This window comes from Rhyacophila brunnea, unplaced genomic scaffold (genome assembly GCF_057557595.1).
Source record: "Rhyacophila brunnea isolate RB1 unplaced genomic scaffold, BYU_Rbru_1.0 scaffold_16, whole genome shotgun sequence".
Classification (NCBI taxonomy): Eukaryota; Metazoa; Arthropoda; class Insecta; order Trichoptera; family Rhyacophilidae; genus Rhyacophila; species Rhyacophila brunnea.
The window spans coordinates 7,433,618-7,577,796 of record NW_028232816.1 but is presented as its reverse complement, the minus strand read 5'-3'; the positions used below and the strand labels follow the sequence as shown (position 1 = coordinate 7,577,796).

General features: G+C 33.8%; 2 protein-coding genes across 2 annotated transcripts; one reads left to right on the top strand and one right to left on the bottom strand.

Annotated features, from left to right (window-relative positions):
- Window positions 1-70,865: 70,865 nt before the first annotated feature.
- On the bottom strand, window positions 70,866-92,391 carry LOC147074288 (cytochrome P450 CYP12A2-like). Its single transcript, XM_085943493.1, has 9 exons — window positions 92,261-92,391; window positions 87,549-87,775; window positions 86,467-86,600; window positions 82,331-82,443; window positions 80,889-81,005; window positions 80,474-80,752; window positions 78,339-78,504; window positions 74,178-74,426; window positions 70,866-73,164 (listed from the first exon to the last, which is right to left on the bottom strand). Exons 1-9 carry the CDS (start codon window positions 92,371-92,373, stop codon window positions 72,787-72,789), a joined length of 1,776 nt encoding a protein of 591 aa, XP_085799619.1. The 5' UTR covers window positions 92,374-92,391; the 3' UTR covers window positions 70,866-72,786.
- Window positions 91,651-141,477, top strand: LOC147074287 (GTP-binding protein REM 1-like). Its single transcript, XM_085943494.1, has 7 exons — window positions 91,651-91,710; window positions 92,269-92,613; window positions 98,979-99,016; window positions 100,149-100,282; window positions 127,208-127,299; window positions 134,268-134,460; window positions 141,160-141,477. The coding sequence occupies exons 3-7, from the start codon at window positions 98,982-98,984 to the stop codon at window positions 141,396-141,398; spliced, it is 693 nt and encodes a 230-aa protein (XP_085799620.1). The 5' UTR covers window positions 91,651-91,710; window positions 92,269-92,613; window positions 98,979-98,981; the 3' UTR covers window positions 141,399-141,477.
- Window positions 141,478-144,179: the final 2,702 nt, after the last annotated feature.

Here is a 144,179-nt window from a genome sequence, read left to right as displayed (position 1 = left end):
GAGGTGGTTTTCTCGGGAGATTATTGGGGACATTAAGGTCAAGCATAAATATCATACAGTATGGAAGGCTGGGCATGATCAGACTGACTATATCATGTTTAGCATCTATCGTTCGAAAGTGAGACAAGCTGTTCGACGGGCCTATCGAACATATATGGAAACGGTAGGAGATTCCATTCGCGAAAATCCTAAATTGTTTTGGAATTACGTAAAATCGTTAAGAAGAGATGGTGGGTTTACTGATAGGATGAGTTGGAAAGGCGAAGAGGTGACCGGACATGGAGTGGCAGAAGCATTTGCTGGTCATTTCAAGTCTGTCTACGCAAGTAGTATTCCAAATCTGGATGTTGCCTCAACGTCAGGAAAACCGTCATGTGGTGCCCAATCCGTCGATATTTTTTCAATTAATGAGGGCTATGTACTTCAGTTTATTAAAAAACTGAAGAATACTCGCTCTTTGGGACCTGATTATGTTCCTACATTTTTTTTAAAGGGTTGTATTGACTTCGTTAAAGGCCCGCTTTCATATATATTTAATCTCGCAATGGAGACAGGTATCTTCCCGGAAACGTGGAAGATGTCGAAGGTTACTCCAATCCATAAGAGTGGTACAGAGTCATCAGTGGAGAATTACAGGCCGGTAGCTGTTCTCTCTGCACCAGCAAAAGTTCTTGAGATGATTATGCACAACATGATTTATCCAAAAATTGAGTCATTCATAATAAATGAACAGCATGGATTTAGAGCAGGCCGATCAACGGAAACTAACCTGATGGTATTTACCGATTATGTGTCATCGGCTCTGGATAGAGGCCACCAGGTTGACTGTTCTTACAATGACTTCTCGAAAGCATTTGACAAGGTCGATCATGACATCCTGATGGAAAAACTCCAACTTATTGGATTGTCGGATCGATTTTTGAAACTATTCGGGAGTTATTTTAGGAACCGTCAACAATACGTATCGTACGGCCTTTATCAGTCACAGACCTTTTACACATTTTCTGGTGTCCCCCAGGGCTCAAACTTAGGGCCGTTGCTGTTCACGATTTTTATAAATGACATAGCATTGGTAATAAAAAATGCTATGTTTTTGTTGTTCGCTGATGACTTGAAACTCTTTTTGGAAGTTGTCACCTTGGACGATTGTCGTCAGCTCCAACTTGATATAGATAATGTATTAAATTGGGGCAGGCGTAACAAACTAGAATTCAATATTGATAAATGCAATCTTTTATCGTTTACCAGAGCCTCAAAGGTGTTGTTTTTCCAATACTCGATGCATGGCAGAGTTCTGTCACGAATATCATCTGTAAGGGATCTTGGCATTACGTTTGAGAGTAAACTGACATTTATTAGCCATATAGTTACCATTTGTAACAAAGCGCTTAAAATGTTGGGCTTCGTCATGCGTACTTCCCGGGTCTTTTCAGATGTTACGGTATTAAAACTTTTATTTAATTCTTTAGTTCGAAGCAGACTTGAGAGTGGGTCTATTGTTTGGGCACCGCACCAGTTGAAGTATGGCCTTATGGTGGAGAGGGTACAGAAGAAATTCTTGAGACTCCTTTACTTGAGGTTGTATGGATACTATCCGTGGCTTTATCCAACTGACTTTCTCTTAGGCATGCTTACATACTGCAGTCTGCAATTTAGAAGAAATCTTTATTTAGCTACGTATTTTTTTCGACTTATACAAGGTATAAATGAGAACTCTGCCATTCTGGGCAGTGTTGACCTGTGTGTCCCTGATAACTATCTTAGAAATAGAGACCACCAGTTGTTTATTCTCCCAAGGTGCAGAACCAACCTGCCACTGGTAATGCCAATTGGGAGAGTGATAACTATGTTCAACGAAATTGCTTCGGGTGTTGATATATTCCACCTACGTGAGAATGAGTTTAGGTGGATGTTGTTTTATAAAATCTTAAAATAGGGTCTGCTTAGCTCATCCGGTGTACTTCCTTGTACCTATCTAATTCATCTACTGATATATCTCTTTTTTTATGTAATACTGTTATATTTATATATCTTTGTTTCTAAATGTCATGTTGTGAACGTCTTAAACTTATAATTTGTAATGTCCACAATATGTTAAAAAATAAATGAATTGAATTGAAATGAATTGAATTGAATTGAATTGAATGATTCTGAAAGATGTCGCTGCCTAATAAACTATTTTTTTACCAATAATAAATAAAGTATTTTCCCTACAAACTGCAAATGGAATCATTGCCTTGTATTATGTGAAAATATATAAAAAAAATATGATTTTAATATTATGAATAAATACTGTCAACCCTGAATAATATTATTATATACCTACCTAATATCCTGTCATTAATCCGTAAGAGAAAAAACCCCGCTCAATTTTTCGTCTTGAAGTTGGTGGCTCGTTATTATTTTTCATCCCCAAAGAAAATCTTGAGTGATACAAAACGAGAAACATTAAATAAAATATCTCTTATATTAGTCAAATGCCGTTCCTTCGCACAAAACTAATTGGAGTTGTAGGAAAATATACTTATGTTGTTTTATAAGTTTGAAGGACTATTATTTTTTAAAGATTTATAATAAATAAAAGGACCAACGCAAGATTCACCATTTTGAGGGAAATTTGTTTAAGGATTTTTATTTTTTTAAGTAAAAAAAATGTTGAAAACATTCAACATTTCAAAAGTAATAAGAAGCACTATACACCATCATAAAAATAATATTAAATATAACTTGAGAAGAAAAGGCCTTAGTGTTAGGGTGGTAGAGTTGATTTATTCTATTGACAACATCCGTAACTTTAAAAAGACCTTAATGCAGAAGTATGGAATTCAACAGGTAACCTTAATGACTGGATAAGATGAAAAGACTTTTAAATCAACTAACAATTGTCGGCAACCTATGGCATGCGTGCCACATGCCGTATCTATATATGCGCGTATCACAGCCTAGACTGCTAGATTGCATAGTCAAAGGGGTTGCGAGATGGTTTCTAGGTGGTCCTCAACTAATCCTTAATTCGATGAAAAGACATTACTATCACTGTTTTGAAAATTGTTTCCAAATGTAGTAAATGTAGAGATTTTACCCAGCTCTAAAACTGTCATGTAATTGTCTATGTTCATATTTGGAGCATAGACAGTGGTAAAGCGGAAATAAAAATGACAGTTGTCTAGAGACCAGTTCCTGTGTACAGGTTATAAGGACGCTCAGTGCTTTGTCAAATTATCAAGTTAAAACTTAGTGTTATAATATAACACCATGTTATTTGCCATGTAATAACAACAAGTTAATGTGCTCCATTATATAAACAATATAAAAAACCAACTCGTGTATCATTCAACACTGCCCGAACACATGTCATACATACGAGCTACCTTCAGATATTAAACAAATAAAGGGTGTAGTTTGAACAAAGCAAGTAACCACTACATCTCTTAAATAAACAAATCTATTAAAATTTAGTAATATGTATTATGATTAATCGTGTGATAAGTACCATTTTCTTTTTTTAAATTTGAGTTAACTACTTTTAGTGTGTTTATTCGTGTATGATAGATAATACAATACTTCTGAACCACTGAAAAATTCTATAAATTAATCTTGTCTAGCAAAACTGACGTCACGATAGCTATTATTTCTTATATATGCTTCCTTATTTATTGAATAGATTTATCGAATAGGAGGAATAAACGGAACTGGTTGAAGTCTTCATAAAGTAGTAGACCCACCTCCGATGATGATTATGAATTAATAATATAATCACTGTACATGCCAATTGGCGTAACCCTCAAATTGTTCAGGAAGCGAAAAAAACTGTGGGCATTGGATTTACTTATTATTTTATATAATATTTATTTATTATTTTATTACAAATTGAGAACTGTCTTTTATTGACAAACCAGTAGCTTGCATTTAGAGGGTTACACAATTTGGCAGGAATATTTGTTGTCAAGTTACAAATGGCTTAAAAATAGTTTTGAATTATTTTGATATGAAATATTTTTTGGGATTTGTGATACTTGGCCAATTCGTATAGTAGTATGCAATAAATTCATTACTGTCCTCCACCTGTACAGTGACGATATTTAGCCCTATTTTACCGTTCATAGATAATGGAAATCATACGATTATGATTTTTTCTTATCTTCTCGTATTCCGAGGATGGATTCATAGCCCGAAATGACTGTCAATGTAAATGTCTTAGTATTGTAGAATTAACTAAAACTTTTTTTACAAACCATTGATAAGTTACGTGGAAAAATTGTAACATGAAAGAAAATGTGATGATTGATTCACCTGCAAATATTCAAAAAATGATAATTTTTAATGGATTTTCTCATTTCATTAAAATGAATTTGTATGCTAATATTAATATGGCAGAAGTTTCCGATACATTAAAAACATATTTATATACTTAACACTTAAGTGTATGTGGGTTGCCGATTAGTGAACTTAACTTCCCGCGATATTTCGCGGTTTTCTGTTTTCCTTACATTTTTCGATGACAATAATATGTACTCTTGTCCTACTCGTAATTGCTCAAAATGTCCGAGTCCTTTTATGATCTAAAAACATTCTTGTTCTTTGACGAGGTTGTAAACATGGTTTAGAACTCATGTTTCCTCAGTATTTTTCTAAGAAATGCTAGTATAACGACCGCGATATCTAGAAAAGAATACACGATGACAACCCAAAAATTAAATATTTATTTTAACTATTTATAACTATTATTAATAAGTCATCCATCGAACGTTTTTCAATAGTCAGCCAACGTATTTTTCTGCTGCCTTTAACGTATTTTAAAATGGTTTAACCTTATATTATTTCATTTATAATACATATTAGATACTTACATTAAAATTACTTGGCGAATTACCCATAAAATTTTTAAGATTTTTTAAATAATAACTGTGTTTATTTAATTTTTTAGAAAAGTTATAAATTTTTAAATATAATCGTAAAGGGTTAAGTATCATCTCCAAGATATTTAAAAATAAAGTGCTCGTTTTTGTCACATTTGGAAGATACAAATTTCATTAACTGGTTCTATGTCTTCAGCGAGTTTTCTCGCTCTATGAGACCGTGATAGGCCGCACATATAAATTTCGCGAGGTATCTCGTCCGACTTTAAATTCAAATTACTAGCCACTGTCAATTGATTTGCATAATCTAAAAAATTAAACACACAGTGACATATGTTATTAATTATAAAATACAGCGATTTTAGTAAGTGTTTCGTTCTACATTCAACGTTGTGACGTTGAAAATCTGCGGCCTGTCAGATACTGCCATAGTAATATCGTGAGACATAAAACAGATCAATAAAATACCATAATGCCAATTAATGCCAATTATTGCCATTTTTTGGTGGAATGATATTGTATCAAATATTATATTATAAACCCACTTCATTTTGAATTAAATATTTAATTTTAGCACTGTTCCCACATTTGTAATCATCATTCCAAGACCAGATTTGCATAACCAGTGACATTTCACAGGTGGCGGGCGTGTAATAAGATAATGTTGATTTGGCGCACTGCACGGTGACGCTGCTGATGTTAATTTTAAAAATCCACGTACCTCAATATGGAATAATCGCCATGTATCTCATACTAAGCAGGTAGCTCAGCTGTCTAAATCCACGTTAAATAGCATACCTTAAAGTTCATATCCCGGGAGACTAAACTCTCTAAATATTTATTTATATTTATCACTTTTTTTATTGATTTTGGAGGTAATTGATATGTGATGAATAAATAAAAAATAAATAACTATCAAAATGAAATGTTTGTTATTTATTTAACTCCGTTAACTATCTCTATTGTCATCAATTGTCTATTAATCTGTAATTGCGTATGGATATTAAAATAATATTTTATGATTACTAAACCAAGGCGGAAACAAATTAAAATAATTTCTCTAAAAAATAACGACATGAATACTTATTTATTATTAATTAAATAAATTATTTCTTTGACCCACTTTTAAAAATTCGATACCTGCTGAATAATTAGAAATCCAACTCATTACAAAAGAATTTAAAAATAAACTTCAAGGATTTCCCGGAAATATTATACCTGTACGAGAAAGGCATAAAAATTGTGATCAAAAATATTCCAACGAGCCCCTTCCCTTTCGCCTCTTTGTGTTTGACGAAAGCACATCCGGAATTGGGATGGAAATGTGAATATTTACATACTTATGCTTCACATAGGGTACCTACCCATATATTTTATTTTTATATTTTGTAATATACACAATATGCTGCAAATCCTTTGTTCAGCTTTTTTCCATCAAATCAAAATTCAAAATACTTTGAAAATCCTTCAATCGCAGAAAAATATTATTATTATTTTTGTTTTTTTTTTTTAAATATAAGTATGATGATATTTGTATCACTACGCAGTGGAGAAGAGTGGAGGTAGGCTATTAAGATCCGAGATAAATAGTCTACAATAAACTTGCTCAGTCATACGTATATGTTTTCATTGAATGAAGTCTACAGTGTACAGATGGTGTTGATTTTTTTTTTTTCAAAATTCAATTAAACCCTGCGAAAACCAAGCTATAACTTATAATAGTCAAATAATACTCATCAATCTAGAAAATTATGCAATTAAATCATATATAACTTTGGATACATTATAGATAAAATAATATTTGTTTTCTATTATGCTTTAGTTTAGGTAAGGCTTAACAAATTTTAAAAAACTAACCAAAACGTGTAATCGTAATAGATTTTTGGGTTTCCACCGTGTGTATTTCTTCCTTCTTTCCTCGACGTTTCGGGCTCGTTGCAAAGGTCATTATCAAAATATGATCTGTTTTATGATGATGTGTTGTGTAGGTAGATATATGAATGTAAACGTTGCTCTAAGAATGTCAAAAGGAATCCCTACACTACACGTCATCATAAATCATATCATCTCTTGATAATGGCCTCTGCAATGAGCTAAAAACGTCGAGAAAAGAAGGAAGGAGAACACACGGTGGAAACCCATAAACCTATTACGATAAAAAACAGCTGTGTAAGCCTCAAACATTATAAACACGTGTACTATGTATTCTTAATTCAACGAAAACAAATAAGTATACATGAAAAAGTGTGCACTATTTTATCAAATCACCAATAACATAATAAAACTATTATGGTTTAGTTTAGGCAGGGTTTAATTGATTTTTAAAAACTAACCATCACCATCTGTAAATTGTAGTCTTAGTTCAATAAAAACGAATACGGATGACTAAAAAATTTAATGTGCACTATTTATGTCGGATCTTAACAGCCTACCTCCACCCTTCGCCACTGTCACTACGTGAACTAAATTATCATCGGTTATGATCGATCCATTACTTAATAGATTATTTCCGAAATTTTATAGGATTCACCTCATTTCAATATTTTGTATAATATTTTAAATAATCTCTCTGGGTCGAGTGTCCGTATATCTTCGACTTGATACAGAACTTAGCTGGTATGGACAGTATATGGATTCCTGGATAGTATTTACACCTCTTGTAGCTAAGGCGCAACGCCCACAATAGGCGGTGGACAAATTTTCAATCCCTGTTTCGATTAGTATTTCCTAGGTGGTGTCACAAATTACCTTCTTGGAAGTTTATATGATTACGTTTGACAGTAAACTGACGTTTAGTAGGCATATAGATACCATTTGTAAAAAGGCACTACAAAAATATTGGGCTTTGTCTTGAGTACTTCCCGGGTCTCTACCGATGTTATGTTATTAAAAATTCTCTATAAGTCCTTAGTTAGAAGCAAGCTTGAGATTGGGTCTATTGTCTGGGCCTCACATCAGTTGAAGTACGGTCTTATGGTGGAGAGGGTACAGAAGATTTTTTTGAGACTCCTTTACTTTTGACTGTATGGATATTATCCATATCTCTACCAGAATGAATTTCTCTAAGGTATGCTTACATACTATAACTTAAAGTTTAGAAGGGATCTTTATTTAGCTTATACATATTTTTCCGACTTATACGCGGCGTAAATGGAAACTCTGCCATTCATAGCCATTTTGACTTATGTGTCTCTAATAATTATCTTGGAAATCGGGGGCATCCGTTTTTTGCTAGAACTATCCTACGATTAGCAATGCCAATTAGGAGGGCAATAACTTGGTTTAATCAAATCATCTCGGATATTGATAGGTATATTCTATTTATATGAGGGTGAATTTAGGTGGACGTTCTTTTATAGATTTTTAAGATTGGGTCCATTAACCTAGTTCACTCTGTGTGCTTCCATGTAGGTACTTTTATTTTTATTATTTTATTATTTACTTATTACCCTGTAATTTAATTTCAACATTGTTAACACTTTGAATTTATAATTTTGTTACGTTCATTATAATATGTAAAATAAGTAAATAAATAAATTTGAATTGATTTTTATTCGAATATTTACTACACGCATCAGAAATAAAGTTGTTCGATTACCAACAACTACACTTTTCATTTTAAGGTTGCTATTTTTTTTAAATTTATAATATACGGGAATATAGGTAAATAGTTTTATATTTTAATATACTAATATTGTACTCAGTGCGAAGGCTTAACGAGATCTTATGCTTATTATAATTTTCAGTGTATGGGGCGAGTCTATCAATCATACAAAGTATGGCGGAGAACGGTTTTTATTTTCGTATTGAACTTTTAATAATATTCAAGCAAATTTAAACATAAAAAGCAAAACCAACCCCGTAGGTATCGACACTTATTACCGATCCCACCAAGTAAGGTACCATGTCCTCATACATGCGTGACTTGCCTTCTTGGAATGTGACTTGCTAACACAATATATAATATAAAATAAAACTTAAGGCTATACCTCAGCTGAGGCATGGTCTAAAAAGATCGTGACTAGGCAATGCGCGGATTGTGCAAATGACGCGTGCCGAACGAAATATAATTTGTCATAAAAATTCAACATGCGTCCTTTTTATGTTATGTTTATTGTTATATTAGTAATAATAATTATGACATGTTTTCATTTTCAAGTACATGCGGGACGTTTTTTAGTCATCAAACAAATTGACATGCAAACAGTTCGACTATCACTCTCCGAATGGCATCGCGGCCGAAATTTCGTTCCACATACAATTGAAAATTATTTGCCGTTTCACTTATGTACGCTCTTAATATACTATTACCACAGAACAGATAATAAATAGAATTCCGATAGGCTATATAGCAATACAGTAAAGTTTGATACAGGGTTTTGAATGTGTGAGTGTTCTGCCAAAATGAACCACGCATATTATAGACGTGTAATACACCATTATTAAATGAGCGTCAATGCATAAACCGAGAGCCGTTGTCAATATTCGACGCATGACCGTATTCTTCCTTACTCGAGATCGGTTACCTGCTTCTCCTTACCCGTTAGGTGATGTTAGGTTCCCTGACTATTTCACTAAATTGCAAAATATTGATAATAAAAACGTTACAAGCCAGTTTCAGCCTAATTTCAGAAAATGGTTTTAATTTAGTACATCAAGTCATTAGATAAAATATGCCAATTATTTTACGTTAAATTCCTTATCGATTATTACAGAGATTTAACCACTTGCTAATATATGCAAGCGAAATATGGACGATAGATATCTCGGAATGTTTACTCATTAAATAATACCTCTTGAAGAATTCCAGTGAAAACTCACTAAGTTCAATTATTTTGATTACAAAACAAACAATGGGGCAATTTTGAAATTGTGGTCTGATATGGAGAGATCAGGTTTTTTTCCCAAGTGGGTATAATTTACTTTTTCTGCGTACTTCAGTCCGTTTCAGTTCACTAATTAATTAATATTTCAAAGCTACAATATCATGCTCCGTTCGTTTCCATACAAACCAGGAAGAGACGGGCTTATATTTTTTTAAGTGGAAAAAATACTTGGTTGATTTTAACTAATATTGAAAATGTTGCAATTTTTTTTAAGAAATAATCGATGGGTATACCACGAGTATGTCAGATAATATTATATTGCAGTGGCGAAGACTCTCTACTAGGCGATTATTTAAAGCCTACCTCATTAATAAAACTATTTTTAATTGCATATTGACATATAATTTATAAATAATCACTTAATTATCTAATTTCTCAACGACAAATGTCGTATATGTAGGAATGTATTTTACCACCACCATCTTTAGATTAATAAAGCCCGATCATAACTTTTTGCACAAGCAACGAGTGATCCACTTCCATACTATTTATTAATAATGACAGGCAATGACAGGTCATCCATAGAGAACGGTAGGGGCGGAAAGGTAGGACCAGTCGTGAAATGTATCGGCTTTCCTCTTCAGTCGGCCAGTCGGCAATGATTATACACATTACAAATTAATCTGCAAAGGTTTAAAACAATTTACCACAGCGCGCCATCTGTTTTGACGGAAATAAATGTCGGATTATTTGTCAAGGAATGCTGATATTATTTCGTATGAATTTTACGTCACGTAACCTCAGTCAGTCTATCGAATTGTATGAAATATGGTAGGCTCCTATAGCAGAACCTAAAACCTTCGCGCATAATAGTGTTTTCACGACTACTGCACTTTGTCCAAAATAATTAATAATAAGTTAATTTAAAAAAATAATACTTTTTAGTGCGTTTAATAGCATATTAATAAATATAAGTACATAGATTGTTTTTAAAAATAAAAATAAATTTTATCTAATGATTTTTGATGTGTATAATGTTTTGAAAAATACGTAATTTCAACTCATTGCTCAATTTTATGTCGTCATTGAGTTTTTGAATTATATCTTAATAGAATTATACCTTTTTATTTATAGCAAATCAAGCTTTAATATTGGGACCATACCTAAAATAAAATTTGATATAAATAAAAAGGATTTCAAGTTATACACATTTATATTTTTATAAAAATCGATGTTTTTTTAAATAAATATTAAAAAAATTAAAACGAGGAATTAGTCAAAAATTGAAAATTTAATAAACTAAATTTTAATAATAAATATGACCATAAATATAATGTAATAAATACATGTGACATAAATATGTAACAAATTCACATTTTTTGACAATTGTAAGTTTATCTTTGACTTAAAAAAAATCTCTTTAATGTTTTCAGATACATATTTATTAATTAATACAGTTGACATTGTAAATTATCAAAAAAATGTCTTTAATAGCAAGCTTCTTATTTTTCCGCTAGGTGCCTCTGTTGGTATAAATAAGGATTGATATGATGATGATGTTTGATGAAGGAGGATAAGGTTGGTATAAGGACAGTGCAAATTTTATATTGTTGCTATAATAGCTGCCCGTACCTCTATTTATTATTTCATGTCAGTTTTAATATAACATGTTATTGTGGCTTTATTATTTTGTTAGTTTAATGTATATTGCGGACAAACACAGTATGCGAGGAACGATTATTTAATTTGGAGATTATTCGTGAACTGCTTGATTGAAAGGTTTGATATCGACTAATCAGTATATCTAATACAATGTAATATGATAAGTTCGAGTGATGAGTACTTAATTATCAACTGATATCGTTACTTCTACATATTTTATTTTTATATATTTCACTATATAATCTCTTAATTATTAAGCAGCACAAATTTTATATCGTTGCCTGTATTTGTAGCGCACCATCTCACACGATACATTCAAGTACCTATAATAAAATATACCTTTTTGGTAAAACTTTATATTGGAATTTAAAATTGACTATTAATATTCGTAAAGTACTCCTGGCGTTATATGCGGCAGCTTGTCCAGGGACGTTACTGCTTAAAGGTTAATTCTGTGTGAATGACCCATATGGCATTTTGAGTATAATCCCTATATTCAACCCGATTTGGACTCGAGACTTTCTTTATACTGAAACATCAAACGTCTCAAAATAATATCCTTGTATTGACAGCTCGTCCTGGGTGAAGTTGTAACAGCGTAATTACTTACTATATTGACTTGCCGGCAAGTTGATTGATCCAGTAATCAATACGGCAAGCGGAGATTAATTACTATTGGCATATTCAGAAAGGTTCGCTTCATAAAAGTTTATGTCGCAAATTTATCGGGTAGTAATTCTCAACAAGAATCCCGCGAGCCGTGCCAGGGCTTCCGTGAGACATCTTGCAAAAAAGTACTCCTTGATACCTGGGGCTGAGAAGCAGAAGGCGGTAAGTCACAAAAGTGAAATTGTTCAGGGGAGCAGTTTTAAAATTACTTTGAATGGTAAAATATAACAAATGAGACAGACAATGATGGTTTTTTTTATTTCAGTATAAAAAACATAATGTTCTTATTTTTTTAAAATGTTATATATCAAAATTACTGTATCTTTTAATATAAACTAGCATTAAATGCGAAATAAGAAGTGGACTTACTTCACTCTGGTACTGAAAATGTTGCCAGCTAAATGAAAAACTTTAATAGTACAATGAAGTAAGTCCAACAATTTTCATAATATACTCACTAACTTACTCATAGACATGTTTACAGTTTAACTTTCTTCTTTAAGCACTACGGTGCATGGTTGCAGCATCAGTCCCGTGCGGCTCCGTCTCGGGACGGAATGAACACTTAAAATCACTTCTTTCAGACACGTTTAAAGCGTCATAGAAAGCGGCCGTGCATATCCACGGTTGTGCATATATGACGGGTGGTGGTGGGCACTTTAACGTAGTTCAGGAAAAAATCATTATGTGCGGGAATTACTTTTTCCTGAACATAAATCTTTAATAAGTACTGATAATGAATTCTTCCCCAGTTTTTTCCCGTTATGATAGCTATCGTCACAGTGACTTTTTCCAGCAAGAGATATCGTAAAAATTAGTGGATATAATGAAAAAACTCATTTTGGCCAAAAGTGCACATAATGAGTTTTACCTTTAAACCAGCGATATATTGTAGTCGATATGATTGTCACAATTTAGAAGCGTAATGCGATAAGTCACTCTGCTGCATTCTGCTTCTACAGGGTAGAGGACTTACTGCACAGATTTATGATTTATCTTTAAAAGTACAACATTTTTGGACTTGTTGCAATCTGCTTCTCGTATATATTAGTATCATTTAAAATTGACACCAAAACATCATTTTCGAAAAAAGTGGACTTACCGCCATCTGCTTTTGAGCCCCAGATATTATGGTATTTGAGTATACAAAGTTTAAATATACACGAACAATAATTATTACAGTAACAATGAATGAAGCAATTGAGTTGTTCCTATCAACAACTGTCACCGCCTACTATCCGACAAGAAGATCTAGGCAATAACCGAAAGTCGCTGTAGTCGAAGTGCAATTAACTAAATAGGAGGGGCTTGTTAGTTTACAGTTTTACCACGTGGACAACTCGTCGATAACCGAAAGTCGCTGCAGTCGAAGTGCGGTTAAAAACAAGAGGGGTTTATTATTTCACAGTTTAACACGTTGACAAGAAGATCTTGTCTGACCGTACTATTGCAGAGTTCCTTTTCTTTTTGTCAAAACATTTTAAATGTGCATTATTTACAGTAACGTTATATCAAAGTAATGATTAAATAATATTGTACTAATATTAATGTTTGTTTTTCAAAACTATGAATTCAATTATTATTTAGTCACCAGTAACACTTGGTGCAGGTAAAGCAACCATGCATTGCTTAGTGACAACACATTTTTATGGAGGGTCAAAATTAAGGAAGTAGGTAATACAAATGAACTTTAAAGAGTAGATTCCATGAAAATGACATTTTTGTCACCTGTGGTTCAAGCAATGTACCTATTAGTCAGTGTGTACGATTTTTTCACGTGAACATATCCATCTAACATAGATACGCAGATAAGTTTAATAACATATAAACTATTTCTTTTATTCATCGAATAATTCACAAGATTAGGGAATGTAACATTCTATATAATATTGAACATACATCATTTGAAGACATCTCCTGCATATCCCCACTAGAAAAAAACTTAAAAAAAATCAATCAAAACAGGGAACAAAAATCAAAACAGGGAATCCTAATTCAATACAACGATTTTAGCTTGTAGTTTTTACATGAAATCATTATTGAATTTCGATACAATGTTGGCTATCGGGTTTGGTATCTTACTTTCTGTTTTTTAATTGTTTTGTGTTTAATTAATGAATAGTTTATAAATACAAAGTAAACGTCCTAATCGGTTAAGATCTCATTTAGTTAAGCGCACAAAATGATTGCTATAACACAGTTATATAAGTCTGTTTTCCGTCATCGATCTGACCGGTTTAAACTTAATACTTTCCGCCAATAGAACTGCTATGTTTGTACATTCATAAAATTTTGGTTTTGATATGTTTGTTTATTCAAGAGTTACAAGCGATTCTCACCATTACCAAGTCTACACCTACCGACACAATATAAAAACCTTCTTCTTCTTTGGCCATATCCGCCCCTTAATGTTTGTTTGAGCATATGGACACCACGCGGCGCCTTCAAGAATCCCTGTCGCTCGCCAGTTTTCTTCCTTCGTTCCAGGTAAAACCAGCATCCCGTAGCTCCGCCGTATACACTCTGTAGATTGTATTTAGCGGCCTTCCAGGTCACCGGAATCCGGTCGGCTTGAAGAACAGGCAAGCCAGGTTAAAGTTCTCTTCTGGCATCCGCAGCACGTGGCCGAGCCAGGTCCAACGTCGCCTCTTCACTTTCAGCGTGATGAGAGGCTGCTTGGTGTGTTCTTTTATTTCCTCGTTGCTCCTAAAGTCATACCACTGCACACCCAGTATTCGTCGCAAACATCTGTTTTCGAAGCTCAGTATACGGTTGCTCTGAGCCTTCGTAAGGTGCCATCATTCGCTACCGTAAAGCAGCACCGTCAGAATGCAAGCGTCGAATAGGCGGAATTTGGTTTTGACCGAGTACAATCGTGAGTCCCAGACATTTCGCATCGAGTTGAATGTTGCTCCAGCCATTTCCATTCGGATAGCGAGCTCTTTCTGCAAAATGCCATCTCCCGTGATATAAAAACCTACTCTACACAATATAAAAATCTAGTCCTACGTCAAAAAAGGTTGGGACTCACTTAGCTAGATAAATGACATGGGATATTATTATATATACATAAACCCTAGTATTAAGAGTATATAAGTAATAAAATGAAGCTTATACTTAATGGAAGTAGCATTAATTTAGTCGAGGAAGATTGATAGGGGTACTTAGGATAAACGAACAATAGAAATTTTTAAATGAAATGACTATCATTACTTGGATTCCACCATTTTATTTTAGAAATTTAATAGTGACATATATTGATATGTCCGTTTATGACGTCGCAGGTCTCGAGTAGAAATTCAAATTTATTTATTCACATATACTTAAACCATGTTTTTATTATTGTTTATTATAAATGTAACATTATTTTATTTAACCGGTTTTTAATTAGAGTAATTGTAATAGTGTCAAAATACAAAAGTCGATTGCAAAAAGTAACGCAATTTAGAAAGCGCTCCCGAGAGTATTGTAAAACATTAGTTAACTTACAATTATATAGGATATGTATAGCTTATTCATCCACTCATAATGCTCATCCTGGCGTTGGTGGAATACTAGGGGCGGCTGGTTATATGAAAGTATGGTGAGGCAGGCTGGTAATCAATTTGCGGCAAAACTTCCTAGTTAACATTATTATATTATATGGGTACGTTATGATGACATTCAAAAGGCCAAAGTAAATCTTTCGTGATGCCCTGCATTTTTTTTTTATCGCGTAGCTATTTCTCGAAAGTTGACGGTTATTGTTGACCTGCTTCATTCAGTTGTATGAGAAAGCCGATACCTTGCCCCTCTTTTTATTGAATACCTCTATGGTGAAATATAATATCAACATCCAAAGCGATTCAGTTATTTCCCTCCCAATTGGCATCACCAATGACATGTTAGTTTTGCTTCATTGGGAGAACAAACAACTGATGCTTCCGATTTCTGAGATAGGCACACAGGTAAATACTCTCAGGAATGGTAGAGTTTTCATGTACTTACATCGTGTATAAGTTCGAAAAAATAGGTGGCCAAATATATAATATATCTAATAGCGTTTAGACTAATACAGTATGTAAGCATACCTAAGAGAAAGTCAGTTGAATAAGGCCACGGTTAATATCCGTACAACCTCAAGTATAGGAGTCGCAAAAAATTTGGAACTCGCTCCACCTTAAGGTCGTTTTTCAACTTATACGGGAAACACACAATCGACCCAGTCTCAAGTCGGCTTCTAACTAGGGAATTATAAATATATTTAATAATGTAACATCTGAAAAGCCCCGGAAATTACATTATACGAAGGCTAACATTTGAAGCGCATTTGTACAAATGATAGGTCAATAAATGACATTTTACAGTAAAACGTAATGCCAAGATCTCTTACAGACTGTATCCGCGAAAGTATGTATAGCATTGAGACTCAACCAAACAAAGGATCCTAGATCTCAGTCCATACACAGAACTAAAAAAAATGAAAAAAGCCGACACAATATTGCTCTTGCCGTTGGTTCTGGTCTTAGCTAGGGTCAGGAGAGAAAATTTTGAATGAAGAATTAAAAAAGCAATCGATATAGTCAAAAATACTGACATGATTTTTTAACGTACCCAAATATGTTTAACTGCGCCACTGAATCAAAATAAACTTTATCATTAAACATCTCCAAACGACTGATAGACCTAGATACGACGACTCGTTTCATCATTGTGAATTTGCTATAAAACAAAATCTAGATGCAGCATTAAAGCTTGCTTTTATTTCACTGTGTACTCTATTTGATTGCTACTTGAAAGTGTGTTGTTTTACCTAATGAGGTAGACACGTTATACAATGTAATATTATTTTCGCCGGGTGAAACTGAATACTTATCTTTATTATAAGAAGTATTTTATGTTGTTTTTTTTAAATTTTATTTTTAAGTTTTTTTAGTGATATTGCTTGAAACGGGACCCTAGACATTTTCCTCCCTTTATTTATACGGAGGCTTGAAAGAGGCGGATTTAAATTATCAATACGCTGTTACGAATAACGATATCGACTATAGAAAGGAAAAGGACGTAATCCTCAGTTTTTTCAAAATAGCTTTTATTGCATAATAACATTCTACACAACTATATACACATTGTGTCCAAAAGATGTATGCTATGACGTATGTGTGTATTTATGTAAATGGCGATGTATTATCTAAATTTACCTAGAAATTAAAAAAAGAAGGAAGTGACGTGAGAAAAAAGACAAACCATAATTTTTGTTGGTTTTTTTTTAAATTAATATCAAATTAGGGAAATAAATATCAAATTACACACCTGATCTATGCCTTCAATGGATTCCATCGCACATGGGTATTGAGGGAAATGAAAGGGCAGATGATCTGGCAAAGGAAGCTGGCCATTCAGGGGTACCATATCAGTGGATACCAGAAAACCTGGACTGGAATGAGGCTATAAAGAAAATGTGCCAAAGTATGTGGATACATTTTCACCATAGGGCATCATTAGAAAAGGGAAAATGGAGTAAGTCTATTCTTCCATCACCACGAGAGTTGCCCTGGTTTGTAGAGTCTTCTTTGACGAGGAATGAGCTTAAGTTAATACTGAGGCTAAGAACAGGGCACACAATGGGCAAAAGATTTGATGTCCTCACGAGAAGAAGCAAATCGCAGCTCTGCGATGAATGTCATGTTTTAGAGGACATTGTACATATAGCTCTACAATGCCCTAAATATGAACTTCACAGAGTACAGCTGCGAATTTCGGATATCTATGAGAATGTCGACGAATTGAAGGGTGTCCTGGCGGTGGGTAAGACGGAAGAGCTAGGCAAAGTTGTAAAGTTATTTAACGGAATAGGAGTGAGGACCTGATCGACGGATCCCCTTCTACAAGATGAGGCGATATGACAGCGAGTCGCAGTCAAAGCCTCGGTAAAATCACAAAAAAAAATCAAATTATTAATTATCATGCACTTCAAGGCTATATCTATTTTGTATTTTTACTATGACGAATTGAAGGGTGCCCTGGCGGTGGGTAAGACGGAAGAGCTAGGCAAAATTGTAAAGTTATTTAACAGAATAGGAGTGAGGACCTGATCGACGGATCCCCTTCTACAAGAGAAGAGGCGATATAACAGCGAGTCGCAGTCAAAGCCTCGGTAAAATCACAAAAAAAAATCAAATTATTAATTATCATGCACTTCAAGGCTATATCTATTTTGTATTTTTACTTTGAGCAGAAACCATAATAAAAACGTTTTTGTGCCTCCTGTAAAATTTTATTCGTGTGGATTACGCCCTTTTTCCTTTCCAAAGTCAATATGTATTTTAGTTCAAGAATATACCTAGACCTAACACGACATAAAAATCAAGTAAAATAAATAAAATACTGGGTAATATGAATAAAAACGTATATTGAAGTATACCTTGTGAACATACCCCCATTGTTAAAAACCCACTTAACCTAAACTCACTCCAACGTGATTGAACATAGTCAATGCCCTTCCAATTGCATGAAGGTAAAAATTCGAATGATCCATTCAAGGTTTAAGTGATAAGTGTTCTTCGTAAGAAATTGTCGGTAGGTAAATTTAATGTATATTACAATACTTAAAGCGAGTTTGCAAAATAAATAAAATTTAATATTAGATTTTTGCGATGAACTCCGTTTATTGTGCTGTCAAATGTTGGTTCTGGCTTGTTTTCAAAAAACGTAGGTACCAGCATGTCCTTTTAATTTAAGACTAAAATATTATGCCGACGACGTTGAAAAAATGTTTTTTAACTCACTCAATACAGTAGCTAGCAAGTAAATTCGCGCATTCGCATGTATAGGTAGACGTTACGCAATTCCATTATGCGATATCAAGCATCGGGAATTTATAGCAATATGACCTTTGTTGTAATGGCGTTAGAGCAGTGTTTCTAATGTCAATGTTCATTTGAGCGAACCCGTTCGAACCGAACCATTCGGCAGACCCAACAAAAAGCATCAGGAATTTATAGCAATATCACCTTTATTGCAATGGCGTTAGAACAGATTATGCCATTCGGCAGACCCGACAATAAAGTGAGTGTCATTTTCTTTTCCAGATGATTCGTCCATACTAATGTCATTGGATGGAACCTAATCATACACCCACGGTGGCCGCGCGGCTTAAGCGTTGGACTATCACGCCGTGGGTCTCAGGTTCGAATCCTGGGTCTGGCAAGTACACATATTGTTTTTCAATTTGTGTCTGTCAGGGTATGGACCTAATAGGTTGAGCAAGTAGGTGACATCCATTTCTCGTAAAAAACAAAATCTGTTAATACAAACCTCTACTCTGTGGAGGCCCATATAATCCTATTAGGATCGGACATTGTCGAAAAAAAAATCATATATTAGTAAACATCAATGGCGAAGGGTGGAAGTGGGCTGTTAATATTTGATATAAATAGTGCACACTAAACTTTGTCAGCCGTACGTATAATTTTTCATCGAACCGATGCTACAATGTGAAGATAGTATTTGTTAGTTGTATTCAATAATTCAATTAAAGCCAGCCTATTCCAAGCCATAGTAGATACAAGTAAAAAAATATTCGTTTATCTAAAAACTATGCCATTAAACCATACCATGAATTTAACTAACTTTAGAAAACTAACCAACACTATCTGTAATAACTATCCTTAATTCAACGAAGACTAAAAAGTGTGCTCTATTTTTTTAATTTGAATTTTAAAAACTAACCGACACAGTCTGCAAATTGTATTCTTACTTCAATGAAAACAAATAAATATAACTGTCAAATTTTAATGTGCACTACTTATGTCGAATCTTAAGAGCCTACCTCCACCCTTCATGTAAACATACATAATTATGAATACCTCAAAAACATACATAAGATATGGACTCGTATCCATCGGATTTCTGCCAAGAACGATCAACTGAAGTTGCTTCCTATATCCCATTATAAATGGGAAAATTTTCACTCTGCTGTGAGAGATCTAGATGACTGTGAAGAGTGGGGAGTTCTCGTCACGTAAAACAATCAGTACTTCTCAAACTGGGGGGCAAAAAAGATCACAAAAACATGATCTGATACAAATCAGTCAAAATCTCGAGGTCTAATTTTCACAAATCTTCAATCACAATACTTTATCCGATGTAGTCTTGCAGAATTTTGGATAAGGCGAAAACAAGAATATCCGTAAATCACAAATACAGTATTGTTAATCATGATTCCTTTTGTGATAATACACATAATATGTGAAACAGCATTTTCATCATTACTGGTAATAAAAAATAAACACAGGTTTTGTTTTTTTTTATTTTTTGCTTTACAAGCAAGTGAATGAAATGTTCTATTATTTTAAATAAAAATGTACCTCTAATAATAATTAATGGTAAATAAAGTACTGTTGGTCACGAAAGATTAAAAATGGATTTTTTTCTGATTTCGGGGGCCGTGGTATGAAAAAGCTTGAGAAGCACTGGCGTAGAAGATTGGTGCATTAAGCATTTTTAAGTTGATCTCTTCAATATGTAATAATATAACAACAGAGAGATTAAATATTTCAGTTCAAAGTTCATTCATTGTTCACTACCATTGCGTTAAAACTTCCATATTAGAATACTTTCAATAGTTAATCGAGCAGTTCATCCAACTGAATAATGCATAACTCTTAAAGAGCTCGAATCTTCAGTACCTAACGAACATCATTGCATTATACATTAGACGTTTTATGTTGAAGTATATTTTATTTTATCTATTAAGACTGAATTTATTTTCAAAAAAGCTTTTTATAAAAATAACTGAAAACTTATTAAGCTTAGGCTGAAATACATAAAATGTCAACGTTACGTTGAATCGAAATACATTAGAAGCCATGCATTTATTTATATTGGACGACAGCTACAATTTTATTTATTGGCAAAGTAACATCATATTCTGCAATCAAAATGAATTATTATATCTGATTACGCGATAAATATTATTAAAATTATTTTAACTTACATCCAATGGTAAAAGTACGACAAATTCACACTGTAACATTGAATATATATGTTTTTTAGAACTATTAATAACCATGTCCTTACTTTTTCGTACAAGGTCGTTGTTAATAATTTTGAACAATCACAAACACCCAGGCTTTGAGAACAATACATAAATATTGTGTCCTCACCGGGGATCGAACCCAGAACTCTCGGGTGGAAGGCCAACGCCTTACGCACTGCACAACGAGAGCCGCCGATATTGAATAATTATAAACGAATGGTAAATATAGATTAATGATTACTTTATCGATAAATAGATTGCGTATTATTGAATAAATTAACGCATGGCGAATACAGTATATCCAACATTTTCGTTCGTACTTAATAATATATATTTTAGCATGGCGTTAAGATAGCGTCTGTATACATAAATATGTTTCAAGATTATGTTTACTATAATATAATTAATACGTATTAATACGTTTGCGTATATAATCTATCCCCAAAATAATGTTACTTTGTCGGAAACAAATAAAGAACAATGATTTGAGTTAGCCCATCTCCACCCGTCATTTATATGCAGCCACGATTCATGCACGGCCGGCATCTGATACGCTATAATAATATGATACGTGTTGAATTAAAAGATTTTAGTGCCACACTACTTCCTTGTCACGAAACGAAGCTACACGAGACCGATGTAGTAGCAACCATGCACATTTTTATTAGTGCTCAAACAAAGAGTTTAGGAAATAAAATAAGAATCTTGACTCGCTTTCCCACCACGTATCCTTAGTGATATGAAGTGTCCTCTGTCCCCATATATGGAAACCAAAACAGATGAGTCAGGAGTTGAAAGTGATGAATCTAAGGAGGAATCGGAATTATTCCTGCCTTCATATTTTATAATGCCTCAAAGTTGGTCTTGGTTGATATCAAGTCGGCGTGGCCAATTAAGCCCGTGTGTGGACGGACCCTGGCAAACAGCTCCACTCAGTCGAGTCCTATCAGCAGACAGTCTCAGAGGATTTTCTATCAAACGAAACCCGTGTAGCTTGACTGCAAAGTCACCATTGGATGAAGGAGGTCAAGGAACTGTCTAACCAAATGTGTTGTTATTAATTATTGTCTTATCTAAAGCCTGCAATATATCGAGTACTATCTTGTAGATGTAGACTAACATACTGATAGTTGTCAATAGTATTTATTTTATTAAATGTTAAAATGTGACAGCTCTCAAGCACTAAATACTAATTACCTGATAAGTAATTAATGATATTCTATGCATCTCAGACTAACGACATGTTTATAAAGGTTACATGTAAATTGTACGTAAAACATTTCACCGTGGCACAGTTCGCCGTGAGCTTTTTTATCGGAAAGAGATGACCATATTATTATGCTCTACGCTCTTCAATTTTATTAGATTTAATATGAACATTATTTCAATATTCATAGCTGATTTTGGCAAAAATTATGAATTCAAGAATGAAAACCTAACCTAAACTCACCTAACAAATCTGTACAGACTATTTTCAAAATTTGTTTGCTGCTGGCTTCCTAGTGTAAAGTGTAAACCAACAAGAACCGTGTTTTATTTAGACATGAATTTTATGTCAGCACTATACGACACAAAGATTTTAGATGGTCTTATACGGCCATATATTTCCGATACAACATTTCACGGAGAAGTGTGATACGGCGAACTACTTAAGTACAGTTTCTGGACACGGTTTATAGAGGTAAACGTTGTGTCCTCACCGGGAATCGAGCCCAGAACTTTCGGGTGGAAGGCAAGCGCATTACGCACTGCACCGCGAGAACCGCCAAGACCTTGATATTACATTTTTTTCTCCGCGAACGGAAAATATTCCTGTCAAATTGCCATAATAACGCTTCAATTATTTCTAAGGGAATCGAAAAACAAAATATTTTTTATAAACATTTGGGTATTATTACGAAAAAGGTAGGTATATGATTACCGCTTTCATTTGTTTTAATATTTCGACCGTTTTATTTCGATTGATATAGCTTTTACAAAACCTTTGAAAACGAATATTTGAAAAATAATTTTACTTAGGTAAGTATTCACGAAAACTTTATTGTGTATGTCGTTCAAATTCATATTTTATAGTATTTATTTGTTACGCTAAAGCATGTCAAAATTTGTAACTCTGTGTTTTAAGCTTTTGAGTGAAGCTTTCGCTAAATATATTGCGAATGTTGTTACCTGCTAATTGGGTTAAATTAATCTGCAAACCAGTAGAAAATTAGAACTACACCACTGACTGCCTAGAAGTGACATACAAGAAACACTATACCTAAGTTTATTTAATATTTTTAGAGGTATACTATTTTAAATGGCATTTATTTTGTCACTTCACAAAGGAATTAATATGTTTGTGTGTTAACACTGTAGCCTCTGAGGTACGGAATGTTTACTGGTTCGGAAGAAAAGAGTAACAACTTATCTAGCTACTATCATTTTCCGTTACACTTAACTCATTAGTTAACTGAAGTGTTAATACATTACAGCCTAATTATTCATCACGTAAGACACTTACAAAATGTTTTCATAAAGTTATTTATTATCATCATACTTATACGAGCTTTAGGTGGCTTCTTTCCCATTTTCAATGTCATTGTATATAATTATTAAATAGTGTGGTTGCGCTTTTCATAGTGGACTGTAATTTAGTGACGGAATTATTGTGATGGTGGATCTAGATGCTGGGGGGGTTATTTTAGGATGCCAGGCACTAACCTTATTGCTGTTGAGGCTGGCTCAGTGGTATTGTTTGTTGGGTTACCCGGTGCGCGCCACTTGACGGTACACTTTTGATGAATGAAAAGAGCCGGTATCACGGCTTTTCATGTATTCAAACGAATCGCGTGGACGACGGTCACACTATATCAAGCTGACCCGGCCGTGGTCTACGAATAACTTCTGAATCAATCTATATAATCGAGTTAATCATTAAGCGACGGTATAGCTTTAACAAGCCTAGGCGCATCCGCTGTGAGATAACTGAATGTAACTTGTCTTATTTAATTACATATCCGGGAATTTGAGGTAGATGGAAAGATGCGACCATAATTGGCCCAACCATAGGATTATCAATAATTAATAAGATATATATATATTTAATTTAACTCTGAAAAAGTTAATTGTGCTGAGCTGTATGGCATGTTGCACCATTTTGTTGTAAGCACATATTGTCCAGATTAAATCAAATCTAATTCATGCCAGAAAAAATCAGTACAAATCATATTTCTGCAGTATTCTCTATTGATAGTAAATCCATTGTCATTTGAAATACAATTTGCTATTCCGATTCCTGTGAGCTTTCTACCAAGCCAATTATTAAATCTGTTATCTATTGGTTTGTTTTTTTCCTGAATTTCTCTTGGGCTAGCTTAGTTTTTTTTTTATGATTTTACCAAGGCTTTGACTGCGACTGTCATATCGCCTCTTCTCATTTAGGAGAGGTTCCGCTGGTCAGGCCCTCACTCCAATTCTGTTGAAGAACTTTACAATTCCACCAAGCTCTTCCGTCCTAACCACCACCAAATTTTCAATTTGTCGAGATTCTCAAATATATCCGCAATTCTCAGCTGTACTCTGTGTCATATTTAGGACATTGTACTGCTATATGAACAATGTCCTCTAAAACACCACATTCATCGAAGAGCTGCGTATCGCTTCTTCCCATTAGTACATCAAATCTTTAACCCATTGTTCTCAGTTTCAGCTAATTTCTCTTTAAAGGAGACTCCACAAACAAGGGCACCGAACGTGGGGATGGTAGAATGGACTTACCCATTTTCCCCTTTTAGAGTAGGTACATAATATTAATATAGCAACGTATTTTTTCGACATCATGCATAACGAATCTGCTATTTATGACGCCAATTGGAAGAGCAATAGCTGTGCTCAACCAAATTACTTTGATTATCATATATCCAACTGACGTGAGGTAAGTTCAGGTGAACATAAATTCTTAGAATACTTTCTTGGTGTACCTACTTCATTGCTATAAGATTTTCTTTACTATGTATTTTGTTTTATTTATTTGTTTTCAAATATGCATAATTTTTGCAATGTATTTCATCTAGTGAAATTGAAATTATAATGACATTTTTTAATCTTAAAAATACGTATCATATTTTTCTAGGCAGTATCTTGACTCAAAATTAATTATATCCATCAGAGGCGTTCTAGAAAAATCTTTTATAAAAACCTTTTTCGCATAATATAGGTACAATATGTAATTGAAAAAATATTGTTAAGCGTAGCTCCACGATGAAATCTACTTAATCCCGAGATTGGTGTAGGCACATAAGCCCCTTATAAGCCTTTTTATATGAAAATGAAAATGCAAAGTTGATATTCCTGGTTCAAGTGCTTCGTAGATAAGTTTGAAAGCTCTACACCGTATCTACTTAGGTCACTGTACCGAAGTGAAAATCATACATTCAATCCCTCTAGTTCGCAGAAGGCAAAATTATTATCATGTAAAGTGAACCTACGTACGTATTATGGTTATATACAAATTGTACGTAAAACATTTCACCGTGGCACAGTTCGCCGTGAACTTTCTTATCAGAAAGAGATGATGATGAGAGAGTAGCGAAATGTGACTATCTATATACCTGTCACTGTAGAAAAGGGCGTATATACCTACGTCGGTACGACTCAATTCTCTATCTCGCTGTCACCGTTGCCAGGCGGTTACGTCATGTAGATTGTACGTAAAACGTTTCGCCGTGCACAGTTCGCCGTGAGCTTTCATATCGGAAAGAGATGACCATATACTGTACGGTCTCCAATTTTATTAGATTCAATATGAACATTAATTCAATTTTCATAGCTGATTTTGGCAAAATTCATAAATTCAAGAATGAAAAACTAACCTAGCCTAACAAATAGTCCAGTATAAGTATCAACTACTTTTTAAATTTGTTTGCTGCGCGACCCAAAGATGTTGGACGGTCTTTAATATACGCCATACGGCCATATATTTCCGATAAAATATTTCACGATGGAGTGTGAATCAAATAATTATGAACCTTGGTCATATCCATAAAATGTGTCCTCTCACCTCTGCCTGCCACAAGCTCTTCCCGGTCTGGTAGTTCTCCAAAATCCATCATCTACATACCCACTAGTAAGATATATTTTAACACTATCAACACAGCTCCGAATGATAGAGAAAAATATTTTCTTCTGGGTATGAAGTCATATTGGGGTAGCCGGAAACGAGGAAGCTGATAAATACACTAAACAAGCTACTACTACACAACTAACATAAGGCCGGTTTCAGGCGGGACACCGGTGTCGCGCTCGTATATAATAAGGAGGCCTTTGTATTCGAATAAAAGGGTCTTTGTATTATGTTTATGAACGCCCCGAGCTAATGAGTTAAAGCGTGTATGGTACACTTTTCCGTCGGCCGCTACTTTCTAAAGCCGCCGATACACAATATGTTTTTATGACCGCAGCCAGTTTTATGTTCTAATTTATATCGCAAAATTATGCGTTGACTCATTATCTCTGGGCGTTCATAAACATAATACAAAGGCCCCTTTATTCAAATACAAAGGCCTCCTTATTATATACGAGCGCGACACCGGTGTCCCGTCTGAAACGGGGGTAAGCCTTTTAACTTACACACACTTACTAATATATAAAAAAAGTTACGAATACCTCGCTGGATCAATGAAATAATCAAATTTAGCGTAAGTACAAAGCATCTAGAAAGGAAATGGGACGACTGGGACCAGGAAAATTGGACGCCGCACTGTCGAATGAAATAAATAGAAGCTCGATACGATTTTATACGGAAGGTAGATGAGGAATTTTAATCTGTTTCTATTTACTACTTAGTAGTTTTAATTCATTGTGCTCTTAACCTATAGTTTTTTTGAACATACATAATTTTGAAAAACACTTTCTGAGAAAATATATTATAACCAATAGAAAAAATCTTTTTTGAAAAAAGTAAGCCACCCCGGTAGGAAATCGAACCCTGCATCTACCGGGTTTACGCCCCATCCGCGCATTACCTCTATGCTATGCGGTGACATACTAATTGCGACAAATTTTAACTATTGGCCACTTTTAAAAGCTTACTTAATTTTATTATTATTTATTTAATTAGCTACTTTGGCAATCGATGCAGAAAGTTTCAGAAAGATTCAGAAAGTGTTTTTCAAAATTATGTATGTTCAATAATTAGAATGGTACATTCTTAAATCTTGTGAATTATTCGTTGACAAAAAGAAATAGTTAATTATAGTTTTTTTTATTGTAGATTGAGAATTATAATGCCTTTATATAAATATAAAAAAACTCTCTTATCGTTGATATGCACAATTAAATCATTATTTACGTGTGCATATTTAAATTTCACCTCATATAATAATATAAATAATAATATTTATTATATATTTTTAAGTACCTACCTATAATTCACGAACGTCTATTTATTTTTAAAATTTCAAATCAGTTGTCCCGGCGCCGAATCGTCCTAGACCCTCCAGTGGGTCTATTCTATACTTATCGACCGCTAAAGTGACAAAGTGATAAATATTATCAAACTCAGGGTAGGTTTGTATCAAAGTATTAGCACTTATTGTAACAATTACAAACATCTTATTGTAAGTGTTACAATAAGTGCTAATACTTTGACACAGTCAAACCTACCCTAAGTTGGATAATATTTATCTCTTTAGCGGTCGATAAGTATAGAATAGACCCACAGAAACCACAAAAATAACGTACGAAGAATATTTATTATTTCCAATATTTACATCTGTATTATAATATACATTTAAATATTGTCAGTCAAACACACCGTGCAATCAATATTGGTACTTGTGGACGTTGTATACCAAAACTATTGTCGGAGGTTTCGTGTTTCAATCTTACCACGTTCTGAAGATATTTAATTGTATGTTTCAAATTTTTTGATGAATCAAAAAGTTTTTGATTGTTACTTATCCATTCGCTCAATTCTTGCTAAAAGGGATGAAATACGAATCGACAGGTGAAGCAATTACGTCACATCCACATTACTACATCTATTACCTTTATAATGTCATTAAATCTCTACCAGTAAATCTAATATACTAAATTAATCTATAAAGCCAAAAAGCCTCAAACATCAAGTAACCAATTCATCAAAGTGTAATTATTTATATTCTGATGACGTCATGAGAGCTTTGAATTTCAGAGCTTTCGTGACGTCATCGGTACGTTTAATCAATTTAGGATAATATGCTAAACGGGTATTTTACACGTGGATATGTCTAATGTAATATCCGTCAAAGCCTTATGAAGTAGGCGTCCGTATCTTTTTATTTACATTACTACCACCTGAATGGGCAACTGTAGCAGAGTCTCTCAAACTTTGGTCTCATCATCGGTGCTTGATTAAAATTGATTCAACTATCTTTCTAATAATATTTATCAACATACATAATTTTGAAAAACACTTTCTGAGAGAATATATTATAACCAATAGAAAAAATCTTTTTTTTTTTAAAGTAAGCCACCCTGCATCTCCCGGGTTTACGCCCCATCCGTGCATTACCACTATGCTACGCAGTGACATACTAATTTAACTATTTGTCAATTTTAATACCTACTCATCAGCGCTCTTCCAAATCAAGCTACTTTGCCAATCGATTTTTGTTTCTTAAATCAAAGTAGATACCTATTACTTCGATTACTAACCGACATCGTGGATTTCTCCAATATAAACAAAACACTTTCTGAGAGAATATATTATAACCAATAGAAAAAATCTTTTTAGGTATTAAAATTGACCAACAGTTACAATTTGTCGCAATAAGTATGTCCTGCGTAGCATAGTGGTAATGCACGGATGGGGCGTAAACCCCGGAGATGCAAGGTTCGATTCCCCGCCGGGGTGGCTTACTTTTTTCAAAAAAAAGCTTTTTTCTATTGGTTATAATATATTCTCTCAGAAAGTGTTTTTCAAAAGTATGTATTTTCAATAATTAGAATGATACATTCTTAAATCTTGTGAATTATTCGTTGAATAAAAGAAATAGTTAATTATATCTATCAACGTTCATTTTTGATCACACTTTCCATTATATTATGATGCTATGATATTTTGTGACGAATTTTGGACTTACTTCCTTTGTTCACGCGATTTGACGTTACTATGGCTAAATATGTTGTAGATACTTGAACAATTATATTATCTCAAACGTATCAACAAGCTAAGAATAATTAGGGTTGTTACAATAAATCAAAATCGAATATCGTCATAACTTAAAATAAACTATTAGCATTAGGGCGTTATGAGTTTGAGAAACACTTAACTATATTATTATGTAAAACTTGATAGAATTACTGTGTTTTTGGCTGAGTAATAAGAAATCATTGAAGTGTATTTCAATTCATTTGATTGAAGTTATCTACTTACTCGTATTGGAAATTCATTATGTATTATTTTATTACTATCTGCAAGTATCTGGTATACAACCAGCACATTATGATCGACAGAGACGAAATATAAAAACACTTTGTTATGATCTTCAAGTGGTACTCACTACACCTAGTGGTGATATTTCCCATTTTTACTATAAAATAAAACTATAATAACACCAGAACGTTGGAGCGGACCCTTTTTTGACTTGCTCCGCTCCAGCTTCGCTCCGGGACCTAATACTTGCTCCAGGGTCTGCTCCGCTCCAGGTAAAAAGGGTTTTATAAGGATACAAATATTTTAAAAAAAAATGAGTATCTAGTTTTAAAATCGTCATTTTCATTATTAATTATATTAAACAAAACGACAGCAAATCGTCTTTGATTATTTGCATATTCCGGCAGTGTTGCCATATTTCAAATAATTCCAGAGTTGTGATGTGATGTTTGTTATTATCGATAGGACTTATAACTACGTTAAAACACATAAAATCATACAATTTATTACATAATAACATGCCAAGGATGTATTCTTCTTCTTCCACCCTGTCACGTCCCAACATTGGGGAATAGGGCAAGCACAAGTTGGCGCCACTTCCCTCGGTCGCCAACTCCTGCGCCTCCCGCCATGTCAGACCTGCAGCTTTTGTAGCACCGCTGCAGGGTGAGGGAGGGCCGGCCACGGCGACGGAACCCTTGAGGCTGTGCGACAAGGGTACGAAGTGCCGCACTCTTTGGCGGCATCCGGAATACGTGTCCCAGCCATGTAAATCGTCTCTTCGTGATAACTTCAATCACCGAAGGCTGTTGTATCTGCTGACGAACTCGGGTGTTTGTAACGCGGTCGTACCAATGTACCCCTAAGATTCGGCGGAGACATCGATTCTCAAAGCTCAAAAGCCGAGACTCTTTAAGCTTAGTAAGATGCCATGTCTCACAACCATACAGGAGCACAGGTAGTACGCACGCGTTAAACAAACGACATTTGGTCCTCACAGAATACAGCCTTGACCAAGGATGTAGGTATAAAATAATATGTTTGTTTTAATTAAAATTCGTTTTTACTTATTATGAATAATTTAATAAAGGTATCCTTTGTTATAATACTAGGGATTTTTGCTCGAAGATTGTTTTAGGAGTTTCAGTTCTCTGGAATCAAGCAAAATTCGTAGGTGTTTATTTTGTGAGTTTACGGGAAGTTTCGTGGAAACGGGTGGAAGTGAAAACCCAAGAATAGATAATAGTACAAAAACCTGTGGGGAAGTATTAATCCGGAGTGAATCATCTTCAGCTGACGATGATAAATAAAAGACGACAATAAACAATTTTCACGTCAATAACACTAATCCTTTAAAGACTTGTTTATCGACAATGTAAAAAAATATTTTTCTATCTCACAAATAGACTTTACGGGGTGGCAGATTACGCCCTTCTATATTTGGAATTCATTTTTATCCAACATTATCTAGATAATATTTTTAACCAGATTGTTAAGTAACCGGTTACTTGTGCGAATTTGAATGATTTTCGGTTAATCGATTGCAATCGTACGAACTATAAAATAAATATAACTCTCGGATATGCATTTTTCATGTTACATGGGTGGGATTAATATTTAGTGGACTGCGGGAAGGAATTTGGAGTTTGGTGGAGAACAGTTGAAGCAGGTATATAAATAGTACAGTGGGTCTATTCTATACTAAGACTTGTCTTAACGACCGCTAAAGTGATAAAGTGATAAGTATTATCAAACTTACGGTATGTTTTTATCAAAAAATTAGCACTTATTGTAACAATTACAATAAGTTGGTTGTACTGTTGCAATAAGTGCTATATTTTACCAGCAACTCTCTTGCTACTGTTAAAATATAGTGAAAGTACGTTCACAAAACGCTAGCCGAAAAGACAAAATAAGTTGTATATGTATGTGCATATGGAAAATATAAAACATAAGTAGCCCATAATAAGCTTATTCTCACATAGAGACGATGAAGGTGGAGTCCCATGACTGACGTATTTTAAAAAAATATCTATAATTGACTGTGCAATCGTAGAGCAAGTTCTATAAGTGCACCAGTGAATAATTTGCAAAGTGACCCCATGACTAATATATTTGGGAAGTCATCATCAGCCTGAATCTATCCACTGGTGGACGAAGACCTCTCCAAGCTGATTCCACTTCTCTCCTTCTCCTGTTCATTGTGTTGCCACGTACATACTTCCGCAGAACTTTATCATTTCATCGATCCAGTGGCCTCTACGTCTACCTTGCGGATGTTTTGTACCTCTTGGATACCACTGGATGTGTAATATACTGTATAAATTATTTGCCGTTCTTGTATAACTGACAACCAACAAAAAAATATTTGTGAAATACACTAGTCTTATGATTCCGATTTACGAAGAATTAGGCGATTTATTAACAACTAAGCTCAATTTATTGTCGATGACTCCAATAGCTAAGAGAAGAATTTAGGCGAAGAAAAATTTATTGTGCTGACCAAAAAATATTTCGAATTAATAGATAAACCAGGTCTTAAATTTAATGTAAGGTACTCGATTAACCGATTATTTAAAGTATGAGTAACTTGACATGCCTACAAGTATCATTGTCACAGCTTCTAAAAAATGATGAGTTTTATACTTGGCATTGAATTATTTTTAACATTCCTAGAATGGGCGTAGAACTAAATCAGCGAGAAATAGTCATATTTAGGTCGTAATACAAGTAGATGAATAATAATTATCAGTGACGTTTTGTAGGGTAGGCAGATTGAGCGACGCTTGGGGGCGGCAGTTACTCGAAGGGCGGATAATTGAGGAGAATCATTCGGTATATATAGAAATAGGTAGTACCTAAACCTAGTAGTAACGGAAATAATATGTTATATATATATATTATGTTTCCATTGCAAAAATCAGCTCACTGGTTGGAAACAAAATATATTAATTAACATAAAAGGTTTAACAGGACTGTAATTTTTTGTCGGGTTTGCGATGTCTAGTTTACGTCCGCTGTCCTTAGACGACATGTTATTGATGGCCAGCAATGACACGTGCAGATTTGCGAATTATATTTAAATTATAAGTACCTAGGTACATACTTACCTAATTAATTAATCCAAATATTTTTTCCCAGTCACTCAAGTCAGTCAGTCAAAGTTGTCGGGTGTGTTTTTGAATATATCTGAAACCGTGGACTCGCAATATTGTCTATTGAAGTAGAGATGGCATCTAAATTATATTAAGTGGCATAGGTACTCGTATGTTTTGTTAGTAATGTATCCATACAACAAATTTATTAGATATTGGAGTCATGAAAGGATGATAAAAATACTGTAAGTATACAAAAATGGGGTGGCATTTTGGCGCTGCCTAGGGGCAGCATTTTATCTAGGGACATCATTGATAATTATGACCGTTAGCTCAAATATTAGATGCCAAACTAATGCTACCGAAATCGGTGACTTTCTCCATAGACATGTCGATATTATCGATGCTAAGTTAGCCCCAACCAAAATGTTCTAACGGGAATAAAAATACATAACACGTCACGTGTTTATCTCACTGTCACTAAGGCGTTTTAGTATGAATAATCTCATACTAAAAGGCCATCCATAGACAAAAACTGTATACGGATTAGAACCGTGTGCCACGGTAAACTTGTGATTTATGTTCATAAAAAAATATTTTCACTACGTTTGTAAGTCTAAGTGTATCAGTGGCGAAGGGTGGAGTTAGGCTGTTAAGATTTGCACATAAATAGTGGTCACTAAATTTTGTCAGTCATTCATATTTGTTTTCATAGAATTAATATTACAATAATTTACGAATGGCGTTAGTTAGTTTTTAAGATTCAATTAAACCCTGCAAAAACTAAGCCATAATAGATAAGAGTTAAAAAATACTCACCTATCTGTAATATAATATATTACAGATAGGTGAGTATTTTTAAATTTAAATTTAGATTTAAAAAAATGAACCAACAATATGTGTAATATGTATTCTTAATCCAACGAAAACAAATACGTATGATTGAAAAAGTGTACACAATTTTGTCGTATCGCCCAAAGTATACCAAAACTATTATGTCTTGATTAGGCAGGGTTTAATTGATTTTTAAAACTAACCGACACTACCTATAAATTATAGTCTTAGTTAAAAAAAAAAAAATACGTATGACTAACAAAGTTTAATGTGCACTATTTATGGCGGATGTTAATAGTTTACCTCCACCCTTCGCTACTGAAGTGTATGCTATAAACGGATACGATCAGATTCTTATAATATACTTTGTGAAAATATATTTCTATTAACAGAAATCATAAGTTTAGTATGACACACGGTTCAAAACCGTATACGGTTTCATTTGATGGCATCTAAGTTGCTGAATTCGGCTGCGTAAGTAAGGCATCTAACTTTTGAACTTACACCCCTAATGGTAACTATGCATTACGCTCCAATAGCTAAGACCCACCAAATCTTATAGTAGTGTCAATCGTTTTTCATATATGTGTATACACTACAACCGGCCATGACGTTAATCAATAGTGTAGTTAGTAATATAAGTAAAACACCCAGATTTTGATGAAATCATATAAGTACTAAATATAATTATAGTGACCTTACCGAAAATCGAACCCAGAGCCCCTGGATAAAAGACCAGCGTCTGACGCACTGTGCTACAAAGGCCGTATGAGGTTATGTTGGGTTAGGTGTTAAATAATATTAGTGGAACCGTTTTCGTTTCCTCGTGACTTTTTGTCATTAGTAAATATAATTCAAATACAGTCAAAATTATCACACTGACAATATTTGTATAAATAATTGTTACTTTTACATTGCATTATGAATTCATTTATGATCTGAAATATTCTCTTTATTAATAGTAATATATAATTTATTCTTCAGTATTTTCAAACTTATTTTAGGAAAGCTCCTATTCCGCAATATGCTTTATATTCTATTAAGATTGTATTTTTACCAGAGTTTTAAAAAATATCAGAGTCTCCTGTGAGTTTTCCGGGAATTGCAATTTCCATTTTTTATTTGGCGAAAATTTCCCGTCTACCGGAGGATAAATACAATTTTCACCTTTAATAATTTCACAGAATTTCCAAAATCAATAGCGACTTTTAATTTTCCAACGTTACTTTTTAACGAACAGAGGCGCATCTTTTTACAAACACAAAATTACATTAAACTTTTAATGTGTTAACTCTAAAAAATATTTATAGAAATAGAATATTGTTTATTCAGAAAAAAAACACAGTGTAAATACAACGTCACAAGTTACAATATACAGTAATTAAAGGTCTAAGTGCTTAGTTTCACCTTATGTTTTTTTTTTCACTGACTATGTTTAGGCGGGGCAAGTGGAAACTAGGTACACGGCGCCTACAAGAATCCCTGTTGCTCACCACTCTTCTTACCAGCTATGTAGCTGAACTATATAAATACCAGTAGCGAAGGGTAGAGGTAGGCTGTTAAGATCCGCCATAAATAGTGGACATTAAACTTTGTTAGGCAAACGTTTTTGTTTTTATTAAACAAAGACTACAATTTACAGATGGAGTTTGTTAGTGTTTAAGCATCAATTAAACTCTGCCTAAACCAAACCGTAATAGTTTTTATATATTTTGGGTGATACACCAAATTATGCACACTTTTTCATTCATATTTTTCATTGGATTAAGAATAGGTACATATTACACATATTGTTGGTTGATTTTTTAAATTCATTAAACTCTGCCTAAACCAAACCATAAAAGAAAAAAATACTATTCTATCTATAAAATAATCAAAGTTATATATGATTTAATTGCATAATTTTAGATATTTTATAGATAGCCGAGTATTTTTTAACTATTATCTATTATGGCTTCGTTTCTCAGGGTTTAATTTATTTTTAAAAACTAACCAACACCATCTGTAAATTGTAGTCTTATTTCAATGAAAACAAATAAGTATTCCTGATAAAGTTTAGTGTGCTCTATTTATGGCGGATCTTAACAGCCTACCTCCACCCTTTGCCACTGATACTTACTAACGATATTTAGCCAATTTCGAGAACCCTGGAATCCATTTGGCCTTAAAAAAGGCAAACCTGGTTTAGATTCTCGGCATCAATAGCACGTGGCCAAGATAGGTCCAGCGTCGCCTTAAGTGTGACGTGAGGCTGTACGGTCCTTTCTTTCACCTAATAGTTTATAATATTATTACTATCGACCGAAGGTACTTGATGGAATTTGAATTTAATGGATTTAAGTTTTGTACTGTTCCGTTTGAGTCTATAATAGTATACAAAAAAGTAGGTATCATGTAAGAATATTATTGAATATTAATTGCTTAACTAATAACTTCGAAAGACTGATATCATAGATAATATCGCCTCTGTTCTGGCAGAACACACTAACTGGAGAATACTAGTTTTGAGTAATTTGACTTTGAAGTTGTTAAAATGTTTGAAATGATCTATCATGTGAGTTTATTAAGTAATCGTAAAAAGGATGACTTTTAAATAAAGACTTTATTTATTAAGAAGGTTTCCAGACGGTAAAGTTTGAAATAAGGAACATTTTGGTATAACTAACTCAATATGTCATTTTTTCGAATTAGTGACTTCTGCCAGAACAGTGACGAATTTATATCTCATCATTTAACTCCATTAATTCCCAATACGTTACCATTGTTCCCAGAATGGACGATTTTATATCTCTTGAGTATAGTATTTTTATTGTTTATATTAATTACTAATGATATATTATTAGGTTTTGACGATTTATTATACGCCTATCGAGTGTTTTAATATTGATAAGGTAGGGGGTTTTTTACAAACACTTCAACTATTCATAATTTGTTAGTTATATTTTTTATTGTAATCCTTGACTTAATAGGTATGTGATGGGGTTTAAGCGTCGGCATATAACGTCGTAGGTCCCATGTTTGAATCTTGGGTCTGGCAAGTACCTACACATATTTTTTTTCAATCTGTGTGTGAGTCAGAGTATGGACCTAATAGGTTGAGCAAGTGGCTGACATATATTATTTGTAAAAACAAAATCTGTTAATACAAACCTCCAGTCTGTGGAGGCCCATATGATCTTATTATGATCGAACAGAACAGTGACAAAACAAAACATGACAAAACAGAAAATGACAAAACAGAACAACGATAAGGATTCAGGAAAAATATAAATTTAATATTTAAATTGTCCTATCTCTATTATGTTGAAAGGTTTTAATAGCACAGATTTTCAATATGCCATAATAAATCAAATTATATACCTAATTTCTGCATTACTAATCGCTAGAAAGCCTCAAATAAACGGAACTTTGCCGGCAAGCTTCGGATATTATCACATCTTAATCAATATAATATGTTTAAAATGAATGGGTGACTAGGTACAACAAAATAATGACCTAACCTAACCTAACCTAAATAGATTCCACAAAAATTAATGTTTAATTTTTCCCCTGGCTGTTCTGTTTTGTAATGTTCTGTTTTGTCCGTCTATATATCTCGTTCTCCAGTTTGACCCTGCAGTGAAGAGCCATATAGAATATGCAAAACTTGATAAACGTCAAACTTTCATTTCTCTTTGCTTAGATTTAAGCACAATATTTCTACCTCAATAAAAAGATTTTCAAAGCGTGATTTGCAAAAGAAAATTCGAAGGCGCGATGAAAAATTCATACAATATTTTTTATGCTAGAAATAAAGGAAAATATTTCCTGCACAGGAAGATCTTTTTTAATTTAATTTGTGTATTTAAAAACAAATCAATTATACTTACAGATGTACAGTACAACACCAAATTACTATACATTTAAATTTAAATTAATATTAATACTGTGACTGTCGATTGTTCCGTGAAAATCAAGCAGTTTCAGCAGAATCCATGACATACGAATCGCTTTCAAATAAATGTAATTCATTTAATTATTGTGTAGTAAGTGCAATTTCTTTGTATAAGTACCTACATTTTTCACACAATCGAATTACAACTTAGTAAGTGATGGCGCTTATAGCAGTGGACTGTATAATTTGAAGGTGATATGGATTCTGAATCTAGGGGTGGGTGCGATTTAACAGAATGCCGGACACTGACCTTTATGATGATTTATGATAGCTCCGTGTTCTGGTTGCACTGTCACTCACGCGGTATTGTTTGTTTGGGTTACCCGGTGCGCGGTACTTGACGGAACACTATTTATGGATGATATAATATGGGCTGGATGGATTATGATAAGTTGTATGATTGATGAGGCGACGTTCACTCAAACTGTAACAGGCTTAGTGCAACAAAGATCGAACAGATATATTTTGAGTTAACTTTTGAGTTACGCTGTAGGTAGAAAGCGACGATGAAGTACAACAACACTTGCCTACGTCCGCTTGCTGGATGTCATTCGAGCTAACTGCCAGTCTTTCGCAATTATGGTCGATTCCTGACCCGTCATTGCTAGTAGTCTGGTCTTGTGACCATAATAAATAAGGGAATTTGAGTAGGGGGGACTAAGGATGACTGCGACCATAATTTGGCTCAACCAGTAAGCATTTTTTTTACCTCAGCGATATTTATAAATGTTTTTTTATATTAAAAATGTAGTTTCTCATTAAATTTTTAAGCTACTGATTGTAAGCATTTTCCATCGTGACGGGTTCAAAAAAAGGCTATCGCGATGGAAAAAAATCACGCGATCTTGTGACCTCGTAATACATACTCCGTCTCGCCAAGTATCTGATGACATATCTCACTCATCATTGGTCACCAAAGTGACCCCGAGTTCTACGCACACATCATCATCATTTACCACTTACACTCAAAATACTAATAAACAATGTTATTCTTATATAATTTAAAAGCATCTCAGATATGGCCACTAGAAAAAATCTTTGAAAAAAATACAACGCCTAGCGGGACACGATCCCGTATCCACTGGATTCGCGCCAATATGCTTTACCAACGTGCATAATAATACGGTGCCTATTATCTTGGTATTTAATAAGCATTAAAAATTAATATTATCACAGCATACACCAATATAATATATATTCTTACCTTACATAGAATCTTTTCATGAAATTATTTCTTGTAGCGTTATTTTCCCTTAGGCAAGAAAGTTGGTCTGCTCTACAAGAAATTACAATTAGAATTCGTCATTGAGAACTAAATTTCAATTCGTTTTAAATGTAATACAGATATTTTTCTCTGTTATTCGTTTAGTCTTGCTAAGAATTCTTTTGTTTAAATTTAAATTACGTAAAATAAAAACCGCTGTATCATTTATTATTTATTTGTAGACCAAAATAAAAGTACACGAATAAATTTTACTAAAACTTTGAATAATGTAATATTACATTCAGAAATACTTTTAAAGCATTTATACTTTATATCTGTATCAGTGTTGCCAACTGTGGTTGACAAAAACATTCCAGACGGGGTATGAAAACAAGGGTAACCGGACAAAACAGAACATGTCAAAACATAACAGTGACAAAACAGAACAGCCAGGGGAAAAATGAAACAATATTTTTTGTGGAATCTATTTAGGTTAGGTTAGGTCATTATTTCATTGTACCTAGTCACCCAACATGTTATGAACATTATTATGTTCAAAATGATAATATGATGATAAAAATGATTATATTGATTAAGATGAGTTATCCTAAGCTATATAATTTGATTTATTATGGCGTATTGAAAATCTGTGCTATTCAAAATCTATCATCTATCAACATAATAGAGATAGGACAATTTCAATATTGAATTTATATTTTTCCTGAAAGGTCATAGTTACGTTTATCGTTGTTCTGTTTTATCACTGTTCTGTTTTGTCATGGAACCGAAAACAAGCTATTTGCCATGACAAAACGCTAGATTTTGTAAATTTACTTGTTCTACTAAGAACGAATAGCAATTTTAGCAACACGAACTCGCAGGTTATCGCCGCTACGTGAAGCGATTCACCACGATTTGCCGGCGATACTTTTGGAAACTAACTCACACATATGTAGACTTTTTATCTTACTCTAGCACGTGTCACAGAGATTATAAGGGTACCGAATACTTTCTCACTCGCACTCATGCATCGTTTTTGTTCAGGCCTTGGTTCAAATGTATTCTGTCTACTGCATAATTGAATGGCATAAGAACAACATAGATATTCTGATCAATTGAGATCTGGCGAATATATTATGTACGTAAAATGATAGCCGTAACGCAGTTTTAAAGTGAGTTTTCCGCCATCTCGAGAGTCCGACTTGTTTAATCTGTATTAACACCAGGAGACTTAAGCGCGAATAAAAATTGAGGTGCATGTCGCCCACTGTCACGCTGTCGCGGCGACAAATTTAATTTATGGTTTCGTCATTTTGCAGAATAGTTTGAACGATCACCATCCCTGTAAATTCACCGAAAATGACACTGATGAAGAGTGCCAACTATAATGTATTAGTAATTTTAATTATTATGTATGCTTTCAAATAATTTTAACAGTTTCTACGTGTGCGTACGTTCCAATTACTTGCGACATAACATCCATAGATTATATTTTGAACAGAACCCAACCTGCAGACCATAGATAATAGACAACATTCTTATAGAAAATACATAGTACCTACCAACCGCTAAAAACAAAAAAAACGTGATATTGACATGACAGTCGAAAAGTGTGGGCATGTAGAAGATGATAGAAACGTTCATTGAGTCGTGGAGTGCAGTTCAACGTGAGGTGACCTCATTGTTGTTCTGGTGATTTCAGCAGATTTTGCTAACTTACAATGTTCGTTTAAAGGTTCAAAATGGGATGGAAGCATCAGTCTGATAACATTCTAAAACCAAGAAAAACGACATTACACACTTTTTTTCCGTAGCGATAACTTACTTTGGCTTCACGTGATAGTATGCGACATGCAGCTCAATTTGATCAGAACTTTATTTGTCGATACGGTGGTTCAATTTCTGTTTGTTTATTTATTCAACAATAATTATTTGCGATTTTACTATAAATCCAGCCGTGATGAATACGATTACATAGTTATATGTCAAAAACCTGGCAAACCGTTGGTTTAAAAGGTAATAATACAAATCATTTTTGTCAATTTGTAATTTTCGTACTTATTAATTTATTATTAACTTATTTATTATTAATTTCGTAATTATTTCCTCTTAATACACGGGGGTGTATATTTTAAAACGCTACAAATTACAATACCGTCGAGATTATTTATTATGATGATGTCGTGTAAGGCATCTATAAAAAAATCTAAACATAGTATGCGTTGACATTCTGTCCTCTGTATACTCTTTAGAATCATTTGTGCGTGGTCCGGTTACAGTAATAGATTTTTCGAATTCTAAAAATAATTTATTTAATTTAAGAACGTCCCAAAAAGCTCTGACTATGGAGGTTTATGAACTTTTATTTTTTTTTCTAATTTATATTGTAGTTCAATCAGTAGCCACAGAAAAAGTTATCAGTTGGCGAATTCAAAAATGCTGCCATTATTTAAACCCGGTAGTTGACGTTATAAATGACTGGTTCTAAAACCACACGTATCAATAACGATGGTCTTAGTTGGTAGAGTGGCCGCCACCTAACCTTGCCATTTGAAATAGATTTTTTTAAATTACAGCGTGAGTAAACCAATCAAGTGTTTGGAATTTACTAATACAATAATTATACGTCGTACGTGAGTAAACCAATCAAGTACATGACTTTTACTAATACAATTATATGGTTGCATATACACACAAATCCTTGTCACTATGTACAATGGCAAGGTTATCTGGAGGATACTCTAACTCGTGAGGACGGTTACAAGTAAAAAGTGTAAACAGCCACAATATTTTTTTTACGGCCACCATCCATGATGCTATAAACGTGTCTGAATGAATAGACTGTATTGCCTTATTTCTTTATTCTAATACGAAGCAACAAGGCACCGATATAGTGCTTAAAGAAATAAATTAAAATAATAGTTATGAGTATTATGACGTCACGGATGCGCTGGGAAGAAGGGATGAAGACCGATGCAAGAGATCTACTCAACATGGGTTGTTGCTCTACTAAGTAAATGCTATATCAATTAATACATTCATCACATGTCTTCGGCTATATGCATAGGTTTATATGTTGGCTTGGGCACTAGTCAACTGATTTTCGGATAAATATAAAATTCTGGTGTTGAATTGAAACCAAAATTACACAAGTCAAATAATTATCTATAGAAAATATAAATTGAGTTGGTACATTTTGAAAACAACTCGGAAAAAATATGACGCCCGTCGGTAGTCGTGCCCGCATCCATTGGATTCGCGCCAATGTACTTTACCAATTGAGCCACGTGCGTCCAATCTTATTACAATTTATTTGTGTCTTAAATCACGATATCAATAATTTCTTTAATTACCAGCCGACGTCAGGATATCTCAAATTTTTAGTTATAACGTATTTGCTAATAATTAATAAAAAAAATATATTTATTCAATGAATCATTCACTAGACTTGAGATTACAGGGCTCGAAATGGACCGAAGCGCACCGGAGCGCCGTTTCCATTCATAAAATTCCTAAAAGTATCGCTCCGTCTTGTGGAGAAAATAATTTGACCGTATAGGTAGATAAGCCATATAACAAAGAATCTAACACACTTATTTTTATAGAATACACATCAATTAGGTAACTATGTACTTATATATTTATCTATGAAAATATTTTCTTAAAATTATCGAGCACTCCGGTTCGTAAAATTTTCTATTTCGAGTGCTGCTTGAGAATGAAACATTCTTTATTGAACATACGTAATTTGAAAACACCTCAACGCCCGTCCACTGGATTCGTACCAATGTACTTTAAATATAGTTTTGTATATCGTTACTTCTTTCCGGAAAATAAAAAATGTGTTGAGTGTCGATTATATACGCAAACACGAAAGTCTATCAGTATTAAACATGCGTATTATTTTATGTAAACTATCAAATTGTGCGAGGCATTTATTGTATACCTATCGTATGAGAAGCGTCGCAATGTTGCAATACAAGAAATATTGTCGAAATATTCCACAGACAAATTCAAATAAATTTAAGTTGAAATGGCACATAACCAGTTCAACGACCAATCAGAGTTCAGCGATGCCCCAGCCAATCAACACTCGAGGTGCGAGATTATTTGTCACTGATGTCATGTCATTATTTTCAAATTTCATGTCAATTCTACATGATACTCGTATTTTCAAAACAAAAGCAATCGTCGTTTTTGAGTCGACATATTTTGTAAATAAAATAAAATATTATTATAATTATGTCAGAATTATATCGATGTTCGGTGTTTTTAAACCATATTGATAAAAAGGTTTTGCAAATCGACAACTGATAAAATAAACTAATGGGTAAGTCTATATACTTTTATTATATTTATTATGTTTATATCTTTTATACACTTGTCCTTTGAAAATTCTTCAGTCGTGGCATCGAAATAATGATAATACGTATTGTAATTTTCACGTTTGCAAATCTACTACATAACGCAAACATAAATATAATATAAAGAAAGATGTTTTAGTAAATAACGTATAAAAAATGTATATATTATATTTACGCATTCTTATAAAAGTGTAAATTGCGACCATTGTCAAGTTATTTTTTGACATTACATTTTAAAATTAATGTTTCAGAATCTATTTATTTTAATTTATATTTAAATTAATTTGATGTCGGTCGATCGTTGGGTTTTTGGCTCACAGAATAACAGCAAGCGATGAAAATTTATAATGAAATCAGTGAAATCACACAAGGAATTAATGAAGTCATCAATCTAACAGGAAGTGCTGATAAATAATTACCACCAATGGATTATTATTACATCATTATGTCCCCATAAAATTATGTTTTTATTCATAATGTCAATATTATTATCATTTTAATAAACTGTACCTATCTGACTTTTATTTATCTAGGCTAGTTTTTATATTTTTTATTTGTGAATACTTTTTTGGATTCTCACATATTCACGCCAATAGGTGATGCAAATTATATGGGGAATCCTTTCGTATGGCATTTACGAATATATAACAGACCATGGCCCCCACATCCTGAAGCGAACCCCCAAGCCAAGATGTTTGACAATCCCCCCACCGTTCTATATGGTTAAGGGTAGTATGGTGTTCTACTGGAGTGTTCCCTAAATGGTATTCCTCGGAACTCCAGAGTTCAGCGAGGTAAAATTATGGGTATTCCATGTGTTTTTAACTTTTTTTGTATCTTTAATTAAATCCACTTGAATTATTGAGTTATCGACACTCGTCACCATATTATGGAATAGGGGATACCAAGGTGGGTTCACACAATTTTTTAAATTTTTGGTGATAAATTGCTCAGTTTCACTACTAAGATGATGAAAATGTATATATTATATTAATAGCATATTTCATCATTTCCTTACATTTAAAAGCAGTATAGTAGCAATTAATTACTTATTAGTGAAAAACCTATTTTGAGGAAAGGGTTCAAACTGTTAGACCCGCCTAGTACCGAGGTAAGTTGAAACGGCAAATAAGGTGGGTTGAAACATTAAATTTTATATATATTTACATCATAATACAAGGCTTTTTAACCGAAAAAATTGTTTTAATTATTTTTCTTCACTTCTTTGACATCCATTAACGTAGTAGATAAACCAACTAACATAACAGTTAAAACAATATTCTATGCGATCAATAAATTCAAAAAAAATTAACAATTTAATCAAAATGTATTTCTAGTTTAAATTAAAATCTGAGTTAGTCATAGTATACCAACAACTAAATGTGTTTCCTGCACTGCCAAAAGAATCTGATACCAGAATACCTACCTACATGTTTAATGATCCATCTCGCATAATATAAATAAATTGTATGTAATATTGAGGTGAGTTGAGACATTTTGTTTAAATCGTTATAAAAATAACGATTTTGAATTTCAAATGAAATTATTTCCTGCAATATATTGTAATTTGTGACAAAATAAAGTTTAAGTAATTATAAAACTGAAATAATTCTGGTACAAAAATATTAAACTCATATTACTGAATACTTTCAGAAAAATAAATAAGGTTCATCAAAAAAGTGGCCGAAAATTTACTTTAGTTGATTTTGCAGCTCATAGGTTATGGTTATATCATCACAACCGCTTGTCACACAGCCTTGGCATGTACCAACAGGTCGGTGCACCTGTTAAAAGAGTTCACACTGCAATATATTAATTAAGAAACACACTAAAAACCATTATAAAATAAAATTCTATACGTATCTACAATATGCATTACCATTTAATTATATGAATTATTCATCATCATGTTTAATTGCCTCACATAGCCATATAAAATGTAAATATTCCTCAAGTATAATAGCGCCACATGCGAATTTTTCACTATTACACCAAATTTGTGGTGTGTGATTATCTCACTTAATTGCTCGACCCGCTACGCCGGGCCTCCTGGCTAAAGCCCTGTCAGCCCCCCCCCCCCTTTTGTGGGGGCCATGTAACAGACGTATATAATATATATACATACGTCTGTTAATTATGGTAACTTAGTTTTACATAACGTTGGTATTCTATGCACCAGCGCATCTATTCTATACACAAGACTGCTTTCGGCAGCTATCTAGGGTAGGTTTGTATCGACGTATTAGCACTTACTGCAACAATTACAATAAGTTAGCCGTATAAACAGTAAAAACTGTCTATCTCGCTCTAAAATTTAGCACAGCCAAGAGAGGTTCTGTTAAAACATAGAACTTATTGTAACAATTACAACTAACTTATTGTAATTGTTACAATAAGTGCTAATGTTTCGATACAAACCTACCCTAGATAGCAGCCGAAAGCAGTCTTGTATATAGAATAGATGCGCTGGTCCATTACCGACTCAAGTAGAAAGCCGATACATCAGTGTTGCCATCTTTTCAAAGTGGAATTATAGTACAGAGTCTACAAAATTATAGTATTTGGGGGGGAAATATAGTACGCGTTGTTATATTGTGTTGAAAATGTATAGATTTTTTGTGTCTCAGAAAAAAAACGGAGAATTTGAGAAACTCCGAGACCCCTTTTTATTTATGTAGGTACCTACATCTTCCGACCAAAAATGCTTTCCGAAGAATTCAAAAAATTTCATTTTAAACCAGTCAAGGATTTTTTTAATACGTTTTGCGAGCAATTTATTTTCCAAGTTCTCCAAATTTTCTTATATTGCGAAATTATAGTACTTTGCACCAATCTATCGAACGAAAATATAGAAATTTTAGTACTTTTTCATGTTTTTTCCGATATTTAAAATTAAAGTATTTTGGGCGTACTATACCTGTTTTATATCGTACATAGTACGCGGACCAAAATTATAGTACATATACTATAATTATAGTACGGTTGGCAACACTGCGATACATTCACAACGACTGGTCCTACTTTTTCCGCCCCTCCCGTTGTTGTATATGTATAAACTGTCATTGCCTGTCATTGTTCTATAGAGTGCTCATGCTGACACGTCTGTTGTGTTCACACAGGAAATGGTTTGATTCGAATAGATATGTTACATGATTAATAATACACTAGCATTAACACACCTTCTACAAATGTAATGCATATATCAATGCCACATATTTTTTTGAAATCGATATAACCACCGGTTTTGTCTGAAAGACTAGTCTGACTGACAGTGCTGATGAATAAAAGGAATGTAAGTATATTATTATTTATTAATAACACTGATAGTTAATATATTTGATTTGAGATTTTTTTTTATAATTCAATTTGAAACGAGAAAGGGCGAATCAATATGTCAAGTAATCTGGGATCTGATTTTGACAGCTGAAAAGTGGACCACTCGTTGCTTTTGCTAAAAGTTATGCTCAGGCTTTATTGATCTAAACATGGCGGTGGCTGGTCTGATTATGATGTATTTATTAATACCAGCTATTAATTTATTGCAAATCCAACACTTGGTCACAATCGTTTCGTTATCATTCTTCATACGAACTTCTACCCTTATCCATAAGTGATTTCATCAATCTAAATTTGAATCTTAAATGTTTACTCTTCTGAACAGCGACTGAAGTTTCGTCATGAAATATTCACGCAAATGGCTACTTAACTATTGATGATTCTTTCAACAGTCTCCTGAAGAATTAATTCAAGCGGGTGGACTTTGAATTTATTGAATAAATTGTGGATGACTTTAATCGATACCCTGAAACAGGGCTTTTTCTGTGTCATATCCACAGAACAGATAATAAATCGAATACCGATAGGCTATATTCAATACGCCGCATCTTGATGCAGGGTTTTGAATGTGTGAGTGTCCTACAAAAAGGAAGCACGCATTATGCACGTGCAATAGTGTGTGTAATACACCAACATTAAATGAGCGTAAATGCATAAACCGAGAGGAGTTTTTAGTATTCGACGTAAAACGTATTCTTAACACGTGTGTAAGTTTAACTCGGATTCTTCCTTACTCGAGTCGGTTACCTGCTTCGCCTTACCCGTTACGTATTTCAGTTCCCATTATTTCTGAGTTCCCTGGTCATATCCGTTATCTGAAGTCGGTGATGTAAGCCTGTGAAAAAAAACAGTAAATACGTATGTTTAACTTTACTGATACAGTTATACACCTTCTTAAAACCTGACATTATAGTATATATTTCGGCTAGCTATATAATATTACGGAATATGCCTAACCGTTCTTATTTATTATGCTTTTACTTAATGTGAATGTGTATTTAATAACATTTGTCATTAGGTAATTTCATTCAAATTCCCAACACGTTACCGTATTCCATTGTCTACGAATAAAGATATTTTAATGTTATTACCTATTGAATGTATTAATAGTACCTATATAAATTACATTTGACTGTGTTTAGGAAAAAGGGCGTAACCTTTCGTAATTTTTCGAAAAGTGATTTTTATTAGATATTAACAATGTATACAACTAAATATACATTATGTAAAAAGGAAGTAAGCCGCAAATGCCGATTTATTATCTAAATCCAGATTTTAATTGAGCTTTAATTAAGTTTTAATTTAAGGAAAAAGGATTTACACTCAATTTTAATGATTTTCTGTAATAATTTCTTTAATCATTAGTAGATAGAAAAGATATTACACCAAATCATCAATCAGCATGCACCCAATGTCTGTGCCTATTTTTTTAAAATAATATTAAACCAAAATCATTCAAAAAACGTTTTTTGCCTCTCCTGTAAAAAAAAAAATCTGTGTGGGTTACGCCCTTTTTCCTAAACACGGTCGAATTATTTACTGCGGGTTTTTACAAGCTCGTGCGGTGTTTCTCGCCCCATGGTTGCGTGCTCAGTTATATTGAATGAACGATCTCAACTGAAGCCCCGGATTATTGAAATTCAGCAGAAAATCCAAAAACTATTGGTTTAATTATTAGTATAAGGACATATTACTGCGAATATTACACGAAGTGGGTTGAGTCACTGACAAAACTGTGTAGCTACTCGATGCATTTGGTTTTATTCAAGTCAGTAAATTTTGTATCGTTATTAAATTTAAAATTTGCATAAACGTTAACAAATTGGTTGACAGTTTATATAGGTATATTAAAAAAATGTTTTTATTGATACTTTACTAGATTTCTAGGGATTACTGGTTATTTATTAAAACACAATTTTTTTTGTACTTATTCTACTTTTTTAATTAATAAATTTGGACCGGTTTCGTTCGCCTCAAAGGGACATTTTCAACTAAATAATAAAACAGGTATTATTAAACCAAAACAACATCATAATGGCGACACAAATAATCTACCAATACGTCACATTATCCGTCCAATAGTACTTTGTTACTAACAGTAGGTGTTTACCTTGTTTTATTATATTAAATTGTTATATAAACAATAATTAGCTATATTCGTTGTAAGTGTATATTTTCTATTGGTGAGTGCGCATAGTGCCTAAATATGCTGAAAAGCGAAACACAGGTTGCAAAAAATGACTCAAATGAAATGTTACAAGACTCGAATCAATTAGTATTTAATATTTCGATGGTTTTCCGTACCCACCTGGAAGAATATTCTAGTCTAGATCCACAATGTTTTGTTAATTTTAACACCACCTCTTGAAGAATGTGTTAATATCAGCGCTCGAAATGGAAAAGTTTACGAACCGGAGCGCTCGACATTTTTCTGAAGACATTTACATATTTATCAAATTTTATTTGTATTTCATAAAAATAAGTGTTTGATTATATGGATTATCTAGTTCAGACGGTCAAATTATTTTGTCCACGAGACGGAGCGATAGTCTTACCGATTTCACGAACAGGAACGGCGCTCCGGTGCGCTCCGGTCCATTTCGAGCCCTGGTTAATATGGTGTTATATACACGATTTTGAAATGGAAGGAACTCCTCACCTCACCCTTATTTGTATGTATAGGAATCAGTTACAATTTGACTATTATTTTCTTCGCTTTCGTCTCTCCTACCTTGCAAATATAATATCAATTATATGTAACTCTGCTATTTTCTTGGCAACTCTTGTGAGGGGTCTCTTATCCCCTTTGCACCTTGCTGAACTTGCTGGTAGAAGGTTGCGGCAGTTGTATCGTATCCCATCAGCATCTTGTTGAACTTGCTGATCAGAACTTTGCGTAGTTTTCTTAAGTCGGATATTCCTACTGTGGGAGTGGTGGATGAGGAAGTAGTCAGAAGGAGAGATGAAAGTCAAGGTTTGGTAGTTGAGGATGATGATGAAGAAGTCGAAGATGGATGCAGGAGCGAGTTTTTCAAAATAATATTCTTTTTATTGAAATAATCGTTTGCGTCAATGAATGACTGACTAAGTGAAGAACGGATATGCGGAATTTATTATTGCGGTCACCTCCTTACCGAGTTTCCTATAATTTGACACTACGGAAAATAGATATTTAATGTGTAATTACTAGTTGCCTCTAAATCTTTATCATACTCATATCTACGATATAAATATCAATTCAAGTGAAACCTTTCATCAATGAAACGAATAGGAAAACTAATTATTAGAAAGGACGTCTTCTAGATTATCTGGTAATGAATACTTTTACGGATCCCACGTACAAAGCGTTGAATGAAAATCAGAATAGATACAAATATAACAATATAATATTTTAAATTAAAGATACTCCAATATCACTTCGTGATACGATACATTCCAAAAATGTGCATAAAAATCCTGGCAAATTTCTTGGTACTAGGGATTCCTATCCCGAGATCCCGAGCTATTTTCGATACCTATGAATCCCGGGATTGATTTTTTTTATCATTTTTTATGGAAAATAAAATAAAAACGAAAATATAACAGAAAAAATACTTTTAATAACAAATAACTACATTAGAAATAAACTGAGTTTGAATGAAGTTTGATTTATACCCATGTGTAAGTTGCCGATTCATTTTATTTTTTCATATAAATTGATAAAAATGAGAAAGATTGGAAAAAACAATGCTTCGCACTATTAACAAAGTAATTCCACCATGATCTCATACGTTTTACGGCAGTTTTATATTTGGCTGACTAATTAGATTTATGAAGCGGATATGAAGTAAAGCAAATCATGGTGTACTATTTTAAATCTCTCTAACCCATTCATTAAGTGTTTACTATCAGAAACAGCAATCTCATATTAAATTCACATTATTATATATAATATTATTTACTCCATTAAACTTATGTATTTCCAAGATTGAACGAATACAATATTAACAATAAATGTCTTAAATAGTGTAAATTATACTAGATTTATTTTTGACCGATTTTATCAATGTAATTTGTAAATATATTTTTTTATATTAACAATAGAAAATAAATGCCAATCCCGGGACCAGTCCCGGGATCCCGGGATTGTCAAATTGTAATCCCGAAATCTCGGGATCAGAATTTTCGCTCGGGATTGGATTCCCTACTTGGTACCGTTTTCCCAGCGCACATATATATTCATAATAATATGATGTAGGATACAAAATAAACATGAAAGCTGTCATATATACAAGCATACAAATGATTTTGACACATTTGACAAATGAAACATTTCAGTTAACTATTTATGGTTTTTTTTTTTTATCTTTGGAAATTTCTATTTCCACAAACAACATTGGCATACAGTATACACATGTGTAAAGTTATAGCAAACAACTACTGTTAAAATATTTTGCAAATTGCAAATGAAAAAGAATCTCTTTGTTGTCAAAAACATGTAGGTACATACGAGTAACAAAAGGAATAAAAAATAAAAATCACGTGACGTTAAGAAAACGATTGCTGATTTCTAACGAAAAAAATTTACCTACCTATGTAGAAACTATTTGTTTTGCTTTCACTTTTCTAATTCAAAATGATATTTAACGGCCCACATGCTCAGCGTACGTCAAAATGGAGCTTTTATGCTATTTTCAAAGCATGATCCTGGATATTCCTTAAACGTTGTAGATAATCTATTTATATGATTATGAAGCCTTATTATCCTGTATATTTATTTTAAACAGTTGATGACTGCATAAAGTATTTTTATTGGGCAAGATTTACACATTATTCGTTATGTTATTATTCCACAATATTACTGCAGTAAACACGTATCTTGACTTATGAGAAAGAACTTCAGTATAATCATCTGTCGAAGTTCAGTATTCTGTGTACTTACAAACACGTAACCCAACATACGAGTTTATAATATTTATAAAAGTCTTTTATGTGATACGATTTTTCTGCTTTGCTTAAGGGAGGACGTGCGCCGCGTAGGTCAAACTGGAGGTTTTATACTATTTTCAAAGCATGATCCTGGATATTCCTTAAACGTTGTAGATAATCTATTTACATAATTTTGAAGCCTTATTATCCTTTATATTTATTTTAAACATTTGATGAATGCATAAAGTATTTTTATTACATAAAATAGTATTCTTTTAAACCTCTCGCTCCAATGTTTTAGAATATAGTCATATTTCAGTACGTCCATGTGAAGTGGTGTTAAGATTTTTTATATTTATTAATTTTTAAAAGCATTAATAAAACATTAATAAAATTTATGTCGACATTATTATAGTGAAATATTTACAATAAAAAATTATATTGATAATCTCTGTGATCCTAAATTTGACAAGAATTAGGCATTTTATTACTCAAAAAATGGGCAAGATTTACACATTTAAAGATAATTTTAAAGGTACTGATTATAAGGTATGTTTTTGACCATTCAAATGTGATAAACATTCTATGAATAATGTTTGCTTTATAATAATTATTGACCTTAGAATAAGGTAGTATTTTTTTGAAATACGCTATTTCTATTGGCATTTCCCAGTGGCTAAGCTACAACATACGGCCGTAGCCATAAATTGGCAAACGATAAATGAAGTAGGGAGTAAGATCATGTTAACGCGTGTGTTTGAACATGTACCTAACCGATTTTTTTTTAAACGGTACATGTTATTGGTACGTGTACAGTAAATTTCAAACAAAATGTTGCATAGGGCTGCTTCATCCATTTTACTTTATGTACTACTGCATCACGTCTGAAAATCAAACAGCGGCTCTTGTGATGCATTGCGTAAGGCGCAGACTTTCATCCAGGAACTCCGGGTTCGATGCCGGTGACTACACAATTTATTTATATGATTTTCTCAAAGCTTGGGTGTTTGTGATTGTTTGACTTTTATTACTAATTAATATACTACTGTTAAATTACACTATCGCATTGGGCCTCTAGGCGTGTGAAGTGTCATATAATATATGTTATTTTTATTATCTCTAATATTTGCCTGCAAAAACTATTCAAAACAGTTGAATTTTTATGAGCCTTCGTCAAATGCTTGTCCGGAAATTTGTACGTATGCAGGTCGCATGGTATGGTCGTATATTAAAGACAGTCCAACCTCTTTGGCTTGTACAGTACTGACATATAATTCATGTCTAAATAAAACACGGTTCTTGTCGTTTACTTACAGGAAGCCAGCGGCAAACAAATTTTGAAAATAGCCGATACACTGGATAGGTTGGGTTAGGTTAGGTTGTCATTCTTGAATTCATGGATTTTGCCAAAATCATCTATGAAAATTGAATTAATGTTCATATTGAATTTAGTAAAATTGGAGACCGTACAGTATACGGTTATCTCTTTCCGATAAGAAATCTCTGTACTACGGTGAAATTTAATACGTACAATTTACATGTAACCCGTCAAATAATGCTTTAAGTCATGCATCTTCGTCTCGGATTAGTTTAGGTAGGTACATCAGTTATATTATCAAAGTAAAGAAATCATCAAACTCTACGTTATAACATAAAACACTTTATGGCGGCGTTTTTTATAGTTGACTCTAATTTGGGATGATTGTGAATGTGGATGCTGGGGGAGGGCGGTTTAAACGGGAGTCAATCTAGGTACTTACTAACCTTGATGTTGTTCGGCTTTATGGCTGGAGCAGAACCCTGGTCATGCACTCACGCACTAGTGACTGGAAACTGAGAGACTGGGAGACTAGCATGTCGCATCTCTTTGGTTTCGGTCGCGAACGTTTTGAAACTGAGAGATTCCAGTTTTGCCCGTGTGCAAGACGCCATTGAAATACATTAGCTAGATACCTACTGTCTGGAATTTTAGTTTCAGTCTCGTCTTTTTTGAGTATTCTCGTGAGCGGAAGGCCTAATAAAGACACACATGTCAAGGGCTACTTCGCATCCGCACGGCTTAACGTAACTTCACTATTTACTATTTGCTATTGTCACGCCCCTTCTTAAGCCATTACTGATTAATTAGCAATTTATAGTAAATAATATGTTTAATTACAAGTATTTTTTATGATTTTGTAATATAATATTGTCAATATCATGATTACAGAAGAAACATGTACAAATCAACATACCTACCTATGTAGCAGTAAAATCATAAATAGCAACCCACATTGGGGTGCATGTCGCCTACATTCACGCTGTCGCGATGAAAATTTAGTCTATGGTTTCGTCATTTTGTAGAATATTTTGAACGTGCACGATCTCGTAAATTAACTGAATAATGACACTGATGAAGAGTGCCTACTATAATGTACGAGTATTAGTAATTTGAATTATTATTAATTATTCATGCTAATTTCAATTCATTTTAACAGTTTCTACGTGTGCGTACGTTAACATTCTCATAGAAAAGACATAGTGCCAACCGCTAAAAACAAAAAATCGTGATTTTGACATGACGTTCGAAAAGTGTAGGCATGTGGAATATGATCAAAACGTTCAAAACGTCATGCAGGTGTCGATGCAGTGCAGTTCAACGTGAGGTGACCTCCTTGTTGTTTTAGTGATTACGGCAGTTGCCAACTGACAATGTTCATTTCTTCTTCTTCCACTCTGTCACGTCCCAACATTGGTGCATAGGGCAAGCATAAGTTGGCACCACTTCCCTCGGTTCATCGCCAACTCTTGCGCCTCCCGCCATATCAGACCTGCAGCACATAGGTCGCTTCTGTAGCACCGCTGCAGAGTGAGGGAGGGCCGGCCACGGCGACGAAACCCTTGAGGCTGTGCCACAAGGATACGAAGTGCCGCACTCTTTGGCGGCATCCGGAATACGTTAATGTTCGTTTAAAGGTTAAAAATGTGCTACGGGATGGGAGCATCAGTCTGATAACATTTTAAACACCAAGGACAACGAAATTACACACTTTTTCCCATAGCAGCAGCCCGTGACAGTAGGCGACATGCACCTCAATGTGAGTCGCGCTTTAGCCACATTAACGTACCTGTACATACATAATAATGCTCACGCATACCTTACTAATAATATATAAATAAATACAACCCAAATCTATAAATACAACGAATCCTTGCGGATTTTAACGATTGTATCAGAAAATGCAGCCTCAATACTACACATATATTGCCGTTTATTTACAACAAGTAGAACCTTTTTATCTTTAGTAGCCTCCGCAGTTTTAATGGCCGATAACTCAGCGACGCTACGACGTAGTCTAGATTATCTACGCTCGAAGCGAACGGCGTAGCACTACAAACCGTAGATGGGGCACTTACGACGTAGATGCGGTTTTATTTTATTTCGATTTTAACGGGTGCCGATATTGCATCCCCACCGAACGGTTAATAACAATAAAAAGCGTTCCAGTATCTTCTACGTATTATATATGGCAGGGGTCGGCAACTTTTTTATACGTGTAGGCTACATTTACTTTCCAATCCCGATATTCTGGTAAATTTGAATTTTTATGCAGCCGCCAATTATATGCGTGGTCGCAGTCATGACCTTTGGGTTGAAGCAGTTACCTCACGTCAGGCTCACCAGGCAATAGCGACGGCTGTGCGGCCGGTCAATGCACTCCCTATAGGTGTAGACATTTTTGACGAAGCATTATTCTGTTTTTTAAATTATTTTTTTATTTCTTTCCTCAGTCGATGATTATTGTTGCATTTGTCTGTTTGTTTTGACCATGTCCGATCCCGAGAAGATCATAATAACACATTTTTTACGATAAATTGATGTTGGTCATTTCTCAACCTATTACGTCGATACTTTGGGTCCGCACAATAAAAAACATGTAATTTTTTCGCCAGCCTTAACCTAACCTAACCATAAAATTTCGCTAACAATTTTTTCCAAGCTTATTTTTTAATTATAAATGTTACCTGTAAGTACTCGATTGTCGATTTTTTCATTTACTCATAAATATTTTGTTTCAATAATTCAACACGCGGGCTGCATTTTATGTTAGAATGGTCAATCAATTATGGACCACATGCGGCCCGCGGACTGCCGTTTGAAGACCTCTGAATTCTAGTGTGAGCTTCGTCTCAATAATACTCATTTCAAATAATAAAAAATATATAAAATATTCATAATATCAATCGCATAAGTACATAACGCACTAAAACCGATGAAAACTCAATATTATTTCCTTTTTATACTTCTTATAATATCTAATATAATAACCCGTTTACACGTGCATGGATTAACTGCTGACAGTACGTATTATCGCGGCCATAACAAGAAAATGTACATATTAACATGTATTATTTTGCAGTTGCAAGACTGCTTGCATGAATCGAAAAGTTCGGAAGCTTCAGAATTTTCATGCGACAGTTGGAATCTTTTCAATCTGCGCCTGCGCAGTAAAACGATAGTGGCGAACCTGCTGGCAAAAAAAAGAACTACACCGCGCAAACACTCATTTTGATGTGAAAATTACAACATCGCGTTTCGCTTACTCTTGAAGAATGAGATCGACGAGATCCGCACTTTTACGTCAAAACCACAGAAAAGAAAAATAAATAGAACTCTGATCCAAGGTCCTGCAAACGCTGCAAATTGAAGCAGGATTTTAGAAGTGTGCGTTAATAGGGTGGGCGGACAAAAAATGACCTTCACAGCGCACACAGAGCCGCATCATTGATGTCTACTTTTTATTAGAAATATTTCATACGAAACAATATAATATTATAAACACATATTACTAATATTGGTGTTTTAACGCGTTTTTTAAATTAACATACTTTTCACACACAGTTAGGAATATACTTTATAGAAATTGAAAAAAGGATATTAATTGTATTTTGTAGTAAGTATATTTCTATGTTTGTACATTGTACAGAATAATTATGAAAAATATTAAATATAATTATTAAAACCTCATCAAACTTATACGTGACATAATATATAAGATTAAGTAATAACAAGATAAGTACATAAATATTTACGGTACTGTTCGGTTAAACCGGACACAGCGGAAAACGCATTTTTAAAATAGCCGATAAACTGGATTATTTGTTAGTTTGGGTTAGTTTAGGTTATGTTAGGTTGGGTTAGGTTAGGTTAGGTTTGGTTAGGTTAACCTAACAAATAATCCAGTTTATCGGCTATTTTAAAAATGCGTTTTCCGCTGTGTCCGGTTTAACCGAACAGTACCATATTTACATACAAAGGTAATTCTAAATAGGCATAACATTAATCGCATTTATAATTATACTAGCTGACCCGGCGAACTTCGTACCGCCTCAGAATCAATAATCTTGTGTTAACTTATAAGCTGAATTAAATTCATTTTTTTATTAAGTTAAAATGAATATTCAAAATGAATTAAGTTCAATAAATGTGCAAAAATCAAACCAAAATGAAATGGATTACATAGTTTTGGTTGGTTCAGATTTCGAAGCATGATGACTACCGAGCCAACCTTCAGTTGTAAATTGTGCGGTGGCAAGCCAGGAAGATCCAATGAGTTTAAAAATTCAGTTGGCTAGTTGGTTGCTTCGTCTTCGTTTGTTAGTGCAAGAACGTAGTGGTCGCGCGGGGGTGGCGCGCCGGCATCTTGCGAAACTCAAACGTATAACCGTGAGTAAAATGTTCGTAGACAGTGTCTTTTTTTCGGGCATAATACACATGGCTATACGTTTGAGTTTCGCAAGACGCCGCCGCACCACGCCCGCCAAATTACTACGGCCGAGTACTTACACAGTCAATAGATTTGAAGGAATGCAGTAGACCAACGATTTGATTTTGAATTGTGAAGTTTAAGTGATTCACATCTTTGTTCTTTGCCGCAAGAATTGCTCGTTCACTCAACCAATTGTTGACACGAAATTGCAAAAATTCAGCCGAAACGAAATCAATCCGTTCGATTCGTCGACAGGAACACGGCCGTTACCGATAGTCAGAAATTGCTTAGAGAAATCTTCGGCAGATGGATCGTTTAGCAATGGAACTCGCATGTTTGTCGTCAGCTGAAGGTTCTTCACATAGCGCCACAGAGTCAATGATTTGAGGCAAGCATTTATTTCATCGGCAGCGGTCGATCTTGGAATGACTGGTAGTGTTTGGCGGAAATCGCCAGATAGTAGAATCATTGCGCCTCCAAAAGTTCCACTGGGCGCATCGAGGAAAAATAAGCCACCATTTCCATCATCAATTGCCTTCATTAACGTATCGTGCACTACCTTCTGTTGGGGGTTCAACATTGGTACATTCGTTCGAACTAATTAGTTCAATGCATCTCGATCATTTTCACGTTCACGTTCCAATTCTAGATTGAAAGCGCAATTCACTCCACGATGTGGCATTGGCATTCCTAACTTGACTAACAAACTGCCGCACATAAGGTAACACATGTCTTCGATCAAAAGGAAAACCTGGTTATGTATCTCCTTATTCACCTCGAGATCAGGATTCCCTGAAATAACACGAATTCGATGTAAAATGTCTTCTGACATGTCATCCTTGTAGTTTTTCTACAGTTCAGGTGGATTCGATGGGAAGCATGTCGAAATAATGATAGCAAATAATGTGCGTATCTGACTTGGAGATGAAGAAACAAATGCTTTAGCGATTGTCATGTCCCAATGAGTATCATTTTCAAACAAATTGAGCTTTTGACATGCAGCACGAAATGTTGGGCAGACTACACCATTGACAGTTCGAAGTGATTCAAATGATGTCGGCCCACGAACATTTACCAGCAGCAACCGCAAGTAGAATCATTCGCTATTCTTCGGATGAACTGTGTAAATGCGACCAAGAGCATCAGTAGAATGCACGTCCGGATGATCAGAAACCGCATCGCCTTGCTTTCAACGTTGAAATTTCTTCGATGGAGCGTTCCAAGTGTAATAACGTGGCATCTTAGAGTAGAACAACGTTCGTGCAAACGGATCGCTTTGGCAAATCGAAAAGAAACTGGTCAATGTTGGCTCTGGAGATATTTCAGCACGTTGAGCAACATTCGATGCGTTGAAATAAACTTGTTGACCATTTTCCAGATGCACCGCCAAATGTACAGCAGTGGGATGACGTTCATGAATGGGGAATGAGAGAATACGCCAAATTGCTTAATTGCAGCTCACATATCGACCAACTTGATAGTGCGTGATTTCATCGTTGGTATTGGGAGTTTGAACGCCAAAAACTACAATATCGCTGCCTTTGGTGACATATTTGCAGATGTATTTGATGGACTTCACTGAATTGCAAAACTCCACGTTGCAATGCGACTTGAATGTTTTGGAAAAAAGTGGCGAATACAGAATAATCCAAGTGTTGTCGACCACGATATCGTTTCACTTCATTTTCGTTGTGATAGTTCTACCGTTATCATTGGGTGATCGACGCCGATACAGTGGATAACCATCATTGACAGTGATAGTCTCCGCCGTTAAACTTCATGGATAACGCTTGGAACACTTACCGTCGAGCATGCACGGTGATTGGGGGTTGATGGCGCCACACTGTCCATGAATCATGTAAGTAATTACAACATCATGCAGGTCGGGATCAGGAATCTCGGCACATATGATGTCATCTTTTTGGTCTGGTCGAATTCTTTCGACTAACCAAATAAGAACGTGTGCATGCGGCAAGCTTCGTTTTTGTCATTCAATCGAATACATCCAGCATCGAGTTTCCCAAAGACGCGATGCTTAACAATGTAGTTCATAAGCGACAGGATTTTTTTTTGAAGACACGTGCGGTGATGTCGTGCCGATCACTTGATGTTTGTCCGGGGAGTAGCAGTTGAACAATTTCTATTAATTTCGGATTTCATGTAAAGGTGATGAATAGATCTGGACGACCGTAATGATGAACATATGTCATTGCATCTTGCGCATATGCATGCATATGACGTGGGCTGCCAATGTACATCGCCGATAGAATAGTCAATCAACCAACATTAGCTGCATCTCCTACGGTGCTGATTGCATCGCGTAGATGAATATACTCCTCCGATCGCAGTTTGGCTTGTTTCAACTGAATGAAAGTGAGGCGCTCCGTCTCGATTTTAAGCAATCGACGAAATCGCAGCAAATAGTTGTCAGCATTTTGACGAATCATCAAATGATAAACACTGTCAATCACATAATTCAAAATTACATAATTAAGCAGTTATCGATGCACACACAATCACAAATTTGATAACCTCACAAAGTGAACATCTTCGAAGGCAACTTACCGTTTGAAAATCACGATCGAAATAGCTATTTGCGCACCTAGCTGGTAATCGGCTCGATTATTCACGTAGATCGATTGTCGAATGAAGTTCGAAGGATGGATTTTGAAATTGGTAGGTAAATAATGAGCAATACCAGCAATGAAATCATGTAATTTTATCCTTGGCTTTATTTTTGGACGCTGTCAAAGAAGTAAAAAAGATTCAGGCAGGACAACTTCCTCCAAAATTCGCCGGAGTATACAACAAAGTCTTTCGGGATTATCTGAGGCTGAACTGAATCAACTGTCAAAGGATAGATTGGGATAGATAATGCACACAACGCCTTTCATTTGTTTGTTTGTTTCTTGTTTATTCTTTCTGTCATGTATCGTTGTATATGGATTTAAATTTTTTGTGATTTTCTTTTATTTTCAATTGCGCGTTCATTGTTCAAAATGTCAAAATGTATGAGAATATTAATTTTCTTCATAATTTATTTTTTCCGTGATTTATCCGATGTTTTAATAGTTATTCTGCTATTCGGGGCTAAGACAAATCCAACAAATCAAAGATCGTGAAAATCGGTCCAGCCGTTCTCGAGTTATAAATGGTGTAACTAACCCGACTTTCTTTTATATATATAGATATTAACAGAAAATATCATTATATAACATATAAATCAAATATCAAGTTTTTTGACTATTCTGTCGCATGTATAATGGAAGATCTCTCTAAACATGAGTAGGTACAAAAAGAAATTTTAAATAATTGCTTACTTGATGACAAAACGGTATCTAAATACACTACATTAACGGTGAGCAATAATTAATAACTGAATCATTTAATCACTTGATTTTATTTTTTTTATTTTATAATTAAAATGAATATTGACAGTAAATAAATGCACATTTACCTATGCATATTGCATATGCAACAATAAATCATTATGATAAACGAAAACAGTTATCCCTAATTGATTATTATAAATATTGTCTAATATTCCCTGTCTGAAATGCGGCCCTGTTATTCAAACAAAATACACGCATTATATGCATTACAGTGGTGTGCGTCGCACTCGTCAATAACGTTTAACATTGTTTGTGCGTGAACGTCAAATGCCATGCAGAAAATAAATTTTAATGCATGTTACGATATTGACATAAATATTCAAAATAACAATAAAAATATGCTTACTTGTGAAATGTAGTTGCACTATTTGTTTTATTTTTCATATTTGTATCATTACCACAACTTTTTACTGAGCAGATTGCTATTTTCAATTTTAAATGAACATAAAACCGACAGTAGTTGTCAGGGCAACGCACAAGTTTAGAATAACGTTTTATTAACACGCGTTTAATGTTATCCTTACCCGAGATCGGTTGCCTGCGTAGCCTTACCAGTTGGGTATTTCAGTTCCCATTATTTCTGAGTTCCCTGGTCAAAACAGTTATATTGTCGTGATAGTTCCAATTGGCTTCCACTACACTTGATCCTGTGCATTGCATTCCAACGACCTTCCGCATTATTAAAATATTTCGTTTCAGCGGCCTCTGGGTCTACCTTTAGGACGTTTTCTCCAACTTCGGTACCACTGGATGACTAGATGTGTCCACCGTATTATCATTTGAGGTTTTTAGCTAACTCAATTTGTTCGTTCCCTTAATCAATTATTCCGTTTTTGCCCTTTTGCGTTATGCTCAATATACACGTCTCCAAACCAAGTTTCTGGACGCATACCGTGATCTAAACTCTGGTCTTTGCATAAAAAACTTTTTCATTTTAATGGATTAATAATTAGGTAATTAAAATCCTTTTTTGAATTGGGAAGTCAAGATATTCTTAGTTTACCATAGAATACCAATTATGTTAATAGGTAACCACGGCGTGGCGGATTAGTGGCAGTATCTCCATAAGAAGCCGAATATCTCAAGTTCAAATTGTCCATTTACCAAATTTCACATTTTTTTCAAATGTGCGTTTAATCGAAAGCATGGACCCAACAGGGCAACAGCTAACAACGAATCCTCATAAAAAACTATTAATATAATCAATAAGTATACTCCACTTATAGACGAATATGCTAATTGGCTTTATATGTTAATAATTGATTGGTGAAGCTTTTTGCAGTGGACTGTAAAATTTGAAGGTGATGGTGGATTCCGGATCTAGGGGGGGGGGGTTAACAGGATGCCAGACCTTTTATAATATTGATGATGGCTCCGTGGTCTGATAGCAGTAAGTAGTATCACTCGCACGGTATGGTTTGTTGGGTTACTCCAGGGATCGGCATAAACGGCTCGCGAGCCGCATGCGGCTCTTTGCATATACGTTTTCGGCTCTTCAGATATAAACTCCAATTTCACCTCATCTCAAGCAGCCTTATAACTTATGAGTTTAGATTTATCACCACAAATGGACAGCTATAAAACAACTGCCTAAAATACAAACAATAATTTTTGATACAAGGAATAGTTTGCCTGAAACAAAATTTAAGCGTTAAAAAACTAGCTTTTGGTATTCTCACAATCTTTGGCTCTACATAACAAAGAGTCTCATCTATGAACAAAATAAAAAATAAACTTAGAAGTAGAATAATGGAAGATAATTTACAATCATGTATTCAATTAAAAATTAGTAGCTATTTGCCAGATATAGTAAAGCTTACAAAAGCGATGCATAGATGCAGTTATTTTTTCCCGTAAAAATCCATATCCATAATTATACATATATATATTACATATATGCGGCTCTCTGGTACCTTTGTAGTCCTGTTTCCTTGACAATTTGGCTCTTCTCACTTGATAATCTGCCGACCCCTGGGTTATCCGGTGCGCATCGCTTGACGGTACACTGCTGATGGATGATATATGAGGTTGATGAATGATGATGATAGATTGTGTATAATGAGGGCCGATATCACGGCTAGCCAGGTATTCAGAAGTATCGCTTGGACGACGGTCACACTATATCAAGCTGACCCAGTCGTGGCCTACGAGCAACTTATGAATCAGTCTGTATAATAATTGAATTCATCAATAAACGGTGGTTTAGCGGTAACAGGCTAACATGCACATCAGTTGTCTTGAGCTAACTTTTGAATCACTCTGTAGTTAACACGGCCTCGTTCGTATCGTATCAGATATAGCTTTAGCAAGCCTACGCGCTCGGCTGTTTTGGAGTAACTTTGTAGGTAGCATTATAACAAACTTGCCCACGTCCGCCTGCTGCATATCACTTGAGATAACTGCTTTATTCGCAATCACGGTCGTCTTATGACCCGTATTGCCCATCGTCTTATCTTGTGACACTAATAAATAAAGGGATTTGAGTAGGTGGTGACTAAACATGACTGCGACCACAATTTAATGTTATAATATATTTTCGAGTTGTCACCGCGTGTTCTTCCTCTTCTTTTTCTCAATGTTTCTAATAAAAATTTTGTTCTTCAACAGCCTATGCTCGGCGGTAGCAGACGATTGGCATTGACCGGTGCAAGCGAAGCAGGGCTGGACGTGGAGTACTACCGCCTAAGAAGCTTCAGCATCACAGCACACGGAGTCAGCAACCTCGGTGACTCGGTCCGGAGTCGGAGCATCAGCTCTGTAGCCAGTTCAGGGTCAACAGCCAGCAAACGGGATCGACTTGATAGGTAAGGATATTGATTTATTATTATCATTATTTAATTTTCAAGTAACATTCAATCGACAGCATGGAGTAATGATTCATTGATTGATAGTCAATATAAGCTAAGTGATAAGGCTGCTCGCAAACAATATCCATTTGAGGATTGAATGCGGAAGTGGATGCAATGAGATTTATTTATTTTTTTAAGAAAACAAAACATTGGGGACATAACAAATTAAAATTCAGGACGTTCACAACATGAGATTTACATTGTAACAAATATTAGAATCACAAAAGAGAAGAAAAAAATTAAAAAACATAAACAATTCTATACAGTAAAATAAAGTTTCAAAAATAAAATGCACAGCATATAATTGAAAATTTCTATGTCTTTAGGGAGAGCATTAACTAGTCGTATACCCCTCTCAACAATTCTGATCCAGAATAGATCATGGCTGTGACCACGTAGGTAATTGACAGGCGCATATAAATTTTAATTCTTTAGGACACCTGGATTGGAAACTATCCCTCGTGGCAGGTAAAAATTCCTCAAGTGCAGAAGTGACCTATGAGATTCAATAGAGTGAAAAGTGAGCATGCCTTGTAGAAAGGCAGTCGGAAAGTAATTGGAAAATAGTTATATATTATGTCTTAAAATAAAGACATCGAAGAAATTTCTTGCGGACGTACTCTAAAATAACCTTGTAGGATACTTCATAAGGACTCCATGTAATAGACCCATATTCAAGAATACTACGTACCAACAAGACGTAGAGTGTACGAATGACATTTGGATTCTTGGATGGTTTGGCTTGTCGCATGATGAATCCTAGAAGCTTAGTTGTACGTAGAGCTGTAGAAATTATATACGAGTGAAAAGATAACGAAGTACCAAAAATTATGCCAAGATCTTTTGCCTCAGATTGGCATTTTAATGAACTTTTTGACATTTGATATTATGGTAAAGTAATCTAGTAGTTAGATGTTGGAATGTCGCTTACACCGAGCACTGCCAATCGTTGGTTCAGTAGCGGGACACTTGCATCTATTCCTCTTGTATTGACCACCTATTTCTTTTATACTGTAACTTTAAATTAGTAATAAAAAAAATAGGAAATCATTAATAAACGTCGACTGTAACGTTGATGTAATTTAACACAAGCCCATGGGGTGGATTTTTACAATAGGCTGTTCAGACAATGGTTTGCCCATTGGCCTACATATTTCCGTGTCCGGAAATTTGTACGTATGCAGTTCGCCGTATCACACTTCACCGTGAAATATATGGTCCTATAATAAAGATCGTCCAACCTCTTTGGGTCGCATAGTACTGACATAAAATTCATGTCTAAATAAAACACGGTTCTTGTCGGATTACAGGAAGCCAGCGGCAAACGAATTTTGAAAATAGCCGATATACTGGATTATTTGTTAGGTTAGGTTAGGTTTTCATTGTTGAATTCATGAATTTTGCCAAAATCGGCTATGAAAATTGGCACAGTTCTCGCCTGGCTTCCTGTAAACCGACATGTACCTAAAACACTTACAAAATATGTAACAAAAAATACCGAAATGCAAGGGAAAAACGGTAGAAAATAGGTACCTATGTAATTAAATTAGAAATACAAAATATGAAATCAAATTTATAAAATATTTGAAACCAATCAATATGAAATTAATGTTCATATTGAATCTAATAAAGCTGGAACATTATTGTTTGCAATGATCCACGAACAACACGTATTTCTTTCATCTCGGCTCTATAGAGATGACCATAACATAGTATACGGTGATCTCTTTCTGATAAGAGAGTTCACGGTGAACTGTGCTACGGTGAATTGTAATACGTACAATTTACATGTAACCACATATTTGAAGCGGAAGCGTCCGTGATTTCGAAATATTCGCCTTTTGATGAACATTTTGACTATTTCCATGATAAAATATAAATTAGGTACAGTTTTTTTTTTAATTTTGTCTGTCTGTTTGTTATGTATAAAATAATAAATGAAACAAGCTTAATATTATGCAATGTGATTTATTTATTAAAACAAAATATTTTAGATTTATATTTAACATTAATAATTCATAATAAATTGATTATATTATATAAATATATAATTTTAGAAAAGTCTCAGAAACTATTTATTCAGTCTACAATAAAAAAAATAATATAAAACAAAACTCACGTCAAAAAAATAAGACAACCGACAAAATAAAATTTTAGATATGTCTGAAAAATAGTTCAAGTTGTTTTTCAGATGCTTACTTACTAAGTACCCAAATTCATTCATATAGCAGCTTTCTAAAAAATAATATTTAGTTAGTAATCACAACACTTGTCATTATAATACAATTGACACTAAAAATATATATGTTTGTTACACGTTAATGGTTTTAAAACAATTTTTTAGTTTTTCTTGTTAATTATATATTTTAAGTTAGGTATTTAGGTTGACAGCTGTTTTGGGCAATAAACTAATCCTTGGATTTTTTTTTCTGATTTCGGGGGCCTTTTGAGAAGCGCTGATCTAAACTGTAAAAAAGTGCTTGCTATGTTTTAACAACCCCTCTCTTGGCTGTGTTAACTTTTAGAGCGAGATAGACAGTTTTGACGGCTAACTTATTGTAACAATTATAATACCTCAATACATAAACATGATAATATTTATCACTTTAGCCGTCGATAGCCGCCTTGTGTATAGAATAAACCCATTGAAGTTTGAATAGATGCAATAAAAAAATTGCATTAATTTCATTAACTAACGTAAGCTATCACCATAAATAACTCAAACATCATAGAATTGACAAAACAAAACAAAAACAGTAAAACCTCGTTAATAAGAACAATGATAATTCAAAATTCGCCGTTATTCAAAATTTTCGCAAAAAAAAGTCCCTTGAACATTATTTTCATATAAAACCTACCTTTAATTCGAATTTTGTAATTCAAAATGATTTCATAGTCCTGGCATACAAAAATATTCAAAAAATCGTAATAAAGTACACTATTTCATGAGCCAGTCATTGAAAATTGTGACAGATTTTTTTTAAAACACCATAAATTACTTATTTTAAGAAGGTAATATAAATAATCCTGACATTTTATGACCCATTAACACACACGGAATCAGAAATTTCGTAGGCACATCTATGATCGTAAACAAAATTAATGAAAATCAAAAAAATTTCAAATTTTAATATTTTTCCCCCATACATTTCACATTTCATATTTCGTAATTCGATTTTTTTGCGATTTTCGGTCCCATGGAATTCGTATTAACGAGGTTTTACTGTAATTGTTACAAAACTATTATAATTGAGTTCTAGCACGCAAAAATATAGACTATTTAGTAATTGAACGTTAATCATTGTGACAACATAGAGCACCAAAAATGTGTACATAATAATAATGATATGAATTCAGGCGATGCAACACGGCAAAGAAAGCAACAGATTTGTTTGGGTGCCATTGAGTTATAGACTATCACAAATCATGGCTATTCTAATATTTGTGCTTGACACTTTTCTCTGACAGTATTACACCATACGTAACCTAACCTAAAAATTCATAAAAAGCATTATCATGTAAGACAGAAATGTACAACAATATATTATGTAAACTAACATATTATAAATAAGAGCACTAAAAGAATTCTTTAACAAATAATGTGATTTACAATATCTAATAGCTACCAAAACAAAGGAAAATGAATTATATTAGCATTCTTAATAAAATTATTGTAGAATTTAATACTTTTAAATAACATTTCGTTACCTTACTTTGAAAAGGTTTTAACTGGCATTTTGGCCTGAAATGACTTTTTGGTGTGAAAAGGTTCCAATAGCCATATTCTATCATATACGTTCATTTCAGAGTCATCTATTGTCAAATATGGGAATTAGCAGTATGCCGGAGTTCTATCTACATGTCTTTTTATATTGAAAATATGACCATTCCAAATTTCACGCCAAACACCACGCCATTTCCAAACGCTCATAGCTCAAAACATGGTCAAGTGCAATTAGAACCTTTTCAAAGTAAGGTAACGATTTTACATGAAGTATTTTTATTCATGAGTATAAGAAGTTACAATTGTGAGCACCAATTTATCTCTTTCAGTTTCAAGAGAATTGCATAATAATCAGATAGGTACTCAATACATAAGACTTTGGGGTTAGGTACTGCCAAAAGTCGGTAAGTCTCGAAATCATGTTATGGAGTAGTTGCAATTTGAAAGTTCGACATGCCTTCTAAAATCAGGCACAATGCTAATTTATTTGTGCTATATGTCGGATGACCTTGAATTTTTTTTCTAGCATACATATTTATATTATAATATATATACGCATAATCCGTTGTTAACTCTTTATCGACTATTATCGACTTACCAACTTTTGGCAGCAACCACTATTAGTCATATAGTTTCAAAATACATAGATTCGCACTATGTAATCAACATTACAAAGAATTTAACGTAGTATCTAAAGGTAGATCATTAAAAACATTTTAAAATATAAATATGTAACCTAAAATTAATGGAAAATCTTACAAATTGTAGTCGACATATTATGGATTTAGTCAACTATTGAAACGTCATACATGAACGTACTGAGTAAACTTATGTTACATAACAAATGACATAATTTTTTGCCAGTTTAATAGTTACGAGCAGAATTAACACTTACTGTTTTAAATGCGGACGTGGAGTTAACAACGTTTTGAAATAATACTTCCAGACAATGTTAATTCAAAGTAATTTTCTTCAGGTAATAATATACACTATAAACTGCTCTTCTCTTATCAGTACGGTGACAATTCGACCAATTTTGAAAAATGGAAATGTAATACAGAGTAAAAACCTCTTATTCTTGATTCTGAAAAGGGACACTTTCGATGGGCAATTCGTAAAAAACTAAAATAAAGATTTTTCGATTCAGATAGGAAAAATTTCAATTTACTGCTAAGAATAATATATAGGTAAATCTTTTTCGGGCACCGTGAAAGAATATTTTATCACTAAGAACACTCAGAAACGACAAAGTGTGAAAAACATTGATATAATAAGTAGTAAATAATTTCATAGTAGATAGATCACACATTTGTATAATGTTATAAACGAAAATAATCATTCAGACAAATTGAACTAAACAATTTTCTAGTATTCCTAAAAATGATTTTTATTGATTTATAGTAAAATATATTTTACACAATTTGTACAGAAGACTGACTATAAATATTCCTACTGAAATACATACAATAGATTACAATAATATTATAGATAGATTACCATTTATATATTATATCAACAAAATATAATATTCCAACCCTGTTAATTCAAACACACTTAAGGGGGGACATGCTCGTCGTAGGTCAAAATTGAGTTTTTTTTGTATTTTCAAACCATGATCCTGGACATTCCTTAAACGTTGTAGATTATCTATTTATATAATTTTGAAGCCTTATTATCCTTTATATTTATTTTAAACATCTGATGACTGCGTAAAGTATTTTTATTACATAAAATAGTATTCTTTTAAACCTCTCGCTCTAATGTTTTAGAATATAGTCATATTTCGGTACATGAATGTGCAGTTGTGTTAAGATTTTTTACATTTATTAATTTTTAATCGCATTTATAAAACCATTAGTATAATTTATGACGAGATAATTTTTGTAAAATATTTACGATAAAAAATTATATTGATAATCTCTGTGATCTCAAATTTGAAAAGAATTAGGCATTTTATTGTTCAAAAAATGGGCAAGATTAACACATTTGAAGATAATTCTAAATATACTCATTATAAGCTATGTTTTTGACCATTCAAGTGTGATAAACATCCTACGAATAATGATTGCTTTATAATAATTATTGGCCTAAGAATAAGGTAGTGTTTTTTTGAAATACGCCATTTCTTTTGTCATCCCCCAGTGGTTAAGCTACAACATACGGCCGTAGCCATAAATTGACAAACTATAATTGAAGTAAAGAGTAAAATGGTGTTAACGCGCGTGTTTGAACATGTACCTAACCGAAAAATTTTTTATTTTTTTTTTAATGGTAAAAAAAAACTCAATTTTGACCTACGACGAGCATGTACCCCCTTAATTCAAAATTTTGTGTAATTCGAATTTTAAACCAAAATTACACATTTTCACACAAAATTCGTAATTCGTAGCTGTAGAAATTATGTATTAGGTACATATTGTTATTTTTAAAATAGCATACACTTAAGGGGGGACATGCTCGTCGAAGGTCAAAATTGAGTTTTTATTGTATATTCAAACCATGATCCTGGACACTCCTTAAACGTTGTAGATGATCTATTTATATAATTTTGAAGCCTTATTATCCTTTATAGTTATTTTAAACATTTGATGACTGCATAAAGTATTTTTGTTACATAAAATAGTATTCTTTTAAACCTCTTGCTCTAATGTTTTAGAATATAGTCATATTTCGGTACATAACTGTGCAGTGGTGTTAAGATTTTTTACATTTATTAATTTTTAAACGCATTTATAAAACCATTAGCATAATTTATTACGAGATAATTTTTGTAAAATATTCACGATAAAAAATTATATTGATAATCTCTGTGATCCCAAATTTGACAAGAATTAGGCATTTTATTATTCAAAAAATCGGCAAGATTAACACATTTTAAGATGATTCTAAAGATATTTATTATAAGCTATGTCTTTTACCATTCAAGTGTGATAAACATCTTATGAATAATGATTGCTTTATAATAATTATTGACCTAAGAATAAGGTAGTGTTTTTTTGAAATACGCCATTTCTTTTGTCATTCCCCAGTGGTTAAGCTACAACATACGGCCGTAGCCATAAATTGACAAACTAAAATTGAAGTAGGGAGTAAAATGATATTGACGCGCGTGTTTGAACATGTACCGTTTAAAAAAAAATAAAAAAAAATTCGGTTAGGTACATGTTCAAACACGCGAGTTAACATAATTTTACTCCCTACTTTAATTATAGTTTGTCATTTTATTGCTACGGCCGTATGTTGTAGCTTAACCACTAGGGAATGACAAAAGAAATGGCGTATTTCAAAAAAACACTACCTTATTATTAGGTCAATAATTATTATAAAGCAATCATTATTCATAATATTTTTATCACACTTGAATTGTCAAAAACATAGCTTTTAATAAATATCTTTAAAATCATCTTGAAATGTGTTAATCTTGCCGATTTTTTGAATAATAAAATGCCTAATTCTTGTCAAATTTGGGATCACAGAGATTATCAAAATAATTTTTTATCGTGAATATTTTACAAAAATTATCTCGTAATAAATTATACTAATGGATTTAAAAATGCGTTTAAAAATTAATAAATGTAAAAAATCTTAACACCACTGCACAGTTCTGTACCGAAATATGACTATATTCTAAAACATTAGAGCGAGAGGTTTAAAAGAATACTATTTTATGTAACAAAAATACTTTATGCAGTCATGAAATGTTTAAAATAACTATAAAGGATAATAAGGCTTCAAAATTATATAAATATATTATCTACAACGTTTACGGAGTGTCCAGGATCATGGTTTGAAAATACAATAAAAACTCAATTTTGACCTTCGACGAGCATGTCCCCCCTTAATAATACATAGCTAATCATAAATCAAAAAGAAGACAATTAGTCCAGTCAATGAGTGCTCAAAGTAGAAGAGTGCATGGAATATGCCACAATTTTTGACTTCATTTCTTTGTTAGGAGTAGTTAGTAGGTAAACCTAATAAAAGTCCCCGCCTCTGGGAGGTGAGCTAAAGGCTGGAGGGGGGTCGAAAGGTCCTATTTTTTGGTCGTTCGCTTATATCTCGGAAACGGTGCATGCAGAAAAAAAATGTTTCAAATAAAAATGAAAGCTAGTTAAATTTCCTATAAAATTGTTTCAAAACGTCCATAACTGAAACCGAGGAGATGCGACATGCTAGTCTCCCAGTCTCTCAATTGCCAGTCACCCATTAAACAGTGGTGCCAACATCAGTAGATTCGTTGAAAAATCAAATTTTCTTACCAAAATTGGTAGCACTGAACAAGAAATAACAAGCCAAGACGTCGAAAGTTAAAGATGGGAGAACCGATTTTTAATTTAAAATTGTGGCAGATGTTGAGAAATACTCCTGCCTGTATAATTATAATGATGCCTGCCAGAATATTCCCGTAAAGATATTACGGAAAAAGCTTAGATTGAAGTAATACAATGTGTTTGACAGTTTGAGGTTATGAGATTATTAGATTTCATTAGCGCCATGTGCGAAGCATCAGTCACTGGTTAGTTTATGAGTTCCATCACCAACCAGTTTGTCGGATTTTAGTTTCTGCGTGAACGGATGGCCTTAATCGAAAAACCAAATAATAATTCTGTCAAAAAGTATAGTTATACCAATGAGAGTTTTGTATGACATTACCAATTAACAGCACCTACCTATGTTGTTTATCTTTGAATTAGGTTTATCAATTAGTAATACATAAACTCTAATCGACAAACAAGTCAAAAACATTGTTAATTTTTTTAAATATCACGTTATATAATTATAAGTACCTAAAAGTCAAATTATGCGTATAGAACGATTTATTCTACACCACTTTGGAATTTTTATTGTACAAATTATGCGTTAATTTTCATTTTAATTTCATATTAACATTACTGGCATCAATGACTACACAATACAAAACGATATGTACAAGGGGTGTTTAAAAACTATCCGACATTTGTTTTTCCCGTGTAAACAAATGAAGCGTGGGAGGTCAGAAACATACACGTTAGAAAAAATATTGTTGTCGGGCTGGACTTAAACCCACATCTATTGGATTCCAATCGATGTACTTTATCAATTTATCTAATTTATTTAGAATTCGATGGATACAGATTTAAGTTCCACACGACATCATTATTTTACCAATTCTAATAATATACAGTCGAACTTGGTTATTACGAGGAAGATGGGACCGACTGAATTTGCTTGTTATAAGCATTACTCGTTATATCAGAGAATAGATATTTTTAAATGAGCAGTCACATGACACAAAAAGTCGCAATTCAAACAAAAATACACAATTAGAATTTTTCCCCGAAACAAGCATGACATTCATAAAACTACAAAAGAAGTTATTTATTGTAATGAACACTGGTAGGTACCTACCGACTTCAGCTTGAATTTTTTACATGAAATTTCAACCATATATATGGATACGTTTTCGATGTTGTCGGTGAAAACACCAGTTAGGTACTTCGACACTTAACTAGTGTCATAAACGTAATCCGATCCCAGCGGCATCGGTCTACGGTCAGATTTTATTGCTTAGGATCGAAAAAGTTTTTAAACGATCGACACATTAACAGTTTTAAGAAAAAATTTTACGATATTTTTGCTCGGTATATCCGATAAGTAGCTCGTTATAAAAGTGAATAAATATATGGAGAAAATCATAAATTAAAATGAAAACGAATGTTTCCTCATTACATCCGAGATCTCGCTATGTCTGTGATCATAACAACGGAGTTCGACTGTATATGTTTCTAAGGTGTTCCGAAGTATGTATGTACAATAAAAAATGGTATAATCTTAAATCATGAGCATTATTCATTTAATAAAACAATATTTAAATTAGAAGGGAATCAACTTTGGTTACATAGATAGATATAAGACCTAATTAAACCATCTAAAAAGACCTATCTCCCGAGTCACGACTCAGTTTAGTCTATAAATATTATTTACTAGACAACAACATCATTCTTAATACATGCCATGTCATCGTGTACAACTATATCGTTATTCTTGAACACGAAATGGAAAGGTCCTTTCAAGTAGTTGATGCCGGTGGTGAGTCTCTTAGGAGGTGGTCCATCCCACGTAATATTGAAGTTCCTCATAAAGTTGATGATTGCAACCTCCATCTCCAGTTCAGCGAATCGTCTCCCGATACAGGACCTCGCTCCGAAACCGAAATGCATATGCGAGAAGGGATGCGCCTTTTTGTATGATATATCAAAGTCTGAGTTCTCCCTCAGCCATCTCTCCGGAAGGAATTCGTCAGCTTTGTGATATTGGTCTTCCCGCACCGACAGAAACATGTGCGGGAAAAGGACTTCAGTCTGAAAATAATATTATGATTAGTAATAAATCTCCATCAGATGAAAGATTGAAAGGTGCATGTTAGATATAACGTAAAAGTACCCATCAGTCCGTTCCCAAACGGGATGAAGGATTTAGTTCAATAAATATATGAGAAGAGTAGACTCAAAGAGTTTTTACTCTAGAGCTGTTATAGGGAGTTATATGAACTTTTTGTATTTATTAAACTGACTTGAAGACGTTTTATGAATGTTATAGTGTGGTTGAATTGGAATTGAATTGTGTTCTATCCAATGACATTATTAATGGACAACGCACTCAGTACAGTAGCTAGCAAGTAAATTCGCGCATAGCGACATTCACACATGTATAGGTAGACGTCACGTGACAAAATTTCGCAATTTCCATTATGCGATATCACGCATCGGGAATTTATAGCAATATCACCTTTATTGTAATGGTGTAAGAGTGTTTCTAGTGTCAATGTTCATTTGAGCGAACGATATTGATATTAAAATATGAATTATGCCATTCGGCAGACCCGACAAAAAAGTGAGTGTCATTTTTATTTCCAGATGCTTCGTCCACATTAATGTCATTGGTTATATCACTGAAAACTGGTAGTCATAAACAAAAGTTTTTTTTTTTGCCATTGTATGCGATTTGCGATTTTTAGTGATTGTTCATTTAATATTCTAAAAAATGATGATAGCAGTCACAAAATTATCTTGGCAATATTCGCACATTTAATGATTTATGGAGTTGACTGGTTGTTTAAATCTATAATTGTATTGAAATGCTTGCAGTTTTTGTCAGATTCGAGTGGAGAAGAATATGCTTCAAATTAGTATGCAATGCAAAATTACTAACCATTACTAATTATTTAACCATTAGAGTCGGTAACCTTTTTTCAGATTCATTTTCGTAATAAGTAGACTTATCTATAGAGAGAAGGTTTCCTTCACCATCATTGGTACGATGTGACTTCTTTGTGTGGACATTTTGGCCGAAATACAATCATGAATCAACTCACCCCTGTAGGAATTTGATATCCTGAGAGAACAGTATCCTTTGTGAGTGTCCTCATGGTGCCAGGTGTGACTGGATACAGCCTGGAAGATTCTTTCATTACTGCCTTCAAGTACGGCATGGCGTTGAGATGCTCGGCCGTTAGTTTGGATGTCTTCAGAGGCAGCAAGGAGATGATTTCGCCACGGAGTACTTCTTGCTTCGAGCGGTTTATCGAGAGGTAGTACAGGGTGTTTATCAATGCGGTCGATGTCTATTATTAGAAAAGAAAGAGTGCTTATGGTAATATGTAGTGCAGTTAATGCAAAATTTTTCACCAAGTTTCATCTGCACGATGAAATTTGTTTATTTAATAATCAATTAAAGAAACATAAATAAATTTTAACGCTCTATGTACAGAGAAAATTATGCAAAGTAATTAAATCAAAAATCGTTAACCCACATTGGCCGTCGGCAGTTGCCTCTACTAGTAATATATTATTCAAATGAGTTAATGAGTTTAACATTGTTTGCACATATGCATCAACTATCAAAGTATTGCAATACTTGCAATTCAAATATTTAGTACCTATAATTCGAATGCTAAGGACATAGTTTTCATAGTATGTGTATTGATTCAATTACACAAAACAGATGTAGTGACCATTAAATTATTTAATATTTATATTAGCTATTAATTTATAATTATTCAATTTAAAAAAAATCTAATTCACAGAAAATAGGTACTATTTAAAAAAAAAAAAGCCAGCACTTTCAATAGCAAAAAGCAATGTTGTCTTTTTATGCAGAGCTTTAGAGCGGACCCGTTTTTGACTTGCTCCGGCTCCACTCCAGGATCTGCTCCGCTTCGGGTAAAAAGTATTATATGTATACAAATGTTAAAAAAATAAGTGGTTTTAAAATAATCGTCATTTTCATAATCAATTCTATTAAACAAAATTTCCGACAGCAAATCATCATTCACTATTTGTCTCTTCTGTCAAAAAAGTGAGGTTATTTATCACTCGGCAGTGTTGTCATATTTCAAATAATTCCAGTGTTGCAAAGTGTCAAAATATACTATTTTCATTATTTTATTATATCCTCTTGAGACCCGAGGAAGAACCAGCCATCAGAAAATTTTTTTTAATGATTTTATGTGAAAGGAACATCATCAAAACAACAAAAAAATTTTTTTTAGATTTTTTTATTTTATACTAAGTAAAATATACTACGTGCACATATGTGCAACCCAGGTCACTATACAGATAAAGCTTAGATATACTACATACATGAAAATAATACAGAAAAGTAAAACATTGATAAGAATTAAGACATTTTTATTAGAAAATAATACAATTAAAATGAAAAAAACAATACAATACAATAAAAATAGCCTAATTAAATTTATTTACACTTAAATTAATTACAAATAAACAAGACATAATAGAAAACTGCTTTGAGCTGTACCTTACACAGTGTGGTACAACTCAAAGCAGAATTTAGGACACAAGTACATACTGCATTTAATGCATATGTACCTGGTCCGTGACTTGCATCCAGGATATCGGCACTTTGATGCCGATTTAGCATCCTGGAAGCGAGGAAGGTGCCCGACGGTGTCCAAGCGGACTTCAGGGATCGGTGCCGGGATAACCTTCCTTTGTTTGCGAGGTGGTCCTTGAGGATCATCCAGCGATGACGAAGCTGGCTGGTTTGGCACATTTCTTGGCCGACCACGTGTTGGCGGTGTTAAAATGCTGGCTACGTGACCTTCATACCGAATCATAGCTTTCGCTAACCGAATTCGGTATGATAACAGGCCCATAGTGTCCCTTCGGGGGACATTATCCTGTCGACAATTTCGCATATACATGAGCCAGCAATTTACCACCGCCAAGTCCACGAAGTGGTTAAAAACCCTTACCGGCCACTTGCAGGTTCGCATTGACGTTCGATAATATGCGATCATCCGATCGCAAAGATCAATGCCACCCATTGACTTATTGTAATGGTTTACAATAGCCGGCTGAGTGACATTGATCCTCCTTTTGGCCTCTTTCGACCACCTCGTGCAGGTGCCAACAGGGCTACTGCCGACCGCAGTGGAAAGCAATAAGACTGACTTATTGTCTTTCCACTTGACAACACAGACTTTGTCGTCCTGTCGAACCTTCTCATCCCAATCTCCTCTGCGCATATCTTTATCGATTTTTAACTTTTTTATGACATCGCCGATTCTGTTACTTCGGACGGTTCCAGTAAGGAATATCCCGTCCTGAAGTAACGAATCGGCTAGCTTCAAACTCGTAAAAAATCGATCCGTGTAAATGATGCGGGAGGAGTCATTGGGGAGAGTCCGACAGAGCAACTTTACCACACTAGCACCCAGACCGAACTGCTTCATATCTCCATCTGATACCGTTCCTTTCCCAACATAAATGTGGAAGTCTAAAACTAATCCATCTCTGGCCGCTAGAACAAAATTTTTAAGCCCAACCGGGTTGGGCTTATTTGGAACAAATTGTCTATGTTCACAGCGGCCAGTGAACGGTATCATTTGTTCATCGATGGAGTTATGAGCAGGTCTGGGCAATGTGTGGCATTGTTTCAGGACCTCGTTTAAAAACGGGCTTACCTTCCACAATTTGTCTGTGGAGCCTGAACGGTCAGCAGTATTGTCGGCAAAATGCAGATGGTTCCGCAGTTCGAAGAACCGGTCTCTAGGAATCGCCTGATTTATGATCGGAAGGCTCATATCATACGACCAGTACATTCGAGTCTGCGGATACTTCAGCGTGCCCATCATTATTTGGATGCCGGTGAATACTATCAACTCTTTTGTGCTAGTATTCACCGACCGTAAATCCCTTTTCTGGGCAGAATAAAGATTTGTTTCTTCTGCTATCGCAGAAAAGAGACTAACGCTGAAGTAGTCGAAAAAGGTCTCCAGCACATTATCGACGCCATGCCCCACAGTGGCCAGGTCTTCGTCCAGCTGTGGTCCAACACTCGGCATACTGAAACAATAGAAAAATTTAATTATGAAACAATGTAGGTATTCAGTTTAATTTTCCATTCGTCAAATCTTCAGACCACAAGCAAAACTATGTTTTTACAAGTAATTAATTCATGTATTGATTCTTTTGAAAAAGCATGTAATGAAAGAGAAACTATTACATAACTTGTCACTAGATGATAGATGAAACAAATTTATATATTATGAACATTGTAAACTTACGATTTTGTGAGCCAGGGAAGAACCCTGGACTGCGATGTCGAAGGTTGAGAATAGATGTCGGGCTCGGATGCGACTTCTTGCTCTGGTTCCAATTCTTGGTCTGGTTCCAGTACGTGGTCTGCCTCCACGTGCAAGATGTAGAAGTCGTTCCCATCGTCCGAATCGTATCCATCCTCAACTTCAAAATCGCTGTCTTCCAAAACCTCATCAATTTGGGCAGCATTCAGGAATTCGTCTAAATGTAAACAAAAAACATAACCTAATTACAATTGGATACTCGTGTGAAACGTATTAACTCAGACCTGACTGACGCGTGTGTGTACCGAATTTTCAATTCACAATTACGCGTTACTAAAAACACATACACATAATTAAAGCATATGGAAAATAGCTATGATTCATTGTGAACCTCAAAAAAAATATAATTTATTTAATAAATAAGTATTAATATTTAATAATGAACACTTACATGTGCGAGGTGTGCGTTCGGCGGCCATTTTCACGAAGTGTCGATTTGCGTATGTTTGAAGTCAAATTGAAACCTTATTTTAAAATGTCATGGGCTAGTGTCTTGCTCTAGTGGCAGAAAAATGTATTAACAAGACCACTAAAGTCAAATGTGGTCCAAGTATCACTTCAAATCAGTAGTAAAAAATATTTAAATAACGTCCTCACACGACGACCTCAGGACGCAAGAGGTTATAACAATTACAATTTTATATAAAAAAAAACATCCGGAGCAGTGGAGCACTACAAATTTTCAGTGCTCCGGGTAAAATCCCTTTGCACCAGTGCTCCGTGCTCCTGCTCCAACGTTCTGTTTTTATGCATCATTTCAACATAAATGTCAACTAAATAACTGGTTTAACATAATATAGACATCATTGCATTTGGTCTTAGTAATATGAAAATCATTATCAAAGGCAACTACATCTCAAAACTCACAGTGTCAACTCCAGCTAGCAGCATATCCAAAGCCATGACAACGGCAATCTTGGGATCGATTTCCAGCAGCTTCTCCAAGACGCTCGCCTCCCCTTCCTTGTGCACGCCGTCTTCCTTCTCTTTACGGATTCTTTCTATCGCTATGTTGATACACTCTTGACTCAAGCTAAAAATTTATAATATTTTAATGCTAAAAGACAAAATCGAACGAATATTACTTTTTCTTCATGCATATTCGCTCCTTAGGCAGAGCACGTGGTAGGCTGTTAAGATCTGCCATAAATAGTGCACACTAAACTTTGTCTGTCCTACGTATTTGTGTTCATTGAAATAAGAGTATAATTTACAGACATTATTGGTTAATTTTTGAAATTCAATTAAGCCCTGCGAAACCAAACCATAATAAATAATTATCGTATATCTATAAAATATCTAAAATTAAGCAATTAAATCATACATAACGTTGGATATTTTATAGATAGAATGATACTTTTATCTATTATAGTTTGGTTTAGGCAGGGGTTAATGGATTTTAAAAAATGCAACAATAATATGTGTATGTAATATGTATTCTTAATCCAACGAGGAAAAAAAAGTATGAATGAAAAAGTGTGCACAATTTCATCGTATCGTCCAAAGTATACCAAAACTATCTTTCCCTAAACCCTTAAACTAACACCATATGTCAAATTGTAGTCTTAGTTCAATAAAAACAAATACATGTGACTAGGGAATCCAATCCCGAGCCAAAATTTTGATTTCGGGATTACAATTCGACAATCCAAGGATCCCGGGACCAGTCCCGGGATTGGCATTTTTTTCCATAGTTAATATAAAATTTTTATATATACAAATAACATTGATAAAATCGGTCAAAAATTAATCTAGTATAATTTATACTATTTAAGACATTTATTGTTAAATATTGTGTACGTTCAATCTTGGAAATACATAGGCTAATGGAGTAAATAATATTGTAATATAAAAAATAATGTGAAAGTAAAACAGTTTTATTTATTTATGAAAAGATAACAAATAAAATACAATTTCAATTAAAATAAAAAATAACATATTGTGTTGAAAAAATTTAAAGATTTAAGTAATTAAAACATTATTCTGAATAATATGCCCGAAGTAATCTCCAGAATAGCATTTTCTGGTAGGGTGCAATGGTTTACTTTCTATAAAAAGAAGACAGCTTAGATGTAAATGGCTGAAACGTCTAACAAAATTTTTTTTGATTTATTTACTCTATATCTCAAATTCATTTTACGAATGTTACCTACATCATACATATTATGTGGAAATTTTAATTTATTTTTTAACGATTTTCATTTATAAAATTTCGTAAAATCAATATTGTGTTTAGTGTTTACATAATATATTATTATGAGATTGCTGTTTCTGATAGTAAAGACTTAATGAATGGGTTAGCAAGATTTAAAATAGTAAAGAAAATCATGGTGTATGGCCTTCCCGCTTCATACATCTAATTAGTCAGTAAAATATGAATCTGCTGTAAAATGTATGAGATCATGGTGGAATTACTGTGTTAAAAGTGCGAAGCATTGCTTTTCCAATCTTTCTCATTTTTATTAATTTATGTGAAAATATAAAATGAATTGGCAACTTACACATGGGTAATAAATCAAACTTCATTCAAACTCAGTTTATTTCTAATGTAGTTATTTGTTATTAAAAGTATTTTTTCTGTTATATTTTTGTTTTTATTTTATTTTTCATAAAAATTGATAAAAAAATCAATCCTGAAAGTTTCGGGATTATGTTTACCAATCCCGGGATTCATAGGTATCGAAAATAGTTCGGGATCCCGGGATTCGAGATCCCGGGATTCGAGATCCCGGGATTGGAATCCCTACATGTGACTAACAAAGTTTAATGTGCACTATTTATGGAGGAATTTAACGGCCTACTTCCACCCTTCACTACCGGTGGACACCAACTACGCAAGGCCACACCAAGGAAATACTTATTTTATGATATGATAGTCATATAAAATTTATTAAATTAATAGAACGCATTCATTTTAAATTAGCATGGTTAATCATTTAAGTCGAGCCGCATGCGGTTACGACCACTTGTATAAAATATTAAAAAAACAAAACAATACTCACTTCAATTGTTCATTGTAAGTATCCATGGCTTTTCTATATGTCGGAGTTGAGATATGCTTCCAGATGCTTGCCTTAAAATCGAGCTCTGCACCAAGAGTGAAGATATCCTCAGAGATGTCTATCATTTTCCTTGGAGTGGAATCCGCGGGGAGCTCATCGGAGAGACAACCGAGTCTGGTGTCAAGAGCCAGCGCCGCGATGCTCTCCAGCGACCATTTCTTGATTTCGTGGATGACATCCGTTGGCATTTTATTGTCTGGTGTTCGCATACGTTTTATTCTAAAAAAAACCAAAAGAATAAAACAATACCCTGGAGCGGCGTTTCCCAAATGTTCCGCTAGATAAAATTATTGTTTAAAACAGTATAAAAATGTAATATCTACACTTAAGTCAGCTTGGTTTAAAAAATACTCACTTTTTGACAAGTTCCCTTGCAATTTTATCGACGGGGCTCACATACTGCTTCACCATTTTCGGCTGCATCATGATAGCATTTACCTTCATGCGAAAATGGTACCACTCATCCCCCTGCCTGAATCAAAAAAATATTTGAAGAATTCGTTATTGAACATTAATTTGAAACATCATCTAGTAATTGAGGTAAAGTGCCTATCGTTAATACTTATGTAGCGGTCAACAACCTCGGGCCTTGCCGGCATTATTTCAACAATGTAAGAATTCATTTAATAAGCAAGTCATTTAATTATCGCATAATCATCCCATCTACAATCAGTATATTCTACAAGCGTGACATTTTTCGATGGGGTTGGACTGCCTCGGACTAGGTCATCAAAACGCTCGAAGTTGCAATAATGCGGAGGCCAACAGATGTCCCAATTGCAAACTATATCAACAATGACTCTCACAATTTACCGAATATTCATGTATATAAATAGTGGGTCATAGTTGAGTGGTAGTATCAATCTTAATCTCAATCCAATCAGTAATAATCTTTGTGTCAGTCAGATCTCAGTCTCCAAATTGCTCCGCACAGCATCTCATCTATCGAGCCTTGGACCTCAGCTCAGTAACAAACTCTTGTACTGACTGTTTACGCTGCAACAAAAACTCGCTCCTCCATTCATCGGAGCAATCTCCAATCCGACTTTCATCTCAACTCCTGGTCACATCCTACAGCGGTCTCGTCCCTCTACATCGAGACCTGCTAAACTTATTATTATTCAAAATCATAAAAGATAGTCTCCAACATTAAAAAAAAATTATAACACTTCTGACACGTATTTGTTAGTTAATTACGACATGCTTAGGTATGGTACAGGATGATTAAGGCTATACTTCAGTTGAGGCATGGTCTAAAAAGATCGTGGCTAGGCGATGCGTGGATTGTGCAAATGACACGTGCCGAACGAAATATAATTTGACATAAAAATCCAACATGCGTCCATTTAATGTTATGTTTATTGGTTATATTACAAATAATAAAAGTATATTCATTGACATGTTTTCTTTTTTAAGTACATACGTAAAGTTTTTTTAGTCATCTTTACACGATTTAAGAATATTTTTGTTCGACGCCATGACAAAACAAATCGACGTGCGGACACCTCGACTGTCAGTCTCCGATTGGCGACTAGTGAGAAATTTCATCGCAACTACTGTTGAAAATTATTTGCCGTTTCACTGAAGTACGCTCTTAAGACAAACGCTAGAAAGCTTGCGAGACAATTTATAATTTACATTTTAGAGTGTTTAATAATTAATTAATCAATACACATCTAAATACAATAAGAAAAATATTTTTTATAATAAAATGTGAATTCGTTAAAAGATCCCTTCTAGACCGATCATCACCTTATTATTACTTATTTTGATAATTTTAACCTTCAGATTACTTACGATGTAAGAAGACCTCTGGCGCCCTGGAATATTTCTTGTCTCATATTTTTACGGAAGTATGTTATGCTCGGGAATATGTCTCGTTCCGGCATATGGCCCTCTAATTTGTAAACCTTAAACACAATAAATAATCAGACGTACTATTACACAAAGCAACTTTGAAAAATGTATGTATTTGATACGTAAAGATTGTATCAACTAGAGGTGGGAAAACTGGTCGATTTTGAAGACTAAGTATACTTACTACCAGTATAAAAAAATACTTAGTATCGAAACTTGTTCCAAAATACTTACTAGTATTTGGGATATTATATATAGCATTTTGCGTGCAAAGCTGTGTTAGTGCTTTTTAGAAGCCAGTTTTACACAAATTGTTTATATATTATTATCCATTTACACAATCACGCATAAAATTTGAATTCAGTTTATAAGTTCCAATTATAACACTTAAAAATTGAGAAACTCGACGTGACGAAACCAGATAGATGCGTAAATACTTATCAGTCTCATACTCAACTGGAACTAAAACTAACTCCATATTATTACACTATAAAACGAACTTGTCACCATTTCTGTCCTTCACTACATCAACTTCACAACTGGAGAGAAAGAGAGAGCAATGACGCCAATGACAGTTGAGTGTATCACAGATAAACTACCCTCGACACCGTTGATAGCTGCCGATAGCAACCCTCTGTATACAATAGATGCGCTGGATAATATAACCCTTCTATATCTACTTTTCAATGGATAATACTTTATGAAAAAACAATTGTTAAATTATTAATGTAAGTATTGATATAGGCAGTGCCGGTTCGACGACTTTATAGGTGGTGGGTTCAGCCATTAGTAATTAAATATACATGCCTACCTACTTTCTCATATTATACGTCATTATGTACCAAATAATAATATGATTATAAATGAGGAAATGAGTAATTTTTCAGAATAAATAATATGATTATCTAAGTCGTTAGATGTGATATAACATCTAAAAAGCGTGCTTTAAATATTAACTTAATTAATAATAATAGTTATTATAGACTTGCCACTATCAGTTTTGAAAAACGACATACAACAAGCATTTTTACTCACTAGGGGTTTTTTGATTCACTCCCCAGTATGCGTATACTAACGCTAATGCATTCACATCCTTTGTAGAACGAGATTTGTACCGTGGCGACAGGATGGGACTGAGTGACCCCGCTCAATGAAAAATAGATGCCATAGCTTTCTTAATTTGTACATAGGTGTCACTAAGAAATAGGGCGTATTTAATTTAATTAATTATTGTAATACCGTGTAACCATCATTATGTTATTACATAATTTACAATCAATGCTTTACATATTTAATCATGTAATTAAGTAGGTATGACAACGATAAAAATATCAGACATCTATTTTTGATATGGTAACGATGTGGGGATGGTCCCTGTGAACCCTTAAGGTAGAGCCGCCCCTGGATATAGATAACATAGATATTAATGTCTTCTTCTGTGAAACAATTTAGCCTGTGCCTTAACCGTAACGTTTTTTTTTGTTTAATTTCAGGAAATATAATCTAATAGACAGTAATCAATATCATTGTTTGATATTATAATTTAAATATTTTAAATGATTACATAAACAATAAATTCTTTCAAAGATTAAGCTGAGTGTTGTGCAAACCTATCTATCATTTATTATCTAATCTCTTTGATAGATTTATCCATAACAATCACAATAACCTAAGTTAAGAGTATCGATAAATGAGCTTTCTATATCTCCATAAACCGATAACTCCATATATCATCGTTAATTTTCTATAAACACGTATCTCAAAAAACACAAATTTATAGGAGAGACAAATAACAACCTTTTTCTCTAAGTTTTAAATTCAGAAATAAATTTTCTTCTATGAAATATCCATTTAGTATAGTTACATATATTTTCATGAATAAAATGTTATGTTTCTTCAACCTATCGCACTACACTTTCGGCCGATCAGTCATATTGTCAAAGATACGAGATTGCGTTGCAACTTTACTGTGAATTATTCCACAATATTACTGCAGTAAACATGTATCTTGACTTATGAGAAAGAACTTCAGTATAATCATCTGTCGAAGTTCAGTATTCTGTGTACTTACAAACACGTAACCCAACATACGAATTTATAATATTTAGAAAAGTCTTTTATGTGATACGATTTTTCTGCTTTTCTTAAGGGTGGACGTGCGCTGCGTAGGTCAAACTGGAGGTTTTATACTATTTTCAAAGCATGATCCTGGACATTCCTTTAACGTTGTAGATAATATATTTATATAATTTTGAAGCCTTATTATCCGTTATATTTATTTTAAACATTTAATGGCCGCATAAAGTATTTTTATTACATAAAATAGTATTCTTTTAAACCTCTCGCTCTAATGTTTTAGAATATAGTCATATTTCAGTACATAAATGTGCAGTGGTGTTAAGATTTTTTACGTTTATTAATTTTTAAATGCATTTATAAAACCATCAGTATAATTTATATCGACATTCTATAGTGAAATATTTAAAATTATATTGATAATCTCTGTGATCCCAAATTTGACAAGAATTAGGCATTTTATTATTCAAAAAATGGGCAAGATTTACACGTTTAAAGATAATTCTAAAGATACTGATTATAAGCTATGTCTTTGACCATTCAAATGTGATAAATATTCTACGAATAATGTGTAAATCTTGCCCAATAAAAATACTTTATGCAGTCATCAACTGTTTAAAATAAATATACAGGATAATAAGGCTTCAAAATCATATAAATAGATTATCTACAATGTTTAAGGAATGTCCAGGGCTATGCTCTGAAAATAGCATAAAAGCTCCATTTTGACGTACGCTGAGCATGTGGGCCGTTAAATCTATTTTGTTTATGTATGTATGTATGTTTTGAGATACGTGTTAGTGGAATATGTGCGTATTCAAATTCTGAATTCATTACATCAAACAACTCAAAACTGACAAAAATTGAGGTACATGTTTGTAGAAAATTAACGACGATATGGTCATAATCGAACAACAAAAAAATAAGTACACATTCTATGTGTAATTTCACACAATATAAAAAACAGAAAAAATAATTTTAAAAATTTCGTGAGTCGCTATTATTATACAGTTAATAAATTTTACATTTTCAAATTTTACAAATTTTATTTCAAATAGTGCATACGATTCCCTCAAGCGACCGTTCTCTGTTATGTTTATCGGATTCACTACATGTCGTTACGTTAATGACAGATTATCTACAGAAGAACCTCGATTATCCGGATTTCTTTTTATCATTAGTTTTATATTATGATTAAAAGAAAAATGTTAAATTTTAAATATACATTCAGTAAAAGGGCATTCAAAATTAAAACATTACAAATTTTAAAATCCTACATTTGAATGAGGAATCTAAAAAATTGGATAAACAAGAATCCTAGAGATTAATACGTATAAATTTTTGCCTAATTCTAATTTGTTAAATTTATATTTTTTATTGTAAATTTTATAAATGAATTATTAATCAAATGTATTGTGTTCTTAAATATTGATTAATAATAAATATTTGTTTTGTGATATATTGAAATGTTATTGTAAGTACTTATTGCTTCATATTTTGTTTTATGTTAATAATTTTATAATATCTTCTTAATGATGTAGTATGAGACATTAATATCTAATCATTCATTTTAATTTACTGTTTGTTAATTTCACAAAGTATTATTGGACTGATAATTTTATGTATTGGTAGATTATTTGTGTCGCCTTTTGAATTTGTTTTGATAGATGCCTGTGTTGTAAAGATTATTCAGTTGAAAATATCCCCCTGAGGCGGACGAAACCGTTCCAGATTTATTTATTAAAAGTGGAAAAAGTACTAAAAAAAATGCGTTATATTAAATTAAATCAATAATATTATAAGATTGCCTTCATGTATTCTGTATTTATCACATCAATTATTTCAGTTCTAGATACATTATAGTTAGGGTGTAGTGACCAAATATGACATAGCTAAAAAGAATTGAGACAAAATCATTTCAGTAATTTTTCTCACCCGCTGAAGCAACCTTGCAAAACTAAATGTAGTGAATCTATTTAAAATAAATATTGAACACTCACCTTTTCGATATCATCAGGATTGAAGACATACAGAGCATTAGGTTGGCCGAAGATGCCTTCCATTTTCGTAATGTTTCCATATTTCTCATAAATAGTCTTGAAGAATTCCGTGACTTCAAGACCAAAGTACTCACCTACCAAGAAAATGGATATTGGTTATGAAATTTAATTGTTTTATTTTAATTGTGTGGGATCTTTAGATATCAGAACTAAATAATAAATATGAACTAAGAGCATAATGCGTAGTAAAGCCTCGTATTCACTAGGGGACAAATGGAGCGACATGTACCGGGACATGACGTTCAACATCTACATCGATGTCTCGGCATTTTGCTTGTACACACCATGACTCACATCAGTTATCGCAAAAATGTCACCCAAGGAGGTTGCGTTTGTCAATGCTGTATACATATTCATTCCCACACAACATGTCCCACGTCACGTAGAAATGCCGCACTATGCTGCGTGCAATATTGGGAGACAATATGCAACGTTGCAGCATCACGTAGACTCTATGTTGCGCGGTGTGTTGAGGGATTTTTTTTGTCCCCTAGTGAATATGAGGCTTTATACTTATTTAGATAAATGGGCTTATACGTTAGTCTGCCGATATTTGAATTAATACGCAATATAAATGGACACATTTTGGATCCAGTATAATATCTAGTGTCATCAAAAAACAAATGATATTAAATAATTTTCCTTTGCCAGAACTAAGTAAACGATATTAAAAAGTGTTTTTTTAATTTTAATTTGAAATATGACAGCTGTCAGGTATACAGGTTATCCGTAGAATGCTCATACCATTGTGTGCAACTTACCTATGCATTAAACACTAATTATCTAAAAAAAATAGTTTATAAGCATATTTAGTGATCAGTGACATTCTGTGCATCCCAGTTTAAATGTAAAAACAGCTCTGAACTCATAGGTAGATAAGTGAATTTTTCTACTTCTCTTTCCTCTTGTGGTGCACTGCACTATGTCTCCTTATCCTGTGCAAACCTCATTAACTTGCCAATATGCCAAACTCAATATTTAATATTTCAAGACCCATACAAAGAATGATTCATACAACTCACCAATTTTTGGAAGGAACCGCCAAGTGTTACCAATTATAGGCAACGGCTTCGGTCCGGGTATTTCCGAGAAAGGTTTTGCTGCATCCCATTCGGCTTGACCTACATGTCGTAAAATACATTTTTCCTTGCTTCCCGGAGGGTCCTGGCTTTTCACTGGGCAGTCTCCACTCACCGGTTGAGGCTGCGTGGCTGTTTGAGCTGTGATTGGACATGATGTATTCAATGTTCTGAAAAAATATTTACCTCATTTAATATCATTTACCTTCACCTCTGTCTAACGTTCAATCTTTGCCACCGTAATACGTTTGTTTGTATACATATCTGAGAGAAATGTACAGTCGAACTTGGTTATTACGAGGAAGATGGGACCAATAAAATTTGCTCGTTATAAGCATTACTCGTTATATCGTTATATAACATTTTTCGCACTACGTTCTATTTAAGCATAGAACATAAAACATCGCTAAACACGCTTTAAGGAAATACTATTTGGAACATGGAATACATTATCACTCTATCGACCAGGAGCACTTAAACTCCTTACAGAACAACTCATAAAATACCAAGTTGATATTACGGCCCTACAGCAGATGCGATGGATAGGTCAAGGAGTGATGGAGAAACGAGACTGCACTATACTCTATAGCTGCCATGATAGTGAACATCACTTTGGGACTGGATTCATCGTAAGCAAACGAGTGAAACGTTTAATTATTGGGTTCGAACCAGTCAACCCAAGGATCATGCGACTGCGAATTAAAGGAAGTTTCTTCAATTACTCATTTATAAGTGTACATGCCCCTACAGAGGATAAGTCGGATGAGGAAAAAGAGGACTTCTACGATGCGTTAGAAAGCACGTACAACAGTTGCCCAAATCACGATGTCAAAATAATACTCGGTGATCTAAATGCCAAAATAGGACGGGAGGAGATCTACACTGCCATTGTCGGAAAACATAGTCTTCACAATGAAAGTAATGACAATGGTACCCGACTAATTAACTGTGCAGCGTCACTAAATATGGTTATTGGTAGCACAATGTTTCCCCGTAAGGATATATATAAGGGAACTTGGAAATCCCCGGATGGGTGCACAATAAACCAAATAGACCATATTTTGATAGACAACAGGCACAGATCGGATCTAATGAGCATCCGGACATACAGAGGGGCTAATGTAGACTCAGACCATTTCCTAGTGTGTGGAAAAGTTAGAGCAAAGATCTCGAACACCAAAAAGGAAATGGGAGCAAGAGCAAAACCCTTTGACACAGAGAAACTGAAGATTCCGCAGGAACTGGCTCGGTACCAGGAGAGCTTGAACACTCACCTGAGCGACAATGTTGAGGTTGGAGACCATGAAGAGGTGAATCAACACTGGGAAGAGTGCAAGACTGCCATAGTATCCTCAGCTAATGATACCTTAGGACGCCCAAAAACAGGTGAACGATCAGAATGGTTTGACGAAGATTGCCGCGAAGTCACTACGAGAAAGAATGAGGCTTACTTAATGATGCTACAGAAGAAAACACGGGCATCAGACGATGAGTATAAAAAGCGCCGGCGTGAAGAAAAGAAACTACACAAGAAAAAGAAACGTGATTATTTAAAAAAGGAAATGATCCTACTCCAAGACCACTATAAAGCCCAAGAAAGTCGGCTGTTCTATAGAAAGATAAATAATGTTAGGAAGGGTTTCAAGCCTCGTATCACAATGTGCAAGGATGACAATGGCATGATACTCACAGAAAAGCACCGTATTCTTGCCCGGTGGGTGGGTTTCTTTGATCAACATTTAAATACCCCCCATAATGATGCCGGCAACACTAACATTAATACTCATGACCAGGAATCAGTACAAAGTGGCATGGATGATAACAAAGAACCACCGACATTAAATGAGGTAAAAGGTGCCACTAAGGTTAAAGGTTAAAAACAAACAAATCGCCTGGAATAGATAACCTCCAGAGTGAATTAATAAAATGTGGGGGAGAAAGCCTGCTCAAACATTTACATAGCCTAATCCACCAAGTATGGACTTCAGAAAAGATGCCAGAAGAGTGGAAGGATGGGCTGATTTGTCCCCTGCACAAGAAAGGAGACCAACTAGAATGTAGTAACTACAGAGGGGTGACACTCCTTAACTCTGCATATAAACTGTTGTCGATTCTGATATTCCAGCGGCTGGAACCCATTGTAGAAGGAATACTCAGGCACTACCAAGGAGGCTTTCGACGAGGGAGATCATGTGTTACTCAAATATTCACTCTAAGGCAGATTCTAGAAAAGACCACTGAATTCAATATTAACACGTATCACCTGTTCATCGATTTTAAGGCAGCTTATGATAGCATTAATCGATACCGGCTATACGAAGCAATGCGAGAATTTGAAATTCCGACGAAAATAATTAAACTTGCAGAGATGACAATGACACCAGTACAATGCCGGGTAAAGCTTCAAGCGGAAATATCCGAGCCATTTGTATCACTGAATGGCCTAAGGCAAGGTGACGCTCTGGCATGCCTTCTTTTCAATATTGCGCTAGAAAAGGTGATACGGGATGCAAAGATTGATGCCCGTGGCAGCGGCACGATATTTACTAAGCCTGTGCAGCTGCTGGCGTATGCCGATGATATCGACATCATTGCCATATCAGAATTGGCGCTGAAAAAGACATTCACAGCACTAGAAGCCTCTGCCAAAAGAATGGGTTTACAAATAAACGAGGCAAAAACTAAATACATGCCTGTCTATGTCACACCACGAGAAGTCGCACCAATGTTAGATATTGGTGCATACAAGTTTGATACGGTCGACAGTTTCATATACCTTGGATCTCTTGTAACTCGACATAATGATATTACAGAAGAAATCAACAAGAGAATCATGTCTGCGAATAAATGCTACTTTGGTCTGTTAAGACAGTTTAAGTCCCGCTTACTATCTCGTCGAACTAAAAGCACTCTTTACAAGACACTTGTAAAGCCAGTGCTCACCTACGCATCGGAAACCTGGACATTAACTCTGCGAAATGAACGAGCCCTGAACATCTTTGAAAGAAAAATTCTCCGCCGTATATATGGACCGATCAGGGATGGCACCAATTGGAGGAGAAGATATAATGCTGAGCTCTACGGACTGTATGAAGATTGCAGCGCAGTTCAATCAATTAAGATTGGGAGACTGCGATGGCTAGGTCATGTGCACCATATGAATGACAATGAACCGGCAAAGAGAGTGATGTCCAGCAATCCAATAGGACGTAGAAGAAGAGGGAGGCCAAAGATTCGCTGGTTAGATGGAGCTGCCAGTGACTGCCGTATTCTGGGGGTACCAAATTGGAAAGCGGCCACACTGGATAGGGACAGGTGGAGGGAGCTGTTGGAGGAGGCCAGGACCCACACCGGGTTGTCGCGCCCCTGATGATGATGATGACATAAAACATCTGAAAACCATCATAAAAATCCCCGAAACTAGCATGGCATTCATACACTACAAAATAAATTGTTACGCCGGCGCTGGTAGGCTACTGACTTCACAAAGCTTGGATTTTTTACATGCAATTTCAACTATATGTGTGGATACTTTTCCAATGTTGTCGGCGAAAACACCAATTAGGTACTTAGACATTTAGCTGGTGTCATAAACGTAATCCGATCCCGGTCTAGTTAACTGCCCGGTCGGATTTTATTGCTTAAGGTCGAAAATGTTGTTTTTAAACGAACGACACATTAACAGTTTTGCTCGGTATACCTGAGAAGTAGCTCGTTATAAAAGTGAATAAATGTATGGAGAAAATCAGAAACTAAAATGTCAACAAATGTTTGCTCATTACATCCGAGATCTCACTATGTCCGTGATCGTAATAACCAAGTTCGACTGTATTTGCACATCAAAGTTAATGTTAAATAATTGTTTGATCGGATCTTCACCACTAATAGGGAGCATTATGTATTTGTTTCTTGTGCCGGAGGAGTTTGGCAGAGGGTCAATTGTGCCGCTTTAGTAGAAAGGTTGAAAAACACTGATGCAAGGCATTTAAAAAATCTCTTAGCAATAACAATTGATCAATAAATTTCAAACTGCAATTAAAATTTCAGTCTAAAATTTATTTTGTTATGACATATGAGGGAATATCTACTTCATAACTAATTTACAGTAAATATGTCTATTGTAACCATAAAAATTTCCTGTTCTTTACTATCGAACATCATAAATAGGTCAATACTGTTTATTTTGTGATAAAAATAACAGTTTACACATTTATATTCAGACATATTGGGTCAAAAATAATGACAACATAACCTAAAAAAATTGAGTAAACTTTACTTTACAAACGTCAGTGGTATGTACGTAAATACGCGGAAACGTTGAAATGTATAATAATATGAACTATTTTACAAATGAAATCATGTCATATTGTATAACATTAATTAAACTATGATGTATGGATTGCCTGTCAAACAATATCAATGGATGACCACATGTAAACATTGTAAACAAAATTATGGTGTTTCTTTTGTGTTTAACAAAACTACGGTGATAGAAATACGGTCATACTAAAATATTATCAAAAGCGTATTTATAACTGCATAAATTGATTATATAATGTCACAATTTTTTTAATTTAATTGAAACAGTTTAGTAATGTCATAATCATTGGTCATAATAGAGGTTTGATATTATTACCGGTGAGAATGTTGTTTACCTTTTCAGTGTTGGTCGATTCTTGAAGTTTATTAAAATGCTCTCGTCACTTTTTCGAATAACATAGCAAATTGCTTTCTGTTCGCGACAATTCCTTTGGAAGACTTTCAACATTTTAACAATTTTCTTATAGAATTAATACGAAACTAAAATATTATCAGTTCCCGCACGTTCTACTGACCACTAATGAAATCGGCCATGAACTGTCAGAATATAGTTTAAATAAAATTATTATCTCCTTTCCGCAATCCGCATACAAGATAGAAAGAGACGATAAGCTCTATGATGACTTGCAGCTTGTTTCGAAGCGATAACGAAACGTCAGAAATTATTTTGTTGTTTTATTAAGAGGACGCTCTACAGAATCGGCCTTGAGAATTGAAAATATGATTTTTTTACATGTGGTCCATAATAACTGGTCTACTAGTTAATATAAAAAGGTTGCCGCCAATGTTTGTCTCAATAAACTCCCTACAAGTGAAGTGAAGCTATGGGGTGACCAAAAAATAGTACTTTCTAATAAAATTTATTTTCTAATAAATTTACTAATAACATTTAATGTTACTAAATTCAATATGTTTATCAGTTCTTTGGTGGGAAGTATTGCAACTGATATGATGGATATGATACCTTTTTTGATTATGTGTTGGCCACGATATAAACTTAATAATATATTAATAACTTTTTAACCTGAAATTGTCCGAGAACTAAACATACGAAGGATGTTGACATACATATCAACCTACATTTTTATTTCATGTGATATCCAAAAAACATTACTAATGAATAGTGCTTATTTGTAATGTTTAGGACCTACATATTAAAAATAATAGGTATTGTTTAATTCTAATGCATATTTTTTAAAACGTAGAATTTACTGTCTGCCTATAAAAAGAAAGTGACTTTTTATTGCCTGCGCAACTTCACTTTTATACTAGTGAAACAAGTGGTAGGTAAAGCCAATGGGCGAAATTATATATTATATTAAGAGTGCCTAAAAATAATTATTAACATACAGTCACTAGACACATTATTTTTTTATTAATCCATCGGTCTGGCGGGCATATAAAAAATGACTATAAAAAATGACTGTCGCTAGAAAAAGTGTCTGACAGGGCTGCCGACGCAATTAATTATATTGTACTTTTTAAATTTAATTTATAATATATTTTATTTAAGTTTTGTGCATCTAATGCCGGGTCCACACTGGCGCAAAACAATGTCGCGCGACAACCTCGATAAATTTTACGATAATTATCATAATGGCTTAAAATTTTTACGATAATTATCATACTTATCGTAAAATTTAACGAGGTTGCCGGCAACATGTTGCCAATTTGGACCCGGCATAATATCCACTGTGGTTCACGTAGTGGCATGTACCTGTTTTTCTGGGGTCAACTAATTCAAAAAGTAAACACCCATAATTGAATTTTTCCAGTTTTGGTTGGATTATATTCCAACTCATTTCCGATATTATTAATGGAAATTTCTCGGTGTACATAGTAAACAAACCTACGAATAAAAAAAGACAGTAAGGAACACAGTGATTCATCGCAGTAAAAACTGGCAACCAAAATGGATTATATAATATATTCCATCGTATTATTTTCTCGAAATCATAAAGATACTATAATAGTATTTGAGTATCAACCTATGTTCAATTTGAATTGGGTTATAATAATAATATACCCGTAGATATATCAATAGTATGTTTGCCACGATATCCACCCAAGTTATCAGTATGTACTTGCACAGGTTTGATTAAAAACTATGATGAAATTAACATTTTACAAATATTATATTATTTTGACAGCCCTGTTTTCTGATCAGCGGACACGTGCAGGTGGTGTTTATCAAATAATAATGTAAGATTGTCCACAATAATAATAATGTAGAAGGTCGACAATAGTAATAATACTAATAATAATGTTTTTTTTTAAATAAAATCTCCGATGATTAGTGATTTTTGCCAAAAGATCGATTTAAATTAACGTGCGTACGACGCCGAGGTCGATTTCATACTAAATTATATTTGAACACCGAGCTCTTCAGCCGCCCCTTAATAAATTACTAGCTGAGCCAGCTGACTCTCGCCAGTCTGTCTCGCTAGGTCTTGCAGACAGCTTTTCATCATAGTGACTTGGTGTTGGATTTTAATATAATAATTGTAAAGTGTGTATAGACGGCGCCATAGTTTTCCCTTCGGGATGGATTTTCATTCACGTCAGACAATTGAAAATTTATCTGATTTGTCAGTTTTACGATATGCATGTCGTCACTGCAAATACAAATTTGGAGTCATGTGCGTAGTCTATTCTGGAGTCTGGCCTTCTCAATATCATCTGACACCATTTCAGGCTGCTAAGCCTAGCAAAACAGCTGGCAATCGCCGATTGCTACCACTGTCATTTTAATTTTAATACAATATATGTGTAGGTATGTGCATTTAAATATGATAAATAGTTATACATCTCAATCGTGATTATCATAAATAGCGATCCAATATAACGCGAATATTAATCTCTTTCGGGTCCCATTTACATAATAGAAAAAGGTTAGCATCATAAAAAATAAATTTAAACATTATTTTGTTTCATTGTCTATAAAAAATAAATGCTTGGAGCCACAGAATAATATTTTAAAAATCATATTTTGTTTTAAAAATTAACCTTAAACAATATAGTTTCCCGGTGCGGGACATTCATATCGAGACAAATGTTGATAAATAATGAAGTAATACATATTATATCTGATAAGAATAGGAATTTATAAGACCTAAAGATGTGGAATCAGCTTAAAGAGGCCTTCATCCAGCAGTGGATTGATACAGGTTGATGACGATAATGACGATATAAATGGGTAGGTAGGTAGGTCACAAATTTAAAAAAATATTGCAGTTTATATGACCAAGAAGAGTAAAATTAGGTTGGGATAACCTTCATCCAGCAGTGGATTAATCTTGGTTGATGATGATAATGACGATATTATGAATGGGAAAATATAATATCAGCAATTTTGATAAATATAGTAATTCATATGACCGACAGAAATTCAAACAACTTAGAGAGGCCTTCATCCACCGGTGGATTGATTCAGGTTCATAATGATAATGGAAATATAAATAGATATAATATTATATTATCACCGATTTTGATAAATACAGCAATTCAAATGACAGAAAGAAGTAGAATCAGGCATGGGAGGCCTTTATCCAGCAATAGATGGGTTCAGGTCAATGATGATAAAGACGATAGAAATAGGTATAATATAGTAGTAGAATCAGGTTGCGGAACTCTTCATCCAGCAGTGAATTGATCCTGGTTGATGATGATGACGATATGAATATGTAGATAAATGTAATATCACCGATTTTGATAAATACAGAAATTCATATCACAGAAAGGAGTAGAATCAGGCTAAGGAGGTCTTTAAGTAGTGGATTGGTTTAGGTCGATGATGATGATGATGACAATATGAATATGTAAATAAATATAATATCACCGATTTTGATAAATACAGCAATTCATATGACAGAAAAGAGTAGAATCAGGCTAGCGAGGTCTTTATTAAGCAGTGGATTGTTTCAGGTCGATGATGATGATGATGATAATGATGATAATGACGATATGAATATGTAAATAAATATAATATCACCGATTTTGATAAATACAGCAATTCATATGACAGAAAGGAGTAGAATCAAGCTAGGGAGGTCTTTATTAAGCAGTGGATTGGTTTAGGTCGATGATGATGATGATGACGATATGAATATGTAGATAAATATAATATCACCGATTTTGATAAATACAGCAATTCATATGACAGAAAGGAGTAGAATCTGGCTAGGGAGGTCTTTATTAAGCAGTGGATTGGTTCAGGTCAATGATGATGATAATGATAATGACCATATGAATATGTAGATAAATATAATATCACCGATTTTGATAAATACAGCAATTCATATGACAGAAAGGAGTAGAATCAAGCTAGGGAGGTCTTTATTAAGCAGTGGATTGGTTAAGGTCGATGATGATGATGATGACGATATGAATATGTAGATAAATATAATATCACCGATTTTGATAAATACAGCAATTCATATCACAGAAAGGAGTAGAATCAGGCTAAGGAGGTCTTTAAGTAGTGGATTGGTTTAGGTCGATGATGATGATGATGACAATATGAATATGTAAATAAATATAATATCACCGATTTTGATAAATACAGCAATTCATATGACAGAAAAGAGTAGAATCAGGCTAGCGAGGTCTTTATTAAGCAGTGGATTGTTTCAGGTCGATGATGATGATGATGATAATGATGATAATGACGATATGAATATGTAAATAAATATAATATCACCGATTTTGATAAATACAGCAATTCATATGACAGAAAGGAGTAGAATCAAGCTAGGGAGGTCTTTATTAAGCAGTGGATTGGTTTAGGTCAATGATGATGATGATGACGATATGAATATGTAGATAAATATAATATCACCGATTTTGATAAATACAGCAATTCATATGACATAAAGGAGTAGAATCTGGCTAGGGAGGTCTTTATTAAGCAGTGGATTGGTTCAGGTCAATGATGATGATAATGATAATGACCATATGAATATGTAGATAAATATAATATCACCGATTTTGATAAATACATCAATGCATATGACAGAAAGGAGTAGAATCAGGCTAAGGAGGTCTTTAAGTAGTGGATTGGTTCAGGTCAATGATGATGATGATGACGATATGAATATGTAAATAAATATTATATCACCGATTTTGATAAATACAGAAATTCATATGACAGAAAGGAGTAGAATCTGGCTAGGGAGGTCTTTATTAAGCAGTGGATTGGTTCAGGTCGATGATGATGATGATGATGACGATATGAATATGTAGATAAATATAATATCACCGATTTTGATAAATACAGAAATTCATATGACAGAAAGGAGGAGAATTAGGCTAAAGGGGTCTTTATTAAGCAGTGGATTGGTTCAGGTATATGATAATGATGATGATGATGATGACGATATGAATGTGTAGATACATATAATATCACAGATTTTGATAAATACATACATTCATATGACAAAAGGAGTAGAATCAAGCTAGGGAGGTCTTTATTAAGCAGTGGATGGATCCTGGTTGATGATGATGATGACGATATGAATATTTAAATAAATATAATATCACCGATTTTGATAAATACAGAAATTCATATGACAGAAAGGAGTAGAATCTGGCTAGGGAGGTCTTTATTAACCAGTGGATTGGTTCAGGTCAATGATGATGATGATGATGACGATATGAATATGTAGATAAATATAATATCACCGATTTTGATAAATACAGAAATTCATATGACAGAAAGGAGGAGAATTAGGCTGAGGGGGTCTTTATTAAGCAGTGGATTGGTTCAGGTATATGCTAATGATGATGATGATGATGACGATATGAATGTGTAGATACATATAATATCACAGATTTTGATAAATACATACATTCATATGACAAAAGGAGTAGAATCAGGCTAGGGAGGTCTTTATTAAGCAGTGGATGGATCCTGGTTGATAATGATGATGATGACGATATGAATATGTTTTTAAATATAATATCACCGATTTTGATAAATACAGCAATTCATATGACAGAAAGGAGTAGAACCGGGCTAGGGAGGCCATTATCCAGCAGTGGATTGGTTCAGGTCGATGATATAAGAATGATAGAATTAGGTATAATATCACAAATTCGTTAAACCGATAGTAGTAGAATCAGGTTGCGGAACCCTTCATCCAGTAGTGGATTGATCCTAGTTGATGATGATTATGATGACGATATGAATATGTAGATAAATAACATTAGAAATTCAATACTGTCAAGAATACAATCAACGTAGAGAGGCCTTCATCCAGCAGTGGATTTATTGAGGCTCGTGATAATAATGGCATTATATATAGATAGGTAGATAATAATATTATATCACTGATTTTGATAAATATAACAATTCATGTGTAAGTAAGGAGTAGAATAAGGCTGAGGAGGCCTTCATCCAGCAGTGTATAGGTCAAGATTGATGATGTTAGGGACGAAAAAAATAGGTAGATATTATACAATATCACACATTTTGATAACTATAACAATTCGTATTAATTTCTTTCATTGTTTGCAATGGCAACTTTTTTAGTATGGAAATTAGTAGCCTAGGTAATTATTCAATAAAAAAAATAGTGTGTGAACAGCCACAAAGAAGTATTTAAAAAAAATCAAATTTGGAATATCACGTTATCTATGAAATGGCCGTCAGTGGCGTACCCCGCTGTCAAAAGATATTATACGTAGTAAATTGTACCAGGATTATGGTTTTTTCACCGGAAAAAAGTGCGTCAATGCCTACATTACGATATTTGAATAAAAATAATCGAATTCGTTTGTCAAATAAAGGATTAGAAGGTCTTAAGCGACGAAGACGTCATTCTGACAGGCGTGGACAGTAAATATGGCGATCGTATACGGTGTGTAAGAAAATATCGGATATAAACGTCAAGTACCTGTAAAATCATTGAAAATTTGTGAAATGTGGTCAATTCAAACGGTAGATGAATCGGTAGCGCACATTTTGAAGTGAAGATGTAAAAATAACAATAAAATGTCGCTTAAGTGAGCCGTTAGTGCGTTTTCCAAAATCTCTTACGATAATAATAATGAAAGATAATGGTGGTTCACGTTCACATCAAATTTTATTCAAGGTTGGTACATATTACATAATTATTAATTAATATCAATATATTTTTTATTTAATTACCTATTTATTTTCAAAAGCTTACGAGTCTATAAATATAGAATACCGGTTCTATACATTTATCCTGGATAAGGCGGCAAACACATTTTGAAAATAGCCGATATATCTACTTACTGGATTATTAATTTTTTAGTTAGGGTTAGTTAAGTTAGGTTATCATAACAAATAATCAATCCAGTATATCGGCTATTTTTTTAAATGTGTTTGCCGCTGTATCCAGGATAACCGACTAGTACCAGAATACCTATATAATATAATATATAGCTGTATAATAGAGTATACATGGCCCCCACAAGGAGGGGCAACAAAGCTTTAACCTGGAGGCCTGGGCTCAGGAGGGCCCGGCTTGGCGGGTCGACCAAATACGTGAGATAACACACATCACAAATTTGCTCCAATAGTAAAAAAAATTGCTTAAAATATATTAACGTTTTAAAATAATACGTCGTCGTGCGATGCAATTTTGAGTATTGTGTATACTCGACAACTCCATAATTCAAGTGACTGTAGGTATTAAAAAATACTTAAAATCGATAAAAATACACTGAAAACCTACCCTTAATTTAAATAAAAAACGTTACACTGCCTTCAACCTTAGCGATAGGTAAGGGGGCCACCAAATATTCTGCACTGGTGGCCCGCTTCAGGATGTGGGGGCCATGAGCGTACCTATTCACTAATGGCCCGAACACATTACCATCACGTCACGTGCTTTCACGTGCTGTCACGCTGAGTTAGAAATAAAAACGTTGAGATAGAGATAGTGATTCTATATATCTCAGCGTGACAACACGTGACGTGATGGTAATGTGTTTGGGCCATAACATACCCCCCGGCTACGGACGATAAGGTGGGGAATAACGGGAGTGTAGGGGAAATATTGTGAAAGGTGATGGTAGGTATATGGGTACATTCACGATTTTTGTTTACCAATTTGCTATTTAAACCTATTTTAAGTGGTTTTTCAAAATGAAACATAATATATTATTAAATTTTAATAATTTAGGAGTAATTTTCTAAAAAGATATTTGTGATTTATACTGTAATGAATAATTATTATTTCCTTTTTTTTCTTCTAGTACTGGTTCCCAAGCTGGGGTACCCCACGGTCCCTACCGCGTCGCAATGTTGGGAGCCTCCGGAGTGGGTAAAACTGCACTCACCTGCCAGTTCACGACGAGCGAATACATTTGTGCCTATGATGCATCATTAGGTAGGTCCATTTTTATTATCATTGTTGTTTATGATGACCAAAATACATATTATATAATAAAAAATTAGGGATTTTAATGCCTAGGTACTATAACAACTGACTCGAAAAATATGTTTTAATCCGATGCGTGCCTTTAGAAATGAAATATTATGTACCTAAGTACCTATATAACAGGGATGGCGAACCTATGGCACGCGTGCCACCAGTGGCACGCGAGATGATTTTGCATGGCACGCGAATGTTTCATTTTGAAGAATGAAGAAAGAATATTACTATTTTATATATATTTAAAAAATGTTTTTTTTATTAAAGAGTTTTACAAATACATATATACTTAAGTAGGTAATTACTTACTTACTTTATATAATATTAACGACATAGTCATGCGTAGTTTCTTCGGATTTTCATATTATGTTTAGGTACCAATCGATGCGCAAACGGAAACGACGAAATCCATGCATAAATAATGACAAATCGCATTTTAATCATTACGTTTAATGTAAATATACGATTGCATAGGTCCTTAGAATCGGGGAATTAAAAATAAAAATATACAATCAACAAACCTTATGAAATTAATTATCGACAGTCATTAAAATATAATAACTGCTTGTTATTTTACCTCAAACATAATCTCTAAAAATGGAAAACCGCTTAGTGATGGAGAATATAATATGAAAAAGAGTGGTTTAAATGCTTCCACGATCTCTTTGAATATTTTGAAAAGATATGCCTTCGGCTAGAAATACGGTGAAAGATAGAATATTAATAACTCAATTTATTGTAATGTTTACTTTTTTAATAGAATTCTTAACTATTTTTTTAGAAAACTTAAAAAAAAATTCGCCGTAATAAAAACTGTTTGGCACGTCGGACAGTTGAAAAATATTTGGGAAATTTTGGCACGCGTCCGTAAAAAGGTTCGCCATCCCTGCTATATAATATATAATGGGTTATAGTATCAGTGAAACATACATTTCCGTGGAAATGCAAGGGATCTTTCGTGGGTTTCAAGAGTCCCATGTTTTTAAGTGTGCGTCTCGTACGCCTGTGGGATAGAGGTTATAGAAATAGAATATAATATACTATCACTCATCAGAAATCGTCTCACAATCACAATATAAAAAGTATTGAATGACATGTCAAATATAATGTTAGCATGTGGCGCAGTTGCTCAACGGACAACATATTATACTGTTGGATTACACATAATACCTATGTATATTACAGAAAATCTGTAGGTATTACTTTTATTTAAAATATTAATTATGACAAACCTAACACAATCACAAGCACAAAATCAAACACTATAATTCGCCGGTATTCGATTGTCAAATTCAGTAGTCCGCCGCGTACTAGACAATTAGTATTATTATAGTACAACGCAGATGAAACGGGTTTATTTTGGAAACTTCTCCTTCGTAAAACGTAGTGACGAAGCCCACCAGAAGCGGCGCTCGGTGCGCTCACTACGAAGTAGCCCCCCTCCCACCCGCGCATTACCCTTCACCTATGTAATAAGGGGCACGAGAAGCACAAAATAATCATTATTATCAGCGTCTCTCATAACAAAGCAATAAAAATGGTATTATATTTCTCGGCGGCTTGTAATTCATATTCACGATGACGTAATTCTACCAGCGAAATATCTGTCACCCAGCAACTAAACAATGAGTTCACTGTTATTAAATAATGCGTACTCGCCCGTCGATCGACAACGCGTCCAGAAGCGGATAAAATAAAACGGCGCGCACCCTTTTGCTTCCCGTGTTCAATGAATGGGCTACGTTGTATTTTCTATAATTCGTCCCGCTGAGAAGCCAAACAACTGGTGAATCATGGGGCGGGCGGGCACAATGCTCCGTCAAAACCAATGTGCGCTGCCATATTTGATTACGTTGTATTTTCGATGATTCACATTAAATATGCGCGAGCGCCCCGCAAGCCCGATTCTATGTGCACGACGCCGTACGTTAATCGCAAAGAAAGTAATGCACCAGGGAGGAAAGTGCCCAAGGACCACATCACAATTATTATGCCGTGATCCAATGCAACCGGGACACACAAATTGAAGCTTTTCGTCATAGGGAAAGACAGGAATCCTAAGCCATCAAGAATATCTGCCTCATTGAACAACTGGTTGTATCAAGCGATTTACTGTTTAATATTTAGTTCATAAACTAGTAAATACTTGATTTCGATTATAAATAAAACCGTAATTTGCTATTACGAATTTCTCAAAAAAAAACACTGTTTTTACGAAATATTTTCAATTTTTACTATATTTTATATGTATGTACTATAATCGGCCGCCTTCACTAATTGGACACTAAATGTCGGGTTTTTGGGGTGGCGGATTACTGAGAGAGCACTGTATACCAAATGATTCCCCTCGATATGCCGCCCCCAAGCGACGCTTAATCTGCCTACCCCCACGGGACGTCACTGTAGTCAGCAGTAAATCCATGCACGTGTAAACGGGGTATAATGCTATTAGATAAAGGGCCGTATGTATGAGATTCCTCAATTCTTTATAAGCTATTTAACCGATGTACCATCATATAACGTATAACACTGTTTGTGACGTAAGCAATCTGACGTCACGCGAAATTCAAAATGGCTGCTTCAATCTGTCACTTTCATGTCAAGCTTTACCGGCAAAAACTGTATGTATTGCCATATGGAAATGTTTACTGGTAAAACTACATCCTTTCGTACAGTAGAATTATAAAATAAATGTGTTTAATAACTGATAAATTATTTAAAGTTCATAATAATTATTCATTTATAATTATTGAATTTATATGGTACCGTTCGCACACTTTCAGACACATTTACAATTTCAAAATTTTGACTTATTTATCGGGGAATGAAATTTTATAAGATTGCCATAATACAAACACCATGACACATGAGATGTCATATTCGTGACGTCACTTAACAGCTAATTACGTTTGTACTCATGCATACAAACGTGCAGTATATAGCCTATAAGGTTTTTGGGAATCTCGTGCATACGACCCTAAGGATGTAGGTATCTACATAAATGCTACAATATTTAAAAAAATAAACCGACCGTATTTAACTTTCAGTAGAATAAGTTACCCAAATGCAAAACTATAATTTATTTTTAGCACGTTATAAAATGCGCCTGAATATTAACAAAATTTCCAATCGATTAAATTCGATAAAGTAAATCACCCAAATTATTGAAATTCCGAACACACAAAGCTAATGTTTGCACAATAAATAATATTGAACAGCGCACACGAATTTTAGTTGTATTTTTTTTACGAATATACCGAGCTATAGGTAAGAATACTTTAGTTTTCTAAATAACTGAAATTGAAATAGTCAGGACCATACAACCAATTTCATCATAGTTATTTACGTTATCGATTATTTAAAAAATATTTATCTACATTAGGTACACTATGTATGGAAAAGAAATAAATAATATACGTGTTTTTCCAGGGCCGGTTCTAGAAACTGCGAGACCCGATTGGAGCATGCGTACGAGGCTCGTAGGTATAAGCTGCGATTATTATTTTCAACTCCAAAAATGATTGGCGGGATTTTTTGGTTTATTATTCTTCCGACGCCCGAAGTCGTTTAGGGAGTGAGGCCCAATTGGGCCCAATCGTTCCAATTGCCCTACGACCGGTCCTGAGCATGTCGATCGCAGAAACCTCATTGATTGACTGTAGGTAGGTACAAACAATCCTTAGCTTGTGCACCAATTTGCAATAATCATGTAGGTATGATTGATTCTAAACATTGTATAAATTTACAACGTTTTTCTTAGCTCGTATTCTTATTTGTCCGGTACAAATCTTGCAATCGATTTTTAACTAACTTTCCGACTAGCTAGACATTTGAAACTGTTAGAACATATTATCAGAACACGATGCCAATGAATTTTTTTAATACATGTTATATTGATTTCCATAGTAACGCACGTACATATTAATAATTTAGTTGCTAGGACCCCAGAACCTAGCAACAAATAATGGTGTCGAAATAACTTTTCATACAAAACAGAATTAACTGAAAATGAATTCAATTCTACTTAAAGATGCATAAAAGTATTAAAAAAAATGCATTGGCAACGTGTAGATATGCCATATAACAAAAAATCATTCACACTTATGTTTATAAAATACACATAAAATTTGATAACGATGTTAATATCCTCAGAAAATTTTCGAGCGCTCCGTTTTCCTTTTCCATTTCGAGCGCTGGCCTGAAGACGTCACTGACGAGTTATATATTATAATAATGTACTTCTCTGATACTTATATCAATATACATAATGTAATACTATTACAATGGTCCTAATAACATCACCTCTAAAGTATTAGAAACATTATTCAATTTCATAATAATCCATAAATCAGACCGTGGAAATCATTGAATAGAGAGGCACTAAACACCCCCTGAGCGCACTCCGCGCGTAGGCAATACCTACCCTCCCTCTCTCGATTCGCTGATCAGTCTCTTTTGGAGTGCCCTCCAATCATCCGGCGGGACAAACACTATCCCCTCTTCAAACAACTCCTTGATACTCGGCACTCGCTTACAGCGAAGAGTTCGGAGCAAAATGATAGGTCACGTACCCTGACATTCGACAGTGAAGGCACCTGGTAATGGGATATTAATTAATAGGGATATCTTGAAAATTTAGATAAATTTATCGAGGCCAGAGCAAAGAATTTTGACTACAATGACTACAGTAAAAGGTAAACAGTACACAACATTTTATGGCGATTTTTCAACGATTTAGTGTGTGTCAAATAGTGTCTATCCATTGCATTGAACCATGTTTGAAATAATATACACATAAGTTAGGTACCTACATTATATTATAATACTAATTATAAAATAATATCAACCATAACTTGAGAAGAAAGAGCTTAGGTATAAGCCAAAGTTGATTTGGACTATTGACACCATAGTGCAAAAAGGGTCATAACACAAAAGAATCGATCGCTGTAATAGTACTTTAATATGAAACATCTGTCCTTGCAAGAAAATAAATGTCTTTATTTATGAAAAAGTACAAAACTGAAAATATAATATAAATAATTTTATTATATCATTTTTCAAACTACAGCAGCAAAGCTATTCTAAACAGTTAACACGGTACCACGTTTCCGTTATTTTTATTTCTCCAAAATAACACGGATATCACTCGGAGCAATTCCATAAACAAAGTGGTTATCTAGAATAATTGCTAACACACCACACTGCGTCTTACTTGTCTTGATGTATTGTGTTATTCAACGATATTTGACAGCTCGCGTTCATGGGCGGCCGTGTTAAACAATATCACGCTTCACAATCAACTTCGCGGGATAATTAACTGCCTGAATACGACATATTTTTTATCGATTTTGGAATTAAGTGATATGCTAGAAGCTAGAATAACCCCACGGCGCCCAATGACAATATTGAAGTTATATAAGTGAAACAATTACAAACTTTGAAGAAACAGGCTTTGAGAAAATCACATATATATGTATATCTATATATTGTGATCTCACCGGGTTTCTAACCCATAGCCTCCAGATGAGAAGCCAGTATCTTACACACTGAACTATGATAAATTTATTTCCTATTTAAAATTGAATGCATTCCTGTTGATGATTATCGATGTTTAGCATAACATCTCACCCAATTCTATTTTGTGTTGGTTGGATCTTTATATGTAATTAAACTATTCATAATTATTGCAAAAGGATACTTTTGATGAGTTCCCGTGTGTGTTATGCAGATAGGTAATAAGGCTAATTATTAATTAATTAATAATCGCATTTATTATTACAAACGCCACTGTTTAGAAAGATAAAGACGTAAGTACCCTCGAATGGGGTTGTTTTCAACAACGCAATCTTTTTTCAAAGGCTGAATACCATATAATGAACATCAGCAATATATTGCCAATCAAATTTATTTGAAATATATCATCAAGATTATCATTTTACAAAACACGATACCGGCAGACTTCATTCAAACTTATATATTATATTGTGAACAGCGCACAGCTCAAGTCAAGTGGTCAGGAATTCCAATTTAAAAAATAATACATTGTTTATTGTAAAATCTCTTGTGACATATTTACAAAATAAAAGAAAATGATACGAATGTCATAATACGTAGTGTTACATTCCCAAATGCCCCCCATTTGGGGATGTCTTTGTGAATCTGGAGAGGCCCAAATCGATATCAAATCAACAAATAGTAAGGGTTGATTTCGAAAATAATTAAATAATGTTAAATATCTAACCGGCAAACATTGTCTGAATGCCGATAAAAAAAATACGAATGGCAACGCCGCATTTGTACGGCTCGTAAGCGACCGTTTGTTTTAGCGGGAGAAGCATTTTTGACAGCAACGCAGTAAGCAGTGTTAACCTCGCTATCCGTCAAAATTAAATTGAAAAGAATTTGTATAAAAATGTAACCATTTAGAATATATTAACGTACATTTAATATACCTTGCCGTTTATACCACAATTCCGGTGTGTTATTTGTCCACCTCCAAGTCCTAAATCCAGACGAAAATCCATACAACGAAGCAAAGTGACAGAGTGTTTTCACTTTCGAAAATGGAGGGAAATGATAGTAGGTACTACCTATCATTATTTCGATGCCACGACTGCAAAGAATTTTCAAGGGACATACAAGCGTTTTCTTGGTCGTACACTCATGGCTGAGGATCGTGACCACTTTTTAATTTTTTCCATCCTTTGAGCGACCAAGACTTTTCATCCTTCTCGATTTTCCGCTTCTCTCAGGGCAGAATGAATGGTGACCCCAGTCAGCTCTTTCACTTGGTCGCTCCAGCGCGCAGACACTGTGCTTCGCCTTCCCTGGAGGCCACCCACAACCACCAGTCTCTCCAGGTTGTCCGGTCCGCGCCGGACAATATGTCCAAAAAATTGCAGAATGCATCTCAGACATATTGTCGGGAGCCGTTCCTATATAAACATAATATAATAAAAGTAGACTTACCCATTAATTTATTTTATTAACAGCTGTACGAACTGCAAAACCTTTTTATCAGTATGGTTTAAAAACACCGAACATTAACTAATATTATTCTTACACTATTACATAATACCTACTTATTATATTTTATTTATTTACATCAAATGTGGACACGAAAAAATTGCACGATTGCTTTTGTTTTGAAAATATCGTGAAATTTGAAAATAATGACATGACATCAGTGACAAAATAGTCTCGCAGCTCGAGTGTTGATTGGCTGGGCCATGGGTGAGCTCTGATTGGTCATTGAACTGGCATTGTACCGTACTGTCATCTATTATCATGATTCATGACTGAGTATTTCTGATGTGGTCACGATCGCTGTATGGAAGATTCATCCCTCTGATTACGTACATAGATAATAATATTACGTACCTACTAAAAACGGATTTATAATTAAATTATAAATGCATAAAAATTACGGTGTGGTTGTTTCTTAATAATATATTGGGAAATTATTTTTAAAAAATATAAGTACAAAAAAAAATGTGCGAACATTTTAGCAGATTTAGTTCGACGCGGACGACGCGGCTATCGTGTCTCCGTTAAACGGCCATTAGACGCAATTAGCATGTTATTTAAATGTGGTAATTAAAAAGTACGCAGTGAGTGGTAATGTGAAAACTATTACTTTTACAATTTTACATACGCAAGTCTATTTCCTTGATACCTAATACTAAAAAAATGATATTTGATTCGGGATCCAGGATTCAAAATAGACCGGAGAGGCTACTTTAGTGGCATGATTCGATCAATGTACATCATAATATTGTCAAATGCCGTGGTTCTTTGTTTTTTTTTATTATGTGTAGGTATACCATTCACATCAATTTTGTCAATGATATTTATTAATCCTAAAGCCTGCCGTCATGGTCCAGTGCGGGTTCGATTCCCGGTGAGGTCACAATATATTTATGTGGTTTTATCGAAGCTTGTGTGTTTGTGATTATTTCATTTATATTATTAAATACACTGCTGTCGTTGGGCCTCTCTGCCTGTTGTAGTGTTATAAAGCGTGTCCGGAAACCTGTACGTATGCAGTTCGCCGTATCACACTTCACCGTGAAATGTTGTATCTATAATATATATAGTATAACCTCTTTGGGTCGTATAGTGCTGACATAAAATCCATGTCTAAATAAAACATGGTTCTTGTCAGTTTACACTTTACAGGAAGTCAGCAGCAAACAAAATTTGAAAATAGCCGATATACTGCATTATAAATTGTTAGGTTAGGTTAGGTTTTCATTATTGAATTCATGAATTTTGCCAAAATCAGCTATGAAAATTAAATTAATGTTCATATTGAATCTAATAAAATTGGAGACCGTATAGTAGGTATACAGTCATCTCTTTCCGATAGAAAGCTCACGGCGTACTGTGCCACGGTGAAATGTTGTACGTACAATTTACATGTAACCGCTATAAAGAATATTATATATATACCTATTATATATTAATTAATTTTAGTGATATTGTCTAAAATATGGCGCAATCAAGGTGACATTTTCTATTTTCGTTCGGAAGTTTTTACTTTACACTTTTAAGTCGTTGGTCATTTATGGTGGTATTTTTGCAACTGAAAAGTAAAACCTGGATTATTTTACAACGTTTTTATTAGGTCGTAATCTTATTTGTCCGGTGGTTGTTTGTCCGGTACAAATCTTGCAATCGATTTTTAACTAACTTCCCGACTAGCTAGACATTTGAAACTTTTAGAATATATCAGAACACGATGCCAATGCATTTTTTTAATACTTTTAGCCATTTTTAAGTAGAATTAAATTCATTTTCAGTTAATTCTGTTTTGTATGAAAAGTTATTTCGGAAGAAATCCGTAATCCAATCCACTATTATTGGTTGCTAGTGTCCTAACAACTAAATTATTAATATATACGTGCGTTACTATGGAAATCAATGTGAGTGTCAAAATGACATTTCAGTTTTATTTCTATCAAATACAATTTTTTTTTGATCTTTTAAGCTAGTCAAGTCAAATTTATATGATTCATCAGAAAATTTAAAAACGTTGTATATAAAAAGTTCTTTTTATCTTGTAATTATTTTACTATGATTTAATATAGTGACATTGATATATCACTAAATGAAAAAGACTATATGAATTCAGACACGTACCACTTACAGACACACCCCTCTAATCTAATATGTCACGTGTTTGTATTATTGTGATGTGTTATCCATTTTCCAGAAGAAAAAATTTACCGGGAAATCGTGGAAAATTATCTAACAAGCAAAATTCCGTTTACTCGTTGAGTCAAATTTCAGGCCACTTCACTAAATCCAGCTACGAAGAACATTTGGCATGGACACTTAACATAATATTTTTTGAACATAGTATACATAATTTTGAAAACACTTAGAGAAAATGTATTATAACATTATAACCAATAGAAAAAATATTTTAACGAACGAACGAGGAAACGAACCTGCATCTCTCGGATTTCGCGCACGCTACGCATAGACCAATATGCTAACGCTGACATATTTATTACGACAAATTTTAACTATTGGCTCTTATAATACTCTCTGACATACTTTCAAAATTGAGCTACGATTGGCTATCGGTTTTTGTATTATAAATCAAAGTAGGTATCACTTTGATTAGATCACCCTCCACGTAACCTTGTAATTTGGAATAGATTTTTTGACACACACAAATCATGTCACTGTGTACAACTGCAAAATTACGTGGAGGATACTATACTAACCGACGTCACGGATTCTTCTTCTTTCTTCTTTCGACCATGTCCGATCCTAATAGGATCATATGGGCGTCCACAGAGTGGAGGTTTGTATTATCAGATTTTATTTTTACGAGAAATGAATGTCAGCCACTTGCTCAACCTTTTAGGCCCATACTCTGACTTTTTGAAAAACAAAATGTGTACTTGCCAGACCCAGGTTTCGAACCTGGGACCCTCGACTCTATGGGCCAGCGTTTAAGCCATGCGGCCATCGTGGGTCACGGATTACTTCAAGATATTTTAGTGTTGTAACTCACTTGAACATGCTAATAATTTTTAATTAACTATTTTTTTTATTCAACGAATATTTCACATTGATTCGTTTATTGAAAATCGTCTCGACTGGGGTAATAAAAAGTAATTTCGTTTGAAGACATCGACATTATTGTCACTTTATTGGTCGAAAAAAATGTGATGATAATTTCATTCAGTCACATGTTTCATACACTCCGTGATATTTCCTGTGTGAGCGTTCATATTTCTATGCCATAGAAAAGAACTACTTAATAGGATATAATAATTGTAAACCATATGCAGTCTCGGGGTTAAATTGGGTCTGTATTGCTAAATTGGCGTCTCATTTTGAGAATGTGACATATTGGGATATATCGCATTTAAAGAAGAAGCTTATAAAACCAACCCAAAGTCAATTTGTTAGTGTTTTCAGAAAACTATGATACATACCTAGGCATATGCGACTTCAAGTGTTGCATGAGAATTATTTTATTAGTGTGATAGAGTTAATATAATTCGATAATAATAATTGTTGCATTTCCTTGTGGATCCTTTTTGTGCAATAAGATGAACTCAGATAATGTCCAATCTTTTGGCAATTTCTCACTTCTCCATACGCGATTGCAGATATAAAATAAACCTCTCGATTTCAATAATTCTCTTCATTGTCCTCTGTCGCGAACTTTGGTAACACTTTTTATAATAGTTGGAAAGCCCATCTAAGGATGTACGAAAAAATATCTATAATTACGGATTTTATGCTGGAATCTATAATTTAGGAACGTGCCTCGTGTAAAATAACAAAAAAGTCCCTCTATAAAGTTGGTACCTTCCTACCCAATCTCTTCATCTTTTTTACCACTTTTTATCTTCAATTTCATGCTTTGCAAAATGTTCCCAATTGTTTTAAATAAGCGGTACAATATGTAATATTCACGTATTATTTAATTAATTAATTGATTACTATTTTTCAGTGCGTAATAATTGCATTGCTATTTTCATTTGTTTTGTTCATCTGTCACCGACTTCAAAATAATTGTTTTAAAATTGAAACTTGAGACTTCAAATTTTGGAAAAATATATAATAGTCAGAGCATTGGAGCGGAGCTCGGAGCAGGACCACTGGAGCAATGGAATTTTATCCGGAGCAGGAGCGGAGCCGGAGCACCGAAATTTGTATTGCTCCACTGCTCCGGATGTTTTTTTTTATTATTAAATTTTCGTCCTAAAATTCAATGAAAATCGTATATTTTGACACTTCTTTGCAACACAGGAATTATTTTAAATATGGCAAAACTGCCGAGTGATAAATAACCTCACTTTTTTGACAGAAGAGGCAAATAATGAGAGACGATTTGCTGCCGAAATTTTGTTTAATATAATTATTTATCATGAAAATCACGATTATTTTAAAACTGCTTATTTTTTAACATTTGTATACATATAATATAGAGTCGAATTGTAATAAAATTCGTGTATCATATCATAAGCTGAAAAATAAATTTCCCCCCAAGTTGTCTATGACTGTCAAAACATGGAAAACGAAATGTTTTCCGTTTAACCACCCGTGATCTTTTTCAATAGTCTGATGACTTTGCTAACAAGGTGGTATGTACATATTATTATATAAAAATACCTACCCTAGATATAACAGGGAGTTGAAAATAATAATAAATAATGTTTTCATTTCAAATGAGAGCACACGTGCGAAGAGCGCTATCGGGTTTCGGACAAAATATTTTTCCCATTCATATGTGTGTAAAATAACAATGCTTTCAATATTATATTATACGTATATGGTGTTATATTATTTAGAATCTAAATAATATAATACGATACCTAATATGATTTCCAAAGTGGGTAGAGAATACTAAAGGAGGTCGTTAGAAATTAAGGAGGTGATACAACTCAAAAACGGCAAGGAATACAAATCGATACGAGTAATTCTGCGTTTTGAAGTGGCAAACTTTTCACCTGTATATGAATAAAACATCTTGGTTTTTAGCCAGTATGCACCATTTTAAATGTTTATAAATACTATACGACAGCAAAATCTCATCGATAACCGGAAGTCGCTGTTGTCGCATATTATAAGACTTCTCAGTGACGTACCTGTCATGGTGGCGACGCGTGTTTAAATAATGTATCGACTCTCTTTTGAAATTCGACTCCTTTCCTTCTTCGTAATAAACCAAAATTTTACTAATAACAATTCTAACATCACTCCTGATCATTTAAGACAAATGTGTATAATAAAAGGTATAAAATTACGTAAATAATAGATTCGTAGGTACACTACGGAAGCGTAAAATGAAATGATAAACTTGGGGGCGTTCAGGACAGGCGTTCGAACTGCACAGGAAGGGGTTGTTAGTTCACAGTTTTTACACGTGTACAAGAAGTTCTTGTTCGATAATATTGATGCGTTCTTCTTGCTCAAAAAGAAAAAAATATTAAAATAAAAATCGGTTTTGACTCGTATTTTAGGGAAGATTGCGGTAGTCCGAAAATGTTTCAGAAACTCTGTTTTATATAGATTGTGGATAATAATGATTGACTCGTGTTCGGGCTTAATATTTTATTTTCGCGAAAGCTCTAATTGCCAATTATTTTTGTAAAATTAAATATTATACATTACCTACATTTTTATTTATTTTTTTGATTTTATATAAATTTTATATCGACATAATTATTTATTCAAGAGTACAAAACGTTTTTGATTGGTCAAAAGACTAATACTAAATAGGATAAGCCCGTATCATGATAATCAATCAATATTTACTGTCACACCAAACCTAATACGTTCGTGAATCTAGTAGTTATGTTTCTATTTTATTTATTTATTTAGCAATAATATTAACATTTTCATTTATTTTAAATATGTATAAAAATAGATCAAAGAGATAATATTGTAACCAGCAAAGTAATTTCATATATAAATTATAATATAGTAAAACCTAACATGATAGAAAGTAGGGACATAAGAAAAATAAAAAAGTATATTGAATAAATATAGACGAAAGGGTATCATTTTTGTAATACATATATCCATATATATTATAAATATTATGTGTGTGAAATTTGTACATAATATGAGTAATTTAACAGAAAAAGAGAGAAGACATACATTTTGAAATTCGATTAGTGTCAATTATACAAAATTTTGGAGATAGCGCGTTTAAAATAGGCAGGTGAATATTATTGAGCGCATCAACGGTGGAGAAATATATATCATAATTTTAAACAAAAGCGACGAGTAAAGGAGTTTCGTGTAAAATTAGAATCACTGCACTGACATGGTACAGGATGCTCTATCTATACCTACTTTCTCAATATTTGCGGACCACTGAAAAAAGGAGAATACCTGTCGAGAAATATACAGTGTTTTAGTGCTCTTTGGGTACAGCGGAAGGAATGACTGCATTATTATTTGTCCGACCATTTTCCCATTTTATTAGCATGTCAACCTTTATCACATCGTTTAGGTACTTACCCACTTTGGTCTGCTCCTTTTTATTGCTATATTGACGTTTTTATGTTATCTATGATATAATAATATGTCTATAGGTAGCTCAGATATATTCGTTTGATAAAAAAAGAACAATTAAGTAGATAATAATTAATTATTTCCTGTCCACAATCAATAAATAATATTTGATTTCTGATTAAAATATCGTAATAATATAATACCACAACCCGGCCTGTTGATAAAAGAATCGTCAACGAATATCGAAGTCTGGTCTAACATCTTTGATAATGGTGAATATAAGACTGATTAAAAAATTAACATAGGAAAAAATTACAAGGAGAGAGGAAAAGAAATACAGAGGCTTAGTTCCTTTGAAATATGGTGGTGGAGGTGGATGCTGATGTCTTGTAGATGGCCAAACAAGCCAACGATACTATAATCAGCGAAATTCAGAGTCGAAAGACACACTCCTCAGTTTTCCTTAGCCGGAAATTGAAATGTTAAATTTTGTTATTTATTTGAATTTAAATTTATTTATTTATATATTATACCAACTGCACCATATACTCGTAGGTACATCGAATAATAAATAAATGATAACTTTATCCCTATCTTTTAATTATTGTACATGGTGATAAAGTATACCTAGTGTCATATATTTTCATTTGCGTATTTTTATTGACATGGCAATACGGTTCCGCATAAAAATTAAGTTGGCGTTTGTTTACGTTTACACTTCACATGTTATAAATAAGTAATATTGATGGTTCGGTGTGCGCTACAATTTACCAATGTATGAGCAATACTTGACATGAAATTTTAAGCTTCATTTCGACTGCATAATCTGCAAACTATCCAACTGCACTTTTGACCAAAAATGAGATTTGTATGGCATTTGATTTTGTTCTCACACAAAAAAACTCCTAAACCTATAAATAAATGCGTTATCGTTCATCACACAAAACACCCAACGGCAGGTGCCAAATTTCCAATATCGTAAATGGAACAACTCCGCTTTTTATATAAATTTTCTGGTACTGTTCGGTTATCAGGAATACAGCGGAAAACACATTTTGAAAATAGCCGATAAACTGGATTATTTGTTAGGTTAACCTAACCAAACCTAACCTAACCTAACCTAACCTAACCTAAACTAACCCAAACTAACAAATAATCCAATATACCGGGTATTTTCAAAATGTGTTTTCTGCTGTATTCCTGATAACCGAGAAGTATCTTTTCTTTAGATTTTATACTTAAAAAAAGCTAAAATAGTGTATTAATGCGAGTGCAGCTTATTTGTAAAAAAAACCTAGTGTATTTTTGGAATTGTTAAATGATTATGTTTCTTCTCCTTCCTGAACAATTTGCCCAAATGGAGTTTGCCGGTTTGCAAATTAAGCAGTCGATTTATTATATCGCAGAAGATCTAAATCTAAATGACATCTCTTTTATTAAACTTATTACTATTGCATTATCTGTAATTTTGCATAATCTGGTGTATGGTGAATTCGGCATTGGAAAATGTTTGCGATGTCCCCTTCCCTTGATACTTTTAAGCTCGTACATAATAAATGTTATTTAATGGTTAAACCAGCCCTTCTTCATCACAACAAATTAATCACATTATTAAAATTACGTTTAATATTGCTGTACAATATTACATTACTATCAAAACGCATTGTGAAATAATTTATCACTACGTAGTACATATTAGCAAAAGCTAATCCTCTGGATACAACGTTAAGCCTATTCACAATAGTTAATGGCTTCATTTTACTATGATGAGTTCTAATTAATTATTCTTAAGCTGTACCTTACGATTTATATATTGCATCAAAATATTATAACTATGTAATTAAAACCATAGCTAGAAATGGAACTGGAATCGAACCCTGAAACATTGAGAAATGAGAACTCTTTAATTATTGTTTTGGAATAAGGAAAGAAACGTGAACTGAACCCGTTTAAACAGTATTTATAATATTAATACTATCGACCGAAAGTGCTTGATAGAATTTGAATTAAAATTCTAATGGATTTAAGTTTTGTACTATTCCATTTGAGTCGTTTTTTGTGACCCGGGTTTCGCCTTTCGGCATCTTTAGGCATTAGGCAAATACACACTGACAACTAATACAATTAACTCTAACTTATATAACAAATCAATACAATAAACTAGGTAACAACTTGATCACCTACCTATTAAGTTAAAGATTACAATAAAAAAATATATAACAAACAAATTATGAATAGTTGAAGTGTTTGAAAAACTCCCTACCAGTGGTACCCGTAGTACTGTAAAAGTGATAATCATCTAAGTAGGCAAGTAAGAATGTGCTCCGTTATCATCAACGTTTAATTAGATCAATCCACTGCTGGATGAAAACGATTCGATTCCTTTCGGTGCATTGCCTCGTCTTCAAGCTATATGTCATGCCTTTTGACATTGAAAGTTATTAGCAAACTATATTTTATCACATTATCTTGTTTGTCGCTTGGTCCAATGGGAGATCACATTTAAAAGCAATTTGGTTGTCTCATAACATAATAGTTATTATGAGGATAATTCAAACTACTTGGCGGAATAACTATTTAGAAAATTATAATTAGTCAGACACATATTATGCATACCCACAATAAAATGTACGTAGTTTACTTCAAGCTTGTTTCTAATGCAATTAACTCACGAAGTATAAAATAGTTGTTTACGAACTAGGTACCTGCCTGTTCAGCTTTTGAAATTGTTCTATACTATGTTCATAATATAATTTTGACATTATCGTTCTAATTAAATTATCTTTACGCCTCTGGTTATTTAATATTTTCTAGGCAAATGGTGTCATTCCTACCAACGAATAATGAAGTTATTTTATTATTGTTATTTAACACCGATCGTGAACATATGCTTTTTTTAATTAAATCGAAATAATGTTAAAATGACATGCATAATAATATATAAACTAATTTGACAACATGATGCCATGCATATATAAAACAATACTTTAACAATATAATGCCTGCTGCGAGTGCAGCACGATAGCGAGGCAACGTCGCGTCCGCAGTCAGAATTGTTGCCATTTTTGAAGTTATAAGTACTTCTTTTGGCGCGTTTGGGAAATCAGATCAGTGTATTTTTGGCGTGTGACATGTAACACATAATTTATTTTTTTACACAAAAAAAAACGCACTCGATTTGATTCGAACCACCGATTGTTCGGTTATCTGCCGAACGCACTGCCTTTACGCCACAGTATGATACTCCAATCGTGACGATTATACAGTATAAAATTATAGTTTAGGATTGTTCCGTTGCCAAGGCAGCGAATTTATTATTGTCGGCCATTTGCAATTCCTAACATAAACAAACTATTAAACGTCATAGTGGCAGTTGTTTCTTTAAAAATAAAAACAACGATAAATATATATAAAATTTAGTTATATAAGTTAACGTGTGTATAAATAAACCAACGGCGTTCCAATAAGCAGTCATTTTTCTTGAGTGTGTAATTTAATAAGATACTTAAGAGCTAGTCGAAGAACCTAGTTTATCACAGTTTTGTTTTTGTTTTGTTACGCAAAAGAAGTATAACTTCTAACGCGCGTACATAAGTACACACACCGATTTTTTACTTTTAGATTATTTGATAATTGGTGGCGCTTTTAGCAGTGGACTGTAATTTGCGGATGCTGGTCGATTACGGATCTAGGGGAGGAGGTTTACATAGGATGCCAGATACTGACCTTTTATTGTGAGAGGGCTGGCGCGCGCCGGAGCCGGTTAGGTGTAACTGGTAAACGGACGGTTCGGAATGTCACTTTCAAGGTTTCACTTGGTTTTAGGATGAAAGATGATGTAAAGTTCAGGATAGATGATAGACGTGACGTTCGCTCAAACCGTATGAGATTTAGCGCAACGAAGGTCATACATATGCGTCTTGAGTCACTCTGTGGTTAACAGCGGCTAAGCTATAACAAACCCGAACGCGACCGCTTTCTTGATGCCACTCGAACTAACTGAATGTTATTCAATCACGGTCGACTAATGACCCGTAATTACTCGACGTCTGGTCTTCTGACAATAATAAATAATAATTTAGGGTAGGTGGGGAAATAAGGAATGACGGCCAATATAATTGGCCCAACCAATAATTAATAAAAAAAAAAAATTTAAATCTCATACAATAGTAAAACAATGCCGCCATAATGTACATCGAATAATTTATCAATAATAATAAAATTTAAATAATATTGTAATGGTTACTTTGTGTTTTAATATTAAATGCACGCATGGTGATAAAGTGTACCTAGTGTCATATTCATTCACATATTTTTTTATTGACATGGCAATGAAGTTCCGTATGAAATTAAGGTGGCATCTGTTCACATATTATATTAAATTAATAATGGTTTAATTCAAATATAAGCTACGTTTGAATTATAATGTACCTAAGTGCTTTAATTAAGCACAGCACAAGTCCAACATCTTTCATATTCCAAGTGATCAACGTAATAATATATAATAATAATTTAAAAAAAAAACATGACTATCCATTCACAACTAGTTCAAGTTTATGGATTTTATTACTAAAATTGTAATGAAATTCTTCCTTTGACAGATTCAACTGATAATAGACTAGAATTAGCTATAAAAGAATGTGCAATACGAAATGACTTAAAACTAATTTAAACATGAGTTCTATAAGCCACGTCTTAAAATCCACATCCACATATATCTGAATATTTTCTTCAACGCATTTGGTGGAAAGTTATACATGGACGGTAATAAAAATAAAAAATACAACGCCAATAATATACCCCTGGGATTTCAATGACTCCCATTTTCAATATTATCAATTTTGTCTTTCTCCGGAATTGTCACACGTAAGCACCCTCTTCCCGCCATTTATTTTCAAAAGCGGCGGCAATAGAACGAAGTTGCAACATCAAAACGACAATCACCTTCATATCCGGAATATATTACTACTTCCTGTCTAGACCGGAATGACATTTTCGTACGACGCCCTGCAGTTTTATTGGTTTGAAATGGCACTTTATAATAATATCTACGTTTGATGGAAAATGGCACATTTATACACCGATTAAAGACGTATAATAATATCAATATTTCACTTATACAATTACATTATGCAATATTAGAAAACTTACTTATTTTAAATTCAAATTCACAGTATTATTTATTATATAGTATAATGTGTCACCTCTTGGAATTTTTCGGCATTGGTTACTTTCCATTGATCGGCAGAAAAATATTCGTCATCATTTCATTTCGAGGGAGTAGTGTGGTAATTGATAAAAGGTAGGTATTTCATTTACGGGTACTTCCTAATATTTTTAAATTAATACATAGGTACTAATTTAAACATTCGACAAAGCGCATCTGTATGATACAAGGTTATGCAGTTGATTTATACGCATTGGAGAGAGCTCGAGACTACAACATAATATCCTTATTTGCCCAGAAAAAAAAACAAACTGTCACTTAGGTATATTTAATAGTCGAAAGATTAATTAAGTTTTAAGCTTTAAAAGGGGAAAAAACAGTTCGAACAGAACGATAGCCGTCTTAAATAACGCTATTGTCCATCTGAAAATATTCGTGGGTCCTTTTCTCGAAGGCAATTTACGGGGTCTCGTATTTTTCAATCGGCAACGAAAATGGCGCGAACTTTCAAATTTATAAAAGTCAAACGAGTTGTTTATGTAAAGTTATCCGCTTTATAATAATGCATCGGTTTACATTCATCGCTAATGCATGCTGGTAACATCAGATATGGACACTAAATAATTCTAGTCGGTTTACAAATAGGCAAATAATATAATATCAAAGCAGTATTTAATTTACTTTATATTGTTTTTTAGTAAGCATCGCAACCCTCCCCCTTCAGATTCTAATCAGAAGTATTTAGAGAGCCATTATTGTGTAATTTTAACTTAATGTATGGTGTATTTAATTAAGAATAAAAAAAATACTACATGAAGAACCTATTAAGTTAATTATAATTATAATGTGAATCCACATTATAATCCACATAACATCATGAAGTTATAAATAAGCTATTAACCTGTAAATTGTCAACTATTAAAGTAAGTTGTTTATTTTATAACCCGTTTACTGCCGCACCGTCGATAGTTTTAACGAAGACAGATAAATCCCAGGCGGGAAATGAGAATTACTCTAACTTTCACATACCTGCCAGGAAACCCGTGAAGGAACTTATTTTAGTGACTTGGTTTCCTTATAAGTTTTCGTCGCAAAACAACAACAAAAGCGAAACAGTATAGACCTTAAGGACTAGATGCATAGTAAACCACAATACGTTTTCCTTTAGTAGCCGAAAAATCATGATTTAAAAAAAATCTATTATACTAAGCAATCCAGAATATCAGAATGTTTGTTTTTATTATGCATAACTCGTTCATCCTGTTTACATGGCCTAGCAATCTAAGGCGACCTAATTTGATGGACTGTACTGTGCTCATCTTCTCCTTCTTCGGCCATATCCGCCCCTTAATCGTAGCATATGGACACCACGCGGCGCCTCCAAGAATCCCTGTCCCTCGCCAGTCTTCTTGCTTCGTTCCAGGTCAAACCAGCATTCCGTAGCTGCGCCGTATACACTCTATAGATAGTATTTAGCGGCCTTCCAGGACGCCGGAATCCGGTTGGCTTGAAGAACAGGCAAGCCAGGTTGAGGTTCTCTTCTGGCATCCGCAGCACGTGGCCGAGCCAGGTCCAACGTCGCCTCTTCACTCTCAGTGTGATGAGAGGCTGCTTGGTGCGTTCTCTTATCTCCTCGTTGCTCATAAAGTCATACCAACCCACACCCAGTATCCATCGCAAACCTGTTTTCGAAATTCAGTACATTACGGTTTCTCTAAGCCTTCGTAAGGTGCCATGATTCGCTACTGTAAAGCAGCACTGTCAGAATGCAAGCGTTGAATAGGCGTTCGAATTTGTATATGTATATAGTATATATATGTATATAGTATACACTTAGTCTTCAAAATCGACCAGTTTACCCATCTCTAATGTGTACCCACAGGTATTTGAAGCTGTTGACGCTCTCGATGTTTTGCCCCTCGCTAATCAGAGAGAAATTGTTTTATCAACAGCACCTGTCCTGATCCAGATGATATAAATTATGTATTTAATATTCTTATTTACATAATACCTATGTATAACTTTGTCACCCATAAAGTTACCTCATTTTTATTAAACTAACTAATTGTATCAGTGTTACGCAAACGATACCAAAATCATATCCAAAATATAAAATTACATTTTGTATTTCAATTTTGTCATTATTCAATTTTTGGAATGCCAATAAACGTGTTTCGTTAAAAAAATAGTTGTTGTCAGGAAAACAATTACATCTATCTATAATTACCCGGTCTTGAGTTTTTCAGCCGCCCACTTTCGTTAAAAAAATGCCAATAGGTCCATTATTTATTTATAAAATGGATAAAAACAAAAACGGCATTTACGAAAATAAATCACCCTGGGATTTGTGTAAATCATTTAATAAATAATGTGAAAAAGTCTATTATGTATTAACATTTAGTTACTATGTAAAAAAAGCTCGATTCTAATTACAATACTATAGATATTAATGATATTACAATCCACATTTTTCCACAATCCACGTATCTCAGTGCGTAAGGCGCTGACATCAATTTCATCCTGGTTCCCCGAGTTCGATTCTCGGTTAGGTACATGTAAATTGTACGTAAAACATTTCACCGTGACACAGAGCTTTCTTATTGGAAATAGAAGAACGTATACTATACGGTCTCCAATTTTATTAGATTCAATATGAACATTAATTCAATTTTCATAGCTGATTTTGGCAAAATTCATGAATTCAAGAATGAAAACCTAACCTAACCCAACCTAACAAATAATCCAGTATATCGGCTATTTTCAAAAAAAAATTTGCTGCTGGCTTACAAATTTCAAAACTCGTCCGCCTGCAACGCGTCAAATCCATCGATGTGATGTCATCGTTATTCACAAAACACACGTTGCCAAATGGAGCTCCGCAGATTGGTCGAATGCGACTGTTTAGCTTGAAAAAAACATCTGCTGTTGCTATCGACGGGTCGAAGACGTAAGGACGCATACAAACACCTACGAATTGGTCATGTGCGCGGTCATAATATGCGACACCGGATCGACGTTCTTGGAAAGTTTTATTTATGGCTGTGCGGCAGACAAGGCGAGCTTAGATGTGAGAGCCGGCTTATATGGTGCCTGGAGCTTCCTCGGTTGTACAAGGCGTCTATAATAGAGGATTATTTAATCTAATGCCTTTTCATAATCATCTCATTAATATCTCATTTAATAATAACATTTACTTAACAAATTAAAGGTGTAATATTGTCTTTTCATATGAATATAATTTCATATTAAAGTTATCATTGACACTTAAGTATTCTAAGGCCCGTCTCAGATGGGACACCGGTGTCGCGCTCGTATATAATAATGAGGCCTTTGTATTCGAATAAAGGGGCCTTTGTATTATGTTTATAAACGCCCCAGAGTTAATGAGTCAACGCGTGTCCGGTACACTTTTCCATCGGCCGCTGTATTCTCAAGCCGCCGATACACTTGTTTTTATTACCGCAGCCTGTTTTATGTTATAATTTATAACGCGAAATTATGCGTTGACTCATTAGCCCTGGGGCGTTCATAAACATAATACAAAGGCCTCCTATATTATATCGAGCGTGACAGCGGTGTCCCGTCTGAAACGGGCATAACTTATTTTTCAATTTTTTATATTCGTGTGTTGAAAGTGCAACTTACTGTTAAAGTTTAAACTCTCTTCGTCTTTTTCAGTTGTAACCCATTTAAGATCAACTAAACACCTACTCATATGGGAATCACATAAAAAGCTTTACCTTGGTTTCCCAAATCCCCTAAGTGAATCCGGTCTTGACATCAATTTTATTATTTTCACGGAATCGTCTTGGAACTTTTTCAATATAGGAAAAAGTTTGTGTATTTATTTTTTTCTTTAGAGAAATAAATGTTTTTTTTTAGCGCGTTAACACGATTTTTATTAAAAGAATTCGAAAACTTTGAAAGTTTGTTTTGATCTTTTGATGGCTTTATATTTTATTTTGCTTTTACTTACTTATAAAATAAAATTTAAAATGTTATATAACGTAGAAGGTATATTACTAGGTTACAGTTATTTATTTTTTACTAATTAATAAAACAAACGCAATTGATAATTAAATTCAAAAGTTCACTTCGTTTTCGCGATCATTTTCATTATTTTGTTGCTTGATTTCTATCTTAAGGCTATACCTCAGTTGAGGCACGGTCTTAAAAGATCGTGGCTAGGCGATGCGCGGATTGCGGGTCGGGTGCAAATGGCGCATGCCGAACGAAATATAATTTGTATTATAAATCCAACATGCGTCCATTTAATGTTCTGTTTATTGTTATATTAGTAACAATAATAATATATTCATTGACATGTTTTCTTTTTCAAGTAAATGGGTAACGTTTTTAGTCATCTTTACACGATTTAAGAATTAATACCCCCTTCGCCATCACGAAACAAATTGACGTGTTCCCAGCTCGACGTTCTCTCTCCGAATGCCAGCGAGTCCAAAATTTCGTCGCGCCTATAGTTGAAAATTATTTGCCGTTTCACTGATGTATCGTCTTAATAATTGTTTAAATCTCAGAGTAATAATATAAAAAGAGTGGCTATTGTTCGGAAAAATGAAGCTGTGTTTCTCACCAAATTACCAAATTTAAACACAACATAGTTAACCATATTTTCTAACTAAATTAACTAAAAATAATTACTACTTACTTTATATTTAATACAAAAACAATAAATTTATTATTAATTCTTCCAGACCCGGGGTTCGTTTCGACTCGACCATCGCGGGCATGCAGTAAAAGTGCATTTTTATCACCCGGCAATGTCATTGAAAACTGTTTACATGGATTATTCACCATAAATTTTTGTTTATTTCAATGATTTTTTTTTTACTTTATGTATGAAAAGCAATGATATTAATATGGACGAAGCATCAGGGAAAAAAATGACACTCACTTTTTTGTCGGGTCTGCCGAATGGTTCGGTTCGAGCAAGTTCACTCAAATGAACATTGACACTAGAAACACTGTTCTAACGCCATTACAATAAAGGTGATATTGCTATAAATTCCCGATGCGTGATATCGCATAATGGAAATTGCGTGACGTCTACCTATATATGTGCGAATGTCGCTATGTGCGAATTTACTTGCTAGCTACTGAATTGAGTGCGTTGTCCATTAATAATGTTATTGATGAAAAGTAAGTCAATTTGAGACTAATAACAGGTCATAGTTACCATAATTGAGTAACACAAAAAATGGTATAAGTAGATAAACTACTAGATAGAAATGAAATTTGAATCATTGGTAGGTATATTTTATATGATTATACATGAAATCAAAATATCGGTCAATATTAGACTGGTGGGCCAAAGTTAACCTAACCGGGTAATATTATTAATTCAGTCGAACTTGGTTAGCGAGATCTCGGATATAATGGAGAAACATTCGTTGACATTTTAGTTTATGATTTTCTCATTACATTTATTCACTTTTATTGCGAGCTACTTCTCGGGTATACCGAGCAAAACTATTAATGTGTGAAATGATCGTTTAAAAACAACATTTTCGACGCTAAGCAATAAAATCCGACCGGGCAGTTAACTAGACCGATGCTGCCGGGATCGTATTACGTTTATGACACTACTAGTTAAGTGTCTAAGTACCTAATTGGTATTTTCGCCGACAACAGTGTAAAAGTATCCACGCATATGGTTGAAATTGCATGTAAAAAATCCAAGCTTTGTGAAGTCAGTAGGTATAGGTCGCACAATCAAAGCTGAGGCCATCCACAGATACGAAAGTTGTGTGTATTTGTGTGTTTCTGAGGTAACGGACATTGCACAATGTCTACGAGAAAAAGCCGTTTGTCTTGCTTACGCCCACTTATTGCGCTTATAGCCAGCGCTCGAAATGGAAAAGTTTACGAATCGGAGCGCTCGACATTTTTCTCAAGAGCAATAGATAGTTAGAAGATATAGTTATCAAATTTTATGTGTATTTCATAAAAATAAGTGTGTTAGATTTTCTATTATATGGCCTATCCAGCGATGCCAACCGTACTATAATTATAGTACAATACTATAATTTTAATTCCGCAAAAAATGGAAAATACTATAATTTTACGGCATATATGCCAAAATACTATAATTTAAAAGGATTCTAGACGAAAAATGTTCCTGTACTATATATTTTTCAGAAATACTATAATTTTTTTGCCATTGTACTATAATCAGCATAGAAAAAGATGGCAACACTGGGCCTATCTGAACAGGAACGGCGCTCTGATGCGCTCCGGTCCATTTCGAGCCCTGCTTATAGCGAAAAGAGGACAACATACGTATACGTTGATGTTAACATTTCTTTATTGATTAGTTCGATGGATCTTTTGTTCGTGAGAGGTCGTGTAAAAGTCGATTTAAACATTTGAAACATTCTGTTTGTAAACAATTCGTCTGTGTGAGTATTGTCATCGCCTCAACTTTAGTTGTGAGATCTACACCTACCAGCGCCAGCGACTCAGCACTTCATTACAATAAACAACTTCTTTTGTAGTTTTCGAATGCCATGCTTGTTTCGGGGATTTTTACCATGGTTTTCAGATTTTTTATGTTCTATACTTCAATGGAACGTGGCGCGAAAAATGTTATATAACGAGTAATTTTTATAACGAGCAAATTCTATCGGTCCCATCTTCCTCGTAATAACCAAGTTCGACTGTATGAATTTTGTTGTAGGAATACTTTATAACCCAAGACAAAGATATGTTATCTTCTGAACCAAATATATCGACGAACAGTCGCTTGATATAATTTGTTACCATTCCGTAATAATATATGTATTACGTACTTATACTTATTATATAGGTACCTTATATTCCATGTTTGACATTTATTTTTCACAATACACGTTTGGAAGATAGACATAGAGTTACGTTTAGTTGCGTTTAATTGAATTTTCGTTGAGTCAGACGATCAACGTGACATTCAGTAGAAATTATCGATAGTTCGGATGACCATAAAGTAAAGTCCTGAATTTACTCTATCATTCATGCTGGGTCAAAGTTACCCTCTTTGACCGATCGGTTTCACTTTGATAAACTTATCCATTTTTTAAATCACTTGAAAGATCATCGCTATACCCTAGTTGGCGAACCTTTTTATGTACGCGTGCCAAAATTTCCCAAATATTATTTTTCAAACGTGCCATTGAAATGCAGCTAGATACTGGAGTTTCAGTATCGTTTTTTTAGTATTGATGTAAGCGGATGGCCTAAGCCTCGAGTTGAGCTTGTTGCGTTCTAGACAGTTATAATATATCTAAAAAAAATATGGTCACCCCATTACCTGAGTGCTCATTCTGTCAATTGGGTTTTATTTAACGAGAAAAGTTCTCAGAAACAAACAGTTCCCGACGTTTGTTTCGCCGAAGTAAAACTAACTGCCAAGAAACTTCATAGAGTTCATACAAAGTGTAAACGATGTGAACTCAATTAATACATTGTATGTACTATTTTAAAAATGTATGAAAAGGTGCAGACGCGAATCACAGTAAAACTTTGAATTTAATCACTTTATTCATGTACATGTACAATATAGTTCGGTATCTCTCCATCATTATTAGTATAACATAAGGGCCCAATTAAATTACATAATATATAGTCAAATTTCTGAGAATCTTTCATTGTTACAACTGTCTCGGTGATTCAACGCAGATATTAGTATCGTCCAAAAATAAATTATTAAAACGACTTGATACAATATATTAATTACTTTACGTGTTTCAATAATGGTCAAATACACAGTGATAATTGTTTACGAATTTTACCAAAAGGTCTAAATACTCTAAACCAGGGATTCACAAACGTTTTAGTCAAAGAGACAATTTTGAAATCAAAAATATTTGGCTGGGCCCTATGGTAAATATTTTCTGTTTTTTTTTTAAATAAGGCAAAAAAAATCATTGTATAAACTTATTCATTTGACTAAATATATATTGTTATTACTCTTATTAATATACTTACTTACTAAAAAATAATGAGTAGGTATCTTTTTAAATGTTTTCACCATGTGATTAATTAGGTATGCAATTGTTTGATTGAAACTAAATCCCGCAATCTAGCTACTTACAGCCCTAAGTGGATCTTGAGCACCCTTATTTTTTTAGTCTTCTGCTCACCCTTATTCGAAGATGTGGTTTCATTTTCCTCATTTGGTCTTGTTTACGTATACATAATCTCAAATATATTTTTTATTATTTCAGATGAAGAGTACGGTCAGAAGAACGTGTCAGTGCTACTTGATGGTCAAGAAACAGAATTGGAGGTGATCGATCATCCAGCATCAGAGATGTCTGTAAGTAACCAATATTTGCCGAATACACCTCTTTCACGAACGTTCAAGAACGTTTCATAATATTGTACAATTACCACTATTCGTTCGTACAACATATTTTATATAGCTCAAGTCGTTCAAAGGAATGACCTGAAGATAGGTATTTACGCAGTAGGGTGAGGCATGGCTCCCACAAGGGGGGGCTGACAGGACTATGGCACGTCGAGCAGTTAAGTGAGATACACACACCACAAATTTTCCCTAATGGTAAAAAAGTCGCCTGCTCAAAGACTATTAAAATTGTAAAAAATGTGGCTTTGAGATGCAATTGTATGTGAAATGATGATTGTTGTAATTAAATGATAATTGGCGCGTATTTTATAATTATTATTAGTGTGTTTTTCTTGACTAAGAAAATCGGCTATTTGGCTATTTATCCAATATGGAAAAAGATCCCATGATACTTAACAGTAACAAAAGGGAGTCACGATCAGTACTTCGGTGTAGACGAGTACCAACAACTCAATAAGTAAAATGAATTTATTTAAAACTACAGAAAATCGCTATAAATGCATGGAATACCTACCCTTAGTTTTTGGGGAGCATTACTGTAGAACATCACACCATTATTGGTGGCGCTTTTTGCAAGTGGACTGTAATTTTTTAAGGATGATGTGGATTCCGGATCTAGAAGTGGGGGCGATTTAACAGAATGCCAGATACTGACCTTTTATGATGATGGCTCCGTGATCTTGTTGCACTATCATTCGCGCGGTATTGTTTGTTTGGGTTACCCGGTGCGCGGCACTTGACGGTACACTGTTTATTGATTGTATGTGAGGTTGATGAATGATGATGATAGGTTATATGAATGATGGACGCGACATTCACTCAAGCCGTAACAGACTTAGTGCAAGGAAGGTCGAACAGATTATTGTTTTGAGTTAACTTTTGAATCACGCCGTAAATAGGAAGCGACGGTAAAGTATAAAAACTTGCCCACGTCCACTTGCTGCATACCACTTGAGCTAACAAACGATCTTCACAATTACGATCGATTCATGACCCGTAATTTCTGATCGTCTGGTATTGTGACAATACTACTGGGATTTGAGAGAGGTGGTAAGTAAGGATTACGGCCACCGCTATTTGGCGCAATCAGTTATTAATTTTAGCGATAGGTAGGGGGACCAAACATCTTCCTTCATCTTCATTCAGAATATGAGGGCCATGGGGTGAGGAGTATCTATTTCATATTATGTTTCGTGAATACCTAATAAATAATCTAATCGTGAGACATCATTAATTTGTATATAATTTAATTATAATTTTCTCGTGAAATAAAATGGGCAAAATAATAATACTTTTGTATCTATACCTAGGCAGATATTACTACTAAAACAAACGGAAATCGTACTAACCCTACTATTAACCCGCTGTTCATATTATCAACAAACCAATCACCACACATTCAACATCCGTAGACAGCGTCAAATGTGATTTGGCGGGAAAACCGAATGCAGCCATTTTGTAACGCGATTACGTCGCCATTTTGATTCTCGTTCGCTATTTCGCGATCAGAGGTCACGAGTTCGCTTCTTTTTACACTACAATATAACGGCCGTTAAAGCTTCGTATATTCCAATAACGAGTAGCGACAAATCCGTTGGAAACCGTAGCGACGCTTTGTTTCAAACATTTGCGCTACACATGAGCAAACTTTTATTAGGATTTAAAAAGTAAATTTAATGTTACATATACCTACCTACACGTAGTTTTTTGGCTTACCTGTTTTACAACTGTACAGTAAATTAGAATAGGTATTTGTGTCTATATGCAGGTGGGTAGGTAGGTACTAACAATTCTATATATTTATAATTTCAAAACACTTCTGAGAAATATATATCCACTAGAAAAAATATTTTTTGAATAAATACGGTACCCAGCAGGTTCGAACCTGCGCTCCTCGGGAATCGCTCCCATGTGCACTGATCACTATGGTATATGTATATTATATAATTGCGAACATTTTTAAATACATATTAGCTTTTAGAGTACTCTCAATAAAAAAATAGTTTATTCCATATATTTAGTTATAATAATTACAAGATAAAAAGAACTTTTTATATACCACGTTTTTAAATTCTCTGTTGAATCATATAAACTATTCTATGTATTAATAATTAGACAATTCTATGAATTAATAATTTAGGACAAATAAGGCAATTGTCAACAAATCATTTTTTTGCTATTTTGCAACAAACAAACAAATATAGAATACTGAAATGTCATTTTGATTTCCATAGTAACGCACGTATATATTAATAATTTAATTGCTAGGACCACCCCTTAGCAACCAATAATAGTGGATTAAATTACGGATTTCTTCCGAAATAACTTGTCATACAACACAGAATTAACTGAAAATGAATTCAATTCTACTTAAAGATGGCTAAAAGTGTTATAAGAATGCATTGGCATCGTGTTCTGATATATTCTAAAAGTTTCAAATATCTAGCTTGTCGGTAAGTTAGTTAAAAATCGATTGCAAGATTTGTACTGGATAAACAACTACCGGACAAACAAGAATACAAGCTAAGAAAAACGTGGTAAAAATAACACTACACTTATCTATAGTTTTCAAAAGGAGTGTTAGATTAATAATTAAAATGAAGAAACACTACAGTACTTATGCTTGCACTTACACTTACTTACAGTAGTTATGCATAATGCAGCCAACCCACATGATAATAAACTAATGTAGAATTTCCATATACCACTGCACTCAGTAGTAGGTAAGTATCATTAAAAAACGATTTTTGAAAGAGCGTAGTATGGATCCAAAGCTTAGAGAGCCTGACCGCCCCAAAATATAAACATAATCTTATTTTTAATTACACGCTACATAAAACGATGACCCTATAATAGTAGTGTAGTAGTAGTAGTAATGAAACAATCGCATAAACACCCAGACAAGATAGGGTTTTTACTAATTAGGCTTTTTACTCACACTTCAACTATTCATAATTTGTTTATTGTATTTTTGTGACCTTTGACTTGATAGGTAGGTAATGTAGTTTTTACCTGCTTTATTGTATTGATTTGTTATATTCCTAAGCTAGAGTCAAGAGTGTTCGTTGTCAGTGTGTGTTGTGCGTGAAAGGCGAAACCCGAGTCGCAAAAAACGACTTAAATGGAATAGTACAGAGCTTGAATCCATTAGAATTTAAATTCAAATTACATCAAGTACCTTCAGTTGATAGTATTAATATTTAGAGGAATAATTAAAATCAGTTTATGTACAAAAATAATATTAAAAATAATCTGAATATTATACCTGTTCAGTTAATTCAAACATTTTCATGTTAGTCGAATAACGTGATATAACAAATTGTCACTCAATACTAATTTATTGACGTTACTATATTAGCCGACAACAAGAAATCGGCGATAACAAGAAGTCGCAAGTAGAAGACTCTAATTCAAATTTAAATTTTATTTATTTTTACATATAGTGAACATTACAAATTATTAATGTAATACGTTCACAACATGACATTTAGAAGAAAGCAATATTAATAGAACAGTATTATATAAATAATTACACGATAAAAAGAACTTTTTATATACAACGTTTTTAAATTTTCTGTTGAATCATATAAACTTGACTTGACTAGCTTAAACATAAAAAAAAATTATACTTGATAGAAATACTGAATAATAAAATGTCATTTCATATAGATTTCCATAGCAACGCACGTATATATTATTTAATAATTTAATTGCTAGGACCCCCTAGCAACCAATAATGGTATCAAAATAACTTTTCATGCAAAACAGAATTAACTAAAAATGAATTCAATTCTACTTAAAGATGGCTAAAAGTATTGAAAAATGCATTGGCATCGTGTTCTGATATATTCTAAAAGTTTCAAATGTCTAGTTAGTCGGGAAGTTAGTTAAAAATCGATCGCAACGAGCGAAACAACCACCGGACAAATAAGAATACGACCTAAGAAAAACGTTGTAATAAAAACGTTGTAAAAAAAGAAATAGATCAGCATTAAACAGTAGAAAAGTGTAAATATACAAAAATATAAATTAGATACAAGGAAGTACACCGAATGAGCTAAGCAGACCCTATTTTAAGAATTTATAAAATAATACCCACCTATACTCATCCTCACGCAGGTGGAATAATGTGTCAATATCAGAAGTGATTTGGTTGAACAGAATTACTGCTCTCCCAATTGGCATTACCAATGGCAGGTTAGTTCTGCACCTTGGGAGAACAAACAACATCTCAGTGATGTACCTGTCATGGCGGCAACGCGTGCTAGAGGCATCTTTAAAATATTCTATCGGCTCTCCTTTTAGATGCGACTCTTTTTCTTATTCGCAATAAACCAAAAGTTTAGTAATAATAATTGTAACATCACTACTGATCGTGCTAGACATATTTTTATTATAAAAAGCTTCAAAATAAGTAAATTGATAGATCCGTACACCACGGGAGCGAAAAATGAAATGATAAATTTGGGGCGTTTCTGATTTGAAAACGGAAGAGCGATTAGTTGCACTGGAGGGGATTGTTAGTTCACAGTTTTAACACGTGGACAAGAAGTTCTTCTTCGAATATATTATACACTGCAGTTATATTCACATTGAGCACTGTCTAAGTGTATTATTTCGTTTGTTATAATTATTTACCTATTTAATTATATAATAAGAATAAAACGTCACTAAAAATACATAAAATTAATACTGGTTTATAAAATCATAGAAATTACGTAGAATATGATGATATAATAGGTTGGTCTCAATTATTATTTAAAAATTATTAAGTGAACTGTATAGAGTGAGGGTGTAATTGTAATTGTATACATAGAGAAAGGGGTGCGGGGAGTGTGGATTATCGGATAGACGAGGGGTTATCACCAAGCTTGAAGGTGCACCATAGTTCGTGTAGATGACTTTCGTATGTTCAGGATATGTACCTTCTTAAAATGACTATAATATACGTAAAATATATTTTTAGAATTATTATTGATGTCGCATCTGATGCCTGAATTCCACTCTAAAAGTCTTTTTAGCCACTGTTTTCTTTCCATAAAAAGGAGGGTATGTGATAGAGAATGTGTTTAGAGCTTTAATTAAGCTTTTTCAATCCTTCATTGTATGTTTTGTTAATAGTTGACGAAATTGATTGAATTTTAAAGTTTTAACTCACGCTATACGTAAAGCTTAAACTTTTTACGAGTCGCCTTCCAAAGCAACACTGTTGCTTTAACAAAGGCATTATTGACAACAAAGAATAGGGCTTGAATCTAATAGACGCGTCGGATCGTCTCCAATAACAAGAGACCGTCTCTTCTATAAATATTTAAAGCGATATATATATTATTATATCGTTTATATGTAGAATCTGAACTCCAGTTATTCAGCATCTTACAGTGAATAGTTTTGGTAATTTCGTTTTCCAATAATTTTCGATGTTTTTTGTGATTTCTACTTTTTACTTATCAAACTTGAAAATAATAATTATTTCTTTTTCTAGATGCCTTTAGTATCGAGGTTTCTTTAAAGACTATGGCACACGCATACTACTCGACTCGATGCTAGGTCAAATAAAAATTGTGCCGGCTGAGAAATATGGCTTATTGAAAACTATTCTTCTACCCGCATCGGGAATTGCTAATTTGAATTTGGCCAGGGCCCATGAAACCGCCTTGCAAAAACCCTGAAAAAAACTTTGTAGCGCAAGGCGGTGGTGATTCTGATGAATATTTTTTCGTATTCATTGGGAACTGAGAACTGTGATTTATAGCCGATTTTTTCCCGTGGTAAAAGAAATGTCGCATAGGACTTATATTCTGACCATAGACTTATCCTACCTAATATGACTGCAATCACTGAATCTGTGTAAAAGTGCATCTCTTCCAGCCTCGTTTGCCATGGTCCCCGGAAGGTCTCGATTGTCCGCATCTTCCATATGTAATAAAAAGTTCAGGTTGTGCCGCTCCTTGCTAAAATTGGTCAATCTAGTAAATGTAGGACGTCCTGGTCGCTTCCGTCCGGCATCACTTCGAAAAGTGACCCATAGATGGCGCTGCCCATTGACTGGACGCCGCAAGCACTATGTAGACGGATGAGGATTTAGCTCTATGTTGACTCCGTAATTATTTATATCTCTCATAGTCTTACAGCCAGTCAGCTTAGTCTGATTAGCTCTGACCCTTTTGATCATACGGGTCATCTATTTTAAAACTAAGCACCTTGCACTATCGAGATTCATTTATAGTGATAAGTGTGGTTTCTAGTTGTAAAATGTGATACCTACCTGAACTGAACTAATTCTTTGACAAGTTTATCTGGTTATTTGGTCGGGCGAGGCATCTTATCTTGTTAATATATTTTGTGCACCGTTTGAATTATTATCTGTTATTATATATTAAATCTCTGTGAACTCTGAATAAATACTAAACCGGAAGTGTTTCTATTTTATAAATAAAAACTTACCATAATAAATAATAAATAATTCATTTGGGGGCATATCTGGATTAGCCTTTATGTTTCATTTAATAAATATTTTGAAACATAATATTCTTATTGTTTTATATTTACGACAGATTTATGTTTAGATTATATTTTCAAATACCTACTCGATTATAATAACTAATAACTAAATAACTCTTGTCCTGGAGACATTTTGCAAATGGTTGTCAGAGGATTATATGAGCGGTCATCCGTCGTAATGCATCGTCTAATTAAACCCCGGGTTATGTGCGGTATTAATTATTGAACGCAATATGACCTAATCCCATCGCAAAATGGCCGCCATTGCTGACATAATAATATTATATGTGCACGATCATATTATTATTAACGATATTAATTTGCCTATGTATAGGTAATCTCATAAATACATTGGATGAAACGAGTTATATTGACTTTGTATAATATATTAAAATATTTATTTATATTTCCAGGTGGAGAGCTTTTGCGCCACTTACAATGCTGATGTTTTCGTGGTAGTGTACTCCGTCGAGGACAGGTCTTCGCTGAAGGCTGCCGAAGAAATCCTTCTATACCTGTGGAAAGGAGACTACATGTCGAAGTGTGGAGTCATCCTGGTGGCCAATAAGGCTGACCTCGAGAGGAAGAGAGAGGTTCCTATGGTTGGTTAGTATCGCGATTACTATTTTGTCATTTGCCTCGATGCTAAAATTACCTACTGCATATTTAGATCAGTAGCGATGGGTGGAGGTAGCCTGTTAAAATCCGCCATAAATAGCGCACATTAAACTTTGTTAGTCATACGTATTTGTTTTTATTGAACTTATACTACAAATAGATGGTATTAGTTAGTTTTTAAAAATCAATTAAACCTTGCCTAAACCAAACCATAACAGCTGTGGTATATTTTGAGCGATACAACGAAATTTTGCACACTTTTTCATTCATACTTATTTGTTTTCATTGTGTTAAGAATACATGCATACAACACATATTGTTGGTTCATTTTAACTAGATTAATATTAATATAATTAAGATAAAAAGATAAAAGAAAGAAGAATAGAATAGCATAGAATAAAGAAGAAGATAAAAAAAAGAAAGAAAAAGATAAAAGAAGATTAATATAATTAAGATAAAAAATATTATAAAATATCCAAAGTCATGTATGATTTAATTGGATAATTTTAGGTATTTTATAGATAGACGAGTATTTTTTGACTATTATCTCTTATGGCAGGGTTTGATTGAATTTAAAAAATACTACAGTAAATTGTAGTCTTATTTCAATGAAAATAAATACGTATGACTGACAAAGTTAAATGTGCACTATTTATGGCACATCTTAACAGCCTACCCTTACCCTTCGCCACTGATATAGATAATAATATGTGCATTAAGTTGATACATAGATTTACTTTTATAACATTTATTCTCCTATATTTTTACACCAATTACACTAGGTTAAATTATATATCCGAATTTATAAACGCGGGAAATATTTAACTAGGTAACCCGGGTTACTTACTAGGTGCAAGAATAAAGAAGAAAGTTATGAGTGCGGCCATTGCATGGTGCTCAAGTCGCTTTTTGAGGTATTAATTAATTAATTAATTAAATTAAATTAATTAATTAAATTAATTAATTCCCAACTTGCCTCAGTTTTATTTGATGAAACTAGGTAGTTATTTTTAAACTACCAATTTGTGGTGAAAGGTTATCAACAAAATCTAAGTGATGTTTTGATTTTTGTTTGTTGAAACAGATTATGTTGGGTATATTTAACAAAAAAACTGTTTAGTAAGATATAACAATTTTAACGCCCTTTAAATTTTTCAAATATTATGGCATACAGGGTTCGAAATGGACCGGAGCGCCGTTCCCGTGAATTCGGTAATATTATCGCTCCGTCTCGTAGAAAAAATAGTTTCACCGTCCGAGCCATATAGGCAATATAATAGGAAATCTAACACACTCATTTTTATGAAATTAACATAAACCTTGATAACTATGTGAATAATATCTTTAGAAAACTGTCGAGCGCTCCGGTTCGTAAACTTTTCCATTTCGAGTGCTGATGATAGTTCGCGGTGTACTACATAATAAGCTGTCAAATGCTTGCCCGATATACTGGGACAAGTTCTTGAAAATTTGTGAAGAAACTATGAAAAATAAAGTAGATACTAAATTTCTAACTAACTCTACATTAAAAATGTTGTATCAATAAAAAAAAACATAGAATTTTAATTTCTTTTATTCTGTTAACGGTCAATTCACGGTGAAAATGCATTGTATTCTTAATTTAATTTAATAAAACGCATTTTTCCCCCGTTCGGTTTCGTCCGCCTCAGACGGACATTTTCAACTAAATATTATTTTTTTATACAACAGGCATTTAACAAAACAAAATTAACATGTGACACAAATAATCAACCAATACATTGAATTATCCATCCAATAATATATTGTCAATAACAATTAAATTTATATCAATAAAATTGGATATTAATATTTCATAATACCTCATTAAGGACACTAAACCAAATATTCTGAATTATTAACATAAATCAAAAATATAAAGCAATAAACACTTACAATAACATATTTTAATATACCTATTATTATCACCAAACAAATATTTATGATTAATCAATATTTAATAACACAATAAATTTGATTAATAATTAATTTAATATAGCGCTCGAAATAGAAAATTTTACGAACCGGAGCGCTCGATAATTTTACGAAAATATCAACTATATTATACTATACTACAATAATTGTAAATGTGATTTATATAAATAAGCGTGTATTTTTTTTATTATATGAAATATCTAGCTTAGAGACGGAGCGATAATTTTGTGGATTGTATTAACCGGAACGGCGCTCTGGTGCGTTCCGGTCTATTTCGAACCCTGAATTTACAATATAAAAATACATTATTACCATTTGATGGACAAATACGCAATACTGCTTTTATTCTAATTTCTAACTGTCATAATATTATTGGACGGATAATTCAATGTATTGGTTGATTATTTTTGTCACCTTTTGAATTTGTTTAGATAAATGCCTATTGTATAAAGATTATTTAGTTGAAAACGCCCCTCTGAGGCGGACGAAACCGGTCCAGATATAATTAATAAAGTGGAGAAGGTACTATATAAATTTGCGTTTTATTAAATTAAATTAATAATAAAATTTTCAACAAATATCATCATTAATTGAGTCGCTTAGAATCATAACTCACATATTCCAAAAATCAAGTTTTGAGATAATCGCTAAAAACCAACAGAGCACTATTTTTTGTAATTAGAAGAACAGTATTGAACTCCCTAGAATATTAATGAGTGAGAGAGTCGAATAACTTTTTTTTTTTTTTAATATATATACCTTATACTCATAACGTTGCAGACATACAGCATACTATGAGAAATAGAGCTCCCCGATTGGTTAGGAAGGCGTTGGTGACAAAACTCTATTCTTTGAAATATACGACATATTACACCAACAATGAACTTTGTCAACGATTTTCACATGGTTTAAATTGACTTTTAATACTCAACTATTTTTCGGTATATAGATTAATTCATTTAGAATCACTTGGCATATTTAACTAAAAAACGACAAAATTGCAATATGTGAGTTATGATTCTAAGCGACTCAATTGCAGTGGGGAATTAATTTTGTCCAATTATGGCAATACCCCACAAGGCTTCCATAACAACACGAGCTCCACCACCGCCCACTTTGTTAAACATGTCACAGTCTAATAGGTATATTGTGATTTTGTATTATTAAATTACGCATTTAAATTGTTTCTTTTGAAGTACTCTGGTGTACAACAAACAAGGCTTGGTTAATTTTCATTTAGATATTTCCAGGAACAACGTTGTTACGATGCGGAAAATGTTCTTCAAGAACCACGTGAAACAATAGAGGGAAAATAGTGAATACACCATTTCCATTTAAAGTATATTGAATCTATGAATAGCACTTCTATAAAATGTCATGAAAATATACGAAAATAACTAAGTATTTCTACTAGCAAGACGGCAGCGCTCGCAATCAATAAATAGAATTTTGTTCTATTATTTTTAAAGTAACGTACGTTACTACACCTATTTCCCCAGTAGAATATATCCGAATGATCGATAACAAAAATGCATGTTATATTCGAAAAATAACAACAAAGCATAAGGGAAAAAATATTTGCGAGGGGTTTTTGATTCGGTTCAAATGCAGCGAATCTGACTACAGCTAATAATAAACGATTTTTTTTTCGAATTTCTATATTTAAAACATGTGTTTATTTTTGTCAGATTCAATAAATTACCTCCTAGATATTTCTCTGGACTGGATACATTATAGACTATAGATACATCTAGACGCCATCCGTTGCATTGCAAATGAAGCCGCGTGCCGTGCGTTTGATTTGTGTGCGAGCGAACGCATTCGTCTACTAATGTTCAAGACCATAGACCATTTCGCTAGTGCTCACCCAAAGTGCTCGCACTAGACGCCCAGAATTAAAATATAATTTTCTATTTTTTTACGTTATATTGTATTTTTAAGCGGTCAAAATGCAACAATTAGGTAAAGATAACCATAATTTAAGTTATTTTAAAGAAACACTAGGTCACTGATATTAAAATATATTATAATATACAAATAAATCATCACGAACATGTATCAACTTACCTATGAAACGTAATAGCATCTTCTTGCTTATCAGTACGGCTACCATATTTTAATACAACACACAAAACCATCTTTTCTACTTAATTAACTAAAAATATTTACCACTGACTTTATATTTAACACAAAAAATAACAAGTTTAGCAACACGGTTATCGACGCTTAGTTATGCAATAAGCTAAGATTTGCCGGCTATATCGTAGCAAACCATCTCCCAGATAAACCTTTTTATCTTACTCTAGCGCGTGTCGCAGAGATTATAAAGGTACCGAATACTTTCTCACTCGCACTTATGCATCGTTTTTGTTCAGGCCTTGGGATACATTAATACTATTTATTTTTACACAAATTTAGTATAATTATGGCTTCGTCATTTTGCAGAATATTTTGAACGATCACCACCTCTCTAAATTCAATTATAGAGAGTGCCAACTCTTATGTATCAGTATAATGAATAATTATTAATTATTCATGCTAATTTCAATTACTTTTAACAGTCTCTACAAGTGCGTACGTTAAAATGACTTGCGATATTATATCCATTGATAATATTTTGAACAGAACCCATCCTGCAGACCATAGATAATATTCTTATAGAAAATACATAGTGCCAACCATTACTTAACTACGCCATATCTGGTTTATCTCCGTGGCCCTTCATCGTTCTTAATGACCAGACACCATGATATCAAATATTAATATTATAACAAGATTTATATAAATATAAAAGTCGATATATTGATAGATACTTCTGTTTTTTTTTTCAATTATTTTACGAATACCGGTATTGTTTTTTCATTCAGTATTGCAATTTCTATTAAAAACTAGCGATTACAGTATTTTACCGCCTGTTGTATTATCAATATTCGTAATGTTTGCTCGTTTATATCATAATACGTATATAAGATTATATTTACTTTGAATCTTCTCAAGGTATGTAAATCTGCAGTTAGGCCGTGATATTTATAAGCGTGTATAGCTGTATAAATAGATATTATTTGCAAATATTTTGAGAGCTTTTTCTCATTTTATGTGTAGTTTTTTTCCTATCTCGAAAAGCTTCCTAGCCCGAGGCGTTTCGCAAAGTTTTATTCAAAGCCCAGCTCTAATGGGATGTTGTGCGTTGTACGACTAGATTTAGTCATATCTTCCGAAATTTTACATCTGATATCATTATAATCCACCCCTTTTCCAATATTAACCCCAAAAAAGGACAGAATATCAATATAAGGTATCATTATATTATAATATGATATTGTATTATGTGTATTTCTTTTATGTGGGGTACAGATAATAAATCCGTATATTCTCTTTGCAAACATTTTTACTTCGTGTTTTACTTGGGTCTTCTTAAAAAAGAGACACGCCTATTATTGATAATATTCGGTATACTTATATCAGTGGCGAAAGGTGACAGTAGACATAAATAGTGCACACTAAACTTTGTAAGTCAATCATATTTGTTTTCATTGAACTAAGACAATAATATTGTATATAGAGTGTGTTTGTTGGTTTTTAAAATTCAATTAAACCCTGTATAATCCAAGCCATAGTAGATAATAGTCAAAAAATGTTCGTTTATATATAAAATATCTAAGATTATGCCATTAAACCGTACATAATTTTAGATATGTTATAGACAGAAGAATATTTGTATTGATTATAGTTTGGTATAGTCAGGGCTTAATGAATTTAAAAAAAAAACTGACCAACACCATTTGTATCTAATAATATCTATGTAGTCTTAATTCAACGAAAACAAATAAGTATAACTGAAAAAGTGTGCACTATTTTTGGTGGATCGCCCACAGCATACCAAAGTATTAGGTATGGTTTGGTTAGGCAGGGTTTAATTAAATTTTAAAAACCAACAACACCGTCTGCAAATTGTATTATTAGCTCAATGGAAACAAATAAATATGACTGACAAAATTGTATGTGCATTATTGATGTCGTATATTACCAGCCTACTTCCAGTCTTCGCCACTGGTATATACCTATAATTCTGTACCCGAAAGTCGGTGTCTTACATATCCAAAAATGACAATCTCGGTAAAAAAAAAAATTTTTTTTCATGTTAAGCTAATGTTAAAATCATTAGCTTCAGCCCAGGGTTTGTAATACCGGTATTTAAAAACCAGTATCCTAGTATTTTTTGATTTGGTATCGATACCGGTTTTAAAAATCAGACAATACCGATATATTCGGTATTGAAAATGGAAACAAAATGTATTACTTAGCATACAATTTTTAATATGATGTACCTACATTTTTTTTTGTCGGATTACACGATGACTGGTTTATTTCCGTTGCCCTTCGACGTCCTTGGTAACCAGCAAAGACACATACAGATTTGCGAAGTACATTATTGTAGGTACCTACTTCCATAAATTTAAATTTATCCAAATATTTTCGCCAGTCGCTTTAGAAATTGTCAGATGTGGTTTTAGTTATTTCATAGATTTATGTATATTTATTTTTAGATACTTTTGTTTTTTTTTCCATATATTTCACGAATACCGGTATTGATATTTTCATTCGGTATTGGAATCCCTACTTCAGCCGTTTTCAGCTTCATTTTGTGTATTTAGTTTACTGGCTATATACAAGACTGTCTTCAACGCGTTTAATAATATTATTACCTAACAATATTTTTTATTTCATTTACAGTCGGTAGACGTTTGGCGAACAACTGCGGCTGCAAATTCATCGAAGCATCCAGCGGAATTGCGCACAACGTCGATGAACTTCTCGTGGGAATTTTGGCGCAGGTCCAGCTGAACCCGAAGAGAGCCGCCTCCAGGGCGAGACGCGGCCCGAGTGGAAGACGCCCACCATCCAGACTCTTTGCAAGGCTTCTAGGTCTACGGAGACGCGCTAGATCTTGCGAAAACCTGTTTGTTATATGAAATTCGAGGTCTTATTACGATAAGGACTTTCAGACGTTTTCTTAGTGAGACTATTCTAGTGGTGTAAGAAGAAGAAATGAAAAAATATATATACAGAATGATAAAAAGTGCTGCGGAGGCTACAAACATGCCTTAATTTTGTATGGATCGTCCGTCTGACACATGAATTCTGCCACCCTGCAAAACCGGCATAATGTACATAAAACTGGAATTTTAGACTGTGTACTAAATTTCTTATACTGTTTGTATGTGACGCCTGCACACGCTGACGATCAGATACGATATGAAAGAAAGTCTACAACTAACCGTCGCGACTGAAGAATGCTGCTTGTATCCCACCTATCCGTGCTTTGGCACTTCCACCACTGATCCCCGCTTTTCCCGGGTACATTCAACATTATCAAATACTAAGTGCTTTGATTCTAGTGATGATCATCTGGCCTGCAGTTATAACTACTGGTGTACTTACCAACTACAGTCGTTGCGGCCTATCGCAAACAAGTGGTCTTAAATAGGTTATGCATGTGACCCAGGAATTAAAAAATCCTGGTAGCTACACCAATCGGGAAATAATAAGGTAGGTACACTGAAGATGCACTGTGGGAATATAGTGAAAATATATGCCATTAAACTCCTTAAAGTAAAGTACTGGAGGTACAAAAACTGGTATGGTTGAAGTAATAAGCCGTTTCTTTTAGACTGTGCATTGATTCACACAGGTATACGAAAAGAGAAGGCGCAATGAAAATAATAAGAGTATCATCTGCGTATTGTCACATAACGCTCCATCTAGCCACATAATGATGACCGTACCTACCACTCATAATACAGAAAAGGAAACCATGTAATCTACAATTATTAAGTGTGGGTGTTGATCGCCTCACAGCTGATTTTTTTTTAGAAGTTATTCAATATTTTTTTAAATCTATTAGATGCACTGAATCTAAATACGCATTGAAAAAACAACAGTTTACAAGACGCGTGATTCGAGCCATCGAACCATGGATTATGAAACTGGCATTTAGAAGCGAGGCATTTTAAACGTACCATCTACGTACTACCTACGAGATAGTAGATGGAAAAGGTTCAGAGAATGAAGAAGACTGGCAAATGACAGTAATTCGTGAAAGTGCTGCATGGTAGCTATATGCTCCACCAACAAGTGCTAAAAAAAGTAGTAGATAGGTAACCCGTGTTTAAGTATTTCAATTGTATGAAAATGTAGTAATATACCTAACATGTATAGACATGAGTGACCTTGGGTATAATACAGAATAGGGAGTTAGTAAAAACGGCCTTATCGAGTGGAGAGATTTGTGTGGATTTATTAATAAAATTAAGGAATGCTGTTATGTAGAAAAAATATTAATTAATACTATATTAGAATATCCGAAGTGAATGTCCCTTCCTAAGTTTGTTCGCGTGTGAAAATCCCAAATAGGTCCAATACAATTTGGCATATTTTCTTACACATATCTGACTTCAAATCAAATTGGAACATAATATTATAATATATGACATCATAGCATTCACACTTTAACGATTATGCATACTTTTACGCCAAGATGCATAATATGCAATATCTCGATGTATTGCACCATCTTCAAAAAACTAACGTCGTCAATTTTAAAATGCTATTTTCAGACTTATAACGGTTTTTTTGGAAGGCGTCGATAATTAATGCCACTATTAACTAAATATCGTTTATTCGGACATAATATGGTAGGTATTTAACACATAAACAGTGTATGCACACATTATATTTAACCTAATGTATTACAGTCTTGCAAATAGTATTTAAAGAAGCTATTTTTTTATAATGAGTTTGACAACCAAAGTGCTGATTTGTGATAGGTACTATTTACTTTGCTCCGGGGGATTTGGGCAAAGCGGTTATAAACATTGTTTTAGTTTTTGTTAATTAAGAGGTTTTAATGATTAATATTTAATCTGCTTTTTATCGTCGTTTCTTAAAGGGTCCGCTTTGCCCGGGCATCCCCTAGCGTTTATAATATTGAGTTAAAATAAAATCGTAAGCCTGTTTTGTTCCGGCCAATGCAAATTATAGCCCAAGTTGCCCTAAGTAAAAAGTTCTTGAGCCTAACTGAAACCAACCGCTGTAGCTAAATTTAGATTTCAATTCCCTTTCAAGTTTAAAACTTACTGACACCGAAAACACTGAAACACTGACACTGAAATATATATTATATTGAAAAGTTTCAAAGGTGATTTATTACCGGTGGGCCAATTTTAAAAATCTAAATATCCTTTGTTTGTCGAAAAATACGATTTTATTTTACCTCACTTCCGTATCCGGAGAAATTATTGATGTTCACTTTCATTTCTTTTGCTTATTACTGAGGATGGTAATCTTTGAAATTACAACCCTTTTAAATACCAAATGTACTATTTTCATATAATTATTGGGTCGCAAAAACCGATATGTCCTCTCAAATTCTAATATTTAATTTTCTCGTAGTTTTTCTCAAGTTAAACGTTACACAATAATTGTCGCACTCTCTCCATTAGACTTTTTAAAACTATGGAGTTTTTATTATTTATCAATAACCTATTGAGTAAATTGTTACAATAAAATGCCTCCGTCATAGTGGTTCAGTAATTGTTAATTATTCTGTCGCTTTCTTGATGATGTCTGGAAGGCAACTTACTATCATTTAATCTCAGCTGTTATTCGTGTAAAATAATCAAAATAAATTAGTTAAGCTGATATTTGAATAACACGTTGTTGTCGAGCCGTTATAACCTCACATGTGACATTTT

Coding starts and splice junctions, on each gene's coding strand:
- LOC147074288 (XM_085943493.1), bottom strand. CDS start 92,373: ATGTTGAAAGTCTTCCAAAGGAATTGTCGCGAACAGAAAGCAATTTGC. Junction 86,601..87,548: donor GCGGTTCCTTCCAAAAATTG/GTGAGTTGTATG, acceptor TTTTCTTGGTAG/GTGAGTACTTTGGTCTTGAA. Junction 74,427..78,338: donor TGCTAGCTGGAGTTGACACT/GTGAGTTTTGAG, acceptor TTCTAATAATAG/ACATCGACCGCATTGATAAA.
- LOC147074287 (XM_085943494.1), top strand. CDS start 98,982: ATGGTGGTTCACGTTCACATCAAATTTTATTCAAG. Junction 99,017..100,148: donor CACATCAAATTTTATTCAAG/GTTGGTACATAT, acceptor TTTTTCTTCTAG/TACTGGTTCCCAAGCTGGGG. Junction 127,300..134,267: donor ATCCAGCATCAGAGATGTCT/GTAAGTAACCAA, acceptor TTATATTTCCAG/GTGGAGAGCTTTTGCGCCAC.